This window comes from Myxocyprinus asiaticus, chromosome 19, assembly GCF_019703515.2.
Source record: "Myxocyprinus asiaticus isolate MX2 ecotype Aquarium Trade chromosome 19, UBuf_Myxa_2, whole genome shotgun sequence".
Classification (NCBI taxonomy): Eukaryota; Metazoa; Chordata; class Actinopteri; order Cypriniformes; family Catostomidae; genus Myxocyprinus; species Myxocyprinus asiaticus.
The window spans coordinates 10,178,494-10,322,672 of NC_059362.1; the positions used below are offsets into that span (position 1 = coordinate 10,178,494).

General features: G+C 40.8%; 2 protein-coding genes across 2 annotated transcripts in view; both read right to left on the reverse strand.

Moving 5' to 3' along the window:
* The window catches only part of LOC127410317 (histone deacetylase 2-like), a 16,173-nt gene extending 14,717 nt beyond the window's left edge, over window positions 1-1,456 (reverse strand). Inside the window, exons 1-2 of the mRNA XM_051645516.1 lie at window positions 1,272-1,456; window positions 396-508 (exon numbers count right to left, since the gene is read on the reverse strand). Coding sequence (XP_051501476.1) covers window positions 396-508; window positions 1,272-1,326 — 168 coding nt within the window. The 5' untranslated portion in view covers window positions 1,327-1,456. The remainder of the gene's footprint in view (window positions 1-395; window positions 509-1,271) is intronic.
* A 6,210-nt stretch (window positions 1,457-7,666) lies between these two features.
* LOC127410321 (heparan sulfate glucosamine 3-O-sulfotransferase 5-like) lies at window positions 7,667-105,259 on the reverse strand. Its single transcript, XM_051645522.1, has 3 exons — window positions 104,949-105,259; window positions 12,379-12,513; window positions 7,667-8,931 (listed from the first exon to the last, which is right to left on the reverse strand). Exons 2-3 carry the CDS (start codon window positions 12,483-12,485, stop codon window positions 7,998-8,000), a joined length of 1,041 nt encoding a protein of 346 aa, XP_051501482.1. The 5' UTR covers window positions 12,486-12,513; window positions 104,949-105,259; the 3' UTR covers window positions 7,667-7,997.
* Window positions 105,260-144,179: the final 38,920 nt, after the last annotated feature.

Here is a 144,179-nt window from a genome sequence, read left to right on the forward strand (position 1 = left end):
CTGGGCCCCTTTCCTATTAAAAAATACAGTTTAGAATTTGTTGTGGGGCCCCCTGTACCTTTGGGTCCCTAGAATCGTTACCACCTTTCACCCCACTAGCTACGGCCCTGCAGGTGAGGTAAAGATTGGACATAAACTTTCCAAGGCTAGTAAGCAATTCAATCACACTAGTCTCACATAAAAATGTATAACATTCAAGTCTTAAGGTCATACTTTCTATATAGCACGAATTTTAACATTTATCCTAGTGCAATGCCTTACCCCATAGACATGCATTACTGTACACATGTTTTCCCTTTGTTTTCACAAACTGAGGGATCATCAAACTTATTTATTAATCTAAAAGGAATCAGACTGGCTTCATAAAATGGGTCATTTATGGAATCCAAACTCACATAAATCTCCATCTTCCTGTACAGGCCGTAGTTCAGCAGGAGGTTATGAGTCATGCGGATTCTGTGGGGCTTCATCGGATGGCCCTGTCCATAATAATAATTTCCAATATCCCCTGGAAACGCAAATGTAGATATTTTACACATTATAAGACACATTAGAAAAGTGCATTAGAAAAACAACAGATCAGTTCCCAGTTCCCACATCTTTTTACCAATAAATCTCAATGACTTAAACACACATTTTCACAGACTTTACAAATAATTTAATAGAGATTTCTAGCCAAAGGAACAGCTCCAAGCCATAATTACTAAATGAAAACGAATTATAGAAAACTCTATTAAATAAGAGCTTCCAATAATTTCCAGCACACTACATTAATTACTGAGGGAACAAATCCTGTATATAACAAATCACTAAAAAGAAGACAATCAAGTTCAAATCACTCATGTACGTTCATGAATACTGGAGTCTGCGCATGCGCAATACCCGCATCACTGCGCAGGCCCTGGCGGCGATATTATTTTAAACTGAATACACTTATCACACCAGTTCATAAAGATTTAAAACCCCCACACGTTCAATGGCCCATACTAACATGCGATCATAAGAAGACAGAACTAAGTTTAGCAGAGCCTGTATTTACTCTCTTAATAAGATGACACAAAGCAGCACCGCTAGCATACGTGCTAACCGAGCCACAACTTCATTCATAAACTCGTCGCATTATAAACTCTACTGGACCAGAACTCAGCAGAAATGATTACATCACAATTATTCTGATTATAATGAAGACAGTGTTGGTTTAGAAAGATTTGGGTTAAATGTGGACGGGAATTAGTTCGTGTCGTGAATTAAAAGGAACCGAAGCGTCTTACCGTCATAATAATAACAGACTTTCTTCTTAGTGCCGCTCTGCAGGGTGTACGCCATGACCACTGTGCAGAATAATCACACACCCGTATAAAAATAAAAATACAACAGTAAATAGTGGATAATAGACGCTAATGCCCCTAATGAAAGAGAGAAAGATAGAAATGGGGTAAAGAGGGAGGAGTAACTGCAGAAATGGGGGCGGATAGGGAGGGGTGCTGGAGATTCACGATATTGTAATATTTATCAATCTAATTATAGTAACTTTTAAAAAAATAATAATTATATCGTTATGATTTCACTCTTGTGACGATATTTGTATACATTTTATCAGATAAGAATAAAGTGCTGGGATTTTGGAACAACCCTTTGAAATGTTCACCAAATTACCATAATAACTACATTGACTGCTTCTTGTGTCAAATCTTTCTTTCTTTCTTTATGGCAGTTGGGCTAACACTAATCACAGTTTTACTACTATGGCCTGTCCCAATAGGCCACTTGAGTGCGCGTGCACGCAACAGGAAGTAACAGGAAGTTCAAGACTGTACCATGTCTAAAACATGCGAAAGCTCAGTGCACTTAACCCACACTAAATCCACACTAGTGATGACCAGTTCGTGAACGAATCATTCTTTTGATCCGGTTCTTTTTAGTGAAAGAGTTGAACTAGTTCACCAAATTGGACTGAATAATTCGAAACAGTTCGCATCTCGAGTCAACACTGATCCACAAGCTAGTCTATCTTAACCTGTCTCTCAGATGTGCCTGACACTCCGAATCGAAATGAGCCAATAACAGGGAGTAATATGATCCTAGAACTGGTAATATCTGCTTTTGAAAACTCTTCTTTGCAATTTACTGCTCCAACTAGTTCACAAATCAGACTGAACGCTCGGCTTGTAACAGTTCTCGAGTCAACAGTACAATGAGTCGCTCGTAACAGTTCTCGAGTCAACAGTACAATGAGTCGCTCGTAACAGTTCTCGAGCCAACAGTACACTGAAATGAGAATCGAGCATGCATGTGATTAAGGGGCAAAATGTATGTTTCAGGTGTATTTTGCTGAACAACAGAGAGTGTAACAAACAAACCATACTGGAAATAGTTTATGACTTGACTGTATTACCGTTTTATCAACGTATGAAGATGATCCAGTCTACAGCTCTCAAGTCAGCAGTACACTGATCCGAGGACAGCAGTTCTCGAGTCAACAGTACATTGAGTCGATCACAGCAGTTCTCGAGTCAACAGTACATTGAGTCGATCACAGCAGTTCTCGAGTCAACAGTACACTGATCCAAGGACATCACAGCAGCTCTTCAGTCAACAGTACATTGTGTCGATCACAGCAGTTCTCGAGTCAACAGTACACTGATCCAGGGATAGCAGCTCTTCAGTCAACAGTACATTGAGTCGATCACAGCAGCTCTCGAGTCAACAGTACACTGATCCGAGGACAGCACAGCATCTCTCGAGTCAATAGAACATTGAGTCGTTCACAGCAGCTCTCGAGTAAACAGTACTTTGAGTCGATCACAGCAGTTTGTGAGTCACCAGTACACTGAACTGAGAATCGCCTCTTTCAGACATAATACCGAGAACTGCTGATCAGTGAGCAGCTGATGAGCATGCGTGAACCAAGGACTTGAATGAGGGGTGAAACGTTTCAGTCGAGAGATGTAAACAAATTTTACTATTGTGTATTGTGCATATTATTTCTGAAGTTGTGATGAGCTGGATCATGGTTTCTGTAAAAAAGGGTGAGTTGATTAAGACTAGTTTAATCACTTTATATGCTTTAGACATGTGTAGAACATCCGCATTTGTATATCAGTTTCAGTATTGGGTGCTGTAAGTGCGAAACTTTAATGTAGGATATGTTGTAAGATCACTGAATGAAACACTGATGACAATAAACACCCTTATTATTATAACTTAATTAAATAAAATGTAATAATCAGCAATGTGCCCTTACATATGGCTTTATTGAATGTGTTTGTGCGTGTATTCTACGACGCCGGCGTATTAGCATTATATATAGTGACGTAATTACGTGATGACGTAAATGAACTGGTGAATCATTTTTTTGAACCAGTTAATTGAAACGAACTGACTGAAAGAACCGGTTCGCGGAAAAGAATCGGACTTCCTATCATTAATCCACACTAGTGTGAAAATCGCTTCGGAGCAGTCTTTCAGGCTAAATGTATCCCAGAGTTCATCACGATCAGGAGCCACACCCCGCTTACTCGAGCGATCTGTGTATTTTCACCATGATGACGTCAAGGGAAGCTTTTCAACATTATTTATTATAATCAGATAGTGAAACGTAAGTGAAGCATATATTTATTTTAGTATAAATTAATACATTCAACATTATATAACATGTTTGGGATGACTTAATATCTGCATCATAATTACAAAATATTATTTATGTGTATATTTCTATACTTCTTTGTTATACTTCTCGCCCAATAATCACATTATTTTGTTTGTTCTTGCCTAATACTGCTGGTGATTTTGGTAATTTATCAGCCAGTGTGGCATTCAATATACGGTCTAGTAAATGTTGTTTTAAATATAAAAAATTATTAACTACTACCACGGTTTCTTTCTCATATTTATATATATAAAATATATGTTGTAATGCTTTTTATTTGTTGTATGAAACCACATACTGTTAAATTGTGTAAAGCAGTCATTGGTCGTCTTATATAAATGACAAGCCAAAGCCTATAATTTAAATGGTTGGTATTACTAGCTATTAATGAATCACACAAGTTTATAGAATAAAGTTTTTATTTTTTAAATTAAGTTTTATTCAGTGTATTGAGAAACAAAGTAGAAAGAAATTGTTTATGTTTCATATTTTACAGCAATTATGGACAAAGAAATTTTACAGTTAATCAGTTTTTAATGTGCAAAGTACTGAAAATCAAAATGAGTAAAAATAATTAACTTTTACAATTATTTTCACACAATAAAAACATTATAAAAAAATGTACTTACATATTTTCTACAGCACAATACACTTCCAACAACCAGTATGTATGTACCAGTGTATTAATAAATTAAAAGATGGGTAAAATGTTCAGTTATTTATTATTTTAAGTAGGCTACCAGTCACCGCTACCAAAAACAATCAGTCTTCAGCAGAGTGAAAATACAAAAACAGCTGTCACAACCAGCACCAACATCGTTGTCTATGAGTGTCCCAATGTGCAATCAAAAGTCATCCACTCGCAGTCTTCACGTCTACTTGCACACTAGTGGCCAAACACCGGAAATACTTAAGACAAGTGGGTAAGTAGGCATGACCAAAACCGCAAGTGGGAGTATTGGGACAGGGCCTAGGCCTACAGCCTTCTCTGAAACATACCAGTTACAACATACTATGGAAATGTTTGTTGTTGTTTATGTTCCCATTTGTAGCTATGTCCATTTGAAATATTGTAAAAAATTTGAATTACTGTCCAAATCATACTGCTTTCAAAATAGCCAAATGTGAAATAATATTTCTGGTGGATTTTTTGAACTGGTCGAGGCGTGGGGCGTGGCGTGGCAAGAAAGGGCGAGGGGCATGGGACCAGGGCAAAGTCCTTGGGGGGTGGAGCCATGAGAGGCTCGAGGGGCAGAGCCATGGAAGGCGGAGCCGTGAGAGGCTCGAGGGGGCGGAGCCATGGAACTTGGTGCCCGGAGAGTAGACGAAGACTCGAAGGGCCAGGGTGGAGCCGATGGCAGAGAGGACCAAGGTGGTGCTGGAGGCTCGGAGGAGTAAGGCGGAGCTGGGGGATCAGAAGACTGAGGTGGAGCCGGTGGGACTGAGGACCAAGGTGGAGCCGTAGGGAAGGAGGTCCCCGGTGGAGCTGACAGATCGGAGGGACGAGGCGCAGCCAGAGGATCGGAGAGCCAAAGCGGAGCCAGGTGACCGACAGACCAAGGAGGAGCCGGAGAGACGAGGGACCCCGGCAAAGCCAACAGGCTGAAGGACCACAGTGGAGCCGATGGAACGCAGAGCTGAGGCAATGTCGAGGGACCGACAGGCCAAGGCGAAGTCCAGGGCTCGGAGGGTCCAGGCGGGGTCGGAGGGCCAAAAGTTCCCCTTGCCTGCTCAGGAGAACTAAGGGAGGGTATAAGGGTGGGAACCATCTCCAGGTCCAACTGCTCAGGTGTGGCTGTGACGTGGCATGGAGCAGGCTGAGGCGTTGCTGTGACGTGGCATGGAGCAGGCTGAGGCGTTGCTGTGACGTGGCATGGAGCAAAAGATGGCGCTAGCTCAGCGATCATGACGTGGAACTCTGGCTCGGCGGCGGCCATGTCGTGGAACTCTGGCTCGGCATCCGCCTCCCCCACAGTGAACGTGGAACCAATGATCTGTAGGGCGAGGTCGATATATTGAGCCAGGCTGAGAGAACTGCGACCACCAGGCATCAAGGAGGAGATCGGCTCACTTAACCCCACCCTAAAAATGTCCTTGAGGGCGACCACATTAAAATCCACCTGGTTGGCCAGAGCGCAAAAGTCCTCTACGTACTCCTCCAGGGGATGATTCCTGGGTAATGCTAATTAAGAGTAAAACTGTTTTAATGTTAGTTTACTGTAATATTTCTGACACAGGAAGACACAGGATGTCAGTATTTAAATAGTTAAATGTGCTACGTATTTTTTTGTTTTAGACTTGGAATATAAATGAAATAAATGGCATTTTGCTCCAAGAAAAACAAAACAAAACAAAACAACAACAACAGTGAAAAAAACAAAAAGGAACCAAAGATTATGGACAGTATTTAGTAAATTGATTATATAATTTAAATGGTTTCAAATTTTGTAAACAGTATTTTAATAAAAGATATAGGCTACCATATCTCACTGAAAATTGAATAAACACTCAACAGGCTGGGCACTGTACATTTAAAACAACAAATTGTCAACAGTTAGCAAACCCCATTTCAAACACTAAGACGGTTCTGTTGAAAACATTATTCAGAAGTAACTAGAAATACTTAAATTCTGAGGTGAACATGAATTATTGATCACTTTTCAAAACCCACAGATACAGGCAGCGTGTTTATGCAGATGATGAACTATAACATCACAATAAAGCTGCTTGAATTGTGAAACAGCACGATGATCATGGAAAACAGCACCTTTTAGCATTAGCATTTCACTTGTTTATTGCAGGGTTTCCCAACTCTGTTTCTGTCGTACCCAAGCACAGCACATTTTGGACACCTCAATTACCTAACACACCTGATTTAATTCATTACTTAACTATTCATTAAATTAATAATGATAAAGGTAATGAATTTAGCTAGATGCTAATGTTTAAATGCAAACGCAAATGGTACATGACATGGGCTCTGAGGTATTAAAACGCAATTGTATGATGTGGTAGTTTGTCCCAAATACTGGCATACCATCTAACTGCTGACCCAAAAGCATAGACTTCACCAGCAAAGTGCATATATTAAGGGCATAGTGCAAATATGTAAATTGGGGCAAAGTCATCCAAAATATGCAGTTTTATGGTACACAGGAACAGGGTTGGGAAACACTGGTTTTGATAAATCCCAGTGGCGCCTGCAGCTGTACGGCCGTATGCACTGTGCTCGTTCTGATCTGAGAAATATTTACTCTCAGAATATTTCACCAATCATGAAGTGTGTCCCGTATTTCTGTTGGCTGTTTAAAAGAACTAGCAATGCCCAATTTGCGAATTAATAATTCTTTTGAGTCAGTTCTTTTCAGTGAATTGGCCAAACATTCTTGCAAAACGGTCTGAATCGATTTGTGATTCAGTACAATTCGTTCAGAGCACACTATCACTGAATCATTTAGAGCGGTTTTTCACACATTAAAACAGTATCGGGATATTTACGAATACAGAGAACAAACAGCGCTGAATACAGTGGAAACTTGCCTACAATCAACTGAAACAAAAGGCTCAAATTCACCCGAATTAAATGCTTTGGTGTTGTTTTTTGAACGCACAAAAAATCTCCCGGGGAAGCATGCACCCGGACCCCCCTGGATAAAAGGTTTATTAGGCAGATTTCTGTATGTACCCTCAGATTAAATCCTGCAGACGCCCCTGATAAATCCTTCAGGCTTATACAAATCAAAGATTCTGTAATTATCTGATCTGATTACTGTGACATTGAAAGGGTAACTTGCAAACATAGAACGACAAATTGAAAAATATTACTTCATGAATTTTAGAAAAACTAAAAATACACAACAGAACAACGATTTTTCAAAGCTTTCAAAGATGTTATGTTTTATTTGGGGGGTTTCAAAACACTCAGACACTAATTATGCGCAGTCCAGCAAAGTAATCATTAACATACTGTATATCTATCACATTAACATATCACAGAGCTTATGCAGTACATCCACATCCAAAACTTTCTGTCAAGGCACAGAAACACATTAAAGGTTAAAGATAGGGTTTAAAGAATCCAGCAGGGGGTTATTAGGATTTGTGGGTCTTGTATCATCCTAAATGGGTTTATTTTGCAATAATGACTGACTGACTGTACATTATCCTTCTTATTACACAGCTACTTCCAAAATGACATGAAATATTGATTTGAGTTGAAATTACTCTCAAAACAGATTTCCTTTCAGTTTAAATTACAGATCTTTGACATGTTTGGTCACATTTCCAGAAGAAACATAAAAATACTGCTGCTTCAGAAGTCTCTGCAAGTCAAGTGCTATCGAAATCCTCAGGGCCAGCTGAATGTCCTGCCAATGATCTGGTAAAACTTCTGGTTAAATGGATGGAAAAAGCGCCACAGTTTTTCCTTGACCGAGAGGTCCACATCTGGATGGATCCGGCCCTTACTGCCTGCCAGGCACTTGCTGAACATAAAGTTGAAACGCAGGCAGAAGAATCCACGTGTGGTGTTAAAGTACAGATTATACTGGCTGACCCGTGAGGGAAGGTTCAAGAAATGCTCCACCAGCTTTATTTCTGGCAATGGGTCTGTGATCAGGCGGTCTCCATCAACTATGTGAAACTGCTCCACCGGAAAGAACTTTAACCAGCGTTCTAGGTGCTTGGTGTAGATGCTTGTCCGTACAGCCTTGTACTTTGTGTTCACCTCAAAAGTGTTGGCATCAATTGCGAGTTCCTCAAACTTGTGGTACGTTTTGTTCTTGCGCTCCTTCCCCTCTAGGACCTGTGTGTAGTCAGAAACAGCTCGAGTAGTGGGCTCACGAACGATCACAAGAAGTTTAATGGAGGAATTCATCTTAAAGATCCTCTCTGGTACCTCCTCTGTGATGAAGTACGCAGGACTCTTCTCAATAGTGATTTGATGAGGAAAGGAGAAAGGCATCTTTTCGCGGTACCAGTCAATGCCACGGGCATAGTTCTTGTCATTGTCAAAAAAGTGGATCTCCTGGGATGCCTTGACAACAGCAGGGTGAAGATTGAGCATCTCCAGCAGAGCACGTGTGCCGCCTTTCCTCACCCCGATGATGATGGCTCTGGGCAACTGCTGAACAAGATGGTGCATGCGCAGCTGCTCCCTTGTGCTGTTGGTCCTGCGCAGCTCGTGTCGAAGAGCTTGCTTGTGCTGCAGCGTTTGTAAAGAAATCTGTCCTGGCATGCTAGCAGGGAGCAGTCTGCTATCAATGGGGCAGACCGGCTGCAGCCTGCAATGAAGGAGTGTAGACAATGGCCATAAATAACCACTTAGTAAATAAATTAATAGACTAAAAAATGGATGAAGAAATACATGATATTGATATATTATTAATAATACTTGAAAGTAAATTAGTCATTAAAAATGATTCCAGTGTGTTGGGGAAACTACTCTGAAACTACAAGCTACACATAGGTTAAAATTGTAACACTCAAGCTTCCCTTTTAAAAAGTAGGTAACTACATTGAAGCTACTTAAAGACATAGTTCACCCAAAAATGAAAATTCTCTCATCACTGACTGTTTAGATGCGTTTCCGGCGATGTGCATTTCAGTGATGGATGATACTGGAAACTGTATGTGTGTGCGTCTAGTTTACACTGTGTTTTGGACTATGTCCTGAGGATGTGTCTTTAGGGTATTTCAGCGTGGATTGCACGTTTTTGCGTCTATCAGCATGGATTGCTTGTGAACCAATCATAAAATGATTCAAGCTTTGCAAAGGAACTGTAATTGAAGGATGGGGCAGTTAAAAACACTTGGACCTGATGCAAAACAGTAAGTAAACAGTTCCATTCATGAATATTTCAAATGTCATGACTGTTAGATAGTCCAGTGTAGACAGTGTGTGAGTGTTAACATTTTTGCTTGAGATGAACAGTTTAATATATTCAGATGCAATGTGTTGGATGTGTATCATTATTATGTGTAACCCCTGAAATTTTGTTTTATAATGTTGTAGAGCTTGTTCATTCTCTTCAGATTGCGTTTCAAACGTGGCTGAATTTGAGGTTCTGCACAATGTTAGCCAATCAGAACAGTGGGCGTTTATGTGGAAGTTTTAAGGAGGTGCTTATGCCAAAACCGAGTGTTTCAGACATACAGGTGCATCTCAATAAATTAGAATGTCGTGGAAAAGTTCATTTATTTCAGTAATTCAACTCAAATTGTGAAACTCGTGTATTAAATAAATTCAATGCACACAGACTGAAGTAGTTTAAGTCTTTGGTTCTTTTAATTGTGATGATTTTGGCTCACATTTAACAAAAACCCACCAATTCGCTATCTCAAAAAATTAGAATACATCATAAGACCAATAAAAAAAAAACATTTTTAGTGAATTGTTGGCCTTCTGGAAAGTATGTTCATTTACTGTATATGTACTCAATACTTGGTAGGGGCTCCTTTTGCTTTAATTACTGCCTCAATTTGGCGTGGCATGGAGGTGATCAGTTTGTGGCACTGCTGAGGTGGTATGGAAGCCCAGGTTTCTTTGACAGTGGCCTTCAGCTCATCTGCATTTTTTGGTCTCTTGTTTCTCATTTTCCTCTTGACAATACCCCATAGATTCTCTATGGGGTTCAGGTCTAGTGAGTTTGCTGGCCAGTCAAGCACACCAACACCATGGTCATTTAACCAACTTTTGGTGCTTTTGGCAGTGTGGGCAGGTGCCAAATCCTGCTGGAAAATGAAATCAGCATCTTTAAAAAGCTGGTCAGCAGAAGGAAGCATGAAGTGCTCCAAAATTTCTTGGTAAACGGGTGCAGTGACTTTGGTTTTCAAAAAACACAATGGACCAACACCAGCAGATGACATTGCATCCCAAATCATCACAGACTGTGGAAACTTAACACTAAACTTCAAGCAACTTGGGCTATGAGCTTCTCCACCCTTCCTCCAGACTCTAGGACCTTGGTTTCCAAATGAAATACAAAACTTGCTCTCATCTGAAAAGAGGACTTTGGAACACTGGGCAACAGTCCAGTTCTTCTTCTCCTTAGCCCAGGTAAGACACCTCTGACGTTGTTTGTGGTTTAGGAGTGGCTTAACAAGAGGAATACAACAACTGTAGCCAAATTCCTTGACACGTCTGTGTGTGGTGGCTCTTGATGCCTTGACCCCAGCCTCAGTCCATTCCTTGTGAATTTCACCCAAATTCTTGAATCGATTTTGCTTGACAATCATAAGGCTGCGGTTCTCTCGGTTGGTTGTGCATCTTTTTCTTCCACACTTTTTCCTTCCACTCAACTTTCTGTTAACATGCTTGGATATAGCACTCTGTGAACAGCCAGCTTCTTTGGCAATGAATGTTTGTGGCTTACCCTCCTTGTGAAGGGTGTCAATGATTGTCTTCTGGACAACTGTCAGATCAGCAGTCTTCCCCATGATTGTGTAGCCTAGTGAACCAAACTGAGAGACCATTTTGAAGGCTCAGGAAACCTTTGCAGGTGTTTTGAGTTGATTAGCTGATTGGCATGTCAAAATATTCTAATTTTTTGAGATAGTGAATTGGTGGGTTTTTGTTAAATGTGAGCCAAAATCATCACAATTAAAAGAACCAAAGACTTAAACTACTTCAGTCTGTGTGCATTGAATTTATTTAATACACGAGTTTCACAGTTTGAGTTGAATTACTGAAATAAATGCACTTTTCCACGACATTCTAATTTATTGAGATGCACCTGTAGGGCCAATGACAGGGTGGAAAATGATCATGTATTACTAAATCATGACTGTTTTAAGGCAAAAATTCCTGGCATTATCAGGGTACCTCAGGGAAGATAATAAAACTATATACAAAAAAAGAGAATTTCATGACCCCTAAGAGATTCCGACTTTTAAAAACCGTCTTTATAGAACAGTAAAGTTGTAAACTCAGTCATGACGTCATGTAAAAAGAGCCAAAATGACAGTGGTCTCAGCAGTTAAAGGTAATTTACACATAAGTCTATTTGATTAAATATTTTTCTGAGCATTGCCATAGAAGGGTCATTCTCAAGATATTTTGATTTCGGAATTTCGGTTCTGTTTTCACACACAAAAGCTGAGGGTAAACGTTTTTTGACATTATTTTTAATCATAAAGGACAACTTGACTGTTGTTTTTTAATTTATTATTTAATTTTGTCTCACGAATGAAGCAAGGGTTGTAACACCAGTGACAACAGCACCAGTGACAAATTATCCGAAAAGATTAGTTCCACCACACCACTGATCAGACTAAAATCAATAAATCATACCATTAAATAGATTATTTATTTTTTTTTCAATAAAAGTCTTTCATGTGAACATTAAACAATGTAACACCAGAGACATATTTAAATGAACCACGTGGAAAAAATACAGTTAAAATGGTGGGAAAATCCCTATATGCACATTTGAGTAGCCTCTTCTTCCTCTGAACATTGACCTTGGAAGTTCTTTTCCGCAACTTTTTGTATTTTCAAAATACAAGATTTTAACATTGATAACACCAGTGTCATAAAATCAAGGGACAGCTGACATTCTGAAATTATGTGAAAGCAGCATTAGTTACTCCATGATTATAACTTTATTTTTATATTCTTATAATTTTATTCTATTTTTGTTCCTATTATGTAAGCTTAAGTACACAATGTTGTCTTAATGCCCACTGTATAGATGGGACTTGAGTTTCTTTGTAAATAGATGCTACGATACCGATTTAAAGTGCCCACTCTGGCAACCAGATAGAGGAGGCTCCCAAGGGCCAGACTACCCAGCACAAAGAGCCTCTGCCTCAGCCACTGCTGCTGTGAAAGAAGCATCGCCCTCCATCAAACAGTCTTCCTCAGCCTGTACAGAGACACACACATATATAAACATGATTAATCAACACACATCCTCTCATTTACACATTGATTCATAGCCTGCTTCCATCAAACTAAAGTCTGCATCTTTCTCAGTTTATAAACACACACACTTACACATGCAGTACAACACTAATCAACTCAGCACCTGGGAGGGAGCCAAATGTTTTTTAACACACACTAAATCATCTCTTACAAGTCATTAAGCCAGAAAAGTGCTGCAGTGCCATTACAGAAGACAGTCACTCCACAGACAGACAGACAGACCGACACATACACACACACACACACACACACACGTTGGTGCGGCTTCCTTATGAGGACTCTCCATAGACATAATGATTTTTATACTGTACGAACTATAGATTCTATCCCCTAACCCTAAACCTAACCCTCATAAAAAACTTACTGCAGTCTTATATATATATATATATATATATATATAATATAAATTGTTTAGTATGTTTTTTAAGTGATTTTAATTATGGGGACACTAGAAATTTTTTCATAAACCACATTTATAGCATAATACCCTTGTAATTACCAGTTTGTAACCTTAACAAAAGTCCTCGTAAACCAACCAGACCCGCCCACACACACACACACACAGACACACACACACATGTGAATGAGCACATTCATTCACACATGCATGTCAGCAGACAAATTGATAGAACCGACTGTATGATGAACAATTGTTTGTTATGTGCCTGAAGGCAAGGAAGTAAATATTAAATATTGGGGGGACAAAAGATACAATTTTGAGAAATGGCCATTGAAAACTCTTCATTTATCAACAACCAATTAAATATGGTGGGTGGGGGTTCATAAAGCTGTTCCCAGATTCCTTTGTATTTTAGTTGCAAGGAGAAATTCAGATTAAAGGAAAGGTTCACTCAAAAATAAAAATTGCCATTATTTACACAAAAAGTATACATTCTAAAGAATCTTCTTCAATTAATCTCTTCTCCAGACGATGACAGTTCATAGTGACCACATTTGTCACATCCATAAATGTATCATTAACCTCGTGCAATCCCGCGTACACATGCGTGGACTTTGTATTTTGGCTTCGCTATCTGCAATGTATAATTTAAATTCATTTAAACTGACTGATCTCAGTCATGTGACCAAACAACATGGCGCTGACCACAGCGGAGTTTGTCTTTGGGAGAAATGGCAACAAACATACATCTGGTAAGAAACCTAATTAAGTTTTTACATTGAAACATGTTTGAGTCAAAACATTAGTCTATATTTTCATCCGATCTGCCATTTTTTAAATTTCAGCGATTTATCGCGAAATGCCACGCTGTTAAAACTAATGTACACTTATGTGTACTTTAGTGCATTTGTTCCTTAGAAATCCTACAGTTACTGCCTTTCAATCAAGTTAATTACCTTTAAGTGCATTATACTTGGGTTACATATATTTAAAAAATAATAATATTTATGTAGTTGATAGATATATGATAGCTGAAGGGACAGCGATAATGAACAAGTAGGAAATATAGACATTATTTTAAATTCGCTTAGTTAATTTTAAAGTAAATTGATTTGTAATGTTCTTGCTTTTTCCATGAAGAAATCAGTAACCTGATTACAATTTTAGAGAAGTAATTAGTAATGTGTAGTATATTACTATTTTTGAGTAACTTACCCAACACTGGTTATTGACTGATAATCTTCTCTGTCGAAGCTCTGAAATCTCATTTCTGTTTGCATTCAAAATAGAAAATTATCGCATTACACCAGGTTTGATCTCATTGATGCAGATTTTATCTTATATTTTTCTCATATATAACTAAACTTGACGTGCCATTTTAAATATGCATATTAAAATTTGGTCTGACTTGGAAAATAGCAAAAGAGTCATATGGACTACTTTTATGGTACCTTTAATGTGTTTGAGCTTGGCAGCCATGTTCTTTATGAACTATCATTGCATGGAAAGTGTGTAAATATTTTTAAAAATTCTCCCTTTATGTTGACATGACATGGTGAGTAAATGATGACAACATTTTATTTCTTTCTTTTGTTGAACGATCCTTTTAAGATCTTTCGTCACACATTTCAGTGTGACTTTTTCAGTGAAAAAATAAAAAAGCCTTACCATTGTCTCTACATTATGACTTTACACCCATGACACACAACACTTTTCTACAAGAATGTTTCTCTCTTCCCAGGAGGTGGCGCTGTGTGTTTGTATTTAGAATGCCTGAGCTGACATTCAATTTTTAGAGTGTACTTGATTCAGTTTGATTTTTGCAAGATCTAAAAATGAACGATGACTGCTGATAGAGTTCCTAGACAATTGATTAGATTCGAGAAGTGCATACTGAATATTCAAATACTGCTGGCATGCTGAAGAGGTAATGAATATGAATGGTCTAAAAAGCATTTCAAGACAGACGTTACTATTTTTAACTCTTGAATTACATTGATGTACACACACACACAAACACACACCATGTAATATCAAGAGTGGACAAATGACACACAAAGACTACCCTGAGGTTGGGTTAAGAGGCCAAGGCTCCCCTGATTTTTAATATCTGTATGAATCCTTATAAAAGCCACAGCAGATGGTTAATATCTTTCTTGATACAATACAGGAAAGCCAATATCCCATATTACAGGCAAGTGTGTGTGTGTGTGTGTGTGTGTATGTAAGAGAGAGAGAGAGAGAGAGAGAGAGAGAGAGAGAGAGAGAGAGCTCTAAGTACAAGGAGAATTAAATTATCCAGTGTACAGTATCTACTGATGGGTGCTCGAAAAGGAGTAAGATATGGTCTATAGAGATGGCTATATGGTATGTAAGGAACATTTACAAAGGGTAGGTATGGAACATTGTTATAGGGTAACGGTACATAAGATATGGATTGTACAGTGTAGGGGTTAATGTGTTTTGTCATGTAAACAGAACACAAATCAAAAAGTGCATCTTACCCCTAATGGACACTTCAAGTAAGCAGCACAACACAACAAAACCCATCACTCCTATTAAAATCAATGAAGCACCATGCTTGCAGTGTTGACAGCATTGCTGATTATGGTGAAAGCGATCAGGTTTTGTTGTGTTGCCTATCCGTTGACACGCTTACGGTCACATTGTATATGCTATCATACAGCCTAGCTCTGTTTCTTATTAACATGGTAAGAAGACAGTTTTGTAATTATTGCAATTGAGGTTCTCAATGATGACAACATCATGCGGGTCACAAAAAAATGTCTTGACGTTTGCTTGTCGCCCGCAGCTTGTCTAGACCTTGTTGAAGGGAATGACAAGAACTAAATCCACAATAATTACCGAAAGAAATGCATTAAAATATTTAACATTTCTATAAATTGAACAGCTAATATGGCAGGAAGTGCTGGATGACTGCTCACGACTGACTGTGACCATAATGCAAAGTGGGAATGCAATTTCAGGATGATTTATGAGGCAAATGGTTCACTAGCACTGGTAGATTTTTTCACTTGTTTTGACTTTAAATAACAATCTGCCAGTACAGCTGGACAAAATACACATGTTAAAAATGCATTCTCTGAAAAAAGCCTTAATATTGTATGCAGTGTTGATTCTAAAACAAGATAAAACAAGAAAACAAATTGTTTTACAGATTTTTAGATATTTTTACGAAAAAATTCTCATCAAGAATAAGATTTATGCCCTAATATCAAAGGATTTTCTTTATATATTAAAAAAAAATAAAAAATAAAAAATATGATCATGCATGTAAAATGGCTAGAAATATCATTTTAGCTTAGCATAAAGCTAAATGTTCATAAATGTTTATTTCTATTTCTGCTGCTCCAAACTTACTTCTCAGTCTGCTCATATGAACGTTACACATCTTAAGAAAGTGTTTCACCGCTGTTCAACAGCTCTTTAGGTCGCATCATTTATATGGATAGATGTTGTCCAACTGAATAGACTAAATATTAAATGGACCAAATGACAATAAAATGCAAAGTAATCTCTTTAGTAATCAAAATACTTTTTGAATGTAACTGTATTTTGATTACCAATTATATAAATTGTAACTGTAGTGGAATTGTCACATTTAAATGTGGTTTCCTTGTCATGTGACCCTCGTTTCACCATGTTTATTAGTCCTGTCTTTTCATTGGTTTATGTTTATGTATCTTGTTATCTTATTATCAGTTCTGTTTTATTATTGGTTCCTGTTTATTAGTCTTGTTATCATGTTCATTAGTTTAGTCTCGTCATTGGTTGTCTATATCATGTGGTTATCCATGGCCATGTATTTGAGCCCTCATGTTTGCCATCGTCTTTTGTTAAAAGAACATCTGAGAGTTTAAATGTATATACAGTTGAATTATATGCTATGTTAATAGCATTAGAATGGACTCAACAGACCAGGGATAGCAACATTCTAATATGTAGCGACTCTGTGTCAGCCCTTATGAGTATTAAGTATGGAATAACTCGAAATCATCAAGAATTATTGTATGACATTTTGTTTACTAACTCGAGGATATGCAGACTAGGGAGAAGTATTACATTCATGTGGGTCATGAGCACATGTGGGAATACAGGGATATGAGAAAGCTGATGGACTGGCAAAAGAGGCAACAAAAAAGGGACACGTTGATGTCAAAATTAAGTTATCAAAGTCAGAAGGGAAGAATCTAGTATGGAAAAAGATAATGGAAAAATGGCAACATCAGTGGGATCATGAAAAGAAAGGGAGACATCTGTACAGGGTTCAAAATAAAGTAGGTATGGTAAGAGAGAGGGGAAATAAAAGGAAATAACAAGTTAAAATAAGTAGACTAAGGATAGGTCATTGCAAGCTAAATAAAACTCTACTATCATAGGAAAACATCCTACAGGTTTATGCAATGAATGTCTGGAGGAGACAGTTAAACACATTTTATGTCATGCAGGAGATATTCACAAGAAAGGGAAGAGATGAAGGAACAGCTAAGGAGAAAGGACATAGGAGAGTACAACATTAAAATTATAATAGAGTGTGAAAATAATGATCAAGGAAGGAAATATTTGATTAATTTCCTAAGGAGGACTGGACTGGAAGGATGAATCTAATTAACAAGGACTAAGTTAGAGAAAGACGGTAGGTGGCAGTAATGCAACAATTTGGATGCCAACTGCCGTAAAACACCAAGGAAGAAGAAGAATTGTCTTTTGTCAAGTATTGTGTTGGTGTAACGTTGTGTTATTGTTCTTTCTATTAGTCTAGTCCGGTCAAGCCATTGTTCATAGTCAAGTCAAGTTTAGGTTCTGTTTTATAGTCTGTTTTGTTTTCACTTTGGATTCAATAAAATAACTGCACTTGGGTTCTCACATTCATCTCCTCATCTTCATCTTGCTTCAGTTTTCCTGCCTAACGTTACAGAATACTTGACCTACAAAATGAACCCAGCAGTTAGCTACTGCGTTCAAGTCAAGGGAGTCTTTCCATTGAGGAATTATTTATGGAGTTTTGTGGGCTATTTGACCGGATGTACTTCAATGATGTCGCTCTCAAGGACTGTTTTCATATTGTCTTAAATGAGCCTCTATGCTCCATGATGCCTGGAGGCAAAATTCAATGGACTCTGGCTCAGTTCATGGACTATGCCCTGGTGCTGAGTGGTTCGTCTTTCACTGTGGGAGTGGCTGATGAGGGACTCAGCAATCCCAAAATGGCTGCCATATCTGAGTCGCCACGGTCAGCGAGCCAATGCCCACACCTGCCACGGTCGGCGAGCCAATGCCCATGCCTGCCACGGTTGACAAGCCAGCGCCCGAAGCCTCATCATGCCATGTTGCCATGTCTGCCATGTCATGCCATGTTGCCACGCCTGCCATTCCTACCTGGTCATGCCATGTTGCCATGACTGCCACGTCATGCCATGTTACCACGTCTGCCATGCCTAGTCAAGAGGCCCTGCCTTACCATGTTGCCACATCATCTACATCATGCCATGTAGACACGTCTGATTCATCATGCCATGCTGTCCCACCTGCCATGCCAAGCCAAGCCGCCACGCCTGCCATGCCTAGTCAAGCGGCCCCGCCTTGCCATGTCACCACACTGGCCCCACCATGTCAAGTCAGCACGTCTATCCTGTCATGCCATGTTGCCATGACCCCTGAGCCTGCCACAGCTCCATCCCCTGAGTCTACCATGGTTCCATCCTCAGAGACTGCCACAGCAGTGTTCATGACCATGGAGGTTGTTCCCCAGTCACTGCCTGTGCTCATGACCACAGAGGTCGTTCCACTGTCACTGCCAGTGTTCACGGCCATGGAGAATGTTACCCTGCCACTGCCTGTGCTCATAGCCACTAAGACTGTTCCCCTGTCGCAGCTAATCCTTGAGACATCCACAGCTCCGCCCTCTGAGCCGCTCCCTCCTGAACCCTGTCCAGCGGCCGCAGCCCAGAACTCTGTCCCCTCTGCCCTGTGGCCACCTCCCAGGCCTCCTGTCCCTGCCCTGTGGCTGCCTCTCAGGATTCCTGACCCTGTCCCTGCCCTGTGGTCACCCCCCAAACCGCCGGAACCTGCTCCCTTCCTGGAGCCACTTCTCTGGTCACTGGCTCCGCCCTGGTTTCCGTCTCGCCAGGCCATGCTCCACACCGTGTCTCACCAAACCATGCCTCAAGGACCACACCTCCCCAGCTCCCTATTGAACTATTGTTAGTTTTGTTTATATTTGGGCTTCAGGAGCCGCCCCTTGTGGGGAGGATATGTCACGTTTAAATGTGTTTTTGTTCATGTTTTGTTTTCATGCCTTTTATTTTGAAATTAGTCATGCTTCCTGTTCCTGTTTCATGTCATGTGGTTTCCTTGTCATGTGACCCTCTTGTTTCACCATGTTTATTAGTCCTGTCTTTTCATTGGTTTATGTTTATGTGTCTTGTTTTCTTATCAGTTCTGTTTTATTATTGGTTCCTGTTTATTAGTCTTGTTATCATGTTCATTAGTTTAGTCTCATCATTGGTTGTCTATGTCCATGTATTTGAGCCCTCATGTTTGCCATTGTCTTTTGTCAAGTATTGTGTTGGTGTAACGTTGTGTTATTGTTCTTTCTATTAGTCAAGTCTAGTCTAGTCAAGTCATTGTTCATAGTCAAATTTAGGTTCTGTTTTATATTCTGTTTTGATTTCACTCTGGATTCAATAAAATAACTGCACTTGGGTTCTCACATTCATCTTGTCATCGTCTTCATCTTGCTCCTGTTTTCCTGCCTAATGTTACAGGAAAACAGTTACTAATATTTTGTATTTTAAATATGTAATCCCGTTACATGTTTTCCTTTACTTCCCAACCCTGATGACCACTCTTTTCTAGTAATGAAGGTGGAAGGGGCACCTACTGTCTGTTAAGATCCAAAATGAAAACAAGCACCAATAAACTACCATAAAAGTAGTCCACATGACTTGTGTGCTATATTCTGAGTCTTACGTAAATGCATGTATCAGAGATAAATGCTAGGTAAAGAGGCACAGCTCATGAGAAACACCTGAGGAAGCAGTTCAGGGCAATCTAATATCAGGAAACAAATCTTACAATCTTTTCTGTGCAGCTCAGCACTCTTTATTTAGCTATTTTCTCTCCTCACCATCTTTCTATCTCGCTCTCTCTTTTCCTATAGTTGTGGTGTGATGTTAACCTTATTCTGCTGTGTATCTGGCACTTGATAATGTCTGCTACTTCACTTCAGCCAAACACACATGCACACTGAGGCCATACAGGAAGCCAGCCAAAGGGCAATGACCCTGAAGATTGGCTTAGCACACCTTTCATCACTCCACTATGGATATTTTATCACCCAACAGGAGAGAGAGCACAGAAAGAAGCAGAAAGAAGAACGACCAATAGAGAGATAAGGTCAGGTGTTTCAGGTCACTGTCATGACTCTCCTTACAATTAGCCACCAGTGTCATCCATCCATCCATCCATCCATCCATCTTTTAAGATGAATGGAACTCTAAAGGAAACTTGTCCCTGAACAGTTTAAAAACCACCTTTTTTCATCCTGTCTCATTATACAGCCTCCGAAGGCAGCATATTCCAGTTTTCAAACCCAGCCTGTGTCTTCAGGTTACGGATTTAGACTGGGCGCATGAGCCGAGAGTGCTGTATCCTGATGCTGAAGTGAGAGGAAAGATGCCTCGCTACAACGCAGCACACGCTGAACTCAGCGGACAACATGTTGAAAATGCACTATAAACTTATTTATCACCACAGTCTTTTAAAATATAGGCTTTTATGACTCAACATAAATACTGTACTGAAATACTCACTCATTTACTTAGTCTTGATGCAAGTTAACCACACAGTAACAGGCATGCAATACTTACCTCATGTAAACTAGATTTCATGACTGTTTAGTGTATAATAGAGTTCAATTACCCACTCTCGATAAACAGCTGATTATTTATATCCATCATCCCAGCAACAATTCGATGTAGTAATCGAGAAGCTAGCCTAATCCTTACCCTTGCAGCTAAAAGTTTGTTTACAAATGGCGGCTGCCGACCCCTTGGGTTTCTCAAAGCTATTTGTGTGTCATAGGTTTTTGACCAATCACAGGCTGCAGCACCTCCCACAGTCCCTCTACGCCCCAAAAGTACCTACCTCAGAGTAGGAGCTAAAGTTTTTTCCTTAAAATGGCTACGAGGAACTATAGTTCCTCAGGTGAGGAAGAGACAAAAAGTCCAGGGAAAAAGTACCTAAAATGGGCTTTAGTCCCTGCAGTGGGAAAGGGCCTTATCTATCTGTTTGTAATCACTGCAAATATCAGCTTTTATGAAGCAGCACAAAACTATGGAGTGAACTACTAATCCACTGTTTAAAAAAAAAAAACTTTTGTTAAAGTTTAACATGCAGTGATGGTATACAGATTCTTTTCAATAAATCTGACTGAATCCAGGGCCTGTATTCACAATTTTTTTTTTTTTTAAATCTTACCACTAGGAGTTCTACAAAGAGTTCCTAGCTAAGAGTTTTTGCTTAAAACCCATTTACAACACTGCTAAGAGCAAGTTTTACTAAGGCTAATGAATAGGGGGAAGTCTTAAGGTAAGAGTAAAGATGGAGTTGGCCTCGTTGCTACGAATGATGTCACATTTTATGAGCATGCTTTTTAAATTGCCCAGAGTGATTGGTAGACAGGGAACTGCTATTTGTCAGCAAGTTTACTATACATACAGTGGGACATACATACATACATATACTATATATATATATATATATATATATATATATATATATATATATATATATATATATATACACACACATATAAATAATGCGGCAGTCCCATAGACATTCTATGGGCGGTACTGTCTTAACACACTAAAATGGATCGTTACACTCTCTCCTATGATAGAGCCGTGGAGGTTGTTATCTCAGTAAATAAAAGAATCTCTGATAGCGCTTCCCTGTCAGTGATCAAATCATGGAGGAAGGAGCTCTTAGCGCTATATAATGTACAAAACAAGCTAAGATGGGTCTTGTGACAGAAATCAAGTATTTTTCAGCCTATGTAAGGTGCATGGTGAGTTCAAAGAGGCGCTCGACGCTGGTGTTGACGCTCTGACATGAATCATGAACACAGCTTCACGATTGCTGTAACAAAGCGGATAGCCACAGTTTACCGGCAAATTAATATTGTGGAGGATGAGAGTTTAAGAGATTTAATGCCCATTGCAATGAATATGCAACCTTTGTGGAGACCAGTTCTTTCAATTAGCCAAACTCCCACTTAGACTTCAGGAAACGTTTGATGTGACTTGAATTGGTGTTATTTTAGTGCATTTCTATATTTATATTGTGGAATGCTTCATTTGGAAAATGTTAATAAGGCATTATATTGCTACATATTGTTTTGTTTTCCTTCTATGATAGAAATAAATACATTTTGACAAGAAAAGAAGTATATATAGTGTCAAATTTCAGCACTTTCAAAATATGCAATTAATCGCAATGAATTACAAAATGTTTTGCGATTAATCGTGATTAAAACATTTAATCGACTGATATATATATATATATCATATATATATCAGTCAATTAAATGTTTTAATCGCGATTAATCGCAAAACATTTTGTAATTCATTGCAATTAATTGCATATTTTGAAAGTGCTAATCCGGACCGTCCGACTCGGCTAAGCGATTCAGTTTGCCAGGCGCCCGCCCATGTTCAGCGGTATTCACTTCACCTTGCTCAAGGGTGAAAACGCTGCCACCCTGCACGCGGAGATCGCTACCCTCCTACGGAAGGACGCGATAGAAACTGTCCCTCCAGCCGAGATGAAGAAAGGGTTTTACAGCCCCTACTTCATCGTACCGAAAAAAGGCTGTGGGTTGCGGCCAATCTTGGACCTGCGAGTACTGAACTGGGCTTTACACAGACTCCCGTTCAAGATGCTGACACAAAAACGCATTCTGGCGAGCATCCGGCATCAAGATTGGTTTGTGGCGGTAGACCTGAAGGATGCATACTTCCACGTCTCGATCCTTCCTCGACACAGACCCTTCCTGCTGTTCGTGTTCGAGGGTCAGGCGTATCAGTACAAAGTCCTCCCTTTCGGCCTGTCCCTGTCTCCTCGTGTCTTTACGAAGATCGCAGTGGCTGCCCTTGCCCCGTTAAGGGAGGTGGGCATTTGCATTCTCAACTATCTCGACAACTGGCTAATCCTAGCTCACTCTCGAGACATGTTGTGCGCACACAGGGACCTGGTGCTCTCACACCTCAGCTGACTTGGGCTTCAGGTCAACTGCAAAAAGAGCAAGCTCCTCCCGGTTCAGAGCATTTCTTTTCTCGGATTGGAGTTGGACTCAGTCTCCTTGACGGTGCGCCTTACGAACGAGAGCACCCAATCGGTGCTGGCCTGTTTGAAGGCGTTCAAACAGAAAACAGCGGTTCCACTGAAATTTTTTCAGAGGCTCCTGGGGCATATGGCATCCTCAGCAGTGGCCACCCTGCTCGGGTTGATGCATATGAGGCCGCTTCAGCACTGGCTCCAGACTCGAGTCCCGAGATGGGCACGGGGCATTGTTTGCAATGGGCACGCAGCAGCCGGCCTCTGGATGGGCCCGCGACTGCATTGGCACATCAACTGCCTCGAGTTGTTGACAATTCTGCTCGCCCTGTGGAGGTTCCAGCCGTTGATCCAGGGCAAGCACGTGTAAGTTCGGACAGACAGCACGGCAACGGTAGCATATGTCAACTGCCAAGGCGGTCTATGCTCTCGTTGTATGTCACAACTCGCCCGCCGTCTCCTCCTCTGGAGTCAGCAGCACTTCAAGTTGCTGCGAGCCACTCACATCCCGGGCAACCTCAACACTACAGCGGATGCGCTGTCACGGCAGGTTACCCTCAGGGAAGAGTGGAGACTCCACCCTCAGGTGGTCCAGCTGATTTGGAGTCGATTCGGACGGGCACAGGTGGACCTGTTCGCCTCCCAAGAATCCTCCCATTGCCAACTCTGGTACGCCCTCACCGAGGCTCCCCTTGGCATAGATGTGCTGGCACACAGCTGGCCCCCTGGCCTGCGCAAATATGCGATTCCCCAGTGAGCCTGCTTGCACAGACCCTGTGCAAGGTCAGGGAGGAAGAGGAGCAAGTCATCCTGGTAGCACCCTACTGGCCCACCCAGACGTGGTTCTTGGACCTCACGCTCCTCGCGATAGCTCCCCCCTGGCAAATTCCCCTGAGGAAGGACGTTCTCTCTCAGGGACGGGGCACCCTCTGGCACCCACGCCCAGACCTCTGGAATCTCCATGTCTGGCCCCTGGATGGGACATGGAAGACCTAAGCGGTCTACCACCCGCGGTGGTAGATACGATCACTCAGGCTAGGCCCCCCTCTACGAGGCGCCTGTATGCCTTTAAGTGGCGTCTGTTCGCTAAGTGGTGTTCTTCCCGACGCGAAGACCCTTAGAGATGCGCGGTCAGATCAGTGCTTTCCTTCCTGCAAGAGAGGTTGGAAGGGAGGCTGTCCCCTTCCACCTCAAAGGTGTATATTGCCACCATAGCAGCACACCACGATGTAGTCGATGGTAAGTCCTTAGGGAAGCACGACCTGATCATCAGGTTCCTAAGAGGCGCCAGGAGGCTGAATCCCTCCAGACCGCGCCTCGTTCCCTCATGGGACCTCTCTGTAGTTCTTCAGGGTCTACAGAGAGCCCCCTTTGAGCCTTTGCAGTCAGCCGAGCTCAAGGCACTCTCCTTGAAGACTGCCCTCCTGACTGCGCTCATTTCCATCAAGAGGGTAGGTGACCTGCAAGCGTTCTCTGTCAGCGAAACGTGCCTGGAGTTCGGTCCGGGATACTCTCCTGTGATCCTGAGACCCGACTGGGCTATGTGCCCAAGGTTCCCACCACCCCTTTTAGGGACCAGGTGGTGAACCTGCAAGCGCTGCCCCAGGAGGAGGCAGACCCATCCCTGTCATTGCTGTGTCCGGTGCGCGCTTTACGCATCTATTTGGATCACACGCAGAGCTTTAGAATCTCTGAGCAGCTCTTTGTCTGCTTTGGTGCACAGCGGAAAGGAAGCGCTGTCTCCAAGCAGAGGATCGCCCACTAGCTCATTGACACCATAACTATGACATATCTCTCCCAGGACATGCCGCCCACGGTAGGGCTACGAGCCCATTTTACCAGAGGTGTAGCGGCTTCCTGGGCCCTGGCCAGAGGTGCCTCTCTAACAGACATTTGCAGAGCAGCAGGCTGGGCAACACCCAACACCTTTGCAAGGTTCTACAACCTCTGGGTGGAACCGGTTTCGTCCCAGGTAGTGGCATGCAACACAAGCGGATAAGCCCGGGATAGCTGGCCGGGTTTATCGCTTGCACATAGCGCCTTCCATCTCCCTGGGACCTGAAGATGTGCGCCATTAATTCCCAGTAGTGTTCACAAACTTTGTTCCCTGGTTGACTTCCTCCGAGCCCTGTGGCAGTCGAGTTTTCGGAGAGACTTGCTGCCGGCCCAGTACACGTGCTAACTAAGAGTCCTGTTCTGGAGTAGGTGCTCCACATGTGGCGGTTCCCTGTAAGGCTAACCCCATGCGATATATATCTTCTACTAGTTCGTTTCCCTGTTGGCAAACTGCGCCTTCCTAGGGCAGAGCCCCTCTGGGTAGAGCCCCTCCCCCATTGGGTAGGATCTACCTTGAAGACTCTCCACATGGTCGGAAAGACCATGTGACATATTCTTCCATTTAAATATCCCCCCCTCTCTTTGGGCGAGGTGTGGTCTCTGCGGTGTCTTCCCCTTGGTAGGGACACCCCCCCAACTAGACCTGGTGGCCCAGTCGGATAATCCCCCTTCTTTTTTAGGGAGTGGAAAAAGAGAAGGGGAAAAGAGGCCACGACTGGGTTAAGCCTGTCTCTATCTTTTGGGTAGTCGACTTGTCCCTAAAGGGCCGTTCGACACTCATGACTATGTTGAGGGAGGTTACGTTTTGACCTGGTGTGCTGGCTATGAGGCACACAGTAGTCTGCCCACCACACACCGCCAGTTCACGTAACACAGTTCAGCCAATTGTGGCGTTTCTTATAGGGACCCCTAGTGTCACTACATCGACACAACGTCGAGTGAGTGACAGATAGGGAACGTCATGGTTACTTGTGTAACCTCCATTCCCTGATGGAGGGAACGAGACGTTGTGTCCCTCCTGCCACAACGCTGAACTACCCGCCGAAATGGCCAGACCTTATATCGGCTCCTCAGCATAAAACCTGAATGAGTGGTTGCACACCAGCTCCTTTTATACCCGTATGTCCAGGGGAGTGGCATGCAAATACGACTTGCCAAATTTCATTGGCCTTTTATCAAAGACCAGAGGTGTCTCGGGCTCCCAAGAGTGACCCCTAGTGTCACTACATCGACGCAATGTCTCGTTCCCTCCATCAGGGAACGGAGGTTACACAAGCAACCATGATGTTTCTGACACACCCAATTGGAGTCTCCACTAACGAGCTGATGAGTTGAATCAGGTGTGTTAGATTAGGGAGATATCCAAAATGTGTAGTGTTGGGGGGCCTCCAGGAATAGAGTTGAGAACCACTTCCTTATCAGGTTAAACTAGTGCCAGTGCGTGCCAGGGCAAGTTGCGTACCCACTGTCACTTCCGGGGCTTCATTGTGCCAATGTTCTTTGGCACGCCGATTACCCTTGGGCCAAACAAGGCCAACTAGGGATTATGGTGGGGTCAGTGTCAAAGGTGGAGTTTTGCCGAATTTGCCAGGTTGTGTAACCAGCACACAATGGTACAGGTTCAAGAGAAATAAAAATAAAAAAATGCAGTTACAGTACAAATCTGTTAAAACGCACAATGGACAAAGTGGTATTGTGATATTCTAGATAACTAGATTATATGATATCTCAGCTTGAGCTTCCCTCTTGCTTGTGAAATGGGCGAGGCGTGTGACGTTGGGACCAGGGTGATGTATTAAGGGCGGTTTTTAGGGCAACACCGCGGGGCTATTTGCACGATGATGGAAACGCAGATTAATTTTGGTCTCACTGCTCGCAGTCCGAGGCTACTGGCCCCGGCTGGCCAGTTGATAGCCCTGGCTCGCACTGGCCCGATAGTGGAAAATCGGCTAATGTTGAGGACCTTGTACTGGGCATCAAAAATAACTTTTGCGTTGATCTTATGGAATTAATTTTAATTCCTGTGCTGGTGCAATGATACGAGCATGCATTTTGTCTACAGAATCAACAACACTGGGTAGCTCAGCTATGGCCATGAATGTTGCCTTATTTCTCTGAAGCGGCGCACATCCACAGGAAAACATACGCTATGAATTGATGGACAATGTGCGGTCTGGATAGGGCATTTATAGTTTGATAGATGATTCTGCTGATGGATGACAGAAATTCCAAATGTATCCGCTCTACACAGTTTCATTTTGCCTGTGGCGAGGGAGCGCAGAGTTGTCAAAACCTTTATCTCCATTCTAACTGGGTTGTTTCGGTTCGTGGGAGAGGTAATTGCATTCCTAGCTAAGTTTACAACAAAATTACTTTTTAAAAGGTCTGTGTTAATATTATAATTTTAAAATACATTGACTCGTTCATGATTCAGGCGATATTTTTAAAAGGTCAATGTCATAATAATATTCTAATACTCGATTGCAAAGTGGATTGACAACAGCAGCCATGCTCTGGATTGATTCACTTTTAGGGATTTAGGATTCCTCAGGACAACTTCTAAATTGTCATGGGTTTAGGAGCTACTTTAAGAGTTAAAATGCTCCATGAATTACTTTTAAATAAAACATTTACAAGTTGTAAAATTAGGAATAACACGCCCCTAATTTTTAAGAGTTGAGTTAGGAGCTATTTTTCGCCTTAATTTATTTTAATACGGGCCCAGAAGTTTAAGCGTGTATATGCTTATTTATATTCTGCTATTTCAGATTTAGGTTCTGTTTCATGTAAAGTAATCAACCATTTGGATGTAAATGTGGTTCACCTACTCATGAACATAAGATTTAATGACAACTTTGTAATAGTTTTCAATAACTTATAACTTTATGGTCATTAATGAAGGAAATACTCAACCTAGATACCTATAAATGAATCTATTTTCTGTACAGAGCGGCATTTCTCAAATAACAAAAACATGACAGTTTTGTAGTTGTTGTTGTACTGCAGCTTTTTGTACACACTGACTTGGTACACACTTGATAGTGCACAGCATATGACTTTTTGTTATTCAGTATGACTAAAGTCCATTCCTCTGGCTTACAAATGTGTTGTATGCTATCTCTGATGTCCTCCAAAGTAGCCAGTGGGTTACAGTGTTAAAACTCAGAATCTGTCATCTATCTTCAGTGTTGCTTTGTTTCTTAAAGCTGAAGTATGTAACTTTTTCGGTGTTAAAATACTTTCTCCTATCATAGTTGTGGGTATGAATGATCTTTGTGTGTGAGCTCCGAGACTGCACAAGGAGATGAAGTGCAGACACTGTCTCATCTTGCATCAACATTATTTATGATGGAAGGTCCTGTTTTGTTGCTGTTGTTATTTACACATGGCCTGGATGTTAATTTGATAATATTTCAAAGTAGAAGTGTCAGTTGATTCTGAGATTGGGTCCATAAAGCTTCATGTACACTGACATGCTATGCTATAGCTCAGACACCAGAGGATTAGTTGCAGAAAACAATGTAAACAACCAGCGGCAGCAATTGGGGGGTTCACTTCAACCAAGTGGCAGCTGCAAATCAATTATGCTAGACCTTTTTTCAGAAATAAATTTTGCAGTGACTTTTAACCAGCTAGTGCTGTTGTGTGTGCATCCACGAGCCTGCAACCCCAGACCCGTATTCCAGGAGGGGCAATTCTAGGATTTCAATCTTAGGGGGGGCTTAGCCCCCAATGACACTTTAAAATGTGTGCATTTAATGTATTCCACTCTGTTGCATAGATGGTGTTTAGTTTTTAAAATGTTTTTACATCATTTAAGCTAGCCAGCTAATATTAATTCAGAATACTGTAATTTTCTATAGTAAACATTTATAAAAGTTATCCAAATAACAGATATCACTTGAAGAATCCAGACCATTATTGTAATTGTTTATTTATTGATAGCATGTTTCATCTTCCCTGATAATTTCTTTTTGTTCACCATTAATTGACAAAAATGACAGAACATGAATCAGTCATTTCACATTTAAAGTTATATAAAATACCACAAAAACCTATTACTGGAATAAATATCACATTTATTTAATGGAGTCAATTAACTCTAGATGATTTTTCTATGTCTGTCTTTCAGATGCGTTTACTGATTTATTCAGTGATAATTTTTGTAAATCACACCTTAACCAGTAGGTGGCAACAAATGAACGTTTTTAAATAGTCTTAATCATTAAACCATTGATAAATTGAGTCATTCACAACTGAAACAAATCTAATTATACTTTAATTAAATTTGCGTATCTACAAATCCACTTAGAGAATATAGCGTTTATGCATCACAAGCAAATGGCAACAACATAGCTAACATTTTATGAACTGCTGTGCATGACTATACAATAAGACAACAATATTAGCATAAAAATAATTGTAAGTGATTTAAGCTTGATCAGTGCGATCTGCATTTGTGCTGCTGTTTACCAGGAAAGAGGGACTGAAGCGGTTATCATAAGGAACCGGCTGCTCAAATAGTCTTTTCAACATCATCACAATATCTATATTTTTTTGTTAAAAACATTCAAACAATCACTAAATAAAAGTTTAAAGCCATTACAGTTGGAGCTGACTGTTTTGATGCAGCGATGCGGCCATGTTTTTTGACATCAAACAAAGAATGTAAAAACTAGGTATTCCACTTGAGCCTACTCCCATTCCATCCGTCATTCATTCCCACAACTTCTGGTGCAAAAAAAGTGGAAGGGCTAGGTTTTTAAAACCTTCTATGCTTGACGAACTCAGAATCCCATGATGCATTGCAATGTAAACAATTTGGCGGTGCGCATAGCCAGAAATCACGTTTGCATCTTATCTGTCATAATCATTATAAACATCTAAAAATCCCATTATGTGTTTTACAATATATAATCTGTCCTCCAGTGCATCTGCTTTGAAATTTACAGTATGGTGAATTTGTTTTATTTTTTATTATTATTATAGCGCACATTAAAGAACTCATGCTGGGGGATCCGTCAGTACAGGAAAAACTCAAATGTGAAAAGGTTGATTATATTCTGATGTCTTTGTAATGTCATTAGTCACTTTAACTCATAATTTATCCAGACACTTTGACTCATTGTTGAAAGAGATAACCGAAGTAAACAAATGACATACCTCCTTCTCTCCTTCAGTCGGTCAACAGTTAAGAATATTAATAAACCATATGAAATTTCAGCAACAGCACTCATAATTTTGCAGCAGCGGTGTGCTGCTATAGGGGAAAAACTGATGTTTGACTACCACACAGTTTTCAAACACTGTTAGCTTTCATTTTGAGCAGCATATCTGTTGTTTTATCATTTCAAACCTAACAAACTTATTTCTGTGAAATGCTTTGCCAGAAAAGTTGCTTGTGCTATCTTTCTTATCAATAAATCTAATATGCTTTGATAATGTATTATATAATGGAGTGACATAGACTTTCAGATTTTTAAGTGTGGCTGAAGTGTCCAAATACTTTTTGGAGTGACTGCATGTGTATGCTTGTTTTCCTTTTGTGTATTGGGGTTTTTAAAGGTAGATTTTTTGAAGGGTCTAAAAAAATCTCTTTACCAGGCAGTGATTTAAAGGCATACTAGATACTAAGTTTTGCTGCACAGTCTAGTCTGAGTTCTGGTCATATTTCTGGTGCTGGTACTGTCACAGTAGACTGCCATGCCATTGTTGAATCTACCAATTATATTAAAAAAGAAGCTTTACTTAACCAGGCAAACAAACATTAATTTTACCTATGCAAATATATCAAGAGTACATTGTTTTTATTAATTAATAGTGCAAATAGGGCTATGTTGGTCACAGATCATTGCGCAGCAGAAAATTATGAACCTCTCACATGAATTAATAACCATCACATGGTGCAGGGCAACCAGACATTAAGGAGACCAGGACATACTGTTAAAATGTATGTTCAAATTTGCCAAAATAGATAATGCTGGTGTGTCAGCATGGTACGTTTGAAATGGAATGCTATTTACTTAAGGAGATAGTTCTGCCAAAACAGAAAATTCTGCCATCATTTACTTGCCCTTTTGTTGTTCCAAACATGTATGGTCTTATTTCTTCTGTGGAACAAAGGAAACTTTTTAAAGAATGTTTCTGGCACTACTCTTTCCCATATGAAAGTGAATGGGGACTGAGACTGTCAGTCCCTTACATTGTGCCTAATAGCACTTTTTGTGTTCCATGAAAGAAGAAAAGCTTTAGAACAACATGAGGGTGAGTAAATGATGACAGCCATGCTGATATTCAGTACAGCAGCACTCTTGCTTATGTGATATTGCTTTCATACAATAGTTCAGTAATCCTTATTCTAACAGTTCATGTAGAATCCTTTAGTTTGAAACATTGCCCACCAACATATACTCAGTTTGCTCACATAAAATAAGACTTGTACTACACATAAATATCTAATATTGGTATTATATTCATGCTGTATAGGGGAACTGGCTCCCCTAGCTGAGCCTGGGTTTCTCCCAAGTTTATTTTTCTCCAAAAACTAACATTTGTGTTTTGTGTTCCTTGTCACAGTCGCCTTTGGACTTGCTCACTGGAGGCCTAAAGACAATTTTTAAGGCATGATTTTCAGTTGCGTTATTCATTTAAACCACACAATGAAGACTTTAAGACATTTCAGCATCATTTTTGTTACAGCATAGTTTTCTGTAAAGCTGCTAAGAAATGATGTGTGTTGTGAAAAGTACTATACAAATAAAAATTACTTGACTAGAAACAAGAAGGTAATACTGATATTTATATATAATATATAGTTTCTAAAGAAGCCAAAGCATTATAAAGCTTTATGCATGTTATTTGGGGGTGTCAATTGATTAAAATTTATATTTAAATACATTTATTAATCAAATTAAATGCAAATATCAATATTTGCTGAAAAAGGACCCCAAATAAAGATCATTTAATATATAAAAATTATGGCTGTCAATCGAATACATTTTCTAATTAAATTAATTACAAGACATGCCGATTAATTAAACAAATTAATATATCAATATTTGTTTTTAAAAAAAAAAATGCTCCATCTAGTCTTTAATTAACTGTTGCTGGAGTTGCGCTTACTGCCCCCTACTGAGACTCGCAAAAAAATATGAAGGTGGCATTTTAAAGGAATAGTTTAATTATCGATTTATTTTTTACACAAATGTATCGATTTGCTTCAGAAGACATTCACTGATCAACTGGAGTCGTGTGGATTACTTTATTGCTGCCTAAATATGACTTTAGGACCTTCAAAGTGCTGGCACCCATGTACTTCTATTATAAGGACCTGGCAGAGCTCTATCTTCTTCTAAAAATCTTCATTTGTGTTCTGCTGAAGAAAGACAGTCATAAACATCTGGGATGGCATCAGGGAAGTGAATAATGAGAGAATTTTCTTTTTTGGGTGAACCATTCCTTTAAGCTTGAATTGCTACATTGGTTAGAAAATTCCATATTACAGTGGCATGATTTTGAGTAAATTTGTATATATAATTAATTATTACTTTTAGCTTTTTTTTAAATGAACAGTCTTTTTGAACTAATCTTTTAAGTGAATGAATTGTTCTCATTCACCTCCATACACTGACTCATATTTCTTGTTCACTGATGTCTCTCCCTTTCGAAGCCAATGAGCTCACGTTTTGAAGTGCGAGACTGCTTTACGCCCTTCAGTCCTGAACCAGTTGAGTCAGTCATTTGAGTCTGAAAGAGATAAGACATTTCGTTTATGAACAGAACTGAATGTACTGGTAAAGTTGTTCGTGAACTAAATTAATGACTCTGTCATCTCGTTTGTGAACAAGAATCTGCTGACTGACTGAATGAGAGGAGGCAATGTCATTTGTTCATATTGGTATGTGAGTCAATCATATTCAACAAGGAGAGAAAGAGGTGAAATGCACTAAGGCAAGTTTATAGGTATGCACAAAACATAATCCCTAATTTAGGAATGTGCATAAATGACTGAAGACAATACAGTTAAAATGACGAAGAATTATGAATGGAATTGTTGTGCTTTGGTGCACAGTTAAAGATTAACTTTTTCTCTGTCTTGGTAAAAAATTAATCCCAGCATTTTACAAAATATAGGAAAGATAAGACCTGCTATTTGTAGTGAAAACAAGTCCTTCCTACATTTGTAGATATGCAAATTGCATTTGTGTTGTTTTGTCCTGCTTTTAAAGACTGACTTAAACACACTACACGACTTTCAAAGACGTCGGATTGTGGTACCGTTCATATTACACAACTGTCTGTCTTGTCATGGAAGTCGTAGGGTTTTCAAATTACACGAGGAATCTGCGACAGGGGTGAACACATTACAAAACATTTCACTATTGACGAATCCCCGACGACTCTGCCTGGACTCCAAATTACGTTTCACCGCAGAGTACACGCGAGAAGTGATACGAGAATTACACAAGATCACGCGTGAGTAGGCGTTCTTGTGCTTATCCGGGCGGGGTTTTGAAAACAGCGGACCGCAAGTAGCTTGCGATACACTTTGTTTGTGCGCTGATTTACAGCGAAAACACTTTCTTGATACCACAGCCATGCTAGCTGATGTTCTGTTGCAGGTTCATCAGGACTCCTCCCACTGAAACTTCCCATGCCCTGTTTCTTGCTCTCTCATTGGCTGTAGGTCAACGCTGCAGTTGTATTCAGGCAAAACATATTTCACATTGCGCGATTTGGAATTGCAGATAGGTCCAGATATTTAACATGCTAGATATCTTGCTGACATCGGCGACTCGTCGGCGCTTCTCTCAGATCGCGTCTTTGATAATTCATACGTTGCGCTCGTCGCGCATGGGAGCGAGCTCTGATTTGCCTATGATTTTGGGCTTTTGCGGGCAATCTCCACAAAACTGTTGGCAAGTGAAAAATCGGGCCTAAAATCGTGTAGTGTAAACTCGGCATTAAGCACGAGCCAATAGCATTAGAATGCTGGCTGTGATGGAGCATATTATTGGTTTGACCCACTGAATGAATACACCCCTTGACTGAACTAGCCTGTCATCTCATTCATGAACAAACTGAATGTACTGGTAAACTCGTTCGTGAACTAAATGAATAAATCACATATTTTGTTCATCAATGAGAAACGAGAGGAGCTGCACGTCGTTTGTTCAGTTCGTCAGTCTCGTTCAACAAGAAAAGGGGACAGATGAATTATGAAAAAAAGTGAGTGATGACCACACATAACAAAGACATACAATGTTATTGAAACTGATCATTATTTTAAGGCTAGTTTAAGCACATTTTCCTTGCGTATAAAAGAAGCGTGTCACTATCAAAGAAATATGCCAGACTTTCAACAGGGAGGCAATGCATTCTATTCAAAGCATACAGTCCATTTACACTACCAATTTCTTATGAACATGCTGTCTTTGTTTATAGCTGGTGCTTGACAGGGAATGGACTATATAATAGAATGCAGACGGTGCTGGAGAAGAACCTCAAAATTAAATTGCACTTGACCCACCCCATTAGTGCTTTGCATGCAATTTAGCCAAACTCACTTGAGCTTAGACTTAGCGCATGCTTGCACGAAAATACCAAAACTTCATGGCCACGCCCATTGACTTTGCGTGTATTATGCTTAACGCTAGCACTCTTAAAATTGGGCCCTTAATTGTATTCTTTGAATTTAGAAATGTTTTTCCCTGCTGTCCCGACCTTATCAGAAAAGACCTGCAACCCATTTTTGAAACACCAATTCAGAATTACTACCACAGAGGACCTTAATGAGCTCCATCATCTCAAGTTTTGCTGGTGAACAACATTGTTATTCTGGTCCAACAGCTAGACCAGCACCAAAGCAGCACAAACCAGCAGTCTAGAACAGAATGGGAAAAGCATGGTCTTTTCAGGGAAAAAATCAAATTCACATGAGCCTTTAATTGCATCAAGCCTGGTGATTGTGTGAGACGCTTGATTTAGATGAGTGTGAATTAGCTAAATGTGTTTGAGTGAGAAAAAACTGACTGTATTCCATAGAGATGGAGAGGGAAGTGTGATCTCAGGGCCAGCCTACAGTGCTAATGCCTGCACAACTAAACGCTTAAGCTGTAAAACAGCCAAATAGAAGTCATTAAACACATTAATCTGAAAAACACATTGCTCTCTTCCCTCACACATCTTACTCTTTCAATAATACTGACAATTAGCATGAAGAGCCAGGTAGAAGGCAGCGTAGTAAACCCATCTGTGGTCTTGAGTAGGGATGCCATGATCAGAATTTTTACACCCGATACGATCACAGATGTTCCGGTCACCTGATCGGCCGATACCGATCATTTCACCTTTTATCAGGATCTCTGTCATCACTGGCTATATGAAAACATTATGCACACTGTCACTATTAATTTAATTTCCCTCTTTCCACTAATACCACTTTGCCTAGTTTTTGTCTGACAAAAAAAGTATAAAAAGCTTATTTTTTTATAATAATAATAATAAAAAAAACAAAAAAACACTCTAAATCAAGTATAGGCTAACAAGTATTAAGATACAAAATAAATAAATAAAGCTTTGTGTCAAACTTAAGAAAATGATAACCCATAGGTGCAATTAAACTTAATGTGACATTTTTGGTTATTGATTCGTTATTCATTGTCATTATTTCATATAATTATTATTATTCCTTATTTCTATTTTATTTTTGCATTATATTTAATACATTATATTATGATATCCTAAGATTGTATTGAATTTGAAACTGAGAAAATGGTTTCAAAGTTATTTATTTATTTGTTTGTTTTTATTCAGTCTTACATCAAGTTCATTATGCCTCTTTTTGGCATAAGCACTGTCTGGCGGTCTGATGAAATAGCTAATCGAACCATCAGATCCTGCCGGTAATAGGAGGCAGGGGGCAAGGAGCCTACCCCCCTGCAGGACAGGACTTAACTGGCAGAGGTGGGGAGGTGGAGGTTACCGTGTTGGCACACTGAAACAGCAAAGTCATAGGTTATAAGCAGACTTTTAAGGTGATATATGATTGGCTAGGAGCTAACTAGATAATGGCATGACAATTTACAGCTGCGAGTCTTCCCGCTAGAACTACACATATGCTTACATTTCTGGTAATAGCTGGTTTAAGGGGGTAGTGTGGATTTTGTAGTTTCTGCAATTTTCACACTCAGTTGTCACTGATATCGGAGCATAGTTGAGTGAAACCCCTGTGTCACAGGGTAGTTGTATAGACCTGATTTCAATCATAACTCAATTTTAACAAAATATGTAATTACTGTAATTTGTTTTTGCACAGCAGAATACTTCAACTTATTTTTATCAACATATTTTGGCTTCAAAAAAGGACACTTGACTGAGACTGCCCTCTTGTCAGTAGCTGAAACTCTGCAACTGGTGAGTGCTAACTCCAAATCATCTCTCTAAGACCTGGGCATCACAGAAACTGCGCTTGGATGGTTTGAGTCATACCTCACTGGCAGATCCTTTAAGGTCACCTGGAGAGAAGAGGTGTCCAAGTCACACCATCTGGCCACTGCTGTTCCTCAGGGATCAGTGCTTGTACCCCTCTTCTCGATCAACACTGCATCATTTGGACCAATAATTATGGCACATGGCTTTTCCTACCACTGCTACATAGATGATATGCAGCTCTACCTGTCATTCCAGTCTGACAACCCCACTGTCTCCGCTCGTATCTCTGCCTGCCTCTCAGGTATCTTAGCCTGGATGAAGGCACTTCATTTTCAGCTCAACCTGGCCAAGACAGAACTCCTCGTGATCCCAACCAACCCGTCTGTTGACCACAATCTTACTATTCATCTTTATTCAGCTACACTCATGTCAACCAGGACAGCTCGGAAACCTGGGAGTATTGGTAGATGACCAGCTTAACTTCACTGCCCACATCTCATCAACTGCATGGTCTTGCAGGTTCGCGCTTTACAACATCAGGAAAATCAGACATTTCCTGTCTGAAAATGCTGCACAGCTCCTGATCCATGCTCTGGTCATTTCAAGACTGGACTACCGTAATGCTCTGTTGGCCAGACTCCCAGCTAGCATGATTAAACCACTTCAGATGGTCCAAAATGCAGCTGCGCACCTGGTCTTCAATCAGCCAAAGAGGGCTCATGTTACCCACTCTTGATTTCACTCAACTTGTTCCTGTAGCTGCCCGCATCAAATTCAAGGCTTGTATTCTGGCCTTCAGGACAGCCAATGGAACAATACCCTCTTCAATTCACTCTTCCAGGTCTATGCCCCAACTCGCTCTCTGCGGTCAATGAACGAGCGGCACCTGGTGGTCCCGTTGCATAGAGGCTCAAAGTCTATTTCACGATCATTCTCTCTCTCTCTCTCTCTATGGTGGAATGAGCTTTCAACCTTCAAATGATCTGCTGAAACCATCTCAACATTCGAGAACCACCTGTGTTGCGCGTAGCGGTATTTAGGGGCACAGTTGGTGTTCAGGTTGATACAACTGGAAATGTACCATAACAGAGCATGCATGCATTAAAAATTACTACAGAACTCATTAACAAAAGAAAATCATACATGACAAAGGACGTCTTCTCTGATAAACCTTTTAAAAATTATTATTTCTTAAATGAACCTTACAGGCAGGACCAAACTACATCAGTCCTGACGGATCTCCTTAAGCCACTAATAAACTAATAATATATTGATGACACTTTATACTTCCATTTGCCATTAACAAACATATACTGTAGGTAGGCCTAATTCTTAACATATTAGTAGCTATTTCATCAACATTTAAATCTTTCAAATCAAACTTTCATGACATTCATAACTACATTAATTTATTAGTTTTAACTGTCTATTAAGTGTTGTATAATGCAATAATGCTTAATGGGTTATTCATGAAAGTTATACAATGTTAATATATTTTATATGACATAAATTACCACAAAGAAGCAACTCTGCATCTGTATATGCTGTTTTTTTTCTTATTGTTTTTCTATGAAAATATGCGCCAGACCAGTGGTTCCCAACCTTTTTACCTTGAAGCCCCCTCTACTTATATACAAGTCTACACATACAGTATATCACCGCCATGGATGCGTGTTCTCTCTCCTCACGCTCTATGTGTTTGCTCGTGTGTGAGTGCGAGAGAGCACCATCATCGATGGCCGTGAGAAATGCAAAATTCTGATTATAATACAATGATTTTTGGGAACCTGCATTGCCACGGATTTTGCATAACCGCGATAAACATGACACTTGATACATTTCTAGCGGATGACATTTCTGTTACACATTGACACAGCTATGCAGCTGCTTGATGGTCTCATTATAAAGCATCAACAAGGTATGCCGTTTTAAGAGGTTTTACAGTCTTGCAGTGCGTGGTTATGATGTTATAGAATTTTCATGACCATTGAAGATCCAAGAAAAAGAAACCCACAAGCACTTGCCACGCAACAGCCAGCGCACCTGCGTTAGAAGCAGAATACTGTCAATTTGGTGCGTGTCATCCTCACGCAGTTGTGCAAAGAGGCTGTTATTGGTAGAGTGACATTTCATGATTTTTTTAATGCATTTTTTATATTTGAGATTTTGCTTATCACGTTGAGTTAGACAAGGATGCTGACATGCTGTTTAATGTTACTGCGCATATTATGGATTCGCACATTTTAATTTGGCTCGCTATTTTTCTCAGAATATTGCGTATGAGCGTGAGATTAATCCATCATTATTCAAAACGCTGTCCGTAATTTTGACACATAAAAAACAAGCAAGAAACTCTGCTTAAACCAGCTTCACGTGGTATATCTCTCCCTCAGTCTCTGCATGTGCATGAAAGAAAGAGAGGGAGGGAGAGGACAGCGCTCACAGCCATGTGATGCAAAAAATAATGCAAAAAAAACTAACGCACCTCTTTTAAAAGTATTTGGTATATGAGAAAAGACACTGTTATGAAGTTCAATGGAAAGGAAGAGGCGAGAACCGGCCTGACAATATAAATAATAGTTTAATAATAAACTACCACAAGCACATGCCGGGCAGCTGCCCGTAACTCACTCTCTGTCGCACTGCCGTCTCCGGTCGCCTTTATCCCTCTCGAGGGCTTGATTAGCCTGATTAGGGGCCGGGTGTGCAGCATCACAACCCGGCCTCACCTTCCTCCCTGCCACAGACACATTAGGGAGTTTTAATTCTGATGGTAGGCTGCAATAATAAGTTCATAAATTTGGGCGTTAGATCAGCTGTTACTCGTGCCGTGCACCCAAATAATTTTTTGCATTCACAAGCAGTAATTTTCACTCACAAATGAGAGTAAACCGCTTGCACTGTAGAGCCCGGATTATTGTAAATAATTCATGAAATTTACGATATCCTATCTGTGTAATTTAAATAGTACTGAGATTAAGTGAATAGTATTTGGCTAGTCATGTGATTCTAACATGGCAGCCCCCATGTGTGGACCCTCTCCATGTAGAATAAAACTGCCTTTATAAGGTCACTGATATGACTGGAATTTTCATTTTAATGTGAGTGGTCATGATTTCCTACATATAATGTAAAAATACAATTAATGTCTTTAAGAGTTAAACTTTTTTAATGAGGAAAAAATTACTGAGTGCACCTTTAAAGGTGCTGTAAGCATTTTTTTCATGACAAGGCATGCAACGAAATATATATTTACTTATTTAATAAAATAAGTGTAGTGACAATCTCACCTGTCTCTGTATGTAGGGCACAGCACCCGCTGAAATACATCAACTCATTTTCTGTTATTAGTTGTCTGCATTATAACAACAAAATATCCAACCATTGACATTATTTTAAAGAAATATAGTACAATAAATCTTTCAACCAAAACATTTTCCAAAAAGAAGTTTGTTATACAGTCAACATTTAATTGGTAATGTGACGAACTACAGATGTGGTTATTCTGTTAGAATACCTGTGTGTACTTGAAGGGAACATCATGGTTACTGGTGTAACCTCCGTTCCCTGATGGAGGGAACGAGACGTTGGTGTCGATGTAGTGACACTAGGGGTCACTCTTGGGAGCCCGAGACACCTCTGGTCTTTGATAAAAGGCCAATGAAAATTGGCAACTGGTATTTGCATGCCACTCCCCCGGACATACGGGTATAAAAGGAGCTGGTATGCAACCACTCATTCAGGTTTTACGCTGAGGAGCCGATATAAGGTCTGGCCATTTCAGCGGGTAGTTCAGCGTTGTGGCAGGAGGGACCAACGTCTCGTTCCCTCCAACGTCTCGTTACACCAGTAACCATGACGTTCCCTATCTGTCACTCACTTGACGTTGGTGTCGATGTAGTGACACTAGTGGTCCCTATACAAAACGCCACAAGGCTGAACTGTGTTACATGAACTAGCGGTGTGTGGAGGGCAGACTTGCTGTGTGCCTCATAGCCAGCACACCAGGTCGACACGTAACCTCCCCCAACACAGTTATGAGTGTTGAATGGCCCTTTTTGGGGACAAGTCGACTACCCAAAGATAGAGACAGGCTTAACCCAGTCATGGCCTCTTTTCCCCTTCTCTTTTTCCACTCCCTAAAAAAGAAGGGGGATTATCCGACTGGGCCACCAGGTCTAGTCGGGGGGTGTCCCTCCCAAGGGGAGGACACAGCAGAGACCACACCTCGCCCTAAGAGGGGGGGGGGTATTTAAGTGGAAGAATACGTCACATGGTCTTTCCAACCATGTGGAGAGCCTTCAAGGTAGATCCTGCCCAATGGGGGAGGACTTACTACAAACATGGAGACTGGGGCAGAGGGGCTCTGCCCAAGGAAGACGCAGTTTGCCAGCAGGGAAACGAATTAGCGGAAGATATAGATTGCATGGGGTTAGCCTTACAGGGAACCGCCACATGCGGAGCACCTATCCCAGAACCGGGCTCTTAGTTAGCGCGTGTACTGGGCCGGCAGCGAGTCTCTCCAAAAACTCGACTGCCACAGGGCTCGGAGGAAGTCAACCAGGGAACAAACTTTGTGAACACTACTGGGAATTAACGGCACACGTCTTCAGCTCAAAAGGAGGTGGAAGGTGCTAAGTGCAAGCGATACACCCGGCCGGCTATCCCGGGCTTATCCGCTTGTGTTGCGTGCCACTACGTGGGATGAAACCGGTTCCACCCGGAGGTTGTAGAACCTTGCAAAGGTGTTGGGTGTTGCCCAGCCCACTGCTCTGCAAATGTCTGTTAGAGAGGCACCTCTGGCCAAGGCCCAAGAAACCGCTACACCACGGGCAGAATGGGCTCGTAACCCTACAGGGGGCGGCATGTTTTGGGCGAGATATGCCATAGTTATGGCATCAATGAGCCAGTGGGCGATCCTCTGCTTGGAGACAGCGCTTCCTTTCCGCTGTGCACCAAAAGCAGACAAAGAGCTACTCAGAGATTCTAAAGCTCTGCGTGGGATCCAAATAGATGCGTAAAGCATGCACCGGACACAGCGACGACAGGGCTGGGTCTGCTTCCTCCTGGGGCAGCCCTTGCAGGTTCACCACCTAGTCCCTAAAGAGGTGGTGGGAACCTTGGGCACATAGCCCGGTCAGGGTCTCAGGATCACGTGAGAGTAACCTGGACCGAACTCTAGGCACGTTTCGCTGACAGAGAACGCTTGCAGGTCACCTACCCTCTTGATGGAAGTGAGCGCAGTAAGGAGGGCAGTCTTCAAGGAGAGTGCCTTAAGCTCGGCTGACTGCAAAGGCTCAAAGGGGGCTCTCTGTAGACCCTGAAGAACTACAGAGGTCCGATGAGGGAACGAGGCGTGGCCTGGAGGGATTCAGCCTCCTGGCTCCTCTTAGGAACCTGATGATCAGGTCGTGCTTCCCTAAGGACTTACTGTCGACTGCGTCGTGGTGTGCTGCTATGGCAGCAATGTACACCTTCAAGGTGGAAGGGGACAGCCTCCCTTCCAACCTCTCTTGCAGGAAGGAAAGCACTGATCTTACTGCGCATCTCTGGGGGTCTTCCCGACGGGAAGAACACCACTTAGCGAACAGACGCCACTTAAAGGCATACAGGCGCCTCGTAGAGGGAGCCCTAGCCTGAGTGATTGTGTCTACCATCGCAGGTGGGAGACAGCTTAGGTCTTCCGCATCCCGTCCAGGGGCCAGACAGGAGATTCCAGAGGTCTGGGCACGGGTGCCGGATGGTGCCCCTTCCCCGAGAAAGAAGGTCCTTCCTCAGGGGAATTTGCCGGGGGGAGCTGTCGCGAGGAGCGTGGGAGGATGCCATATGTCCCAGGAGCCTCTGAAGAAGTTTCAGTGGAACCGCTGTTCCCTGCTTGAACGCCTTCAAACAGGCCAGCACCGACTGGGCACACTCATTCGTAAGGCGTGCCATCAAGGAGACTGAGTCCAACTCCAAACTGAGAAAAGAGATGCTCTGAACCGGGAGGAGCTTGCTCTTTTCCCAGTTGACCCGAAGCCCTAGTCGGCTGAGGTGTGAGAGCACCAGTTCCCTGTGTGCGCACAACACGTCTCGAGAGTGAGCTAGGATTAGCCAGTCATCGAGATAGTTGAGAACGCGAATGCCCACCTCCCTTAACGGGGCAAGGGCAGCCTTGGCGACCTTCGTAACGATGCGAGGAGACAGGGACAGGATGAAAGGGAGGACTTTGTACTGACACTCGAACGCGAACCGCAGGAAGGGTCTGTGTCGAGGAAGGATCGAGGCATGGAAGTACGCATCCTTCAGGTCTACTGCCGCGAACCAATCTTGATGCCGGACGCTCGCCAGAATGCGTTTTTGCGTCAGCATCTTGAACGGGAGTCTGTGTAAAGCCTAGTTCAGAACTCACAGGTCCAAGATTGGCCTCAACCCACCGCCTTTTTTCGGTACGATGAAGTAGCGGCTGAAAAATCCCCTTCTTCATCTCAGCTGGAGGGACAGGTTCTATCGCGCCCTTCCGTAGGAGGGTAGCGATCTCCGCGCAAGGTAGCAGCATTTTCATCTTTCACCAAGGTGGGTTAGGGTTAGGGTTAGGTTAGGGTTAGGGTTAGGGTTAGGGTTAGGTTAGGGTTAGGGTTAGGGTTAGGGTTAGGATGCCTGGCGAAGTGAATCGCGCAGCCGAATCGGACGGTCCGGACCAGCCCTCGTGATGGATTGGAAAGCATAAGCCATGCATCCAAGTTCCGCGCAAGGGGGACCAAAGGGACAACATCATCGGATGTACCGGCAGGTGGGGCCTCACGGCGGGGCGGATCTCGAGGTGCCACACCACGTTGTGGCCATGCTGAGTCTAAGGACATCGAAGCATTTACTTGGCTCCTTGTGACCACCCCCGGAACAGCCTGGGACGGGGGAGGAAGAGGCCTGTCCTCGTGACACGTGGAGATTGTCACATCGGGGGTGGATTTGTGCTACAGCTGGGCGCTCAGGGGCGGGAGACCTCCGCTGGAGCACCAAACCTGCCAAATGGAGTGGTGGACGGTGGTCATGATGACGGCCGTACACACCGGATACGTGACCCAGGGAACAAGGAAACCACTCTTGCTGAGCTCTTGAGAACTGCAGCCACTTGGGCATGCAGCGCAAAATGCAAAAGGTAACAAAAAGATGAAGATCTGCTTACCAGCTCCAGAGCAGCGGGTTTCGTTGTCCCTGGGTCGCCAGTCTCAAGGGCGCTTTGAAGCCTTTCACGGGTTCTGGGCGGCCGCAAGACGGGTGGCGTCTGCTTCCTGCGGTGGGCTCCACACCGGGGCCGGGCCGAAGGGGCGGGTTGCGGCGGATCCGGTGCAGTCACCGCAGGGGGACGCCCTTGGCGATGAGTAGACGGGGTGCGGGATCTTGAGCCGTGCCGGGGCAGGATATGCCGGCTAGCATCCATCTACTGCTTTACCATCGAGAACTGCTGGGCAAAGTCCTCGGCGGTGTCGCCGAATAGGCCCGCCTGGAAAATGGGGGCAGCAAGGAATCGTGTCTTGTCGGCCTCACCCATCTCGACCAGGTTGAGCCAAAGGTGGCTCTCCTGGACCACTAGTGTGGCCATCGTCCGCCCGAGAGACCGCGCCGTGACCTCCATCGCTTGGAGAGCGAGGTCGGTCGCCGAGCGCAGTTCCTGCATCAATCCTGGGGCGGAACTACCCTCGTGCAGTTCCTTTAGCACATTGGCGGACTTGCAGGAGAGCCATGGCGTGCAGGGCGGAGGTGGCTTGTCCAGCGGCACCATAGGCCTTGGCCGTCAGAGACAACATAAACCTACAGGCCTTGGATGGGGGCTTTGGGCACCCGCGCCAGGTGGCGGCGCTCTGCGGGCATAGGTGCACCGCGAGCGCCTTTATCCACCGGGGGATTGCCGAATAGCCCTTGGCCGCCCCACCATCGAGGGTAGTGAGGGCGGGGAAGCTGAAAAGATCGGGACCGGGCAGTAAAAAGTGCCTCCCGCGACCTTGTCAGCTCTTCATGCACTTCCGGGAAGAAAGGAACGCCCAGGGGCGTTCTCTGCAGTGCACCAGTGCAGAGGGGGGAGAAGCCGCTGAAATGCGCCGTCAGATCCAGCAGAGGTGAATGAACAGTAGTATTCAGCTCAATGAGCATGACCGTTCGGCTCCGAAGAGAAAATCTGAATGAGTGGTTGCATACCAGCTCCTTTTATACCCATATGTCCGGGGGAGTGGCATGCAAATACCACTCGCCAATTTTCATTGGCCTTTTATCAAACACCAGAGGTGTCTCGGGCTCCCAAGAGTGACCCCTAGTGTCACTACATCGACACCAACATCGAGTGAGTGACAGATAGGGAACTGACTTAATACATCCACTAAAAATCACCTTGAGATAAGTTGGTTAAAAGAAACTGAATGGCAAAGAACAGAGAAGTTTTCATCAGGCTTTAAAGAAATCAAAATTATATAAAAAAAGGGATAAGCCCTTATATGTGCAACCCCAATTTCCATAAGATACACTATATTGCCAAAAGTATTCGCTCACCCATCCAAATAATTGAATTCAGGTGTTCCAATCACTTCCATGGCCACAGGTGTATAAAATGAAGCACCTAGGCATGCAGACTGCTTCTACAAACATTTGTAAAAGAATGGGCCCCTCTCAGGAGCTCAGTGAATTCCAGCGTGGTACTGTGATAGGATGCCACCTGTGCAACAAGTCCAGTCGTTAAATTTCCTCGCTACTAAATATTCCACAGTCAACTGTCAGTGGTATTATAACAAAGTGGAAGCGACTGGGACTGACAGCAACTCAGCCACGAAGTGGTAGGCCACATAAAATGACAGAGCGGGGTCAGCGGATGCTGAGGCGCATAGTGCGCAGAGGTCGCCAACTTTCTGCAGAGTCAATCGCTACAGACCTCCAAAGTTCATGTGGCCTTCAAATTAGCTCAAGAACAGTGCGTAGAGAGCTTCATGGAATGGGTTTCCATGGCCGAGCAGCTGCATCCAAGCCATACATCACCAAGTGCAATGCAAAGCGTCGGATGCAGTGGTGTAAAGCACGCTGCCACTGGACTCTAGAGCAGTGGAGACGCATTCTCTGGAGTGACGAATCACGCTTCTCCATCTGGCAATCTGATAGACGAGTCTGGGTTTGGCGGTTGCCAGGAGAATGGTACTTGTCTGACTGCATTGTGCCAACTGTGAAGTTTGGTGGAGGGGGATTATGGTGTGGGGTTGTTTTTCAGGAGCTGGGCTTGGCCCCTTAGTTCCAGTGAAAGGAACTCTGAATGCTTCAGCATACCAAGAGATTTTGGACAATTCCATGCTCCCAACTTTGTGGGAACAGTTTGGGGATGGCCCCTTCCTGTTCTAACATGACTGCGCACCAGTGCACAAAGCAAGGTCCATAAAGACATGGATGAGCGAGTTTGGTGTGGAAGAACTTGACTGGCCTGCACAGAGTCCTGACCTCAACCCGATAGAGCACCTTTGGGATGTATTAGAGCGAAGACTGCGAGCCAGGCCTTCTCGTCCAACATCAGTGTCTGACCTCACAAATGCGCTTCTGGAAGAATGGTCAAAAATTCCTATAAACACACTCCTAAACCTTGTGGAAAGCCTTCCCAGAAGAGTTGAAGCTGTTATAGCTGCAAAGGGTGGGCCGACGTCATATTAAACCCTATGGATTAAGAATGGGATGTCACTTAAGTTCATATGCGTCTAAAGGCAGATGAGCGAATACTTTTGGCAATATAGTGTATGTCAACACAATAAAGAAAACCTAACCCTAACCCTTGTCAAGGGGTTTTAATAAATATAACATACTAATGTTACAAAACACAGCTGCTCTAACACACCAAACTTTTCCAACCATAAATGCGTCCCAACCTGCCTCATGTAAAAGTGTCATGATGAACTTAATGGAACTTTTGAGAGCTGCTATTATCGAACAGAGTGATAGAGATAGAAAAAGTGAGTAACTGGAGTATGAAAGCGATTGACTGATTGACTCTCTGTGAATATTCCGGAGTAATTGGCATATCAATTGTTGGGATCTTCGTTTAGAAGGTTTGGTTATTAGCAATAATTAATAATCATCAAAGATAATTACCAATGATTAAAATCAACAGAACATTGATTAGAATTAACATTAGCTTATTGATCCTTCAAATCAACAATCATCAAAGATAACTATCAATTATCAAAATCAATAGAATATTAATAAGGATTAATATTGCCGGGGCACCACCCTGAAATCAGGGACTAAAATCCAGACAGTATACAGTCTCAATATAGGATTGTTCTCTTAGGAAAGTTGAGGTCCGGAGAACATCGACATTCAAAAGGTAAACAACGAAGGCTTGAATCCGAGCACTGACATCCCCTGTCAGCCCTTGACACAGGTGCATGCAGAACAATACCAAAACACTTCTCTTTAAAGTATAACAAAGTTTATTGATGCAGTAATATCAATTAATAATCAATACAATGCAGTCGATAAACTTCCGACTTCCAACTACAAACTAAACAGTAACATGATTAGATATGGTAACAAATAAGCCTGTTAGACATGAGAGGATGGTGTGTGTGTGTGTGTGTGTGTAAGGAAAGAAGGAGGGCACAAAATGGCGGACGTGGCTCTCGTGGAGAGTGCGTCACGCAAATGTGGACGGAAAGACTGGTTAATGGCGTCTGCCCGTTTAATGCGTGTCTCTGCTGGTAAGATAACTTAGGGACAAAGCTGGCTCTATTGCCAAGTTATCTGCTCGCCAAATGTGTGTGAGAGTATGTTTGTGAGGGGTTGTGTGTGTGTGCGGTTAGTACGAGAGAGAGAGAACAGCATGACGGCACCGAAGCCGGTTTTAGTGATTGTGGGAGAGAAGGCAACCGTTAGTTTTATCACTCAGAGATGCAGTGAACGGATCGTAATCCATCCGCCGCAGTCGTTGGTTCTTTAATGGATAAACTCAGTGTGCCGGTCTCACCCGTGATGGCGGAAATACACAAAAAGTCCAACGTGGTTGGATGACAACACAGCAAATCTCATTTGTGGGAACAGTAATTTACAGTAATACCTTTGAGTATTATTAGCAGCAATGAGTGGACTCGGCGGTCCGTAAACTGTAAAAGCAATAGCCTTGATACTCAAGAATAACACACTATAATAATCTATCTCTGCCCAGACGTAAACCTCTTACTTGAGTCACGTAAGGACGCGGGTAGAAAGTGTGTTCGTCCGTAGAATATGTGTTCGTCCGTCGTTTGACTCCGACTCGGATCCTCGAAGCTCGGGTGATGACGGGAGGCCGTTTCCTCGCTCTATCGGCCGGCGGCACGGCAGCTGATTCTCGGCAGGTTGGCGGAGAAAACAGCGAAGACGACTCGGTTGAAGGAGGAAGAGAAATCTTCTTTCTTCACTTCTGCAGGCAAAAGACGCGAATTGCACAGCAGTCTCCTTCAGATCCATTAGTGTGCTCAATGGAACATGGAGAAAAGCAATATTGAGATTGTATGGCCAAAGTTCAGGTACGTACGTTACTTCCTTGGGCAACGAGGCTACACCTGGGAGCATCAGGGCTGCAACTACTGTTGCTGGAAACAAAGCATCAAAGGAATTTCTGGGTTTTATACTCTCGATGACATCATGGTTGGGGGATGCGTTCTGTCATGCATTTCATCCAATAGGAGTTGAGAGTTTGATCCTTCAGAATTTCACACATAGGTGTAAAGTGAGCAAGGCTTCATGGGATCTGTTGTCTGTTTTGGACTGAATTTTGGTGCCGTTGTTGTTATCAGGCTTTGAGTGTTAGGCCGCAGTCAGGCTTTATGACTGTATGTAGGCCTGCCTTTGTCTCCTATTTGTGTACATGATGCCCAACACAATGAAGCACTTACACAGAAACTAACAACAGTGCCAGCCACAATATCATAATATATCATGGAAAAAGGCTAGAAAAAAGTATTAATTTACTCTGGATAATTGGATGGGACAAGTGGGTGGCCAGAAGTATTTTTTTTTTATAGCATCACCCTGTCAGGAGCAGAGATTGTCTCCAGAGTCCAATTAATCTTTAAAGCCAGAATGATGGTGGACCTGAAGAATAGTTGTCCTGTGAACATTGTCTGGCATAAATCAGCCAACCAAACTCCGCTCAAGGTCAGCTGTAAAATTGACAGCACTCATACATGGCAAGATGAAGACTGTGATTGGTTTAGACCATCTCTGCAACCATGGAAACCCAGAATTCTTCCTTATTCTGAACTCAACATAAAACAGTGAGAGAAAGACAATTCCAGGAGCCTTAGCTAAAGGTAATTTAATCACCTGGAGTTACATACATTTCTCATATAGTGTGCTATCTATCTATCTATCTATCTATCTATCTATCTATCTATCTATCTATCTATCCCCTATATATATTCCACATACACTTCTGGATTACACTGATACAAGATCTGAAATTAAGAAATTAGTGTTATTCAAGGGGGCCGATGAACCATTTTTACAAATTTTTCACATAAACTGCAGAACTGCACTTACCTCTGATGCATGCCTGCTGTTAGGAAGCTTTTTATCATTTTCAGCCATTCTCATTTTCTCTTTTTTTTTCTTCTTACTAAACACTATTAAATTCCTCTTTTTCAGTCTCACTCATCATACACACTCCGTTACCTCTCTTTTCTATCCCATCAAGCTTTATGACTGCGACATCATGATTTATGCTAATAAACCCGCCTTGCAGTATAATAAGCAAATAGTTGAAAAATCACAAATATATAATGAAAATCACAGTTGTTTTTTTTTTTTTTAGAGGCTATTCAGCTAAACTATAGTATAATTGAATGAATTTAAAACTCAACCTCATCTCTAAAAGAGAACGAGTAATCTGAAATACACAGCTACTCTATTAGACAAAAATGGGAAAATTACAGAAAATAATGTAAAGCTTTCAGGGAATTAGCCAATAAGCTTCTGATAGGCTAATTGGAGTCAAATGGAGGTGTAACTGTGGATGTATTCTAAGGTCTACCTTCAAATTCAGTGCCTCTTTACTTGACATCATGGGAAAATCAAAAGAAATCAGCCAAGACCTCAGAAAAAAGTTGGAAGTTTTTGAAATTGATGACTTGGACCAAATAATAAAGAAAAGCAGCCAATAAGTGCCCAACATAGATGGGAACTCCTTCAATACTGTTTAAAAAGCATCCCAGGGTGATACCTCAAGAAGTTGTTTGAGAAAATGTCAAGAGTACATTTCTGAAAATTCTAGGCAAAGGGTGACTACTTTGAAGATGCTAAAATATAACACAGTTTTGATTTATTTTGGATTTTGTTTAGTCACAACATAATTCCCATTGTTCCATTTATGTTATTCCATAGTTTTGATGACTTTACTATTATTCTAAAATGTAAAGAAAAAAAAATTATAATAAAGAATAAGTATTTCAAAACTTTTGACCGCTAGTGTATGTAAACTTTTGACTTCAACTGTACTGTATACATATATATAACAATTTATATTTGTCTAAATTCAAAACTAAATTCAAGCATTTAAGCAAAAACATTTAGATCAAAACATGTAAAAATAAAGGTTACATCAATATATGCAAAACAATGCGTTGGTCACTGCCGGGGTATCTATGTTTGTTACCTGCGCTTTCTACTGGTGAAAAAAAATATGTGTATATACAGTTTGTATGGAAAATGGGGATGGTCACACCATGAATATTTCTCAGGATGGTTTAATTTTAAGGGTCCATTTCTGTATAGGCACATACCTTAAAGGTCTTAAAAGCTACAAAAATGCTTTTTAAAATGTTATTTCCCAGGAAATAATTCATGTCATTGCACATATGCTGACCTTCATGATAAAATGCCAGATTGGGTACGTTGGGTAGTCATTAAATGCCTATTATTCACTTTTCCAAAATGTATATCTTAAGCTTATTCAGTTTGTTAAACTTGCCAAATAAAAACGTGTGGCTCCATACTCAACAGAATCGCCTTTTGACAGTGCCTCAACCATCAAAGTTTAAGGAGTGGGTAGATGACATAAAGCGATGGCCCGAGGTTAGTTTATGTTGACATCATAACCAACTTATTGTTTTGACAGCCAACAGCTGTATGCATTGAGTTTATACTCATTTTTACTCCAACTAACACTTAAAATGCTTGTTATTTTCCAACTGGACCACTTGTTTCAGTAGTTTTTGCATTGCTTCTTATCAGAATCATCATTACGCTGCCCAGTGGTTGGTCAGGAAAACTGTGGATAGGCTTTTTACCTAAATATAAACAGTAAAATAATTATGAAACACATATAATTGAGCCTTTCTTGCATGTATGCCAGTGTGGATTATGTGTTTACTTTTTTCTTGATAAGAACCGGGTTCTAGGTGCTGTTAAGCACCACTGAAGAACCTTTAGTTTTGAGAGGGGCATCTGTTTTTCATATTTCTGCGAGTCAGTTCAGCACAGTGTTTTCATTCAGGAATGTGTGCTGTTACCATAGTGATTTGTAAAAGAGCTGATGCCAGGTTATCCTCCGACTGGCTGTCAGTAAGCATTTTTTTCACTGTGTGTGTGTGTGTGTGTGTGTGTGTGTGTGTGCATTTGGCCGGCTCTGCTCAAGGATGACAGTATTTGCTACAGTACTGTTCCCTCTGACGTGACTTGATTTGTTAAGTGCGACTCTGTAGCTGAGAAGGATAATACTAAATGTAGCAGTACTGGGCAGGGGCGCACAGGGGCGGGTTTATGATTTCTGAGGGCCCAAGCAACCGACCAAGCTGGGGCCCCATTTTGAAAATGTTTGTTTAAAAAATTACATGCAATTTATTTTAAATCATAATTTTAAATTCATCCTATCAACCATTGTAGCCAAGTACATTCAAAATGTTTAATGAAATACAAATCTAGTTAAAGATAATTAATGCATGTTTTCCAGTTGTTAATACAATGGCATATAAATATGGTAATTATACAGCGAATTCTTTGAATTACCTTGAAGTACCATGTAAAAATAGTAATCTTATGAATATAGTAATCATATATCAAATTACCATGGTAGTACCATGGTATTCTTTGAAGTACTTTGAAGCAACATATAAATACAGAATGGTACATAAATATGTTCATTGTATATCAGAGTACCATGGTATTACCATTTGATACCATAAGATATCACATTGTTATTGCCCAGATGTGCTCAAACACATAAGGAATTTAGCCTCTGATCAGAAGCTTCAATTACAACAGCAAGATGAATAGTATATGTACACAGAGTTTTATACAGGAATGTACAAAGGAAACTATATTCAAATAAGTTTGTAGAGGTAGCAAGTATAAATATGAATTTACATGTTTTTTACATTCACATACATTTTATTTTGCACAAAACTGTATACTTGTATACTGTATTGCACTATACTATACTATAATATACTGCACTGTGGCTTTGATAAACATCATGTGAATAAGTCTGTTAGATGTTTTGTCTATGACAGTATGCTCTGTGCATCTGGTTGAAGAAAACAATAAGTCGCTTAAATGTAGCAAGCTACTTTTGACATGTACCTTGTAGTGTAACTTGCTGCTTTCTCTGAAGTGTAGCTTTTAGCTTAGCTTAACAAATTTTTCTGTTGAGTAATTGGTAGCGTAGCTAGCTACATTTTTTTACTAGCTTGCCCAGCACTGATAATATGTAGGGCCTATAATAAATATATACTATAAATTGAAATTCAGTTTGAAATAAATTGCATTATTGTGGCAGATGATAAAGCATTGATTAGACAATACAAAGGTGGCTGAAGAACTCAACATATTGTTTGTTTTATTCTAATATCACTGAACAAGCAGACAGCAATCTGTTTTGCATTGAGTTCATCATTGTGTCCAGTTCTCACAGTACGCGTTCTTGCGTTCTGTCTGCACTCTCTTTAATTATGCTCTATGTACATGTGTGACGGGTGACCATACGTCCTCTTTTTCCCGGACATGTCCTCTTTTTCAGACCTTAAAAAGCGTCCAGGCCGGGATTTCTAAATTTGCGAAAATGTCCGGGATTTGGCTTTAGTTGCATTATGATGTGCCTCTGGTCTAATACTTCATTGTGTGCGCGCGCATATTTGCATTGCTTTAACCCCTTTTTGTAAGTCCTGCATTCTCGCACACCAATTGGTCGATTATAAGTGGCTTGCAGCAACTATTGGCCAAATTCCTGCCTGTCAATCTTTCCACGAACGAGAAAAAGTGCTGTTGTGTTCGGCATCAAACAGTTGCTTGACAGTAGCAGCAAATGACAGCTGAGTGGAAATAATGCCCAAACGAAAGTGCAAATTTACAGAAGATTTGCACAACAATTCCCATGCTTTCGTCCAGGTCGAGATCCGTGGGAAGCAGAATGTATGACATGTAAAGCTGGCACTTATGTGTCAGTTGCTAACAAAGGTGCAAGTGATTTAGAAGCACACATCAGCTCTGCGAAGCATAAAGGGTCAGCAAAAGGTGGAAGTTCATCAGGTAAATTAACGGACTACTTTTTGCGACCAGGTAAAATTGTTATCACATTGCTTCATTTTCCATGGCCATTCAAAATAATAGTAATAGTAAATGAAGGTACACTCATGGCAGCAAACATTTTATTTTAGTACATGGACATTCAAAATTGCATTCATAGTAACACTGTTTTGCATCCATACAGCTGCTCTTTGAAAATAATTTATTTCTGGAGAGATTTTCCACTAAAGTCCCTTTCAAGAACAAGTCATAGCCCTTTTCCACCGACATGGTTTGGGTTCCTGGGCCAGTGCGAATTCTCAAATTGTTCCATACATTTCCACTGCAGAAAAGGCCGATCCAGGACTGAAAACCTGGTTCCACACTGGCCCCAAAAGCTTGCTGGTCAAACAATAACAGTAGCTAATATCTGCAACAAGGAGTACTTCTCTCTATAACAATAATAAAAAACCAACAAAATTATCAGACATCAAAAGCGTTCAGGTAACACGATGAAACGAGTGCTCTACTTGCGATATGGTATTTATGAAGATCTGAAATAAACTAGAGAGAGATCGCAAAGGAAAAAAATACTCTACGAGAATGAAGATACAGCACGAAATTATGCACGCCGCCTTCAATCGGACAACTGACTGAATCATAAACAAATTGAAAAACACTTAAGGTAGTACAGGGACCATAAAAAGGACATAAGCAAAAGCGACAGTGGACGGAGCCACAATGTTTTGGACTCGGACTCCGACCAGCCTGCTAACACTCCGGGGCATTGAATTAAGCCAGTGACGCTCATGATAAACAGTGAATCGCCGGTGTCCTTTGCAGCTGATCTCAGTAATTTGTTATATTTACCAACTTTGTTAGCTTTTCTTCCACTGTTGTCATCTTATTTTGTTCATTGTTTTGTTCTGTAAGGTGATTTTAGACCAGCTACTCACTAAGTTTGGAAGATCACGGCTATCTGTATAAAAAACGGTGGGATTCTCAATCAATATTATTATATGCTATGGCAAAAATCAAAATACAACCATCTGCTACACCATTGTTAATAATGATTCCACTGTAACAGTTCACAGAACTTTTAGTTAAGCCATAGTTCATACATATAATGTAATTACACATGATAAACACCCCTTACAACCTCTGATGACTATTTTATGAATTAAAGTTATGGCTTGAAAGTAATTTCCTTAACCTAAATGAAAATAAAACTGAAATTATTCTATTTGGCCCCAAGGAAAATTGAGCTGTAGACCTGGACCTAGGCTCTCTGGCTTCATATAAAACTGACTGTGCCAAAAACCTAGGTGTTCAGTTCGATAACAGTCTAAATTTTTATAAACAGATTAGTACAGTCGTAAAGTCGTGCTTTTTCCACCTTCGGCTACTCACTAAGTTCAAACCTTTTTTATCTAAGAGCAACTTTCAAACTGTGACTCATGCTTTCGTTACTTCTCGTCTAGATTACTGCAACTCACTTTATTATGGTGTCTCTCAATCATCCCTTTCCTGATTACAGCATCATCGGAGGTGATCTTCCCTCCCTCCAGGACATATATACCAGGCAGTGTGTGAAAAAAGCTCGGAGGATCATCAGAGACTCCAGCCACCTGAGCCATGGGCTGCTCTCACTGCTACCATCAGGCAGGCGGTATCGCAACATCAGAACCCACACCAGCCGACTCCATGATAGCTTCTTCCCCCAAGCAATCAGACTTTTGAACTCTTGATCTCTCACAATCAATATACATCAGCACTGCACTTTATTAATCTTATTATCTCACACTGGACTGTCTTAAATTATATTCTCTCTTAACAAAACACTGGCAACTGACTATCAACCGACAGCCTGAATGTCAATACAGTAGAATACAACCTACTGTATATTTTATATATACTATATATACTATTTTTATTGTATAATGTGTATTCTATATTGTGTGTATTGTATACTGTACATTGTATATTATTATTTGTATATTGTGTTTTGTGTAATTATGTGTATATTAGATATGTAAATTGTGATGTGTAAATCTGATGTTTATTGTAAATTGGTATGTGTCTCATCATTGTCATGAATGCTTTGTTGCTCGGAACTGCAACCAAGACTTTCACCCACTATTGCACTTGTGTATATGGTTGTGTGACAATAAAAGTGATTTGATTTGATTAGATACAGCTGGTGCAAAATGCTGCTGCCAGACTTATCACGGGGACTCGCAAGTACGAGTCAGTCACACCTATTTTAATTGCGTTGTATTGGCTTCCAGTTAAGTATAGAATTGATTTTAACATTTTATTGTATGTTTATAAAGCCCTTAATAATTTGGCCCCCAAATATCTGATTGATTTGCTCCATCCATATACTCCATCAAGAAATCTGAGATCTTATGATCTTGGCCTACTTTCTGTGCCTAGATCTAGACTTTAAAAAAGAGGTGATCGTGCATTTAGGGCTGCCGGTCCGAAACTATGGAATAGTCTACCTCTCCACATCAGGCTAGCCCCTTCAATCTCAGCATTCAAATCTGTCCTAAAGACTTACCTGTTTTCTCTGGCTTTTAATATCCCATAATCATTGTTTGTGTTTTTACCTTGTTTCCAGTTATATCTGCTATGGCAATTTTTTCTTTTTTACTGTACAGCATTTTGGTCAACCTTGGTTGCTTTTAAATGTGCTTTATAAATAAATATTGATTGACTGATTGATACATTACCTGTTGTCTTTAGCGTAGATGTTGTCTCTGACAATCTTGTTGAGCAATGTAATAATGATGTATTGCGTTAATCTGTATGTTTAAATATGTCCTCAAAAACAAGAGTAAAAGCTGTATACAAACACACTGTGATGTGGCATGTTTGTTTATGTTTCAGGTAGTCACATGAAACTACCACGTAGACAGTAACCTGTTACATCACCTTTCAGCTCTCATGTCAGTGGAAAAGCAAGTCCGGTTTACAATTGGTGAGTGCATTAAAAATCTGTGTTTAAAACCCTGTCCTTGCCTTACCTCAATTCACTAGAGCAAGCCAACAATAACGGTTTTTATTTTGAGCTGTCGGGTCGGATTTGGTGCAGAATTGCAGGCTCATGTCATTCTTCCTTGTGTGTTTACATCATGTCCTTAAGCATGAAAGTACTGTGTCACGTGTGTGTTGGCTGGGGAAGCTACTCAGTCGGTCACAGTTCAAGACAACAGCGCTAGGACAGCAGTCTCTGGATGGATGTTAAAACTGTTTGGCAAAGTTAAGTTCTGGTAGGGTTGTTAAAGCTTTTATTGGTTGTCATGCTTTAATGAATCAAACATTACTCATGGGATATTGTGTTTACTGACTGCAAAGTGTTTAATTGGTTTCATTTTCTGGTGAAGTTACTGTAAAATGTTTACTAATAATCATGAGTATTTTATAACAGTGCTGCAGCTTCAGTGAGTAAGGGATCAGTATGACATCTTGTTGGTTCTTCAAAAAAAGAAGCTAATTGGTCACTTGACTGGTTGTGGGACAGGCCAGGGGGGTGCTGGTGGGACAGGCAAGGGTCGGGCCGGTGTGACAGACCAGGACGGGGCTGGCAGAACAAAAAGACTGGAAATAGGCCAAGGTGGTGCCAGTGGGACAGAAAGAGACCACAGGAGTACCACCGTGATGGACCAGGACAGTGCCGGCAGAACAGGAAGACTAGGACCAGGCCAAGGGAGGGTGGAAGAGGAACACCAAAGGGGTGGCTCCAAAGCAGAAGTGAGGTTAGACACCTCTGGGGAGAGCAGGGCCTGGTGGGTCAGATGGCTCCAGAGCGTGAGTGGGTAACATAAGGGGAAGATGGTCTAAACAGGAGTGGGATAAGGTGGCTGTAGGTCAGAAGTGAGGTGGAGTGGCACCGGAACAGGAAGAGGGATGGGTAACCCAGGAGCAGGGGAGAGGTCCCGCGACCTTGGAGCAAGAAAGGGTCAGGTGGTTCCGGAGCAGGGGAAAAACTGGAGTCTGGCGGGGGCAAGACAATGGGACTCTAGGGTGGGATTGAGGTCTGGGTGCTCCAGGATAGGAGTGGGGTCCAGCAGCTCCAGAGCAGGGGCATAATTTAAGTGTTGCGGCTCCTGAGCAGGGACTAGACCAGGGGGATTTGGAGTGGGAGGACAGGGGACAGGCCAAGGGGGTATTGGCAGGACTGACCAAGGGAGGGTGGGTGTGAAATAAGTGTGTTATATTATTATTTATTTTAAAACACATTTTTTAATCTTGATGGCTAAGCCCCATTTTCAGCAGCCATTACTGCAATCTATTAAGAATATACTGTGAAGCCTTTTTTCATGCAGTACAGTTTTAAAAGAAAAAAATCAAACTGCATCTAGCTAGGACAGAGAGGGAAGTGGACGGCCCAGATGCACAACAACAAGAGGACAAGTACACCAGTGTCTCTAGACTGAGAAACAGAATCCTCACAGGTCCTAAACTGGCAGCGTCAATGAACAGTACATGTCAAACACTCGCATTACTGCAAGTGGAGGACTCTTGGATGAACAGTAGGTTTGAAGAATACAGCATAAGAAATGGTCATTTGTAAAATGAAACATCTCTAGTTCTTCATCAATTTAATGCATCCATGGTGAACAGAAGCATCAATTACTTTAAAAAACTAATTGCCAGAATTAACTTACTGTCTCTTAAAACTCTTTGCATAACTGTAATGCACACTGTTAAGAGTTTTATTACTGTGGCATGCCATACCATCCTGCCAAGTAGGCCTATTTTTTATTTTGTGAAAATAAAGAAGATATTGAAAATATTTCTTTTTACAGAATGTGAATTTCAGATTTCCATGTAGTCTATAATAGGATTGCTAAAAAAAATGTATTAGATTATTAAATGTTAATTAACATTTTAAAAGATATTATTAAAAAAAAACGTTCTTTACATAGTAAATGCATTTGATTAATTTGACATTAACCCTTACACATATGTGTTACTGCAACAGCCAGTTACGTTACAAGCTGCCAGATTAAAATCGGCTTTCATGCCAACAGGCTACTTTGGCCAAGCATCTGTAATTTATATTCACTCAAACAGTGACTCATACAGTCTTTTAAATCACAGAATAAGTTTATTTTATACATATATACATCCAACTCATCACCAAAGTACCACGATAAAAAGTTTACAGCTCTTATACGCAGTCAATACATCAAATGCGATCTTCCTCTGATGCGTGCTGAAATGTTTGATACATTAGTAACGGTTGTCATTCGTCAAACAAACAGCTACTCAAAGAGTCTTTTCAAGCACATAATATGTTTATTTTATGTAACAAACAGCCAAATTGTCACCAAAGTACCACGATAACAGTTCACAGCTTGCATATGCACAGCCATCATATCTAAACATGATATTCCCATGCACGCAGCCACATCTGCTTATTAGGTGCAGATACAGTTTTCATTCACACAAACAGCAACTCAAACAGTCTTTTCAGGCATATAATACATTTGTTTTCTGAAACAGACAGCCAAACTATTACAAAAGCACTACGATGACAGTTTAAAACTCGTATACTCAGTATGCTGAGTGCCATTATCAATGCACGCAATCACAGCTGTTTACATTAGCGCTTGGCGCACACACACACACACACACACACACACAATGAGATGTCAGACAGTGCATAGGCAAAATGGACTGCTGATATTATTTTTAATTTGTTTTTTATAGCTATATATAAACGAAATAACTAAAACAAGTACTGTACAGCAGACATAACCCATTTGTTCACATGTTTACTATATTATATACAGTATTTGTTTCTTGTTTTAATGACAGGAAATAAAAAATTAAATAAAAAAAAAAAAAAATACTCATCTACACTCTGTCCTCTCTACCGGCTGTGCAGTGTCACGTTCAAAAATAACTCACTCCAGGGGGCACTGCAGGGGAATTTAGACCCTACTTATGAAAAGGTTAAAACTCTCACTCTTGTGATTTCAAGAAAGGGAATTTGCAAAAAGGCTGAATGCATTATATTTTTAAAGGAAATAAATAGACTATATTACAGGTTTTTACAATTGCTAATAAGCGTTTACCTATACTTAAGATACTTTTTCTAAACTCTTAACACAGCAACACACCTACATCACACAATTAGCCAAATAGTTAATTTTATGCTCAAAACCACATTTTGTTCATTAAATACCAACTCTACATTTCAAAATGCAAAATGCAAAATGCAAAATGCAAAAAAAAAAAAAAAAAAATATATAACGTTTTCTACATACATTAACTCTATAAAAACACGGCAAACCTGACTCAATATCTAGTCATTCTGTCAAAACACTAGCATGTTTTCTATCCAACAGCAACATATAGTCAATCATAGCACAATGACTGTCAAAATACTAACAGTTGATGGCGTTACATAAACGGCATTACTTGTCATGTATCGGATCTGCCTGCACACAATAGACAATATGAAATCCATTGTTTTTATCATTCAGTTTCCTATTACTGTAAACCAGTCTACATTTTTGGTTGAGTGTCGAATGTGTGCATTCTTGGCAACATACTATCTAAATGTGAATGAGTCATCATTACTTTATAGAATGTACAGTAGAAAAAAATAGTAAGTGACAGAATTGCTGCTGTAAAAGCTTTATTAGCAACATGACATTTCTGCCAATAATCAACAAAAAATCCAACATACATGGCCTTTGTTTCCACATGTGTAAAAATAAAACACAATTACATTAAAAAAAGGCACAAAAGGGAAAAACACGAAGATGCACAGTCCTGTTCTAATCTATACGATCTTCAGCATTTGGCCACATGTTCTCATCCACATCACATCTTATGTCGTCTCTCGCTATGCACCTTGGATAGAAACGCTTGGCATGCCTTATCCACCCCTGTGAGTCTTCAGCTGAGATGTCTCTGCAGCCGGCATCCATTGCATCCAGGAGGGACATTTGGTCATGTGGCCGATGATCATTCACTTTCCACCTCCAGGCAGAAAAAAATTCCTCAGTGGGGTTGAGGAAAGGCGAGTAGGGGGGGAGGAAAAGGGAAACCATTCTTGGATGGGCTGCAAACCAGTTTGTGATTGCATGTGAATAGTGGAATGCTACATTGTCCCATGCAATCACAAATGTCCTCATGTTTCCTCGCAGCTGTTCCCTTTCTGCTTCTGGCACCAGTTGTTGGTGGAGGTCATCTAAAAACAAAAGAAGGAGCTCAGTGTTGTAGGGACCATTCTGAAATTTCTGCAGGACCAAACCAGCACTCGAGACTGCAGCACACATTTTGATATTTGCTCCTGCACATCAATGGTGGCCCTTTTCCCCACAAACATGTTTTTTCAAGATTAAACATGTGGGGTCTGATTAGCCTCCAACTCCATGACTCTCTGAAAGAAATCAAACACAGTATGTGTAAATGCTTTTCAGTATGTCCTACTGTATGTACTGTAACCCATGTTTACATGTAGAGCAGCATAGTGTAAAATTCACTATAGAACAAGACATATTGGATAGACACCATACCTGGACATACTGGGGCCGGAGTTCCTTGACCCGCTCACTGTTCCTTTCAAATGGAACTGTGCACAACCATTTCATTCGAACTCTGTGTTTGGTCAGAGTCCGAGCAATGCTGCCGTGCAAAGGCAAAAGGCCGTAACTTCGTTTTTGGTTGAAAATGAGTTATTGATATTTTTGAGACATTCAAGACCTCCTTTATCATGTGGATAAGTATCTTGAGTCAATTTTGTTGTTTTTTCGAGAAAATAATGGGTTGTCTTAACAGTAACTTTCAAAAGCCCAGGAGAAACCAAGGCAGAACTCCGTAACTCCAATTACTGCTCTTTGACTTTGTTTTGGAATGCTCAAATTGAGTTAGGGTACTCTGCCTTTGTTTAGCCGTGCGTCAAAATGAAGTTACTGTGCCAGCATGGAGTTACTGTACTCTGCCTTTGTTTTTACATTAAAGTTTACCGCGTTTAAATTACGGTGTAGCCTGTGTACTGTCATACATATGTCACTAAAGCAATCTAGCACACAATACCTGAATAAAAATGCACAGACAAATTTAGTGAGGAGAGGCATAAGGAGATCTGGAACAGGTACTGGGACATGGAATACACAGACAGTGTCAGCCAGCTACCAACAGCAAAATTGTGTGTGGATGGAAAAACAAGTCGGCGTGGCAGGTCCCTTGTTTACAGGCTAAAGAATGAAGATCAGGTCCCACAGCAGGTCTGTAAAACTTTCTTTTTGTCCACTTTGGGGTACCACCCTACGAATGACAGCCTGGTCCTCTCTGTGATGGGGAAGGAGATAGGAAATGAGGTGATTCCAAGAGACCAAAGAGGAAGACATACACCGGCCAACAAACTGCACATGCAGCCTGTATATGAACATATTGAATCCTTCCACCCATCAGTCAGCCACTATCGAAGGGAGCATGCCCCACATTGTCGCTACCTCCCTAGCGACATTAACATCAAGCTCATGTATGCTGATTATTTGGAAAAAGGCAACAGGTGCTCCTATGAAAGCTACCACAAAGGTGTGAAGCATAAGAACATCAGCTTTGAAAAGCTTGGAGAGGAGGAATGTGAGGAGTGCCTACTGCAGGATCAGCACATGAAAAATGACCATGATGGGGATGGCCAAGTCATGGACTGCTTGCAGTGCCAGAGGTGGCATGGGCATAAGGAGTCTGCCGTGCAGAGCAGGATGACATACCAGGCTGATGCGGAGAATGACCGGCCAGATGACTCATCAGTGAGGAGTGTGGACCTTCAAAAAGTAATCATGTTGCCTCGTATGCCTGGTCTGAAAACATCAATCTTCACAAAGCATATCGTGGCATTCCATGAGACCTTTGCCTCTGTACGTGAGAAGAAAAATAAAAAAACACCATCTCTGTTGTCTGGAATAAGGACACGGCAGGGCAAAGTGCAGCAGAGATCACCTCGGCCTATGTGACTGCACTAGAGAAAGAAAGGGACATATGCCACAGCATCTTCTGGGTGGACAACTGTTCTGCTCAAAACAAGAATTGGTGCCTGCTATACTCCCTGGTCTGCCTTGTTAATGGTGATACCACTTCTATGGAGGATATCACTCTAAATACTTTGAGAAGGGACACACTTTCATGAGTGCTGACAGTTTTCACCATGGTGTCGAGCAGGAGATGAGAAATTGTCCTGGAGGAGTGGTGTATGCCTTTGAGGATTTTGTGAGTGTTGTGTCAAGCTCAAATTCCAGGAAGGTGGAAGTGGTCGAAATGAAGAATGCTATTGTGCTGAATTGGAAGGATGGCCACTCCAGTGTTAAGACCAAGAAGGCACCAAAGTTGAGCAAGATGTCAGTGATTCAGCTGCGATGTGGCTCCAGGAGCCTGTTCTTCAAACAAACCCATGCAGATGCTCACTTTACCGAGTTGGACTTCCTCCGGGCTAAGTTTGAGCTGAACATACCCTCTCTCTTGAGACCACATGACCGGGGGATTGAAGAGGCAAAGAAGAAGGACATCATCAAAAATCTATGTCCTTTTATGCCCCCAAATAGGAGGGCTTTCTGGTGTTCACTGCCTGTGAGCAGTGTTTTGGAGGATGATGATTAAGAACACCATGAAACAACAAGAAATGAACAAGATTCCAAGTTCACTTACTTGTACATGATTTATTATCTCTTATTCCAATCCCATGCATTTTACATTTGTACATGATTTGTTATATCTTTGCATTCCATTATTAATTAAATTACTATGTTTACTCATTAGAAATATGCTTATCTTGTATTTATTCATATAATTAAGTGTCACCTATCTGCAGTCAACCTGTTAGTTTTGCTGCACACCAATTGAAGATATTCTTTACCTCTATGGAGGTATGTGTCATGTCTAATGTATTAAAAATGCCATCAGAATACAACCAAAGCACAGGATAGCAATAAGTACATGGCTATAAGTAATTGTAAATCATCTAAAATAAATGCTATGATCATTAGATTTTATCCAGGTGTTACTATAATGATTTTGTAAATGGTGATCAGCAACCAAATACTGATAATGTGGAAGTTACTGCCTTTTGCCTTGGTGTGACTTCTCACTTTTTGCAGACAATACAAAGGCAGAGTACAGTAACTTCAAAATAGGGGTCAAAAGTCAAGTTTGAGCTCAAGATTTTTTTATGTAGATACATTTCATTACTAAAACATCTAATTGCCAGATTTCCAGTGTCCTACCTATAATACATTTGGCTGGACAACTAAAAAACTTTAAAGTCATTTTTCTCAGTTCCACACTCTAGCGAGTTAAGGTCTTTTGCCTTTGTAGGGCAGAATGGTAGCCAGGCTGATGCTTTCCACATTGCTACAATTCTACAATTCTGGTCTGAATTTCTCTCAGTTTTATTGCATTGTCTGCAATGACCAATCCTACAATGGCATGCTCTTGGTCTTCATTGAGGAGCTTTCCTCTTCCCCAAGAGGGAGGAAGATGTTGCGTCCTTCAGAGGAACAAACATACAACATATGTATTTTCATTGGGACTGGTGGCCTACAGTTACTTTGGGACATAGCAACAGTAATGATAGAAGAAGCCCTTGTGAAATGCATTACTTACCTGTTGGTTTGTTGAAAATTCAGGATAATGGAAGCCACGGTTGACCATCTGAGATTAGGCTGGACTCTTTCACCAGCCTCTCTCAGTGATAGACCATGGTTTATCACATGGTCTATGATGGTGACTCTTATTTCATCAGTGACAACAGCTCTTACTCTCCTTTGAACACCACCACGCATTCTTACTCCTCTCCCCCTACCTTTCCTTCTCCCTTGTCTTGGTCCAACTACTCCTCTCCCTCGTCCAACTATTCCTCTCCCTCGTCCAGACATTATTTTTTCTCTCTCTGCTCCTCTGTGTTGTTCTGTATCGACATTGAACAAAACCAATCCAAAGAGTCCCCTATTTACTGTGTATGTCCATGTAATGGAAAGAACTTCAACAACTTGCTATGTCACCGATTGAGATTGAAATCAGCTATTTCTCAATGTTTCAATGATCTATTCATTCAAAAATGCTTATCAGCCATTTCAATATAGCTTTTGAGCTGTTGTTGTTGCACAAATAGAGGCTTTATACTATATTTAAGGTTTGGAACATTAGGTCTTCATTTCTGGCATGCTGTGTGCAATCATTTGTAAATAAGACAAGAAAGATCCATGATTTGGTATTGGGTAAGCTTGTATGTAAATAAAATGTAAGCATTTTAGAAACTTGTTAATTGACTGCATATTCTGTGAAAACATCATGAATTGTGTTAATGGTTATGCTCCACAACAGATGGATGTTTTGCTAATTGTGTTTAGAATTTTGAAAATGTGACTACAAATCGCAATATCCAATTAAATTGCCAATCCCCCAGCTGAGGCATCAGAGAATATTCTTGCTTTAGTGATTTTGCATTGAAAATAAAATTCATTTATATAAAAAAAAGAAAAACTTAAACCAAAGACATTTATAAATTCAAATTGCACTTCAAACGAAACTAAAAAGCTATTAAAATAACGAAGTGCTAAAATATATATATATATATATATATAATGGGTTGCTCAACAAGTATATATATATATATATATATATATATATATATATATATATATATATATATATATATATATATATATGGGTATGCTCAACAAGTATATATATATACATATATATATATATATATATATATATATATATATATATATATATATATATATATATATAACCACCTTTCCATTACCATCACGCAAGTATCCATCTATGACAACAGGTGGAAAAATGCTAATAAAAATTAAGATCTAAAAACAATTATAAATGTAAACATAATTATAATGATGATAATATTCACTGAAATATAAATCATGGTTCGAGATGTACGTGTTTTTGTATTATTTTATGATTTATTCACAGATGTATAGGCAGGGTTGGGAGGGTTACTTTTGAAATGTATTCCACTACAGATTACAGAATATATGCTGTAAATGTAATTTGTAACGTATTCTAAATACTTTGGATTACTTCTTCAGCACTGGTAGATTTTTTCACTTGTTTTGACTATAAAAACTCTGCCAGTACAGTAAGACAAAATACACATGTTAAAAATACATTCTCTGAAAAACCTAAATATCTTATGTAGTGTTGTTTCTAAAACAAGATCAATCAAATTGATCTTGTTTTAAGGATTTTTAGATATTTTTACAGGAAAACAATACAAAAATTATTATCAAGAATATGATTTTCGCCCTAATATCAATTTACACAAGGTTTACTTCTATTTTTTCTGCTCCAAACTTACTTCAAACTTACTTCTCTGTCTGCTCGTATGAATGCGACACATCATAAAGTGTTTCTCCGCTGTTCAAATGCACTTTGGATCGCATCATTTATATGTATAAATGTTTTCCATCTGAAAGGACTAAATATTAAATGAAACAAATGACAATAAAATGTAAAGTAATCTCTTCAGTAATCAAAATACTTTTTGAATGTAACTGTATTCTAATTACAAATTATTTAAATTGTAACTGTAGTGGAATACAGTTACTTATATTTTGTATTTTAAATACGTATTCCCGTTACATGTATTCCGTTACTCCCCAACCCTGTGTATAGGCTATATATAATGTGACCCTGCAGAGTTGTGCTCATAATTAACTGATCTGTGGAAACAAAGCAAACTGAACTCAGAGCACCTCCTGAACTGAGATGGTCTGAGGTTATTTGCAGCATTCCCATAGATGATACTATTCTTGCAAAAAATTTTAAGAAGACTGAAACAAAGTATGAGAACCCTTTACATACACGTGTTCCACGAGACTGCACACCTCCAAACAAACATAGATGGATTTTCTGTCATCTGTTCTTAAAAACATAATAAAGTGTGTTTCTTCAAGCACGTGTCTGTGTCTAACATAATTTCTTGTCATTCCGAATCCGAGATGACTTACAGTTATCCACCATGCACATTATATTCGCTACCTGCAATTAAACGTCTTCTGTCAGTGCGCATACTTTGCTGCCTGTGTAATTTGATACGTTGGTAAAGAACATCTGGCTTTCAATGCATTATTTAGGTTCATTTATCATGGGTTGCAAACTCTTCATTAGGCAACTATTCTTTATTTAAGGCTATTCTATTCATTAGGCTATTTTATTGATATTGGAAGTCCCATTTATAATGTTTCCCCCTTATACCCGTTATAAAATTTCATTCCGGTGTTGTCCCTTGTACCGAATAAAACTGGTAACATCGTACATCGTGGCAGCCCTAATGTATAGTACAGTACAAACAATGTGCATATATAAAATGTGTAAATAACACCTATAAGCTTGGTGAGGTTGTAGGACACATTATGTCTTTTGCAGGCAGCAGCAGATGCAGAAGACATTTTTTTTCCTGAATCTGTGCCACTGTAGAACTGTTATCAACAGACTGCAGTTCTCCTATGTTAAAAAAAAATCTGATTTTGTCTTGATTTAAAGCAAGGATGTAAAACACATCAAGAGGACACTGTTATACAGTGGAAGGACACACCCTTTTTGTCTCAGATAGGCTTAGAATCTTGACCCTTCAAAATTAAAGATGCCTGCATCACCTCATTAAACTGACACGGTGGAGTTAAAGATGGTGCCCAATACCTCTCAAGGACATCTCATGTTTGTTGTGTCAAAAGTGTGATGTCCACGGTAATTTCTGTATTGCATGTGTTGCCATGGACATTTGGGATCCATTTAGTGGATCCTAGTTCTAATTATTATTGTTTAATACTAAAAATAATGGTGTGTAAACAGCATCTACACACACATACGAATCAATTCAAATCACTTTTATTGTCACTTCATGTACACAAGTGTAATGATGATTGAAAAACTTGGGTGCGTGGTCCACACATTGCAGTATATACATATTGGGAGAAAATATGCAATAAAAATAATAATAACAGTATAGTATGTACAATATACACAATGCATGATAGAAAAGTACACACAGTAAGAGGCTCAGATGTGCAAGATACACACAAAATACAGATGTGCAAGATACACAGGAATTCCAGTGTACATGTACTTGACAGTTCTGTATGTTGACCAAGCAATGTGCTGAATGCTAGTATACATATGTGTAATGAGTGTGTATCAGTGTGTAGAGACAGTTCAACATGTGACAGCAGGCACATAGGCATGACGTGCATGTTGTGGGTGCTATAATAAATAATAGTACTGTAGATGTTTGGAGTTGTTTGTGGGGAGTAATCCAGTGTATGGTTATTAAAGCGCGGTGCTTGAAGTTCAGTGACAGTGTTGCTACATGGCATTCAGCATTCTGATGGTCTGAAGAAAGAAGCTGTCCCGCAGTCGGCTGGTGCGGGATCTGATGCTGCGGTACCGTCTGCCTGATGGCAGCAGAGAGAACAGTCCATGGATTGGATGACCGGAGTATCTGATCCTCTAAGCTTTCCTTACACATCGCCTGGTGTAGATGTCCAGGAGGGAGGGAAGCTCACCTCCAATGATGTACTGCGCAGTTCTTACCACTCTTTGCAAGCTTTGCGGTTAAGGGCGGTGCTGTTTCCAAACCAGGTGGTGATGCATCCACATGCTCTCCACAGTCCAGGTGTAGGAAGATCTGAGGATGTTGGAACTCATTCCAAACCTCCTCAGCTGTCTGAGGAAGAGGCGCTGATGTGCCTCCATTACTACAGCCACTGTGTGAATGGTCCATGTAAGATCCTCAGTGATGTGAACCCTGAGGAACTTGAGGCTGCAGACTCTCTCCACTAGTGATCCATCAATGGTGATGGGGCTGTGCACTCTGTCCTGTCTCCTGAAGCCCACAACAAGCTCTTTGGTCTTGCTGACGTTGAGAGAGAGGTTGTTCTCCTGGCACCAGTGTGTCAGATGGCTCGCCTCTTCTCTGTAGGCTGACTCATCGCCATCAGTGATCAGATCCATTACCGTTGTGGGTGTACAGGGGTGCACAGGAGAGGGCAGAGAACACAGCCCTGTAGAGCACCAGTATTGAGGGTAGGTGGTGAATTGCTGCCCATTCTGATCACCTGACATCTGCCTGACAGGAAGTCCAGGATCCAGCTGCACAGGGTGCTGTTCAGACCCAGAGCCAGAGCATCATGTAAAGTTTGGCAGGCATTGTTGTGTTGAATGCTGAGCTGTAGTCAATAAACACATATGTGTTCCTTTTATCCAAGTGGGAAAAAGCAGTATGGAGGGTGTGTGCTATGGCATCAACAGTGGAGCAGTTACCACGGTAAGCAAACTGGAGTGGATCTGGATGTATATGAACACATTATGCAGAGACACACATACATTCCCCATTGTTTAATAGTTAATGATGCAAAAATATCTTCTTAATGGCTAATTTCTTCGTAAATTAACCCAGATGAGTATTTGCATGGCAGAATTTAATTATCATTAAAGCTCAACAAGTATGAAATATCATCTACGGGTGACACACACCGTCGTCACTATTAAAAAAAAATAATAAAAATTAGAATGCACTACATGTTAAGGTAAATATATACATAAAATTAGTGAGATACTTTCCAGTTGGCCTATAACTATTACTATACTATAAATATCCTTACATGTATCACGGCAGTATCGAGATGAATTGTCCACTGAGAGTCACTAAAAGTGAATTTTCTTCCTATAAGGCGAGGTTTTTAAGGTAAATGCTCTATCGAGTTTTAAATAAACAACTCCCACTTTCCTTCCCTAAAACTTAAACGTGACCCATAGTGTCATGAAATGCTAATGTGACATGAAAAACAGATGAGATTTTTAAGGTTAATTCTCTATCGAGTTGTAAATCAACAAAGCCTACCTCCCCATCCTAAACCTAACCGACAGTGTTATAAAAAGCAACTGTGAGATGAAAAAACCTGCAGCTTAAGCAACCACAATATTTTGTTGTGTTTCTGACACTTTTGGCTCAGAAAACTGCCACAATATGTACAACGAGCCATTAAATAAATCTGATTTCATTCTATAATTCAATTTTCATCCATCCATTTTCCATTCACAATTATTTCTAACAATAAAAAGAGCAAATTACAATTTTATGGCTAGTAATAAACCATTTTCATCAGTATATATTTTTTTAATTTACCTGCGATTTGCAGGTGTGGCAGAAGGTTAATTTTGAACCATTGTAACAATTAATTATAATCTATTTGAAACATGTGTATGGCTATGTCTATGGCTACGCTCACACATGCAGAAAAAATCTGATTTTTTGGATGCTGTCACTCAAATCCTTTTAGGTTTTTGTAGTCTGAACTAGGGCTGAAACTAACGATTATTTTGATAATCGATTAATCTAAAGATTTGACAATTTGGATATTATTGCAACGATTAATCATTAGCTCTTAACCGATTATTCAGCTTGTGCTCCGACTTAAAAGGTTGTATTAAACGTGCTTACTAACAATAAAGAGGATAAAATCATTTAAAAATACCTCTAAATGTCATTCACTGAATTAAAGGGGGGAAAAAAAATATTTTGTATTAAGTTTAATTCAGTAAAGAAATTCACTGCAAAAAATCAATTTGTTATCAAGTGTTTTTGTCTCGTTTTCCATTTAAAATGGTCTAAAAATCCTCAAAACAAGATACATTTACTTGAGAAGCAACATATAAAATATTTAGAATTGCTTTAAGAGAATGTATCTTAAATATAAGTGTATTTTGTATATAAGTGTATTTTTTCACTTGGTTATACTTCTGCGAGTCTAAATATCTTATATGCTGCTTTTCAGGTGAATGCATCTTTTTTTTTAAAGGATTTTTAGATATTTTAATATATTTGTATTTTTAATATTATATTCCACATTCTCAGATAACTATTTTTTCTTCTGCAGTATAGCAGCTAAAGAAAATGTATGTTGTTTTAAAGGAGTTTTAGATGTTTATATTAGAAACAAGCCAAAACAAAAACAAAAAACATATTTTGTTGCAGAGTATAATGGGGCGAAGACTACCCTCTCTCACCTTTTTGTTCACTTCAATCCATCTTTAACTCACAAAAAAACAAACTCTCTCATTAATAAAGCTGCGTATTGCCAGTTTCCTTCACGATAAGAAATGCACAGTGATGAGTGTCCCCGTGACAGTGTGCCTCAGCCGGGTGCAGTTTTAATCTCTCCCCCTTAGATCAGGACATTAGGTGAGGCGCTGACCGCACAGAGAAATGCCAGTTTCGGAGTTTGTAGTTATTTACATGATCTATTTCCGTATTATTTGAACTTTAATAAAGCTATAACGCATTAAATATAACTGCATTTAAGATGTAATGCCGGGGGGGTGTTTCCTTTAAAGATGCTCGTCATGCAAGTTTTGCTTCAGCGGAGCGGCAGCTCCGGCTCCGGCTCCGCTTATTACACAAGAGTGCTTCTGTATTTACTTATTTTGTATTTTTGCATTATAATTCCCTCATACTTTGCAATCTACATTACCTGAAGCTGTTTGGAAAGTTTAGAGTGCATCTAGACTGTGAGCTGTGTAGTTCTTCCTCTCCTCATTTAGGTGCGAACTGCAGTGCTGCTCTCATATGTCATCATTAGAGGTTAATGTGATCTCATGTTACGTTAAATGAGATCAAATGACTATTCGACACAGAACATTTTTGTCGACAATTTTTTATTGTCGACGTTGTCGATATCGTCGACTAATCGTTTCAGCCCTAGTCTGAACAGGACAAAAACACATTAAATCTGATTTTTACAAGCCTCATCCAAACCACATTCATAGGTGGTTTGGAATCCGATTAAAATCAGATTTCTCTTAATGCGTCTCAGTCTGAACGGTCAGATCGGATTTCATGTGGGTTTTTTTCATCATTTGCTGTGCGCGACGGTTGTTATACGTCAGGTTTTGCAACGAGAAAACATACTGCACTCTGAACGGCATAATTTATGGCTTCACAGGGCATTTAGAATTTAATACAATAATGATGGCCAGGCAGTAGGATCATTACAATCAGAATTTTCAATACAAATGACTTCAAAAGTGAGTTCAGCCTGTTTTATTCAGCCCTACAAAACTCTCACAGTGGAAGGTAAAGTCTTTAGGGAACAGGGCATAGAGATCATCACTTCTGAATGAAACACACCCATTTGTAATCTGTATGTTACAGGGCACGCAAAGCACTTATAATAATACAGACATTGGCTTCACTTACCCAAAGAGATGCGCTAAGGTGCGACCCATACCGGTTGCGAGAAACCACAAAGCGATAAGTATGGAATGTCTCGTAAATACGGGATGCTTGAGCATTTTGAGCATTTCATCACAGGACGCGGGTCCTCGTCTCACCGTTTGACCATCTTATGATTTAATACGGGACACAAATCCTTCAATATGGGATGTTTCGCTCTCTGCTAAAATATAGGACCCCAAGATAAAAGGCGTCCCATATGGGACATCATAATTTTGGTCAAAATACAGAACATACCCCCTAAAACGGGCAGCAACATGCATTGCATATGCCACCTCTCCCATTTTTTAACCATTGTCTGTGAAGAATGTTCATATTTGGATACTGCCCTCATGAAAAGCATAATCAATGGTAAAACATGCATTGCTCAAATCTCATGCATGGTGAATATACGCAAGTTTTCTGCATTACCATGACAACTAATTTGTATGTGATATCAAAACTGACTGTAGTCTGAACAAAAAAAATCTGATCTGGCCACATATAACTTGCAGTTTGAACAGTCACTCAAAAAAAAAATCAGATTTGAGGAAAAAAAATGTTTTCCTGCAGAGTGAACAAAGCCTATGTCTGTACTTCTGTCTGTGTGACCTTCATTTATAGTAAAGTATAGGTAAACCCAGGTCATGAAGGATGCTGAGCCATGGCTTTCACAGAGGTGGAGGTAAATCCATTAGTTCACTTGTAAGGTCAGAGTTTCTTGACCGTATCTGCTATAATCCAGAGTTCACTCATATCTGATAAATCACTCATCTCTGATACAGTCTCACACTATCCCAGATCAGACCGATCTCTCTATTATACCTGTAAATTAATCAAACATAAACTCAGTTGTGCTTTTTTCCTTGTGTTGAATGTCCCTCATGTTTGTTTGTTCTTTTGGTGACATTTTGCACTCATCTGTGTCATTGCATGTTGATCTCAGGCACACTGAAGAAGTTTTGTGAAGTACTGTGCATGTAATTGTATGCACTTTGTAAATATTTTGAAACGGATGGTTATTTCCTTTTAAAGACGCATGTAACCGGAAAAGCTTAAAACTCTTGTTTAGCACAGTGGTTGATTGACTGGAGAGTTGGTGGTTGTCCGCATCAGGACGGATTAGCATCTACACCTCAAATGCGATGTAGTCTTTTTAGATGTCATTTTTGACTACCTCCTTATGTGGTTTTAGTGATCCGATTAACGTTGTGGACCCAGTTTACACCTGTATTAATTGCTGACCACTTGTGATTGGATCACCCAAAATGCATCTGACTTCCAGGTGTAAACAGGGTCTAAGACCTTGGAGATTTTACACAACCCACATGTCACAGAGACAGATAGACATTGAATGTCTCTGAACTCACTGAAGACACTGAACTCACACACACACAAACACACACAAACACACACACACTCAGTCAAACTCACAAACACAGACTATTAAAAACTTACTCAGATGTGTTTACAAAGCATCTATTCCAGAGAGAGAGAGAGACAGAGGAGGAGTCAAATCCACATAGATAAAATTACGTATTATTCTTTTTTCTCTCTCTGGCTTTTGTCTTCATGGTGGCAGCTTCGATCCAATGAGAACATTTAGGTTGCTTTCCTGAGCCTCTCAAACTCTCTCCAGTTTTAGGCAAGTTACTGTGGTAAGACAATTGAAAAATACATTAAGGGAAAGTAGAGCTGAGGGAACCTCTGTCTATGTTTTATCTCAAGCAGTGGCTCTCAGTTGGTTTTGCTTCAGGTTTTCAGATTTTACATCAGACATCAAGTGGTGACCCAAAATAGCACCAGATTTGTTCATCATACTAAACAAAAACAAAAAATGTATTAAAACGAAACACTGAAATTGATTAATATGATGAATTTGTTTAATATTGGTTCCCTATCTGTCACTCACTCGATGTTGTGTCGATGTAGTGACACTAGGGGTCACTCTTGGGAGCTTTGGTCCTTCTACCTACGGGTATGAGGCCGTGCCGGTTAGCACTGGGGGCGATTTGTCCCCCTACAACTACAACACCGGCTCTTCCGCAGCCCGCCCCCGTGGCCTGGCCCGGTGTGAAGCCCAGCGCAGGAAGAAGACGCCACCCGTCTCACTACCGCCAAGAACCTGAGGAAGGCTTCGAAGCGCCCCTGAGACGGGTGACCCAGGGGCAAGGAGACCCACTTCTCTGGAGCTGGCAGAAGTTGTTTTACGCTACAATTTGAAGCTTCCGCTTTGCTAACACAGTAAAGGCAGTAAAGTGACATTGCAGACAATGTAGCAGCATGTAACTGAAATATAAACAATACAGTAGCATACCAGAGTTGACAGTGACATTGGAGTAAAGTGACAGCGTTAAAATGAGAATGGATTAATGGCTGTTCAGTAGTCTGATGGCCTGTAGATAAAAACTGTTCTCTATTCTAATGGCAGGAGTTAGTTTCAAAGTGCAGTCTGTATTTCCTGTAACTGACAAGAAGGCTGTGACTGATACGACAATGGCTAATAAACATCAACAAATAATGCTCGCACACTTCTGTTGTAGACCCGTCAGTAAAGCTTATTTAGGACTCTTACCTGAGACTGACTTCGCAGCAATATGTTTTGCCTTTAATAAATTTGAACAGAATACAAAGTTTTATCGTACAAAGGATATGCCACCTAGTGCTGAGCATGAAGTCTTTACTCTATGTAATGATCATCAGAATAAAAACTAAAAGTTCTAAGGTCTGCATACTGGGGGTCTGTCCTTCGCAGACTGCATAATCTTATAGGAAGCGGAGGAACTGCATTTCTATACATACAGTATACGGGTCATTCTTACAATTCTGTGACATTTTGGCTTTGAAACTTTTGGAAAATAAAACCTACTTTTACAAGTATCTTTATGTTTCATCATTAAAGGGACATGTTAAAGACTATATAAGTCATACTGGGAAAGCTAAATTACTAAAAAAATCTGATGTCCATCCAGTTGTGCAGGGTCAGGGTGGAAAATAACAGGGTGGACAATAACGGGGTAGACATTCAGTGGATAAATCAGTCAATACATGGTCTTTGATTGATATCTAGCAAAGATATTTGTAAATTTACACTGATGATCCAAAAAATAATGACCACCTGCCTGTTGTTGGTCTCCACGTGCCGCAAAAACAGCGCCAACCTGCCGAGGCATGGACTCTACAAGACCCCTGAAGGTGTCCTGTGGTATCTGGCACCAAGACAGCAGCAGATCCTTCAAGTCCTGTAAATTGCAAGGTGGAGCCATACTTGTTGGTCCAGCACATCACAAAGATGCTCAATCGGATTGAGATCTGGGGAATCTGGAGGCCAGGGCAAAACCTTGAACTTTTCAATGTTCCTCAAACCATTCCTGAACAATGTGTGCAGTGTGGCAGGGCACACTATCCTGCTGAAAGAGGCCACTGCCATCAAGGAATACCACTGCCATGAAGGGGTGTATCTGGTCTGCAACAATGTTTAGGTAGGTGGCACATGTCAAATTGATGTCCACATGAATGGCCGGACCCAGGGTTTCCTAGCAAAACATTGCCCAGAGCATTACACTCCTTCCATCAGCTTGTCGTCTTCCCACAGTGCATCCTGGTGCCATCACTTCCCCAGGTAAGCACCCCACAAGCCTTGTTGTTTCAGAGATGCTCTGGCCCAGTCGTCTGGCTATAACAATTTGGCCCTTGTCAAAGCCGCTCAGGATTTTACTCCTGCCCATTTCTCCTGCATTCAACACGTTGACTATGAGAACTGATTATTCGCTTACCATCTAATCTACCCAGACCTTGACATGTGGCCTTGTTAGGAGATTATTCGCTTCACCTGTGAGTGGTGTAATGTTTTGGCTCATCTGTTGTAACAAAGGTTCAGGTTGGGCAGATAAAGGAGGAAGCGGGAACCGGTTTCCACTGTTCACCTGAGTCCGTTTCATTTACAAATAACCAGCAATCGCTGTACAGCTTCACTTCAAAACACAAGATGGCTTTTCAGCATCACTCAAATAAAAGGTCCGCTTTTCAGCTTCACACAACACAAGGCTCTCTCTCTCTCTCTCTCTCTCTCTCACTCTCTCTCTCTCTCTCTCTCTCTCTCTCTCTCTCAGGGGACCGACACAAAGACTCTGGTCTGTCTGTCTCTTTCCTCTCTCTGTGAACTGGCCATCTTTTTATCTCCCCCGACTCTCACTGTGAACATAGAGATGGTAATTAGTCACAATTCATTTCAAGTGGATGTCCTTACCGCTTTCTCTCTCCCCAGACGGGCGCTCGAACACGCCCTCACCTCCACATCTATGTATATTGATGATTTTATTTCTGTTAACATTTTTATAAAATGAAACTTTAAAATTACATTAATTTCCAATATATCTTCTCATAAAAGTGTGGAAATGTTATGCTCGAACACATATGGCTAACACCACAAAATAAAATATAAATAAAACAAAAGAGTTACAAACTTCAAGATACTCAAAATAATTTTGCTGAATGGCTGATGTCCACATCCTGTGTGATGTCATTTCATAACAGGCAGTATATCTTCAATTAAAAGTCATTGTATCATGACATAACAGGGTGGTCAATAAATCAAGTGACACACAAAAAACCTCCACTATCAGTCTTAAAATGACACATTTACCAAAAGAAATGGCTTAACATGAAAATGGTGTATTTCTCCTTTGATTAGTATCGTTGTTTTGGCAGTAAAAAGTGTTTTCACAAGGAAAATGTAAGAAAATCGCATTAAGCGTTTGAACTAAACCTGTACTACTGTACTGTTCTTTTGTATTAAAAGTGCTGCAGTTTTTCTCACCATATTTAGCTATATTTCTAATTAGCTGAGTCTCTCTCTCTTAGAGAATGAACACTGACATACAATAAAATGTAATGCCAAAATCACAATGTTGGGAAACAATTAACATGCACTCGAATGCTATATTTTTGACAAAATTCTCCTTCAGTGGGTATCCATTCAGAATAGGCTTTCTACTGCCACGATCACCACATGAATGAGACATTAGCAGCTCTTACCTGCTAATGGGCGCTATAACCACTATAATGCACTGGTGCACTGCAGAGAATGCCCCTGGGCACTTCAGCAGAAATAAGAGTATATTTCTCTAAAAGAGTATATTTCTCTAAAAGAGCGGCACACACGGAATGTCTTTTTAAAGACGCGTCTTTTTTAAGATCCCTTTACTTTGTGTGTTATTCCTGGTTGCGCTCGTTATCTCTCACCTTCTGATGGTCACGATCACTGTCTTTCGTGTCTGGGCAGTGCTCACACGAAGACAGCGTTCGTTGATGGGTCATGTACTCATTGCGAGGACATGTCCATGGCAACGATGCGGTCGCAGCTTGTCTTCGTAAGAAAGCAAGCCATCCCAGAGGCTCCCCGCCTCGGTCCTTTTACCCACGGGTATGAGGCCAGCGCGGCTAGCACTGGGGGCGATTTGGGGACCCCAATGGGACCGCCTCCGCCGGGTATCCCCCACGGACCTCCCATTCCCCAGCATGCTCGTCTACCCCGATCGGGCTTCCGGATGAGTCCGCCGGCTCATCTCACGCCGAGTGTGACCTCTTATTCGGAGCCCGCGAAAGTGATGAGCTCTCGAGCGCAGCATCGGAGAGCGGGCTCGTCCACTCGGACGTGAAAGCCTCAGCTGGGCTCCTCCCTTCGGGGACGATTGCCCAGTCACAGGCTGACACGGAGATGATGACATGGTTTCCCGGGCAGCCACGAGTGTCGGCTAGAGTGGAACCCTCGCGGCTCAATGATTGGTTCCTGGGCTCGCGGCGCCACTCAAAGCCATGTCCCGCCCCAGTTCCTTTCTTCCCGGAAGTGCATGAAGAGCTGACAAGGTCGTGGGTGGCACTTTTTACTGCCCAGTCCTGATCTTTTCAGCTTCCCCGCCCTCACTACCCTCGATGGTGGGGCGGCCAAGGGCTATTCGGCAATCCCCTGGTGGATAAAGGCGCTCACGGTGCACCTATGCCCGCAGAGCGCCGCCATCTGGCTTGGGTGCCCAAAGCCCCCGTTCCAAGGCCTGTGGGCTTACGTTGTCTCTGATGGTCAAGGCCCACGGTGCCGCTAAACAAGCCGCCTCCACCCTGCACGCCATGGCTCTCCTGCAAGTCCGCCAAGGTGCTAAAGGAACTGCATGAGGGTAGTTCTGCCGCGGGATCGATGCAGCAACTGTGCTCGGTGACTGACCTCGCTCTCCGAGCGATGAAGGTCACGGCGTGGTCTCTCGGGTGGACAATGTCCACATTAGTGGTCCAGGAGCACCACCTTTGGCTCAACCTGGTCGAGATGGGTGAGGCCGACAGGACACGGTTCCTTGCTGCCCCCATCTCCCAGGCTGGCCTATTCGGCGACACCGTCAAGGACTTTGCCCAGCAGTTCTCGACGGTGGAGCAGCAGACGAAGGCTATCCGGCATATCCTGCCCCAGCACGGCTCAAGATCCCGCACCCCATCTGCTCATCGCCAAGGGCATCCCCCTGCAGTGACTGCACCGGCTCTGCTGCAGCCCGCTCCTTCGGCCCGGCCCCAGCGTAGAGCCCACCGCAGGAAGCAGACGCCAACCGTCTCACGGCCACCAAGAACCGTGAAAGGCTTTAAAGCGCTCCTGAGATGGGTGACCCAGGGACGACGAAACCCGCTGCTCTGGAGCTGGTAAGCAGACCACTCCATCCCCCGGTCGAGGGCCGGGAGGAGAATCTTTTTGTTACCTTTGCCTTTAATTGCGCTGCATGCCCAAGTGGCTGCAGTTCCCAAGAGCTCGGGACATGTTGTGTGCACAGAAGGACTTGGTGCTCTCGCACCTCAGCCGACTAGGGCTTCGGGACAACTGGGAAAAGATCAAGCTCCTCCCGGTTCAGAGCATCACTTTCCTCGGTTTGGAGTTGGACTCAGTCTCTTTGACAGCGCACCTCACGAACGAGCGTGCCCAGTTGGTGCTGGCCTGTTTGAAGGCATTCAAACAGAAAACAGCGGTTCCACTGAAATTCTTTCAGAGGCTCCTGGGGCATATGGCATCCTCAGTGGTGGCCACCCCGCTCGGGTTGATGCATATGAGACCGCTTCAGCACTGGCTTCAGGCTCGAGTTCCGAGATGGGCATGGCGCCGCGGGACACATCGCGTGGTCATCACGTCGGTCTGTCACCATCTTTTCAGCCCTTGGACCGACCTCTCGTTTCTACAGGCAGGTGTTCCCCTAGAACTGGTCTCCAGGCACGTCGTGGTCACAACGGATGCCTCCAAAATGGGCTGGGGTGCTGTTTGCAATGGGCACGCAGCCACCGGCTTGTGGACGGGCCCGCGACTGCATTGGCATATCAATTGCCTCGAGTTGTTGGCAATTCTGCTCGCCCTACGGAGGTTTCGGCTGTTGATCCAGGGCAAGCACGTGTTAGTTCGGACAGACAACACAGCAACGGTAGCATACAGTGCATCCGGAAAGTATTCACAGTGGTTCACTTTTTCCACATTTTGTTATGTTATGTTTGGTTCCAAACTTCTTCCATTTACGGATGATGGAGGCCACTGTGCTCATTGGGACCTTCAATGCTGCAGAAATTTTTCTGTACCCTTCCCCAGATTTGTGCCTCAATACAATCCTGTCTCGGAGATCTACAGACAATTCCTTGGACTTCAAGGCTTGGTTTGTGCTCTGACATGCACTGTTAACTGTGGGACCTTATATAGACAGGTGTGTGCCTTTCCAAATCATGTCCAATCAACTGAATTTACCACAGGTGGACTCCAATCAAGTTGTAGAAACATCTCAAGGATGATCAGTGGAAACAGGATGCACCTGAGCTCAACTTTGAGTGTCATGGCAAAGGCTGTTAATACTTATGTACATGTGATTTTTTTTCGTTTTTTATTTTTAATAAATTTGCAAAGATTTCAAACAAACTTCTTTCACATTGTCATTATGGGGTATTGTTTGTAGAATTTTGAGGAAAATAATGAATTTAATCCATTTTGGAATAAAGCTGTAACATAACAAAATGTGGAAAAAGTGAAGCGCTGTGAATACTTTCCGGATGCACTGTATGTCAACCACTAAGGGAGTCTGCACTCTCGTTGTATGTCACAACTCGCCCGCCATCTCCTCCTCTGGAGTCAGCAGCACTTCAAGTCGTTGCGAGCCACTCACATCCCGGGCAACCTCAACACTACAGTGGACGCGCTGTCACGGCAGGTTACCCTCAGGGGAGAGTGGAGACTCCACCCTCAGGTGGTCCAGCTGATTTGGAGTCGATTCGGACAGGCACAGGTGCACCTGTTCGCCTCCCAAGAATCCTCCCACTGCCCGCTCTGGTACGCCCTGACCGAGGCCCCCCTCAGCATAGACGCGCTGGCACACAGCTGGCCCCCTGGCCTGCGCAAATATGCGTTTCCCCCAGTGAGCCTACTTGCACAGACCCTGTGCAAGGTCAGAGAGGACGAGGAGCCGGTCATCCTGGTAGCACCCTACTGACCCACCCAGACGTGGTTCTTGGACCTCACGCTCCTCACGACGAATTCCCCTGAGGAAGGACCTTCTTTCTCAAGGACGGGGCACCATCTGGCACCCGCGACCAGACCTCTGGAATCTCCATGTCTGGCCCCTGGACAGGACGTGGAAGACCTAAGCGGTCTACCACCCGTGGTGGTAGACATGATCACTCAGGCTAGGGCCTCCTCTACGAGGCACCTGTATGCCTTTAAGTGGCATCTGTTCGCTAAGTGGTGTTCTTCCCGACGGGAAGACCCCCAGAGATGCGCAGTCAGATCAGTGCTTTCCTTCCTGCAGGAGAGGTTGGAAGGGAGGCCGTCCCCTTCCACCTTGAAGGTGTACGTTGCCGCCATAGCAGCACACCACGACACAGTCGACGGTAAGTCCTTAGGGAAGCACGACCTGATCATCAGGTTCGTGAGAGGTGCCAGGAGGCTGAACCCCTCCAGACCGCGCCTTGTTCCCTCATGGGACCTCTCTGTAGTTCTTCAGGGTCTACAGAGAGCCCCCTTTGAGCCTTTGCAGTCAGCTGAGCTTAAGGCACTCTCCTTGAAGACTGCCCTCCTGACTGTGCTCACTTCCATCAAGAGGGTAGGAGACCTGCAAGTGTTCTCTGTCAACGTGCCTGGAGTTCGGTCTGGGCTATTCTCACATAATCCTGAGACCCTGACCGGGCTATGTGCCCAAGGTTCCCACGACCCCTTTTAGGGATCAGGTGGTGAACCTGCGAGCACTGCCCCAGGAGGAGGCAGACCCAGCCCTATCGTTGCTGTGTCCGGTGCACGCTTTACGCATCTATTTGGATTGCACGCAGAGCTTTAGAATCTCTGAACAGCTCTTTGACTAATTTGGTGCACAGGAGAAAGGAAGCGCTGTCTCCAAGCAGAGGATCACCCACTGGCTCATTGACGCCATAGACATGGCATATCACGCCCAGGACATGCCGCCCACCGGTAGGGCTACGAGCCCATTCTACCAGGGGTGTAGCGGCCTCCTGGGCCCTGGCCAGGGGTGCCTCTCTAACAGACATTTGCAGAGCAGCAGGCTGGGCAACACCCAACAACTTTGCAAGGTTCTACAACCTCCGGGTGGAACCGGTTTCATCCCAGGTAGTGGCACGCAATACAAGCGGATAAGCCCGGGATAGCCGGCCAGGTGTATTGCTTGCACATAGCGCCTTCCACCTCTTTTGAGCTGAAGACGTGCGCCATTAATTCCCAGTAGTGTTCACAAACTATGTTCCCTGGTTGACTTCCTCCAAGCCCTGTGGCAGTCGAGTTTTTGGAGAGACTCACTGCCAGCCCAGCACATGTGCTAACTAAGAGTCCTGTTCCGGGGTAGGTGCTCCTCATGTGGCGGTTCCCTGTAAGGCAAACCCCATGCGATGTATATCTTCCGCTAATTCATTTCCCTGTTGGCAAACTGTGTCTTCTTTGGGCAGAACTCCTCTGCCCCAGCCTCCATGTTTGTAGTAACTCCTCCCCCGTTGGGTAGGATCTACGCTGAAGACTCTCCACATGGTCGGAAAGACCATGTGATGTATTTTTCCACTTAAATATCCCCCCTCTCTTTGAGCGAGGTATGGTCTCTGCGGTGTCCTCCCCTTGGGAGGGACACCCCCTGACTAGATCTGGCGGCCCAGTCAGATAATCCCCCTTATTTTTTAGGGAGTGGAAAAAAGAAGGGGAAAAGAGGCCACGACTGGGTTAGCCTGTCTCTATCTTTTGGGTAGTCGACTTGTCCCCAAAGGGCCGTTCGACACTCATAACTATGTTGGGGGAGGTTACGTGTCGACCTGGTGTGGTGGCTACGAGGCACACAGTTGTCTGCCCATCACACACTGCCAGTTCACGTAACACAGTTCAGCCAGTTGTGGCGTTTCGTATAGGGACCCCTAGTGTCACTACATCGACACAACGTCAAGTGAGTGACAGATAGGGAACGTCCTGGTTACTTGCGTAACCTCCGTTCCCTGATGGAGGGAACAAGACATATGAAATATTCATGAATGAAATTGTTTACTTGTGGATTTTCATCCAGTGGTCAAATTTTAACTGCCCCATCTTTCAATAACAGTTCCTTTGCAAAGCCTGAATAATATTGTGACTGTTTCACAAGCAATCCACGCTCTGTTAAATCCAGTCCAATGTTCTGAAAATGTTGGGTGCTTCAACCGGCTTCAATAGGCCAAAGCAGTGCTTTGGTCTTCACATCTCACGTCTTCCGTGACACATGTTTCTCCCAGTCAGTGGCAGCAGCAGAATGAGATTTTAACTTGACATTGCGTCTTTAAAAAGTGGCACAAGATGTATGATAACAGTCAAAGCTGTGCACGTTTATGTTGAAAAAATATTTAAATCCAGATAGGAACATGAAGGTATTTATTCTGAAATGTTTAAGAACCTTTGCTCTACATAGAGTAGTAACATTGTAACATTGCAATTTAAATGCATGCCATTATGTCTATCTGTTGCTCATTGCATGTGCATGTTTGACTTGCAGGGCTTTGTGTGTGATACAGAGGCTAAAGTGATTCAAACAGAACAGAACAACCTTCACACTGCAAACTGTGTAAATTAAAGCAGCTCATTAATTTAAATAAATGATTATCTTCTCACTTCCTTGCTAGTATTTTATCTCAGCAGTTTCTAAAAGTCATCGATCTCCATCTATGAGGGAAAGCCATGAAATATGCTGTAATATACTGAATACATTTGCACAGGTTTCACATGAGTTGTTCAGGATCAAGTGGTAGGAGAAATAATGTGTGAATGTGTTTGACTGCATGTCATTGCCCCTTTAAATATGAAACCAAGGACTACTGTCATGGGAACTGGGTGTAAGTGAAGTCATCACAGGTCATCATGTTTAATAGTGTGACTCATCTCATGCAAACATCAGCTAAGTGCTCCATCAGACACAGACCACCCATCATTTATGAGGAGAGAGAGAGAGAGAGAGAGAGAGAGAGAGGGGATGAGGCAATTTTTTCTGAGTATGAGGTCACCTTACTCCGTTACTCCTCATCAGCAATACTCTATAGTGCTTACACACACACACACACACACACACACACGATGGTGCGGCTATCCTTGTGAGGACTCTCCATAGACATAATGATTTTTATACTGTACGACCTATAGATTCTATCCCCTAACCCTAAACCAAACCCTCACAAAAAACGTTCTGCATTTGCTATCTGTGTCACTCTGTCTGTCTGTGTAACCTTGCTGTGAGCTCAACATAATGTAATTTATGATAGGGAGGGACAAACTAGATAACCTAATGCTTCTGTGGAATACCAGAATCCATAAGACACAGATCAGTCCTGTCAAGGCCAAACTCCAGACCAAGACTAGACCCCTTGAGGCCCATATAAAACCAAGAACCCTAAGGCCCAGATCCAGACCTTTTAGTCAAAGAATTTTAGTGTCAATTTCAATTAACTGAATATAGAAAATGCAGAATTTCTGCTGGTTTACCAGAATGGTCTTTCTGATTAAGCTAGTTAAGCTAGTTTAAAAGCCTGGTGAGGACACCAGCAAGCAGCATCTAATGCTGAGGAACAGTGGCATAACTATAGGCAGTACAGTGTGTGCTGCTGCACTGGGGCCCGGGGTGAAAGGGGGCCCATGACCACCGACCGAAATGGAACGTTGGAAACGCAAGCAAGCCTGATGGTCGATGAAAGCGGAACGCGATAACATGTGGGGGGTATAACATACCCGACAGGTGGCAACTTTTGGGGCCTATAAGAACCAAGATATGGCCCTGCTGGGTGACCAGCACCCAAAACACAACATAAGCTTTTCAGCACGGTTCTTTATCTTCTTTTGTCATGTATATTTGTAACATATCTAACACATGCACATTTAAAAAGCTCAATTATCATGTTTAAAATAAGCAGAAATGTGTGTGTGTGTGTATGTGTGTGTGTGTGTGTGTGTGCGTGTGTGAGCTGCAAATGAGCTGCAATTGTTACCTCAGGGATCTATTTTCTACTTGATTAAATGTATAAAAATTACTTTTGTAGGTGTAACCATATTTGTCAGGTTGGTTTAATCATATTAAATAAAATTTTTTGATTTACATAAAATCTGTTAAAGGAATAGTGACAATTTTGTCATCATTTACTCTATGACTTTATTTGTTCTGCGAAACACAAAAGGAGATAATATAATATAAATATAATTTAAGGTTAAATATTCTGGGGGAACATTTGATGGAAGTTTAAAAGTTACTATTTGACAGAAGGGCATTCTTAACCCTGCTTCCTAATGCAGTTTCCACATGACTTGCATCTGCGTTGGCCATTGCATTGAACCCTATGGAGCAAAGCGGAAACTTCAGCCTTACCCCCAGCAACAAATTATGCTTTTGTCAAGCCTTGTAACGCGCCAGCGCCAGACAGTGATTTCCAGACAATTCAGATGACTTACCATTACGTGGCACTAAAATCAAAACAAGACATTGGGTCCCATTCACTAACCCCCAGTGGTTTGTACATGAAATCTGCGTACGAATGTTTTCACACAGAAATCATGATTCATCAATAAATTTAAACTAAAATATATCCTAAATTTACCTAAAAAGATTAGGACCAACTGAAACCACACAAAAATCTTATACTCCCGGTGTCCTTAAAAACATGAAAAAAACACAAAATGAAAGAAATTATACACTCACTTTCTCTCATTATGTATGGTCTTATTTCAAAATAACAAAAAATATGTGCATAATAGCTCGAGCTGGATTCTGGTTCTGCCTGTGCACGCATAGTGATAGAGAACACAGACGATGTACTGAGCCACTGTTCAAATTGAGGGGTCGGGGGTGGGGTTAGGGGGTTCCCCTGGTGTTTCATCAAAACTAGAATACTATGAACATATTTGCGTATACTAATCAAATCAGAAAGCGGAAGCGCAACAGTCTGTTTTTACTGAACGTAATTTCTTTACTCACAGAATGGACATACGCATTCTATGGCAAGCCTCAAGGGGATAAAGATGCAGTCGCACACTTGCATATGGTATGTTACTTCATGAATCGCTTCCTAAATCATTCTATTACAATTGTTTATGCTCACGTGGTACTCCTGTTGTTATTTCGGCAAGCACCACTTGACTTTCTCAGAGAGAGTTGTGGTGAAATGTGTGTCACCCCTCCACCGTTTTGTATCGGCAAGAGTGTCATACTTCCAACAGAAGAGAGCAAAATCTCAGCAAAACAGTCTGCATGTGTGACACCCTCTACCAAAATTTAGTTGTTTTGAGTCTGCTAGTTTGGCGTCAGCTTTATCTGTCCCAGTTTTTATAAATAACTGAGTAAACCAGTATTTTTATGTCGGAAAATTAAGGGTTAAAGGGACTCCGCAAGGGCTCTGACTCAGTTCAAATAGTGCTCTAAGCTGCTGGATGTGCTTCAATGCAGCTGGCAGAATGCTCCTGTAACGCCCGGAAAAGGATTGTCAGATGGCTTTAGTATGTTGTGTACTGCACAATATCGTTATGGCACAGGGATATTCTTTAACTAATGGCAGTGCTAGAAGTGCGCAATTTGTGTCACAGCACTGGACCACCCGCACAGTCGAAACCTGTGGCCGATGATGAGGTGCAGAAAAATGCTCCAGCACAAACAGTGCTCCAAGCATGGCTTCAGTTCATCCAACATCTAAAGTGTTGATACAGTACACAATCCAAGCAATTATTAGTGAATTAAACCGCTTCTCTGTAGAACTTTCATTTGGAGGTCAAAGTGACGCCTGACACTGGCATTGACCAGTGTGTTGCATCAGCAATGCCCGTGTGTTTGTGTAGAAGTATATTGCTGATCTCAACTTTTACACAAGTAAAACCAAGATAGAGCATAATGATAAATCATTTAACTGAGAAAGGTCCGAGTCTGGAAAACTCCAAATTAATGAACACTCTTTTGCATATGCTCTCTCTCATGCTCTCATCTCCATCTACACAACACTACCTCAGAAGTTGCCATAGCAACAGCTCCTCCTATAAAAGTAATGGGATACGCAACTAATATGACCTTTGCCTGAACTCATTTTTTTTATTTTTTTATTTTTTTGATTGAGCTACCCAGGCCCGACTGCCTTAAACCATTTTTAAAGTGTGGTCAGTTTTGAATTGTAGTGCACAACGATCAGGGCTCCAGATAAGAAATAAGGTTCATTGTGTTAAACCAATACTATCTTAACAATGATAACAAGCATGTGTTCTCAGTTAATACCATTTAACAATGTCTGATACAATATCTGTTAGTTCCATTTCAGTAATGAGAATCAAATCTTTTATATGAGATTGCTGACTTGTGTGGCACTCTGTATTATAACAAACTGTTTTTAAAGTAACCTCCTAGACCATACACACACACACTCGACTAAAGAGACAGTGCCCTCTAAAGTAATGCTGAGGTGTGTGTCTGTTTCTGCCATCTCTGTGTTCCCTTATTGAGTTACAAACAATTCAGCAGTTTGAGATCAATGTTAATGTCCCTAAGCACTATAGTTCAAACAGAAACTCACTTACAGCCACATTGGTGCTTAAAAATACCAACAGCAGCAGCTTATATGAACCTAATGAGGACTGCTTAAATTTTATGTGTTGCATATTAGAACATCAGCTATGTGATAGCTTGTTTCATTTGTGTTTTCTTCACTGCCCAGTTTACCTTAAAGATGCAGTATGTAACAATTTTCATGTCAATGTGTGAACGGCTTGTAATGCAACTTAAAAAATGAGCCCTTCCCGGACTTCCTAAGTTGCGTATTAAAGCCTGTAGACTGATTTTCATGCAAAGGGAACGGGTTGGTTTTGCCGGGAAAATCCAAAGGATGTGACGTTTATGCGCGCTCCCGAGAGCCTTCTACTGAATCCCGTCTGGCTAAGCGGGAACGTGATCGTGGTCGAGCGAAAACTAGAGTGAACATCAGCAGGGCATTTGATTCCTGGAGGGACATTCATTCGGTTTTGGGGATCAAAACCGACCCTGAATTGGCATTCTTCTTATTGGACAGGTAAGTTTACATAACTGCAAAGCATGTGAAATATAATGCCATAAGGATTGATCTGTGTAATTTTAGCTAACTTGATCTTGCCTGCTAATGCTGACGAATTGCAAGCTACCTTGATTCGTAACTTTCAAATAATTTCAACGATCTTCTCTTTATACTAAAAGTCAGGTATACAGGATAAATTTAAGCAAATACGCTGGTTTCTTGATTGTAGTACAACATATGACATACAAAACATACAATAGTGCAACATAACAGTGCAGTGCAACAGTAAACTGTCTGGTATAGTTCGGTAGTATGAAGCTGTATGTGTGTATCAGTATGCTATGTTAGCTGATAAGTAGTTTTAGTTTAGTCTCAAAGTTTGTAGTAAAACAATCATAACTGTGTCATTTTAATTATGCTACCTCATCTGTCAGCATGATTCAGGTGGATCACTTTCAGTCTCTTTGTACATTACGTCATTGTTTTGGCCGATGCTCGCTCACTCGCGTCTCTATGGAGTGTGTGCACGAGCAACAGGTAGCTGGCTGCAGTTCACTTAACGGCCACAGGTGTCATTAATAACAAGAGTTTCTGAATTTACATACTGCACCTTTAAAGGTGCACTCAGTAACTTTTGTCTTTGTGTTCTTGGACTTACACTGTCACCTAGCAGCTTGGATGCAGCATCATTTAAAATCAATAGTTTTCAGTTTCAGATGCCATTGTAGAAATTTAGTATTCACAGTCAGCCATGATTACTTTAATCAATGAGTGAAAGTGTCAAATAACAGGACGGTTACTGAGATTAAGCGAGTTGTTTTCGGCTGGTCATGTGATCCTAATATGACAGCCCCCATGTGCGGACCCTCTCCATGTAGAATAAAACTGCCTTTATAAGGTCACTGATATGACTGGAGTAGGGCTGTAACTAACGATTATTTTGATAATCGATTAATCTTCGATTATTTCTTCAATTACTCTGGTTAAAAAAAATGAAATTGTATTTCCTGTATTTTATTAAAATATCATAAAAAAAACAGAAGTGATAAAGGGCGTAAGGATATGGTTCGATTTACGGTACTGAATTCGCAATTCTTTACTCTCACAAAACTTTGAACAAAGTTTTATCAATCAATTATGATGATTATAATTATAATTATTATCATTATTATTACTTTCAGGACATATGAAAAACAGATCCTTTCCTTTACTTGTAAAACTTAACAAAAAGTAAAGTTCATTAAAGAACAAAATGATTCATTGGGGATGGAGTGTGACTAAAAATCCAGCAGAGGGCAATGGTGACACCAGAATAGACATTTTAATTATTCTGCCCAGCCATAATTATGTTAGATACTTGTGCTTGTACACTGTCATTGATTACATACATTTGAAGTATTTTAAATTAATATTGTAGGTTTTAGAATAGTATTGTCACTGATTACATTTCTAAACTATTTTTTTTAAAAATATGTATATGCTTATCCAGTAAAATAATGTTTGCCATGGTATAAATTTACTAATGAAATAAGACATTGCATTTGTCATTATCATGAGGACTTTAAAATATCAAGACCGTTAGCATTAATATGCAGTTTAATATAGTACAGTCATCTAAACCCTGTGGAGATTTACTCTTGCGCTAAAAAGTCACATCTCGGTGCTCACTGTATTACATGAGCTGCACAAATGATTACATTGAACCTGAAATAGTGGTATGATGTTGCACAATTTAATCCAAATGATTGCGCTCCCTTTCTCCATTGCAATCGGTTTGATTGACATGGATGCGCACGCTCACTCATCAAAGGTTAACGGATACATGCTTGTGGTAAAAACAAACTGTTTTGCGAAATACGATTAAATATGCGCTTGATTTTGAATTCATAACATGTATACATTATAAAACACAGAAATTATCAGTGAAATGTAAGTGATGCGCTGGAGTGAAACAACTCTCACACATCAAACAGCACATGCCCTCCGTCAACGTAGGCTTTCTGATGCAGCAACCGGTCCTCATTAAACTGTATGCTTATTATGATCTTTGAAGTGTTTGTTAAGTGCTCTTTTGTGCTGGACAACTTGGGTCGTTTTTGTTCCGCTTCAACTTGTCTCTGTTGTCTTTCAAATTAGTTTCATCATGCAACACATTTTTCACCGAGCTGTAAAGTTATGTCAATGACGTGGCTTCTCCGTGCTTACCGCAAATATCCAACAAATCGATAATTAAATTCGTTGTCGATGATTTCCATTATCGATAATTATCGATTTTATCGATTAGTTGTTGCAGCCCTAGACTGGAGTCTTTATTTTAATGTGAGTGGTCATGATTTCCTACATACAGGTGCATCTCAATAAATTAGAATGTCGTGGAAAAGTTCATTTATTTCAGTAATTCAACTCAAATTGTGAAACTCGTGTATTAAATAAATTCAATGCACACAGACTGAAGTAGTTTAAGTCTTTGGTTCTTTTAATTGTGATGATTTTGGCTCACATTTAACAAAAACCCACCAATTCACTATCTCAAAAAATTAGAATATATCATAAGACCAATAAAAAAAACATTTTTAGTGAATTGTTGGCCTTCTGGAAAGTATGTTCATTTACTGTATATGTACTCAATACTTGGTAGGGGCTCCTTTTGCTTTAATAACTGCCTCAATTCGGCGTGGCATGGAGGTGATCAGTTTGTGGCACTGCTGAGGTGGTATGGAAGCCCAGGTTTCTTTGACAGTGGCCTTCAGCTCATCTGCATTTTTTGGTCTCTTGTTTCTCATTTTCCTCTTGACAATACCCCATAGATTCTCTATGGGGTTCAGGTCTGGTGAGTTTGCTGGCCAGTCAAGCACACCAACACCATGGTCATTTAACCAACTTTTGGTGCTTTTGGCAGTGTGGGCAGGTGCCAAATCCTGCTGGAAAATGAAATCAGCATCTTTAAAAAGCTGGTCAGCAGAAGGAAGCACTGAAGTGCTCCAAAATTTCTTGGTAAATGGGTGCAGTGACTTTGGTTTTCAAAAACCACAATGGACCAACACCAGCAGATGACATTGCACCCCAAATCGTCACAGACTGTGGAAACTTAACACTGGACTTCAAGCAACTTGGGCTATGAGCTTCTCCACCCTTCCTCCAGACTCTAGGACCTTGGTTTCCAAATGAAATACAAAACTTGCTCTCATCTTAAAAGAGGACTTTGGAATACTGGGCAACAGTCCAGTTCTTCTTCTCCTTAGCCCAGGTAAGACGCCTCTGACGTTGTCTGTGGTTCAGGAGTGGCTTGACAAGAGGAATACGACAACTGTAGCCAAATTCCTTGACATGTCTGTGTGTGGTGGCTCTTGATGCCTTGACCCCAGCCTCAGTCCATTCCTTGTGAAGTTCACCCAAATTCTTGAATCGATTTTGCTTGACAATCATAAGGCTGCGGTTCTCTCGGTTGGTTGTGCATCTTTTTCTTCCACACTTTTTCCTTCCACTCAACTTTCTGTTAACATGCTTGGATACAGCACTCTGTGAACAGCCAGCTTCTTTGGCAATGAATGTTTGTGGCTTACCCTCCTTGTGAAGGGTGTCAATGATTGTCTTCTGGACAACTGTCAGATCAGCAGTCTTCCCCATGATTGTGTAGCCTAGTGAACCAAACTGAGAGACCATTTTGAAGGCTCAGGAAACCTTTGCAGGTGTTTTGAGTTGATTAGCTGATTGGCATGTCACCATATTCTAATTTGTTGAGATAGTGAATTGGTGGGTTTTTGTTAAATGTGAGCCAAAATCATCACAATTAAAAGAACCAAAGACTTAAACTACTTCAGTCTGTGTGCATTGAATTTATTTAATACACGAGTTTCACAATTTGAGTTGAATTACTGAAATAAATGAACTTTTCCACGACATTCTAATTTATTGAGATGTACCTGTATATTGTAAAATTACAATTCATATCTTAAGGAGTTAAACTTTTTCAATGAGGACAATTACACCTGCACCTACAAGTGCACCTTTAAACAACCAGTATAAAGCCCGTTCACACTGCCAGTGACTCGCAGCCACAAAGCGACAGGAGACCATTCATTTTCAATGAAAGCTGGCGACTTCCAGCGACAGGAGCAACAGCTACCATTGGCGACAGGATGTGGGCGTGTCAAGTGTAACTTTATGCAAATGTAGAGCGATATCACGCTGCGACAAACAATAAAGAGTGAAGATGGTGAAGTTCAAGTCATCCGTCTCCTGTGAGAGAATGGAGATATGTGCAAACAAGATAGCAGAGATGTGAATGTCGTCATGGATCTCACTATTCTATATCATTTGTCTGTAACCATATCCATGGATATAATAAAACAATATTGTGTGGAAGACCGTGTCAGAAATTGTTGCCGTTCTGAGTAAGTTTGACTTATTATAAGACTAGCGACAGACAAAGTCGCTGACAATGTGAACGGGGCTTAGGGCAGCAATACATAGCATCTCAAAAACAACCAGTAACAGCAATCTCAATAACAAAAAGTACTGAAAAGTACCATGGTATTTTTGGACATGGTAATGTCTTTTTTTTTTTTTTTTTTATACCACAATATATTTTTTTAAGGGGTCACGTCATGGTTTTTTTTTTTTTTCTTGAGGTTCACTTATATTTTCAGTAAAGGATTTTGCACAAAAACTAGTCATTATATAGGACTAAATTACCTTTTTTTACACTGTCTCTGGCCCTATGTCTGAAATGCTCAGTTTTCTGTGCTGCCCCTTTAAGAATTCAATATAAACGCCCAATGTGTTATGATTGGCTAACATTTTTGAAGCGCAAACACCCCCACCCCCCCCACAATATTTGTGGAACTGCTTTTTTCCTAGAATTAACAAATGAAAATATGCCCGCGATTTACCTTACATCACTCAGTTCAGGCAATCGTTAATAACTAAATGTCCCAATTTATGTGAAGCACACAATCAGACTACTACAGATCGACTGAAATAACAATCAGAAACTGAACAGAGTCGGCAAGCTGTTTCTCCCTAATGCTTATAATATTAAGAATAAAATGTATGATGATACAATAATGCAATATAAAGCTGAGGCTTCCTGTATGTTTTTATAGTACAATGAACTCTTATATGTCAAAAGATCAAGGAAAATTGTATTCCTCATGACATGACCCCTTTAATAAGTGCCTTGGAATAACATGTACTTTACATATAAAAGAATAGTATCATTATCTGGTACCACCACTGTGCTATGGTCCCACTACAGAAGACAAAGAGTAGCATTTGGGGCATTTGGGATGAATATTGTAGAATAAATTAAATTAATTTGATTTATGAATCATTGGAAAATAATTAAGTACTCTGATTCATCAGTATAAAGAATATGTGCTTAAAAGATCCTTTCTCCTACTGTTAGCCATGTTTTACTTTAATTCCCTTGAATTGCTCTAATTTGATGTGAAGACCTTTGTGATTACAATGGTATGACGCCAGATTTAACATTTTGATTAATCAATGGTCTAAATGGCCACAGTTGTTTTGTTTTCCTGTTTCCCTTGCTGTTCTTGACATCTACATCAGAGTTTCTGAAGAGCTCCAGTAGAACTTTTTTTTTTTTTATGTAATAGAGGGTAGGTGGAACAGTACTAAGGGATGTAACATTGGAAGTGAGTATAGATCACAATGTGAGTAACACTGACGGTCACCTTAGCCATTTATCATTGCCTGTGGAGATGTGGAAGAGAGGCTGTCAGCTCAGAGAACTGACAAATACCATAGCCTCATTCAACACATTGTGAATACCTTTGAGTAAAAACAGGGCTCCAGACAGAGAACAAAATGGTTGCAAATGCAACCAAAAATAATGAATTGCGACAATAATTTAAAATCTAGTCAACAGTCAGGAACATTGTTTGTGTTTATATGTGGTTTCATCAGATATCATTTTGTGAGTTTGAATTACATCTTTAGAGCACGCACCAATGTGTCTTCCGCCACTTTCACTTTCTCTAAGATTAGTGATGTTTCGTTCGTCTTTTTGAACAAATCTTTCAAGTGAATGAATTGTTCTCGTTCACTTCCATATAGGGCTGAAACGATTAGTCGACGTTATCAATAACGTCAACAATAAAAAATTGATGAAATAATTTTCATTGTTGAATAGCCGTATTATCTCATTTAACGTAACATGAGATCACATTAAACTCTAACGTTGATGCGCGAGAGCAGCACTGCAGTTTGCGCCTGACTGAGGAGAGCAAGAATTACACAGCTCACAGTCCAGATGCAAACAGCTTCAAGTGATGTAGATCGCAAAGTATGAGGAAATTATAATGCAAAAATACAAAATAAGTAAATACAGAAGCACTCTCATTGTGTAATAAGTGGAGCTGGAGCTGCCACTCCGCTGAAGCAAAACTTGCGTTTCGAGTGTCTTTAAAGGAAACACCTCAACGTTACATCTTAAATGCAGTTATATTTAATGCATTATAGCTTTATTAAAGTTCAAATAAAATGGAAGCAGATCATGTAAATAACTACAAACTCTGAAACTGGCATTTCTCTGTGTGGTCAGCACCTTTTCTATGAGTTGCGCGAATGTCCCGATCTAAGGGGGAGAGATTGAAACTGCACCCAGCTGATGCACACTGTCGCGGGGACGCTCATCCCTCGAGCACGCACGCTTGCTGCAGCTAGATTATAACGTGATGGCTCACAACTTATTGAATCATAATATATGTCACTGTGCATTTGTTATCATGAAGAAAATTGGCAATATGCAGTTTTATTAATAAGAGAGAGTTTTTTTTTTTTTTTGAGTTAAAGATGGATTGAAGTGAACAGAAATGTGACAGAAGTAGACTTCACCCCATTATACACTGCAACAAAATATGTTTTTGATTTGTTTTTGTTTTGGCTTGTTTCCCAATATAAATATCTAAAACTAGAGAATAGATCATAAATATAAGTATATTTTGTCTTTAATGCACTTGCAGAAGTATAACCAAGTGAAAAAATACACTTACATACAAAATATACTTATATTTAAGATACTGTACATTCTCTTAAAGAAAGTCTAAATATCTTATATGTTGCTTCTCAAGTAAATTAATCTTGTTTTAAAGATTTTTAGACAATTTTAAATGGAAAACAAGACAAAAACACATAACAATAGGATTTTTTGCAGTGAATTTCTTTACTGAATTAAACATAATAAAAAGTATTTTTTTCCTTTAATTCAGTGAATGTCAATTAGAGGTATTTTTAAAAGATGATTATGTCCTCTTAATTGTTAGTAAGCATGTTTAATATAACATTTAAGTAAGGGCACAAGCTGAATTATCGGTTAAAAGCTAATGATTAATCGTTGCAATAATCACGAATAGTCGAATAATCATTCTAATAATTGTTAGATTAATCGATTATCAATATAATCGTTAGTTGCAGCCCTACTTCCAGACACTGACAAATTTTTCTCGTTCACTAACGTCTCTCTCTTTCGAAGCCAATAAGCTCTAGTTTGAAGCCTAAGGGGGTTTTCATGCTAGAGACATAGTGTTGGTCTGGTTTCAGACTCTTTCAGACTCTGTCGAACCCCAGTGCTATTCTGCATTCTTATGCTTACAGCTTTCATCTCACTTTTTTTTTTCTGAAACCATGCTCTGTTTAAGGCTAAACTGCCAGTGTGAAAGCCCCCTGAGACTGCTTTGGTGGCTTTTCTTGCTTTAAAAGGCTGACAATAGCATGAGCCAATAGCGTTCAAGTGCGTGCTGTGAAGGAGCATATCATTTGTTTCACCCACTGAACGAATACGTCCTTCACTGAACCAGTCGATTAATCGTTTGAGTCTGAACGAGATGAGATGTCTCGTTTGTTCATTTTGACATGTTAGTCAATCGCGTTCAAGGAGAGAAAGGGGTGAAATGCACTAATGGGCTTTTCACACTGCACTTAACCGCGAGTTAACGTCTTTTTAAACCCTGCTTTTAACCCCAGGTAAAGCAAATTTTCACACTTGTATTTTTGAAAGGAGGTTAGCACCGCTTTTAACCCAAAAACCCTGGGCTGTTTACGTTCTCCGTCAGTGATGGCAAATGCGATAACTGCCATGATGAAGAGACAGTATTCTTTTTGCATTTGTTTCCATGGTGTGTTTCAGGAGATGAAAGACAAATGGAGCTGAATTGCTCTGCGACATTTCAACAGAAGAACATCCTGCCGGAGTGAGGTTAACCTGTGGAGCATACCTCACATGGACTTACCAATGGGGAAGATATAGAATGATACCACAGGAGGACCCTATCTACAGAGAGGGTGCACAGCACAGTGGCCAAGGCAGAGAAAGCTCTGACGAGGGGAAGCACAGGGTTCACCTAAGGGGAAACCAAACAGTGGAAATTCATCATACGGGATTACCAAGGGGGAATCACCACGCATGGAGCATTGAGCCTGAGCACACATGCTCACCTGAAAAAGGGGAATACCACGAGTACTGGGCCTGGTGGCGTTACTCCTCTGCCGATTTCGTCACCGAACAGTGCTTAAGTATTAAAGAGGTGTCCGGAGTTCACCGGGTACGGGGAACTGTTGTGGACAAAAAGGCGCACATTATCACCTTTGAAAAAGGGGAAAGGCACAATGCAAGCGGTACACCCAACCGGCCACCCAGTCTACCTGCTGTTACCGTGTAACACTCGGGTCGAAACCGGGTCTATGCGTAGGTTATAAAACCTTATAAACCCTCCCAAGGTGCACGGCAAGTCCTGTGACTGGAATGTGAGGAAAATGGCATCCACAATCCAATGGGCTAATCTCTGCTTGGAGACAGCTTTCCCCTTCTGCTGTCCTCCAAAACAGACAAAGAGCTTCTCCGAGCATCTAAAGCTCTGCGTGTGGTCCAGATAGATGCGCAGGGCATGAACTGGACACAGCAATGACAAGGCCATGTCTTCCTCCTTTGAAGGGAGAGCTTGCAGGTTCACCATCTGGTCCCAAAAAGGAGTGGTGGGAACTTTGTGCACGTAACCGGGCCGGGGTCTCAAGATCACGTGAGAGTGTGGTGTGCAGGGCGGAAGCAGCCTGACCCGTGGCCTTGTAAGCCTTCGTCATTAAAGAGGAAGAGAACTTACAGGCCTTCGATGGGAGCCTTGGTCGGTCACGTCAGGAGGCTGCGTCCTGCGGGCATAAATGCACTACTACGGCGCGCTCTACCTGGAGAAGCTTGACATATCCCTTAGCCACTCCGTCGTCGAGGGCAGTCATAGTGGACGAGCCCGCGAAGCATGCATGGGCAGTAAAAGGTGCCTTCCACGAATTCGTTAGCTCCTCATGCACTTCCGGGAAGAAAGGCACCGGAGCGGGGCGCGGCCATGAGTTGTGCTCCGAGCCCAGAAACCAATCATCCAGCTGCAAACGCTCAGGGCAGGGTGGAGGGTTCCACTTAAGCCTGATGTTCACAGCAACCCGGGCAAGCACGGCTGCCATCTCAGCATCCACCTCATCCTCAGAAAATTTGTCCGCTTCCGATAGCAGAACCCACCCTCCAATGCCGCGACCAAAAGCTCATCCTCGTCACGAGCCGCGAACGACACATTAAACCCGCCCTGATGCAGACCGCCTGCATCGCTCGTCCGGACAGAACCGCTGATATGACCACTGATATGCGCCGTAAAATATCCAGCAGCGTAGCAATAGGTCAGAGGATGAACACACAAGCATTCGGCTCCAAAGAAAAAATCTGAATGAGTAATGCACGGCATCTCCTTTTATACCCGTATGTCCGGGGTGGAGAGTGGCATGCAAATTCCACTCGCCAATTTTCATTGGCCTTTTCTATTTTAAGCAAAGGTGATTGGGGCTCTCAAGATCAAATCCCTAGTGTCACTACATCGACACAACGTCGTCACACAGGGAACCCAGGATTCTGTTTACCCCAGGTTTAGAATACCCGGGGTTTATGATTTCAAGTGTGAAAAGCCCTTAAGGCTATATTTTAGGTATGCACATAACCCCCAATTTAGGAATTTGTAAAAATTACTGAAGACCATATAGTATGGTCATGAATTATGAATGGAAATGTTGTGCTTTGGTGCACAGTAAATATATTTAGGCTTTTCAAGAACTTTTTCAATGTCTTGGTAAAAGTGAAGCCCAGCATTTAGCAAAATATAGGAAGCAATTATGGCGTTCAAGCTCTATTTTTAAAGTGTCTTTGTAGATTTGTAGACATGCAAATTCTATTTGTGTTGCTCGTTGGTGAACAAAATTAATGAATCAGTCATCTCATTCATGAACGAGAATCTGCTGACTGGCTGAACGAGAGGAGGACGCAAGTTGTTTGTTCCACTTTTTGAACAAGAAAAGGGGCTAAATGAATTGTGAATAAAAGTGAGTGATGACCACACATTACAATGACATACAGACATTTTTGGCTAATTCTGAATCATAATAGCTCACAACAGAATCCTTACAGAATTTTAGAGAGGATATTTTAGGAAAGTATTGTTGCCTTTTTTGTATAGCTTTATATAAAGTCATGCTCAGCAGATCACAATATAATAGATATACTTTGTTGTCATTTGTGGGGAAATGCTTATGGTGCTTAAACACTCTGCAGTGTTGAAGTTTCTTAGTAGAATTGTAGTCACTCAAATTTGAATAAAGGATTATTATTATCCAGTCATGAATGACTCTCTGCATGTGGTTCAATGCAATTACTCGTTAAAAATGTAAAAGACGGTCATTTGTTGCCATTTACTGGTGCAAAGCCGTAATTTTGCAGTAATCAGCTTACTGAACCGCAAGTCATTTTTCAGTAATGTCCAATTTAATTTGAGAACTGTTAGTGTGATGTGTACTTAATTACTGATTAATTGTTCATATAACAATGTAATTTAAGAAACATTCACAGCTGAGTTTTTTTTTTTAAATGACTTAATGAATAGTGTTTTAAAATATTCCAATATATTACAATTGTTTTTTTTTTTTTTGTTTTTTTTTGTTTGTTTTTTTGATGATTTAAGGGGATAACTTGGGGGATTATTTAAATAATGTTTATTGATTGATGTATTCATGTTGAAAGGGGGAAAAAGTGAAAAAAGATGTTTTAATAATACTAGATATTTATGACATGAAAATGCTGATGATCTACTGTTAATGAATTACTGCTCATTTTGTTATATGAAAATGTTCCCTTTGTAGTAGATTTGTAAATTGATAACAAAAATGAGTGATAACTATGGTGAGATTGTGTGCTGCTGTAATCCTCTATTCATATTAACCTAAACTTTAAACAGAGCAAAAACAGCACCCAGCATTCAGCTGTGAATGAGAGAGCAAACCCATTTACAGCTCCATCAGTTATACACAGCCTTGACACACTCTACTGCTCAAAATATCACACATGCATTTTTCTGCTGATGATTTACCACAAAATACCACACGCTGTACACACTCTACCGACTCAAATACCATTGAACACCACTATACATTATATTTCTGTCAAAATGTTAGCAAAATTTGCCCTTATGCAGAGAGGTTATTTTTGTTTAAATAATGAGAGAGAGACATTCTTCCAGAGTATCTCATTCATAAAACCATTTTAAAAGATTTCATATTCTGATGTAGAACTGAGTCTTACCCCATTCAAGGAGGTCTGTTAGGGGTGTCAGTGGTCAAACCCCCAGATTCAAAGGCAGTTTATAACCAGAAAGGAATTATTCAAAACCGAAAAATTACCCCTACAATTTCTTTCCTAATGGTTTGTCATCCATAACAGTTTGTTACTTTTCGCAATAAAAATCTCATATATATGCATATATTCATAACTATTCTGAAATGTTTATTAGGGTTTTTTGTTGTTGTTGTTGTTAAAAAGAGCTACTTTTGACTTAAACTAAACGTAGCTGAATATTATGTAACTTCTAATTCAATTTCTTATCCTTATGTGACCTCGCGTCCACATGCGTGGACATTGTATTTTGGCTTTGCTATATGCAAAGCATAATTTTATTTAATTTAAACTGGTCTCATTTCAGGAGACTCTGTGCTGTCAGTAAAGGGTTAAACTTTCAATGTACGGCATAATGTGACAAAACAACATAGCGGCGATCACCGTGGAGTTTGTGTTTGGTTGAAACGCCAACATAACTACATCTGGTAAGAAACCTGATTAAGTTTTTACATTAAAACCTGTTTGAGTCAAAAGATTAGTCTCTTTATTCATCCAATATGCCATTTTAAAAATTTGAGCGATTTATCATGAAACACCACGCTGTTAAACACAATAACTACATTCGTGGACTGTATGCTCAGTTTCAGTTAAAATATCCGATATATTTACTATGCATAATCACATAGAGAATCAATGCTTTCAAAGGCTTTATATGGAGTTAGGATGAAAATAAGGTGCATTTCAAACTGTTCTGAGACCAGTGTAGCCAGACAGCACACTGGAGGTTAAGTCATTCACTAAACAGGGAGCATGGGATCATCCTATATCTACGCAGCTAAGTGCATTCAATCCAAACTTCCTATTTAAAGTTGAGTTTGACTGTTTCAAATAGGCTTTCTAACAATCCATTGTCTGCCAGTGGTTAAAAAACAGATAGCCCTGCCCCAAACTCATACCATTGGTTGAACCAATATCAGGCTGGTTAAGATGCTCAAACAATCAGAACAATGTTTCAATAGCGCCACAGATCTGCAGTGTTTTCATTTTTCAGGGAAAACAACCAACAGTACCAATGGCTTACTTATGGTTGTCTCTGCATAGTAAGCTGGAATGCAAGAAAGGGTTTTAACACTGAAAAAAAAATAATAATAATAAATAAATAAATAAATAAAACTGCCAGATCACTTCATATACTGCACAATGCAGTATATGCAAGATGGCGCCGAGTATGGCTGCTACGTTGCGAGCTCCGACACAACATAGCAATGGTTTGTTTGTTTTGTTTACAATTCTTATGTTTTTTGTCTTGGATGTTGTCTGCCTTATTGTCTACGACAGACAAACACTTTTGGACATTGGTTCAGCGATCTCACACCGAAAACCGGACTTCACATTCCTCAATGCCGACCCGCTGTTTACAAACACGCAAGCGGAGCCCTTTGTCTGGGCAGCACGGCCGCGGAAACGCAGGAGGAAAAGGGGAAACAGAGCCGGCGTTCTCATCAGAGTAAGACGCCGCGCAAATCGACCCCCGCTACCCACTATTCTACTGGCAAATGTTCAGTCTCTGGATAACAAGCTCTGCGAGCTGAAAGCGCAGATCTCTTTCCAACGAGAGACGAGGGACTGCTGCATTATCTGCCTTACGGAAACTTGGATGTCTGCGGAGATTCCAGATTCAGCCATTGAACCCGCAGGGTTCTCCATGCTCCGAGCGGACAGAGCGAAAGACCTCTCAGGTAAAACTAGAGGAGGTGGTGTATGTTTTATGATCAACAAATCCTGGTGTGATCAGAGGAACGTACATTCCATCAAGTCTTTCTGTTCTCCTGATCTGGAATTTCTTATGCTTCTGTGTCGACCATTCTGGCTATCGAGGGAATTCACAGTGGTCATTATCACTGCTGTGTACATTCCCCCACAAGCCGACACAGACCGGGCACTCAAGGAACTGTATGGGAGTATAAGTGAGCAGGAAACCGCGCACCCTGAGGCCGCGTTCATTGTGACCGGGGACTTTAATAAAGCCAGTTTAAAATCAGTCGCACCAAAATATCACCAGCACATTAGTTTCAACACACGAGGGGACCGGGTTTTGGACCATTGCTACTCTCCGTTCCGGGATGGCTACAAATCCCTCCCCCGCCCACCATTTGGCAAATCGGACCACTCTTCCATTCTGCTTCTGCCCGCTTACAGGCAGAAATTGAAACAGGAAGCACCCACCCTCAGAACGATCCAGTGCTGGTCAGACCAATCAGACTCTACGCTACAAGACTGTTTTGATCGCATGGACTGGGAGATGTTCCGGTCCGCCTCTGATGACGACATCGAGCTTTACGCTGATAGCGTAATGTGTTTCATCAGAACGTGCGTAGAGGAAGTGATTCCGACCAGAACTGTGCGAATCTATCCGAATCAGAAGCCGTGGATCAATAGCGATGTTCGCGCGGCACTTAATGTGCGGACCTCCGCTTTTAATTCCGGGAACGCGGAGGAGCATAAACAAGCCAGTTATGCCCTCCGAAAAACTATCAAAACAGCAAAACGCCAGTACAGGAGCAAGATTGAAGGACAGTTTAACACCACCAACTCTAGAAGCATGTGGCAGGGAATTAACATCATCACGGACTTTAAAGGGAATAAAACCTCCGCCATGAACACCGCTGCCTCTCTACCGGATGAGCTAAATACTTTTTATGCTCGTTTCGAGGGAAATAACACCGCCCTCGCGGAGAGAGCTCTCGCGGCTGAAGCTACAGAGGTTAGTTCACTCTCCGTCTCTGTAGCGGATGTAACCCGATCCTTCCGACGGGTGAACATCCGCAAAGCCACGGGTCCAGACGGCATTCCGGGCCGCGTCATCAGAGCGTGCGCTAACCAGCTGGCTGGTGTTTTTACGGACATTTTCAACCTATCCCTCTCTTTGTCTGTAGTCCCCACATGCTTTAAAACATCCACCATTGTGCCTGTTCCAAAACAATCAAAAATAACGTGTTTAAATGACTGGCGTCCTGTTGCTCTGACCCCCATCATCAGCAAATGTTTTGAGAGACTAATCAGAGATTACATCTGCTCTGTATTACCACTCAATCTTGACCCGCTGCAGTTTGCATACCGCAACAACCGCTCCACTGATGATGCCATTGCATCTACAATACACACTGCTCTCTCCCACCTGGAAAAAAAGAACACTTATGTGAGAATGTTGTTTGTAGACTACAGCTCAGCATTCAACACCATAGTGCCCTCCAAGCTAGATGAGAAACTCCGGGCTCTGGGCTTAAACAGCTCGCTGTGCAGCTGGATCCTGGACTTCCTGTCAAGCAGACGCCAGGTGGTTAGAATAGGCAGCAACATCTCCTCATCACTGACCCTCAACACTGGAGCCCCGCAGGGCTGTGTTCTCAGCCCACTACTGTATTCCCTGTACACACATGACTGTGTGGCAACACATAACTCCAATGCCATCACTAAGTTTGCTGATGACACGACGGTGGTAGGTCTGATCACTGACAATGATGAAACAGCCTACAGAGAGGAGGTGCACACTCTGACACACTGGTGTCAGGAGCACAACCTCTCCCTCAACGTCAGTAAGACAAAGGAGCTTGTGGTGGACTTCAGAAGAAAAGACAGAGAACACAGTCCCATCACCATCAATGGAGCACCAGTGGAGAGAGTCAGCAGCTTCAAGTTCCTGGGTGTCCACATCACTGAGGAACTCACATGGTCCGTCCACACTGAAGTCGTTGTGAAGAAGGCTCATCAGCGCCTCTTCTTCCTGAGACGGCTGAGGAAGTTTGGAATGAACCGCCACATCCTCACACGGTTCTACACCTGCACTGTAGAGAGCATCCTGACTGGCTGTATCTCCGCCTGGTACGGCAATAGCACCGCCCACAACCGCAAAGCACTGCAAAGGGTGGTGCGAACTGCCAAACACATCATCGGAGGTGAGCTTCCCTCCCTCCAGGAAATATATACAAGGCGGTGTGTGAAAAAAGCTCGGAGGATCATCAGAGACTCCAGCCACCCGAGCCATGGGCTGTTCTCACTGCTACCATCAGGTAGGTGGTATCGCAGCATCAGGACCCGCACCAGCCGACTCCATGACAGCTTCTTCCCCCAAGCAATCAGACCTCTGAACTCTTGATCTCCCACGATCAAAATACATCAGCCCTGCACGTTATTACTCTTTTATCTCACACCGGACTGTCATAAATTATATTACTGTTATTATATTATGTCTCTCTTAACAACTGACTATCAACCGACAGCCTGAATGTCAATACAGTACAATACTGTACATTCTATATATATATATATATATATATATATATATATATATATACTTTTTTTATATATATTTTAATTTTTAATTTTTATTGAATAATGTGTATCTATATAGTATCTATATAGTAAAAAACAAAAAAAACAAAAACAGCATATTGTATACTGTACAGTGTATGTTATTATGTGTATATTGTTGAGTGTAATTATGTGTATAACAGATGTTTAAATTGTGTTGTGTTAATTTGATGTTTTAAGTTGTGTAATTATGTATAACAGATGTTTAAATTGTGTTGTGTTAATTTGATGTTTTAAGTTGAGTGTAATTATGTGTATAACAGATGCTTACATTGTGTTGTGTTAATGTGATGTTTTAAGTTGAGTGTAATTGTGTATATCAGATGTTTAAATTGTGTTGTGCTAATTTGATGTTATTGTAAATTGGTATATGTCTCATCACTGTCACGACTGCTATGTTGATCGGAACTGCACCCAAGAATTTCACACACCATTGCACTTGTGTATATGGCTGTGTGACAATAAAGTGATTTGATTTGATTTGATTTGAATGCAGCCTAGTTAAACTGCATTATTAATCTGTATAATCTGATCACAAATTCTGCATTGATCTGCATTGGCTGAGCATTAAAAGAGGAAGAGACCAATCACTTAATCTGTATAATCTGATCACAAATTCTGCATTGATCTGCATCAGCTGAGCATTAAAAGAGGAAGAGGCCAATCACAGAATCCCCATTATGGAAAAAGTAGAGTAATTATTGAACTACGCATTAAACATCTGCACCGCCCCCGCAAAGTAGTAACAGACAGCATCAAATTTATGTTATGCCACAGAGAGCAAACATAGATATCAAGGCACAAGAAAACACAAGCATGAAAAGAGGAAGCACCATTCGAGATGGAGAGTACTTTGAGAAAGCAGAATCTTTGATGCTTTTTAACTGGAGTCCTCTTCTTGACATCAGAGCTCCTTGGAGAACACAAGTAAAAAAAGGACAGACAAACTCCAGTAGCACTTGTACTTCCTGTCCTCTCACAACATTCACAAACACTCACTCACAGTGTTTCATCTGTTAACTATTGGTAAGAACGATAGAATACTCCTGTATAGCAAACATTTTTATCAGATATAAGTTAAATAAGATAATTAAGCAGACTGAAGATTTTGAATTCTGTATCATATACAGTACCATACTCCATATATACAGTACAAAGAAACATTCTCATGAAATCAAACACAATCATATTCACCAGTATTTTCTTTGGAGACATCAATAATATGATTCTAAATATGCACAATGTGTTGTCACAGACGTACGTATTAGCTACACTGTAAATATGTTGTCAGTCAGCCTTCTTGTGGTAACATCTAAATTGACTGGTTTTATTAAAGTCAAAAAATATTGTTTGATATGACTGAATCAATCTGAATTCTTTTGAGGCTACACAGCTAGTCATTTTTAAGGGTCAGTACAGGTGGAAAGGTAACTTTACAATACGGGTCTATTTGTTAACAGTATATACTGTTATATACTATCTATCTATATATATATATATATATATATATATATATATATATATATATATATATATATATATTATAGTAAATATTGTAATCTATAATTCTTTTTAAATTATGTATTTTATAATTAATGCATTAAGTATAATCAACTACCAATGAACAATAATTCCATGTATTTATCTTCGTTAATGTTAAAAATATAAAAATACATTTGATCATTGTGAATTCGTGTTAGTTCATAATGCATTAATGTTCATGTATACAACTTCTAATTTTAAAAATGAAATAATATATGTTGAAATTAACATTAGCCAAAATTAATAAGTGCTGTAAAAGTGCTATTCATGTTAACTAATGTAATTAGCACATTTTAACAAATACAACCATCTGCACATTTTCTCTTTTTGCACTGCAATGGTGACCAATTTGAAGCTGTTGAATATAAATTTAGATTTTTAATCAACCAAGGGACTCACACTGACAACATTCCATCATTTTGGAAATTAACTTTAATGTCTAGCTATGTGGGAATAGTTTGAAAGTAATTATGGACTTGGGAAAACATGCAATCATACCTGTTCGGCATCCTCCGTGGGACACGGCTATCCAAAGAAAGCGCAAGTGTGCAGGTGGCGATGGGTCAGTAGATGCTCCAGCATCAGCATCACAGTCCCGCTTTCGGACAGGTTACGCGACACTTAGCGAGACTTGTTCGGGACCACAAGAACTTGTAAACGTCAAAACCAGAACCACACACCACACCTTAAACAATCAGATGAAAAAGGGAGTCTTTCGTTGCCCTTTCGCCAAGTGAACGTTAAAATCTCGCCGTCACTCCCGGAGAACGTGTGAGGAAAATATGTGCGCTCCCAGAATTAAACGCACTGTAAATTGCACCACAATAGCCACACTTTGGATGATGAAATTTTTTTTATTATTTATTTATTTTTTAAAGCTGCGTGTATCTGAGCGGAAGAGTTTTTTGTGTTCGTTTCTGTTCCTTGGGTGCGCCCACCACGGCCATCAGCTAATGACAGAGGAGCGATGATCCGCTGCTGGGCGTGTGCGTGCCACACTGGATGAGCTCCAGCTCCGGTGCAACGTAAATAAGGTCGGAGGGCGGAGGATGGAAAGTAGGGGACATGCTTCTTAGTACAGCAGTTTGCTATCACAACCATGCCTTTAAATGAGAGATCTTTACAATCTACATATACTTGAACACCCATGTTGCTAAATTAAAATACGCATTCAAATTATAAGAGAAAATCTCTTTTAAATCTGAGGTTAGTCTAAGGTTGTTAACAAATAATATGACCTTTTTTATATATATTTTTTTATTCAACATTAGGTGCGTTCTAATCCGCAGGGTCCCTACGCAGTGTTCACTGCACCCTACTCATTGAGCAAGGGATATCTGCTGAAGTCCACTTCACTTGACAAAATTCGTTCATTTCGAATACACTGCAAGGTCATCAAACACAGACAACGCTCGAGTAGCGCTGATCACGGAGTTCAAGTAAGATGACAATATACTTGTGTAAATAAATATAAATGTACAATAACTAACCTTCCATCCATATCTATAATGTTTATAATAGATCCATATATTTACTTATAATACAAATGTATTGTTATATATTTAAATTAATATATTTTTCCAAACCCGTAAGTTGCTGTTTAATATAAAAATAAATGTTATATGGTTATTTTATAATAAGTGTGTCTTAAAGGTGCTATATGTAATATTTTTACTGTACTAAATCATAAATTGACCATAATATGTCATTAGAGAATTAGGAAACATGCTAAGTTGAAATGCAGGCTTCTCCGATAACAAAGCTACAGCCAGTATATTCTAATTTGAAGTTTCCATTCCTGGAATTTCTGTTTATGTTTTGGCCTGTGCGATCCCGCCCACTGCCCACTCACCAACAGTATTTCGACACCACCAGGTTGCTAGGTTTGAACAAGTCTGCAGGCAAACAACGCAGCCATGGAAGCCAGCAAACGAACTGGATCACGAAAAAAATCCACACGAGCTGGTCTATAATTTGCAAACAATAAAAACATTGCAAACGTATACATTAGCTGATCAACTTACAGTGTAAAGCTCGTCGCTTGACATTTTCAGTTTCACTCGTTCCTGTTGCGTGTCCTCATTCTGGCAACCCTCATGAACTTGGAGTCTGGGGCGGGGCAGACAACTCTCCAGTATTTTGAATTTAGACTGCAGTACCCATCTCAAACGCTTGTTGTCAGTCTTACATATAGCACCTTTAACTGTTATATGACCAATTGTCATGCATGTAACATCGCATCTCGTGTGCTTTGTACTCACGCACAAGCACACCTGGGGTAAATTAGGCTCAATTGAAACGTCAGCGTCTCAAATTCCTTTTGTTTTTTTGAATTTAGCATTTAATTTAGCCACACTACCTCAGTTCTCTGCCTGTTCGCAATGACTGGTGGGTAAATTTACCTTTCCACTTTCTGTGAAGTGATGTACACTTATTCCCTTTGCCATTTAGAATGCCCTTCCAACTGAACATGTACGTTCCCTTCGGATTGGAATCTCCCTTAAGATGGCTGAAAACCATGTGAAGTCCACTTCGAAGGACCCTAACGGTCGATCGGAACGCACCTATTAAGATTTTATGTTAAAAGTGCACTCAGTCATTTTTGTCATTGTGTCATCTTGGACTTACACTGACACCTAGAGGCTTGGATGCAACATCATTTAAAATCAATAGTTTTCAGTTTCAGATGCCATTGTAGAAATTTAGTATTCACAGTCAGCCATGATTACTTTAATCAATGAGTGAAAGTGTCAAATAACAGGACGGTTACTGAGATTAAGCGAGTAGTATTTGGCTGGTCATGTGATTCTAACATGGCAGCCCTCATGTGCGGACCCTCTCCATGTAGAATAAAACAGCTTTTATAAGATTACTGATATGACTGGAGTCTTCATTTTAATGTGGTGATCAAGATTTCCTACATATTTAGCAACATTACAATTCATGTCTTTAGGAGTTAAACTTTTATAATGAGGAAAAAATTACTGAGTGCACCTTTAAAATCTCTGTCCAAAAATGAAAAGTCTGTCATTTACTCACCCCCATGTTGTTCCAAACAAGTATGAAATGATTTCTTTCGTATTAGAACACAAAAGGAGGTGTTAGTGCTTTCACTGCATATTTTCTCCAGACAATGAAAGTGATTGCCGACTGAGGTTAACATTATGCCTAACATCTCTGTTTGAGCTCCAGAGAAGAAAGAAGGTCATGCGGGTTTGGGACATGAAGGTGAGTAAATGATGACAGAATTTTCATTTTTTGGATAAAATATCCCTTTCAGTTTTCCATCATAGTTAATTTAAACATTCAAATATCCCATGTAGTCCCAAATATCCAAAATTAATATGAGGTCATAAAACTGCATGTATAAAACAATTATGCAAGAATTAGAAAAGTCAAGTCATTTTTGTTTGTATAGCACTTTTCACAACACACATCTTTTTAAAGCAGCTTTACAGAAAATGATGCTGTAACAGAACATGATGCTGAAATGTCTTAAAGTCCTCATTATGAAAATAGTTTTAGATTCAGTATAAAATGTCATTCCTGTCACTGCTTGAAATTTTGCATCAACTAATCAGAAACAGACAAAATAGACAAAACACCAAACATTGCCATGTCTTGTTGCACTTAACCTTATTCTATTCAGTAGACCAAATCCTAGTGTGAGGACAGTGGAGACAGGTTTTGCTCTTCAGAAGGATGTTACATAATGGACAGTTGGCAGTTATAATGAGAGCCTGAGGTGAAATGGCCCTGCTTGCCATGATTAAATGTAAATGTCCCAGGCAGAAGAGATCAAAGTCCACAATGAGACACCTCAGAGATTTGAAGCTGCACAGACACATCAGTTCTATACTGTTTAATTAACAGACAACATCCATAAAATACACAGTAATTTTTTTTGTCTTTTTCAGGGTTTTATGGTATTTTGTTATGGTAATACAACTGACCTCGAAGATTTGAAAATAACATAAAGATAATTTAAAGACATTATATTATTGTTGCAGATGAGAAAAGCACTGGATTGTAAAAAGTGACTTTTTAAATACAAATATTGTTTTTGTTTTTTATTTCCATATCATTGAATATAATCCCATCACTAGACTAGAGTTCACAGAATACATTTCGCAATCAAGTTTGTCAATCTGACCAAAGAACACTCTGGAAAATATGTGTGAAACCTGTGTGAACAGCTCTTATTCTGTGCTGCCTGGTTTGGTGAGGCATGTTAAGGCCTTTGCACATTTTGTACAGAAACAATGGATTCCTATGAAACCAATTCACCAACTGTTGATTTTTTTTTTCTTCGCCTGTGATGAAATGCCCTGAACAATAAAATATGAGCTTTGGATCAAGTGTCAGGAGCCGCAGCAGTTACCAAAACCAGCACAGTTACCAAAAAATAGCACAGAAAGCTATTTCAAACACCAACATTAAACGCTGAAGTAACTCGAGGAAGAAATCCTGAACCAGCAGTGAGGATGTGTATTTAATTTGCATCAAATGCCATAAAAACTGAAGAAAAGAAAAAAAGTCTCATATGGTATCTCTTAACATGTAAATGATATTGCTGCATCACTGCCTTGCAATCCCTTACAACTATATGATCTTAATTTCATTGTCTTCATAATGTATTCCATATTGCTGCAATTTTTGCCTTTGCATTTAACCTTATGTGAATATATAATATATTGCAGAATCTTTGCCTTTGTATCACTTTTTTCTTTATAAACAACTTTACAGATCTTAAGTGGTTTTCTTCGCCTAATATTAATAATATTAACACTATTGCTGTTACTTGCAGTGCATTCTGTATATACAGTATATCTTTGTATCAAAGTGCCTTTGTGTACCAAAAATGTGGTAATGTTGGTTGGGATTTGTGATTTATTGTGTGGAATATATAGACTCCTGTAGCTTTTAGATGTTGTCACGTTTAATTCGTAACATGCAGGGTTTGAGCAAATGTATAATACAAGTACATGGCAATAAGATACAGTCAGTATTGTTCCAATTGATAACATGTTTTAATGGTTAATATTATTTTATTACACTCGATTCTTTCTAATAAACCCTCAGACTTTGTACACATGATAATACTGCCAGTCAACTTGTTCAGCATGTCAACTGAAAATAATTTGTGAAGTGTCTCAAATGTTTTCTTTCTTGTTTGAGCAAATCAAAAACAAACACTTCTTTTTTTTAATCACACATATACATTTGCACATATACAGTGAAATTCTTTTTTTTCCCCACATATCCCAGCCAAGCTGGGGGTCAAAGTGCAGGGTCAGCCATGATACAGCACCCCTGGAGCAGATAGGGTCAAGGGCCTTGCTCAAGGGCCCAACAGTGGCATCTTGGCAGTGCTGGGGCTTGAACCCCTGACCATCTAGTCAGTAACCCCGAGCCTTAACCACCAAGCCACCACTGCCCCTGCAAGTTGCCACTGCTCCTGCGACTTCATCGCTGCTGCAGCTTGTAGAGAAATGTGTTTTATTTTTTCAATTGGCTGGTTAGAGAAATCGTTAGCTTGTCTTTCGTATTGTGATGCTATTTTCCAAACTAAGTCGGAGGTGGGAATATCCGAGTTGAAATTTCCCACTTCCAACCAGTCAATCACATATTGCGATCACATGAACACATGCCAAATACACTGCCTGGCCAAAAAATAAATAAAAATAAAAATGTTGCCGTTTGGATTTAAATAAGCAGATACTTAAGAGCCTATGATTGGATCATTATTGCAGTGATTAATATGTTTCGGCTGGCAACAATTCTTTTAACCCTTACTGATGCAGTGTGTAGCTTCTCATTTCTTAAACAACCATGTCGGAAGACGTATCCCGTGGTCATGGAAAAGATGTTACTGTGTTTCAGAAGGGGCAAATTATTGGTCTGCATCAAGCAAAGAAAACAACTTTTCCAGGAGATTGCTGAAATCACTAGAATTGGGTTAAGAACTGTCCAACGCATTATTAAAACCTGGAAGGATAGTGGTGAACCATCAGCTTTTCATTAAAAAATCTTGAATGATCATGATCGGAGATCACTAAAACACTTGGTGAAGTCACATCATAAAAAATCGACAGTAGAACTCACAGCTATGTTTAATGGTGAAAGTAAAAGTATTTCCACACACACAATGTGACAAGAACTTACAGGACTGGAACTAAACAGCTTTGTGGCCACAAGAAAGCCACTTGTTAGTGAGGCTAATCGGGAAGAAAATTACTTCAATTTGCTAGGGAGCATAAAGATTGGACTGTGGAGCAATGGAAAAAGGTAATGTGGTCTGATGAGTCCATATTTACTCTATTCCAAAATGATAGGCACATCAGGGTAAGAAGGGAAGCGCAAGAAGCAATGCACCCGTCATGCATAGTGCTCACTGTTCAAACCTCTGAAGGCAGTGTTATGATATGGATTATGATTTGCTTTAATTGGTCAGGTCTATGCTCATCAACGTTATACGCCAATAAAATGAAGTCAGCTGACTACCTGAATGTACTGAATGATCAGGTTATCCCATCCATGGATTTTTTCTTCCCTGACAGCACGGGCATATTCCAGGATGACAATGCCAAGATTCATCGGGCTCAAATGAGTGGTTTAGGGTGCATGAGGAATCATTTTCACACATGAATTGGCCACCACAGGGTCCTGACCTTAACCCCATTGAAAGTCTTTGGGATGTGCTGGAGAACACTTTACAGAGTGGTTCAACTCTCCTGTCATCAATACAAGATCTCTGTCAAAAATTAATGCAACTCTGGATGGAAATAAATGTTGTGACTTTGCATAAGGTTGTCGAAACAATGCCACGACAAATGCGTGCTGTAATCAAAGCTAAAGGCAGTCGAATGAAATGATACAGTAAGTCTTAAAGATGCTAGCTATCTGGCTATCTAGTAGCTATTTCACGAGCAAAATAGGTAAAAACGTAGGCATTGATTGATACACAAACAATTCCTCTTAGCATCCTCTTGCACATTTATTGTATATTGCATATAGAGAAATTTCCTGCAGTGAACATAGATTCAAAGTTTGTTTTTATGCTTCACAAAACCCAGCTCCTGTTTATGCTCGGAGGTCACGGCATCTTGGAAATGACATCAAATGATGCTACTCACTGAAGTCGGGGTTCATCGATCTAACCCGAGTTCACAAGTCGGATGTCCGACTTCATGCAGCATTCCAGTCATTTTTTTCAAGTCGGAGGTGGGAATATCTTGAGTTCCATGTTGTCTGGAATGCAGCATGATTCCATGGATGTTTACCTTTGAACTTGTCAAGTTTTTCTTCTCATCCGTGATGGGCAAAGGGTAGACCAGCTAAAAGGTGCTTCGCGCCACCTACCATCCCGGGGCAAAGCTGCTTGTCAATTAGCGCCATCGATTATAAAGGCTTGAATGTGTTAACTGCGATCATTCGCCTCGCTTTTTAATGTGAAATTTTTTTTATGTGAAAATCTTTTGAAGAGCTTTCCCAGTCTAATTCATAGTGAGACCATCGGAGTAGACATGCCTCTATCTGGAAGTCTCTGCAGCTGCCAGATTTCAAATTTCAATTATTCAGTTCCTCTAGAGCAGATCAAGTGTGTGAAGCCTTCGCAAGCTCAGCTGTGTGTCTGGTTTTGTTCTTTCAGCAGAGCTGAGGACAGCTCTTTTGTTCTGTGGAAGGTTCTGAGGAATATTAGACTAAATCAAGGGCAAAATACAAATGTATACAAAATAGTTAATATTTTACAAGTGACTAGTACATTCTATGTGTGCATAGCATAACGTCAGAGACTGTTTAGCTGAAATGGACCACTTGTAATAAAATGAATTGGAGAAATTGGAAAGGAAGTCCTGCCTTACAGGTAAAAGAGCCAATTGCCTTTTGATATACGGTAGACATAATCTGCCAGTTGACTTGAGAATGTGTGATCATAATCTTGGCCAAACATTTTGGAGATTTTGGTCTTTCCCAATTCAAGTAGATAGGAGCTGTGCTTGTATGCTGCTTTTACTAATAGAAAATAGCTGCCCAGGAGCATTCCTAAGATGGCTGCTTGAGTGGACTGACATACTTTGAAACTTTGATGATGTAAGTAAGTCAGAACATTTTGGGCCCTATTTTAAGAGAGCTATGCCTTAACCGCAGCACTGTGTGATACTTCATACGCACAAAGTCAGTGCATGGCCATGAAATTTTGATATTTTTGTGCAAGCATGGTCCAAGTCTAGGCGCCTATGGGTTGGCGAAACCGCGTGCAAAGCACTAATGGGCTGGGTCAAGTGCAATTTAATTCTGAGGTTTTTGTCTGGTTATTGCTCAGTCTGCGTCCTATATCATATTCCATTTCATGTCAAGCAATGTTGATATAAATGAAGACAGCCCATTCATAAGAATTTGGTTTCGTAAATGGGCTGTATGCAATGCATCCCCTGCTCTGATTGCTGCCTGCACTGCTCTGGAACGCAATGTATGTGTTGTAAGTTTTCTGTCGGCCTCTCTGGGACTGTTGGCTCTCAACCTGCTCGCCAGTGTCTCACCTGCTTGAAATATGCTTTGCTTCTCTCCCATTGTTATTTGTTTTGTAATGTATATTTTAGGGGCCAAGCACCAAAGGTGCAAAGCTCCTATTGTATCCTTTACTTTTTAGGAGCCAAGCACTGAAGGTGCTGTGGCACCTATTGTATCCGTTAGTATTATTATTATTATTATTATTATTATTATTATTATTATTCCTCCCCAATAAGAGTCTATGGCAGCCCATAGAACTGTACATAGGAAAATGATTAAATTTGGCACACTGATAGGGGTGGTCATGAATAGCCACTATACCAAATTTGGAGTCTCTAGGACATACTCTATAGGGCCACCACCATGTCAAAAGACACAATTCTCCTGATGATTCCAATGGACCCCTTACATTAAAACTCTGCCCATTACAGTGGCCGCCATATTGGATTATGTCATACATCCTTTTATCACTTCTGATCCTTCAAACTTTGCCTGATTTGCACACAAATTGGCTCAAAATAATCTCCATACCAAGCTGCACAAAATGTATAATACAGAATTTTTATATTTGACTTTGTTGAAAAGTTATGCAAACACATAGTTAATGAGGTGGCTGTGAAAAAGTATTTGAGGCTGTATCTTGACAACGCTGTGTCCTATCGATGTAACATCCGAGGTTGTTACTCCTCCTACCAACCACCAGAGGGAGCCCTCTCCCGAATACTAACTCTGTACCATTTCTTCGCTGGTGACTTTCTGTTTGAACTATAAATATCATGATGTTCCATTTTGATTTTGCGAAGTATTGCCAGTTTATCCTGCCTTACCAAGCGTTTTTTCCATTGCCTTTGCTGATTTTTTTCATGTTATGACCATTGCCTGTTTTCCTGGATTTACTGCCTTTTGGATACCCCTTTGTTTTGTTTTTTGCCTTGTTGGACTGTCTTTTTGGTTTATTGGATTATACCGCTTGCTTTACGACTACCTCTATTTGCCTGCCGATTTGGATTATTAGCTTGTGTTCATAATAAACTTCCAGCACATGGATCCTAACACATGGTCTCCATGGCCAGTTCATTACAATCGAAATTAAATGTGGTATGCCTCATGAGGACCATGGTCTGAAGGCACATGCAGAGTTTTGCGACAGCGCCACCAATGTGTCAAGAATTGTGAAAAATTGCTTTTTTTTTTTTGCCGGTAAGTTTTGAACTGTATGTCCTAAAATCATGGGGTTGGTGTCTGTGAACTCCTTAGGTCAAGCAGATTTCAATGATACCAGTTTTTCTCCTATCGGCCATACTGCCTCTCCACCATATTGACATTTAAAAAAAAAATTATATCTTTTAAATACATTATTGGATTTCAAAGAAAATTGGTTTGCATCATCAACATCATGTCCTGATGATACTTGAGCAGTTTGGAGACAGCTCCACCTATAGTTAAAAAGAGAACCCACATGTGTGTGCTGACTCTAACCTCAGCAAGTCTCTTTGCCACTTACTGGGTATGTCAATTGAGTGGCTCAGTGTGTTAAAGGGCTGGTTTATAGGCCAAAAGGTTGTGGGTTTGAATCCCTGCTTCTGCAAATCATGATGTAAGAACTTCTGTAGTTCTGGTATTTTTGTATGGTGTTTACTGAATGGTTGCTGGGCTTTTCCACAATCAAATTCTGAATATGATTTCTGAAAAGTTACATGAATACAAAGTTGATCATGGTGAGTGTTTATGCATGCCTGTAAAAAAAAACTTCATGTATAGTACATTCCTTTTGGTGTCTGTTAGCCCAGTGGACCAGTGGTTAAAGCTGTGAGCTGTCCAATGGAAGGTTCTGGGTTTGATCCTCTCCCAAAGCAAGATGCAAGTTGATGTTGCTATGGTGTGCATGTGATGTGAGTTCTTAGTGTTGTGCAGTGGTTGCCATGTTGGTGCTTGGCCCCTTAATGGCTGTTTGCAGCTATGTTTAACATTTTGTTAAATTTCTGTACAGCGTTTTGAGCTTTGGGAAGATGCTATACAAATAAACTTTATTATTAGTAGCATGAGCCTCCACATTCGGAGTCTCCACAGTGTCATGCACAACAAGCCACGTGATAAGATGCGCGGATTGATGGTCTCAGAAGCGGAGGCAACTGAGACTTGTCCTCCACCACCCAGATTAAAGTAACCGCGCACACCACGAGGACCTACTAAGTAGTGGGGATTGGGCATTCCAAATTGGGAGATAAGGGGAGAAAAAAAGAAATAAATTAAAAAGTGATCGATAGCTCTTTGATATAATCTGTTGGTGGAATCCCCAAACTGCAAATCCAGGAACTGATTTTAAACTTTGCGCCGAGATTACACTTGGTTCTCAAACATCTTAGCGCAATTATCTATTTCTCAGGAAAATAGCAAATTGCACTTTGCGCCACTTTACACCCATACACCCACAGATAGCGCAAACACTCCCACCCATGTCCACTTGCGCTTTGTGCTGGCACGAAAATTGCACACACATTGGAGCTGATGGGAGTCATAAGTGTCTATGAGCTTGATGTGGCTGGACCAAGGCAATCTTTAACACCTGGAGAGAGGTATCTGTCACCATTCCTATTCATTTCTATGGCAGTTGCTCGGCTTCTGCAGGACCCCCTGGAAGTACCCCCATCTTTTGACATGAGCATTCAGTTCTGGGCTGATTCTTTGAGCCAATCACCTGAGCTGTAAATGGCATATGAATAATCACATGAGCTACAGGAAAATTATATCCTTACAATGCTGATTAACTGATGGCACCACAAAAGCATGCACAGTCCCACTCACTTCACTAATGACTATCCTGCCAGTTCATGAGCTGTGATGTCAAAGGCAGCAGATGGAGCAAAATTCAAGTACATTTAACACTTGTAGGGAACTCCAAAAAAACAGACACTGGCAAAACATTTAGTATATAGTTTCGGCCCGAACTATCCGTTTGTCAGGGAGAGTGTTCGGGAAACACTTATTATTTTTGCAAATCAGTTTGGTGTCGCTACAGGTGCAAAAACTACACACTACAACTCCCAGGCTGCAGATTGTGTACATTGGATAAACAATGGATAGTACAAACGTTACTGAGTTGTTTAAATATTAATAACTCACAGTATGTTCCACCCAAGGCTCGCCTCAGAAGAGTGTTTTAAATAATCAGTAATCATCTTTACCAGGCTTTGAGTGCAGTTTCTGTATGTTTTATTGTGTCAGATTAAAAAAAAACAGTGTGTAAATAATTATAAGCCATATGAGAATATTTGGACATTGCAGTGTGCAAAGCAACCATCCATCTACTCATCCATCACTGCCATCAAGACTTTTAATGTTGACTGACATTTCCATACTGCCCATTAGCTTTATCAGCCACAGCTTTATGGGCTTGGCTGCACGAGGGACACTAATGTTTTACAGTAACTAGAAAGCTTATAGCATATAAAACTAATCACTGACAGCAGAAATAAAAGCAGATGTTTTGATGGAAAGTGATTTAAAACATTTATGTCTGCTCTAAAAACATGACTAAGATACTCAGGTTATACATTTACAGCCACTAGTTGTAATGTGTTTGCATCCACGACCCTTTCACCTTTGCCACTTCTATTTTTTACTGTCATCACAAAATGCCTAATTTAATTCACTGTAAATCATCATCCTTCAAGAATGCTCTGTACTTGTATCCAGACATAAGCACAATTCAGTTTCCATCATATAGTTTAATTTTGACAGTCATTGAGGGGCTGGTAATCAGTTTGTATGGGCATCTGTAATCTACAAAGGATATAAGTGCATTTCTGTTTTGTTCACCTATATCAGGATTTGCTTTGAACAAGAGGCAAATATTCCAATCCTGGCTACTCATGCAAAGTCGAGGAGCAGTTCTATAATTCAAATGAGGGCCCATTGGGGAGAAGAGGAAGGGAATGTGTGTGAGAGGAGGGTGAAGGGCCTGTGTGTGTTAGGGGTAATTATGGAGCTTCAATTGAAAAGGGCAATCAAAGTTAATGTCCAAATATCCCGATCAGATGCTTTCCTCAGAGAGCACCTATTATAAGTAGTCATTATAATGAGAATGATAATCATTGGCGAGAAGGTTTGTTCCTTTGCTATAGACGTTAAGGAAAATATTTATAAAATAAATGCAATGTAAAATATGATTTTTAGTGTTACTGTATATAAGTCATTCAAACATGAATCAAAACACTGCTTCCCACATTAGAACCAAAATGTTCTGTATACTCACATCAATGTCAATTTTTGTCTTTTTTTTTTTTATCTCATCATAAATTATGTACAAATATATAAAATATACACAGATGAGCCAAAACATTATTACCACCTGCCTAATATGCTGTTGGTCCTCTGCATGCCACCAAAACAGCACCGACCCGCCGAGGCATGGACTTTACAAGACCCCTGAAGGTGTCCTACAGTATCTGGCACCAAGACATTAGCAGCAGATGCTTCAAGTCCTGTAAATTGCAAGGTGGAGCCGCTGTGGATTGGACTTGGATTGGTGCAGCACATCCCACAGATGCTCAGTCGGATTGAGATCTGGGGAATTTGGAGGCAAGGGCAACACCTTGAACTGTTCAAGTTCCTCAAACCATTACCGAACAATGTGTGCAGTGTGGCAGGGTGCATTATCCTGCTGAAAGAGGCCACTTCCATCAGGGTATACCTGGGCTCATATTCACAAAAAATTGTTTAAAGCTAAAAGTAGCTCCTAACTTGGAAATTTAAAGATTGAACCGTGTAACTCCTAATTTTAGTTCCTAAACCCACAATAGATTAGAAGTCATCCTGAGGACTTTTAACTCCTTAAGAGTCACTCACAAATGATCTGAAGAATGGCTGCTGTCATCAATACATATTAAAAACAATATATTAGAATATTATTACGACACTGACCATTTAAAAAGGTATCGCCTGAATCACAACTGAGTCGATGTATTTTAATAATAAAATTTTATAATATTATACATATTATAATATTAACATAGACCTTTAAAAAAGGTAGCACCTGAATCACGAGGGTGTTTTCATTATTGTAAGCTTAATTAAAGATGCAGGTACCTTTGGGAATACTTTTATTGGTTGGATTAAATTACTTTATAGACACCCGATAGCGGCGGTACAAAGGAATGGATTAATTTCAGATTATTTTACTCTGGATATGGGCACCCGGCAGGGTTGCCCTCTTTCCCCATTATTGTTCTGTCTTTCCCTAGAACGTTTAGCAGCCACGATAAGAAAGGAGGATGATTTTCCAGGGGTGGTGGCGGGAGATGTGGCGCATAAGCTTTTGCTTTACACAGATGATATTTTATTATTCGTCTCCGACCCTTCTAGATCTATGCCTTGCCTCCACAGAATTATTCATTCCTTTTCTAAGTTCTCGGGATACAGAGTTAATTGGTCTAAATCCAAAGCTTTGGCTCTGATAGCGTAATGCCCGGTAACGGCTTTTCAGCCAGGCACCTTCCAGTGGCCCAAACAGGGCATTCATTATTTGGGTATTTTATTCCCAGCAAACTTGTGTGATGTAGTTAGAGTTAATTTTGACCCTTTAATAAAAAGGTTTTCGAGCAATGTGGGCAGGTGGGCTTCATTACATTTATTTATGATTGGGAAGGTTAATGTTATTAAAATGAATTGTTTTCCAAAATTCAACTACCTGCTACAGTCTCTCCCTATAGATGTCCCCCTCTCTTATTTCAAGCAATTTGATAGCATAGCGAAGTCCTTCATTTGGAATGGTAAACGTCCCAGATTACATTTCAGTAAGTTGCATAGGCTGATTGACAAAGGTGGGCTAGGCCTACCCAAGATTTTGTTTTATTATTATGCATTCGGTCTCAGACATTTGGCTCATTGGTCGCTTCCACCTGAGAAAGCCCCTCCCTGGTTTTGTATTGCAAAGTTATTGCCTCTGTTTCACCATTGCAAAGCCTTTCTATTAAACTAATCGGAGAAGTTGAGTTACACCGTCATCTCGCATTTGCACTCGGTATGGACAAAAGTGTCCAGAGTGTTTGATTTGGACAGTTATTTAAATGTTGCCTCGAGCATATGGCTGAACCCAAAATTATGTATTAATAAGTCCCCTTTCTGCTGGTCAGAGTGGATTGTGAGGGAGGTTAATACACTCGTTGACTTATGTGAGAGTGGAGTGTTGAGATCCTTTGAAAATTTGGTTCAATATTTTGGGATTCCCAGATCTCAGTTCTTTAGGTATTTACAGCTGTGCCACCTGCTCTGTACTATTTTTGGGAGTAGCATACACCCCCCTAAAGTGGCAGATACTCTGGGAGTGGTGATTACTGCTTTTGGAAAAGGTCATGAGGCATCAGTGTATTACTCCCTGCTCATTCAGAGTCTGGGGCACGGAGCTTCAACTTCTCTCAAGATATTATGGGAGATAGATTTAAACTTGGTATTGGAGGAGGGAGTGTGGGCTAGGATTTTAAAAAACATCAAGTCTGCACCTAGAGATGCAAGGGTGCGCCTTATGCAATTCAAGATTTTACATCGATTCTATTGGAACCCCTCTAGATTGTATAGGCTTGGTCTTAAAGACACCCCCACCTGCTGGCGATGCCAGTCAGAAGATGGAAACACAACCCATGTCTTTTGGTGGTGTGTTAAGATCCAAGAATTATGGTTGAAGGTTCAGAGTATTGTGTGTGACGTATTGGGCACTCAGATTTCATTTTGCCCCAGACTCTGTATTTTAGGCAATGGGGCGGTCATCAATATTGGGAATAAACACATAAAAAATCGGGTTCTAACCAGTGTTATGATCGCCAGACAAGTCGTTTTAAGGGGATGGAAGTCAACTGGAGTGCCTCCATTTCAGGAGTGGTACACAGAGATGGGGAGGGTGGTGGCTAGGGAACTTGGATGTGTTTGTTGGGAAATGGGGCAACTATTTAGCGTTCTTGGAAGGCTCTCGGGGTGGGACAGTGGAGAGAGAGGTATAGTTATAAATGTGTGTGATTATTACACTTTTGTGTGTGTGTGTGTGTGTGTGTGTGTATACTCATGTGTGACCACAGGATTGTTTGTTGGGAGTCAGGGTGGGGTCAGGGATTGGGAGGGGTAGTGGTGGGGGTTAAATGTTGATTTTGTGTATATATGTTTTGCATTTCTTTGTTTATTGTATGAATCAATAAAACATTAATCACAAAAAAGATGCAGGTACTTCTCCCACAAACTGAAACAACCCAATTACATTGGAGATAAAGGCTGTGACAACTCTGCGCTCCCTAGCCACATCAAAATGAAACTGTGTTGTGCGGATGAATTAGGAATTTCTGTCATCCATCAGCAGAATCATCTATCAAACTATGCCCTCAGCAGACCTCACATGATCCAACAATTCTTAGTGTATTTTTTCCTGTGGATGCATGCTTGATGCAGAGAAAAAAGGGGGCAAACACGGGGAATCGCGGGTCGACCCGGTGTACTAATGCTGTATTTCATGCTTTATTATACTTCATTGCATCAACACAGGATGAAGAAATGTTCATCAACCGGAAAAAACTGTCTGTCTATCTGTCTGTCTGTCTGTCTATCTATCTATTTCATCCATCCTGTATATACTGTATATACTGTATATATTGTTATCTATTTTAGCTGACAAATAGCGGTTCCCTGTCTACCAATCACTGTGAGCGATTTAAAAGAGTGCGCTAATAAAATGTGACATATCCACAGCAACGAGGTCAACTCCGCCTTACTCTTTTCTTTACATTTCCTTACTAAAACTTGCTCTTAGCAGTTGAATAGGTTATAGCAAAAACTCCTAGCTAGGAACTCTTCGGAAAACTCCTAGTGGTAAGATAAAAAAAAATTGTGAATATGGGCCCAGGTCTGCAGTGATTTTTAGGTAGGTGGCACATGCCAAATTGAAGTCCACATGAATGGCCAGACCCAAGGTTCCCAGCAGAACATTGCCCAGAGCATCACACTCCCTCCACTGGCTTGACACCTTCCCACAGTGCATCCTGGTGCCATCGCTTCCCAAGGTAAACGGCGAACACATACATGGCCATCCACATGATGTAAAAGAAAACAGGATTCTTTGGACCAGGCGACCTTCTTTCACTGCTCCAAGGTCCAGTTCCGGGTCATCATGGGCGCTCTGACCGGTCTGCAGCTACGCAGCCCCATACGCAGCAGGGTGCGATGCACTGTGTGTTGTGACACATTCCTCCCCTAACCATCATTACAATTTTCTGAGACTTGTGAAACAGTAGACCTTCTGTTGGTTCAGACCAGATGGAATAGTCTTTATTGCCCTCGTGAATCAATGAGCCTTGGGCGACCAACACCCTGTCAGCAGTTTGTGGTTTGTCCCTCCTTGGACCACTGTCAGTAAGTACTCACCAATGCTGACTGGGAACACCCCACAAGCCTTGCTGTTTCAGAAATGATCTAACCCAGTCATCTGGCTCTAACAATTGGCCCTTGTCAAAGTAACTCTTTAAAAAAGTAACTCTTTTCAAAGTCTTTAATCCTGCCCATTTCTCCTGAATTCAACACGTTGACTTCGAGAACTGATTGTTCGCTTACCATCTAATCTACCCAGACCTTGACATGTGGCCTTGTTAGGAGATGATCAATGTTATTTGCTTCACCTCTGAGTGGTCATAATGTTTCTACTCATCAGTGTATGCACATTGCACAGACTAGACGACTACAGCTCACCTAGTTCACATTGTCAGCCTGAAGTTGACTAGTTGCTCACTTTGTGATTTATAAAACAATGTCTTTAGGAAATACAGTGGGTGTGGAGCCTGGTGGCTCTGCACTGAATAGGTGCAGTGGCTTAATGTAGGCTGTGATGTTCTGTCAGAATCACAATAAAAACACACACCGAATGCACTTCAGAACAGGTGTTCATTTACTGTGTTGCTCTGTTCAACAACACAACGTATCAACAACAATCTTGCACATTCTTCGTATCTGTATTGTACTTGCAAATGTAGTAGCATTGCACCAACACTGATAATGTTCACAAAATCCCATAAGCTACTCTGACAAAGATGACACACATGCTACGAACCTGAAATATATGAAAACTGTTCAAAAGGCCCAGATATTCTCAGATGTGTTGGAAAATCTTGACCATTAAGGATGTGTGGCAGGGTGAGCAAGAGACAGACACAGTGGGTGTGGCGTCAAGCCTCGGAGAGGCATTTATTGGAAAAAATAATAAATGTAAAAATGTCCAAAAGGGGTACTAAAGTGTCCAAGGGGAATAGTGTTCATAATAAAAGGGGGAATCTGGCATCCTCGTGGTGAACAGGGCTCCGTGAAAGGGGCAGGGTAGTGTCCATAGGATAGCCCAGGCACGGGCTAAGTCAATCGGCCGCTCACGCTCCCCTCCAAAGTCCATGGCGCGTGGGGTGGCAGCATCACTGGCGGCCTGTCTTCCCAGGCCAGCAGCAAGCATGAGGGGAAGGCGGCCCGGCATCTAGCCCATCGGCGGCAACGTGAGCTGTTCACCCCCAGCGACTCATTACAACGTCCGGGGGTCTGAAGAACGGGTCCGGCAGCACATCCACTCGTCTGATCCCTCCCAGCTCTGGTCCTGGACGTGCGAGGATGCCAGTGTGTGCACACATGGAGATTTGAAGCCGGCTCCTCGAGAAGAGGTGTGCACTGCATTTTAAAGACAGCGGTGATGAAGCATTATCCCCATCAGGTGTGCTTCATTCACCGCTGACCAAACGAGGCTTATTAAACATGCACCTCTTCTCGCTCTCCCGCCCAACTCCCGTCGTGAGCCTGGCTTAAGGGCGGCCCTAAGAGGTGGGCAACGATGATGAGCCAGAGGGGCAGATCATTCTGCCACATCTCACCCCACCCCCCAAGCTTCACCCCGTCGGCACCTCCTCCCATGCTCACATCCAATCATGGAATCCAGAGCTGGAGGTGCACACTCTTTAGCCACCCACATGGGAATGCTACTTCCTCAACCAGGCCCTGCGGTCGGAGTGGACGTAAGGGGGATACCTCTCCAGGCCAATTCCTCCTCTCACTTGGACCCAGGTGGGAACAGAGAAAAAACATGAATTAATATGATAACCTCAGCCAGCTACAGGGTAAATGCTTATTAAGTGCCACTTACCCTTTGCTGCAGCTGAGAGGCCATCCTAGTGTTTTCTCCATCACACTCCAGGGTTTCCATCGAACCGGCAAATGAGAGGAAGAGTGACGTAACTGTTGGTGCCCAACTGTGCTGTCTTTGCCCACAAAAGTGCCCGCATTCTCCACCACTGTGGCAGGGTGAACAAGAGACAGACACAGTGGGTGTGGCGTCAAGCCTCGGAGAGGCATTTATTGGAAACAATAATAAACGTAAAATTGTCCAAAAGGGGTACTAAAGTGTCCAAGGGGAATAATGTTCATAATAAAAGGGGGAATCTGGCATCCTCGTGGTGAACGGGGCTCCGTGAAAGGGGCAGGGTAGTGTCCATAGGATAGCCCAGGCACAGGGTGGGTCAGTCGGCCACTCACACTCCTCTCCAAAGTCCACGGTGCGTGGGGTGGCGGCGTCACTGGTGGCCTGTCTTCCCAGGCCCGCGGCAAGCGTGAGGGGAAGGCGGCCTGGCATCTAGCCCCGTCGGCAGCAACGTAAGCTGTTCACCCCCGGCGACTCATTACAGCGTCCGGGGGTCCGAAGAACGGGTCCGGCAGCACATCCACTCGTCCGATCCCTCCCAGATCTGGTCCTGGGCATGCGAGGATGCCAGTGTGTGCACACATGGAGATTTGAAGCCGGCTCCTCGAGAATAGGTGCGCAATGCGTTTTAAAGACAGCGGTGATGAAGCATTATCCCCATCAGGTGTGCTTCATTCACCGCTGACCAAACGAGGCTTATTAATTATGCACCTCTTCTCGCTCTCCAGCCCAACTCCCGTCATGAGCCTGGCTGAAGGGCGGCCCTAAGAGGCGGGGCGACGATGACAAGCCAGAGGGGTGGATTATTCCACCACAGATGCTACCGCAGCCTCAAGTTCCTGAAATGGAAGTGGAATGTGAGCATCGAGCAGACGCAATGTTGGAGTGAAATTAAACAGTTTGCCAGTTTCACTCTAGTCATGTCAAGTCAGTTTATTGTTTGTTGGCAGTAATTACTAGAAGTTTACTTCTCGGTTATTGTGTGCGAGCATGTAAAGTAATTGGGCTCCTTTACTGTTTCTAATTAAGATCAGCTCTTGATTCATAGTGTCATAATATTCATCTACCGATATTCTACTACATTAATGTTCATATACAGAATGTTTATAAGAGTCTGAAGACAAGAGTTATTGTTACTACTATCACACTATTGTCTGTTATTGTTTATATGCAATCTAAAGTGATATGTTGAAATTAATTGTATTATTTCATGATGATCAGTCTTCTGCCAAATGTACACATCTGCTGATTTTCAGATATGTGGTTACTGGTGCCCCCTTTTATTTTGTCTACTGTTTGAGAGGTTTGACTTCCTCCATAAAACATTAACTAGAAAATTCTCACTAGAATTAAAATGGGTCACATCAGTTTTGTGGTCTGTGGGCCACAAAACTGATGTTTCTTAACGCAAACTCTTGAAACTACTGACAGGCTTGTCCTGACCCATTGTTCTTAATAAAATCTTTTCCTCTTTTCTATTAGCTGTCAGGTGATCCATCAAATCATCGGTGCAAAAAGTAGTGGAGCTGCCAGGATCTAGAAATGCTTAAGTCAGATCTGTCTTGTTACCTTTTGACATCTTTACTTGAACAGGTATAACAGCCAGTGAACATTCTAAGGATACCAGCACCAGTAGACCTGTGATTGCCCAAAGACACCAAAGCACTGCTAAGTGAAGCTCCATTGTGGGTTTATTTTTCTGGGGATTTTGTCTCTTTTCTTTTCTCACTATGGTGCAGATCAGTTGGGTGTTTCTGCAGACAGATTTCACAAGTCATGCATCTATGGCATTTCACACTCGTATGCCCCTTATTAAGGCAGCCAAAACAAAGTCCTTTGGCTTTGAAAAAAATCACCCTTTCCCTATTAGGTGTTGCCTTCATCTTTCCACATACTTACATTGAACGGTCTGCATTACAGAACAAACAAGGCCTTTCAAAATCATTTTTAATGTTCTCATTGTGTTCTTTTATTGCACCAGGAGACTGCCCAATGGTTGTCACTGTTGTAGCAAAGCTACTGCCTTTACCTTGTAGTTTTATTTGTTTTGAATCTTTGACTTCAGTTTTCCCAATTCTTTTTGATGTTGTGTCCTGAGTGTCACCAAACATAGGATCTATAGCTATCTGTGCTTGCTTCTCTATGAACTGCACTATATCCAAAAATGTTGCTCTTTGTCTGTTTTTTCCTGAATGTCACAAGCAACAGACCTCCATCTGTTGCATAGTTTGAAAGGTAATTTGGATATAATGGTTCTCATGTTGGAGGGTGTTTCCAGTTCTGTCACAGAACCAATGTTCTGCATTGTATTAAGGCATCCACGAAGGAACAGTGCATAAGCTTGCAAAGCCTTTCCATCTTCAGCTTTAATAACTGACCAATTTAAGGCTTTTTACATAAATGCATTGCTGATCTTAATTTCATCTCCAAAGAACTTTTGTAGCAACCTTTTAGCCTCATTATAACACTGGTCTGGGTTAATGTGTATTCAACTGCGTACCAGCTCCCTTGGTTGACCACCAGTGTACTGCTCCAAAAACTAGATTGAAAAGTTTGTGGACAAGCTTTAGGGTGGCTTGAAAAAGCCTAGTCTGAAAGTTTATAGACAGACAGACAGATAGATAGAAAGATGTGTTTTTCTATGTGTTTTGCTAATCGGTTGCTAGGGTAACCCCATCTGGTTGCTAGGCAGTTACCAGGGTGATACTCAACCCCAGAAGTGTCTACGTTGTTCTGGTGCAGAGATATGTGTTTTGTTACTTGGTTGCTACGGTAACCCCATATGGTTGCTAACAGTTGCCATCACTCCCACGATCGCTAAACCGGCTTCGGTGCTGTCACCCTGTTCTCTCTCTCTCATACTAACCGCACAAACACACGACTCCTCACAAACATACCCACACACATTTGGTGAGCAGATAGCTTGGTGATAGGGCCCAGCTTTGTCCTTAAGTTATCGTACCAGCGGAGACATGTGTTAAATGGGCAGACACCATTAACCAGTCTCTCCGCCATATTCACAGCCACATTCTCTGGCCAGAAACCTTGTGTGACACACCCTCCACGAGAGCCACACCCGCCACTTTGTGCACTCCTTCTCTCCTTACACACACACACACACACACACATCTACCATCCTCTCATGTATTTTAGGCTTGTCTGATACCATATCTAATTATGTTACTGTTTAGTTTGTAGTTGGAAGTCGGAAGTTTATCAACTGTATTATATTGATTATTAATTGATATTACTGCATCAATAAACCTTGTTATACTTTAAAGAGAAGAGTTTTGGTATTGTTCTGCATGCACCTGGCCAAGGGCTGGCAGGGGATGTCAGTGCTCGGATTCAAGCCTTCATTGTTGTTCTTTTGAATGTCGATGTTCTCCGGACGTCGACTTTCCTAAGAGAACAATCCTATATTGAGACTGCTATACTATCTGGTAATTAGTCCCTGATTCCAGGGTGGTGCCCCGGCAATATTAATTCTTGTTAATATTCTTTTGATTTTGATAATTGATAGTAATCTTTGATGATTGTTGATTTGAAGGATTTATAAGCTAATGTTGATTCTGTTCTATTGATTTTAATAATTAATAATTATCTTTGATAATTATTAATTATGGCTAATAACCAAACCCGCTCCTGAACGAAGCCCCAACACTAGCATGAGTTAGCATGATGTTAGCATGTTGCTAGCACGTTTTATCACTTCGCTAGGCATTGCTAGCATGTGCTAGCATGTTGCTAGCATGTTTTAGCACTTAGCTACATGTTGCTAGCTTCTTGCTAGGTGTCGGTAGCATGTTAATTGCTTGCTTGTCATCCCGAGTAAAATGAGCCCATTCTTATTCCTCTACAATGTTCTGGTGCAGAGATGTTTGTATTGCTATTTGGTTGCTAGGATGATTTGTATGGTTGTTAGGGCATGGCTAGCCAATACCAGAGTTATTGTTATTGGCTAATTACTAACCTGTCTCAAAATAGCTAATCTGCATGTCTCTAGTTCATTCTGATTCGAAGATATACCTCTGGGCCATTTTCAATGGAAGTCTATGTGGTTCAGTTGCCAGGGTGCCCTAAATGGTTGCAAGGGAGAGGCTAGGTAGTTTATTGGCTGATACTTAAAGGCTGTTTGTAATCCTGAGTCAAAATAATCAAACCCCACGTCTCTATGATGTTCTGGTGCAAAGATATGGGTTTTGCTGAATGGTTGCTAGGGTGACCTCATTTGGTTGCTTGGCAGTTGCCAGGGTGATACTATAACAGCTGCTTGATAGCCCGAGTCATATGAGCCCAACCCAGTGTCTCTATGAGATTTTGTTCCGAAGATATCCTCATATCCATTTTAAATGCAAGTCTATGTGATTTGGTTGCTAAGGTGTTCTAAATGGTCACTAGGGTGTGACTAGGCCGTCTCCTAGGTGATAGTTCAAGAGTACTTGCCAGCCCGAGTCAATAGAGTTCACCCCCATGTCTCCATGAGATTTTGTTCCCATAATAAATATGTGAGATTATAATAGTGATGCTTTGCTTTGCAAGCACCACTAATAAGTATGTGAGAATATAATAGTGATGCTTTGCTTAGCAAGCACGCGGAGTGTAGTCACGGACTAGGCCACAGGCATAGTTGGCCGTGGCAGGCGTGGGCGCTGGCCCACTGGCTGTGACAGGCGTGGGCGCAGGCCGTGGCAGGTGTGGGCGCTGGCTGTGGAGCCAGGAGCCGTGGAAGGCTTGGAGCAAGGAGCCGTGGAAGGCTTGGACGAGGGAGCAGAAGATGCAGGTTTTGGCCCGGGGTTCCTGCCATAATCCACTGTGTAAAGGGATCTGCAATGTTCCAGAGCCTTCTCCACATATTCACAGAGCATCCAGTGAGGATCAGCCGGAGGCATCAGTTCCTTCAGCGCACTATTCAGACCGGTCCGGAAGAAAACCACCAGAGAGCGTTCTGGACAATGCACTAAATTTGCTAGCTCTAAAAACTCACGGACGTGATCCTCAACTGGACGGTGCCCTTGCTTCAGAAGCAAAATTCTGACAGCTGCTAGATCCATTTTTGGTCAGTCTTTCTGTGACAAGGCAGGCGAGGAATGAGGATCTAAATGCAGCTTTTAATTAAACAAAAGATAAACAAAGAACTCGGATTAAAATGAAACAAAGAGAACAGAGAACCAGGCACAGAACATGACAACACATGTGAAGACTGACAAACTAAACAGGGGATTTGGACATGTGGTCAAAAAACACTTCCTTTTCTCATTCCACGCCCCCTCATATACCAGGATGATACCGAAATAAAAGTCATCAATCTATAAATTCAACAAAACCATATTAAAATCTATAAATAAATTCATTACAACAACTCAATTTAACAATTCATAACCAACCCAACATTTAATTATCTTTACATTGAATTTCTTTCTAACTTAAATGGCTCCTACAAAACTAATTCAACAGAATGTTAAAACAATTAAACAAAATTTTTCAGAAATGTACTGTCCGCTAATTCTTTTTTAAAACAATCAATCCATTCAGATTAGCAAGAAAGATAGCAGGAATGTTAATTTATATGTACTGTTTATTTGTCTTCCCATATTTCTTAAATGCTGGTGGGTGGGTGTGTGTGCACAAGTGTTTGTATGTGCCACTTTAGCACGCAGTATTTCAGAACAAATCCTGCATCTTATTCACTAGCGATCCACAATCCATCAACCAGGCACTACCTGCATTGGTATATCGCAGTGCCATGCACATTTAAATTCCATCAATGTCATTGATTTCAGTGCAGCGTTACCACTTCTGATACTTTCAAACTTGGTAAATGTGGTTGTGAGGGTTGCCAGCTGTGGTGGAAAGAGTACTGATTTTTTTTAATTTATTTTTTTTACATAAGTTAAAGTACTGCAACTGAAGAAATAATTCACTTGAGTACAAGTAGAATTACTGAGAAATACTATGACTCAAGTAAGAGTAAATAAGTAGTTTGCCAAAAAAACTATTCAAGTAATTATGTTACAAGTTACTTTATAAAAATTTTATTATGTATAGTATACACGCTTACAGTTTTAGAACACAAAGACATTTTTGTTCTTGAAAGAAACTGATGCTTCCTTTCACCAAGGATGCATTAAATTGATCAAAAATATTGCCAAAATCATTAATTGCAAATTATTATTACGGTTTGAAATAATTGTTTTAAGTGGTATTTATTAATTTTGTTTTTTACCCGTGATGGCAAACATATACTGTGTCACCTATTCCTTACAAAATCATTCTAAAATGCTAATTTGGTACTCAAGAACATTTTCTTATTATTAGAACAATTGAAAATGGTTGCACTACCATGCGGAAATCACAATACAGTGGGGTTTTTCCCCATTTGCTAAGGTATTGAGTCCTTACTAAGTTGCTTTACACTTGCAAATCAAATTTTGGTTTTAAAAATAGGCAAAAAGAAACGTATTTCTCCTGAAATTCTATTTTCTCATAAAGTCTATTGCTTTAGAGAGATGAAGGCTATCCCATGCATTATTGTTTTGAAAAAAGTTTATCTAACCAGGATAGAGAGGGAAGTGGACTGCCCAGATGCACAACAAAAAGACAAGTAAATCACAGTCTCTAGTTTGAGAAACAGACTCCTCATAGGTCCTAAACTAGCAGCTTCTAAATGCCAAAGACCTGCATTACTGCAAGAGGAGTCTTGGACAAACAGAAAAATTTAAGAATACAAAATGTATTTAAATAGAAATAGCCATTTGTAACATTCTAAATGTCTCTAAATCATCTCTAAACTACTAAATGTGCATTGTGACTGAAACACATTCCTATTTCAGGTTTATTCTCATTCATATACAGTATGTCCAGGTATTTTGCCAATTAAGTTAACATACTGTACAAAACTTATATATTGCAATATCTTAGAGGAGGAAATGTATCCTCTATGATATTGCAGCAATTATCCAGATATGGAATGAGATTATTAAGCAAACTGTTATCAAACCCTACATGCCAACTGAATAAAATAAGGCAAAAATAAACATTTCACACAGTGTTTAGTGAGAGATATGATTGATTCAGACACTAAAAGTGGGTGTTCTGTATATGTATTATTGTATTACAGTTGTAATAATAAAGTCTTAATTAACATTATGGTTATTTAACATATTGAGATATTATAATTAAGTTAATTGTAGTATTTGGTTACATTATGTTTTGTAAGATTTATCATACCTTCTTTATATAACTTCCATCCCTTGCGCACTTTTGGCCTCTAGCGGGTTTGGCTTTTCAGACAGATAAACAGCAGCACAGGGCAGGGAATTACAGTACAGCACCGTGAGCGAGAGTGTTACCCACTAGGACAGTTTATTTTAAACAAGAGGTGCGAACGGTTACGGAATTTAATGCGGGAGTACAATACAAAACTGATGCAGATTGATAGAAGTGGAGAGCCCGTCTGTGCACGATGGTGCGAGGAACCGGACGGCAGGGGAAAAAATGTTCAGTGAAAAGTCAAAAGAAGATCGTAGTGTATGTAATTGTAACTATATCAGATATTATTAATAAAACATGGGAACTCGTTGCAGTGACATTTTTTGGGCACTATTGGCATTGTATCATTCCAAGTTATTTAGACATTTGTTTTAGACATGTAGTAGTTTAGAAAATCCCTTAGTTCCAGGGAATGAGGAAGCGGGAGACGGCGTACTCCGTTCAAAATAACACAGTCTTTATTCACACAAGATCCTCGCTTTTCAGCGGAACACTCCAAAATCACACACACACACACACACACACACACACAGTTTGAATCTCGGCTCTCTTTCATGTCTGCCGCCATCTCCTTCCCCTTTTATCTCCGTGTCACAGCTCACTGGGGGTACGTTTACATGACAACGATGTACTAAAAACGGAAAAGTTTTTCCTTTGCGTTTTTGAAAAGTTTCGCGTACAGACGACACCATTGTCAAAACGAACCCCGTTCACACAGATCTGCGAAAACAACTAAAAATGCTGTATTATGCATGCCAGGCCAGTAGTTGGCGATGTCACTTTGTAAAGAAACACTACGCACCTGTGCACATAAGCATTCTTCCACAGAGCGGTGAATTCAAACAATGAAGATGGCGAAAGCATCAAGCAATTTTGTCTGGACGGACGATGAGGTTGCTTTATTACTACAATTACTTTGCTGGAGAAGCATCAAAAAACTCAAAATCTTGAGCAGCACAAACACAGTCCTGTAGTCTGCCATTGTAGTTTTGAACGTCTCACGCATTGTTTTGAAGTACTCGCGCGCATGCCTATAGACTAAACTCTCAAGATTATTCATAAAGTCATTTTTACCATCACTTCGTCTCCTGCCTTCTTCTGTATTCCCCCTGCTGACTCTTGGGCTGGTAGGAGAGTAAGTTAACATAACAAGCTGTTGATATTGACTGGTTTTGGATATCAGACAGAACTCTGATATATGGATATCTTCTGATGGAGAGAGAGGTCTTGTGTACACTGGATCTAACATGCATTTTCACTTCCTCATGTTTTCATATTCTAAGCATATCACTGAATACTGTACATGGCATCACATCTCTGTCTATAGGCTATATACATAAGCGGTGGATGAATGAATTGCAGGGTAAAGCTACATCAAATAAAATTAAGTAAATAAATAAATAACATTTAAAATACAAATACATTTTCCCCATCTGAATCCATACATTAATTTCAAGATTTTCAAATTTCAGGTTCTGCCAACTGTACAATGTTCACACTCCATACAAAACACTCCAAATGAATAAATTGTTCATTATTGTTATTTGCACAGACACCAGTATTCATATTGATAATTATACATCTCAAATTGATACCTATCAATCCATCATTCTTTATATAACACGTAATACGTGTACACATGTCGTCATCGTTTTTACACAGAGACGATAACGGCATCGTTTTCAAAAACTTGCACTTTGAAACCCGTTTTCAAAAGTTTCCGTTTTCAGGCCCCAAAACGAACAGTCAAAACACATAAAAAGTTTTCCGTTTTTAGTTGAAAACGTTGTCGTGTAAACGGCCCCTGAGAATACAAACAGGTGTTAGCACAGGTATAAATCCTTAACCACTCAGCTTTCCTGGACCTCACTCTCCACAGATAAGTGCTCGATCACATCCCCGCTTCCACAAGTAGCAATTAAACAAGATATCCCCACAAATATGTCAAATTACACTGTGTTAATGTTTCACACAGTTAAAACATTGCCTACCTTAAAAACAAGTGAAGTTTGATCAGTGGTTAAAAGTGTTCAGACGGCTCCTTTCCAGAATAAAATGAAATATGCAGAAAATCACAGTATTACAGTTCTTATATAGTGACAGGGCAGAAAGTCTTGAAGAAGCTAGAGAAGAGAGGACACCGATGGCAGTTTATGCAAGTTGATGTGCTCATGATGTTGTGCCCTGTGGGCTTCCGTCGTGCCACACATAGGCGTTTTAGTTTATAAACTGATTTAGCGCTTATAACTTTCTTCTTCCCAAAAATTCAGAAATATTTTGTATTTATTTGTACTCTTAATTGTGGTGAAAAATAACTGTAGGGAAGTTGAATACATTTTTAATCAACTCATGTAAAAGTACTATTATTTATTTATACTTAAAAAAGTAGAAAACTTTACTCAAGTACTGTAACGAGAGTAATTTGTTACTTTCCACCTCTGGTCGCCAGTGCCATAAACTCAGCAGGGGCTCATTTTTGAATATAAAATATATGACACTGTCAGTGCCAAAACCTAAAAACACAATAGAAGTCACAAGTCTGACCATGTTCTAATTCTAATCTGAGGGTGATAATAATGCTCTACTTTTTTTATAGATTAGACAATGTCATGTGAATTTTCTAAAAAGCAACTTCAAAAGCCAGCCAGATTATCACATCCATTAAATTCCTTTACAATATACACACAATCGCTCTTTGTCTTAAGCCTGATATGCTGAAAACGACTCCATTAATGTTTTCTCATGCTGTACATGACATATTTTCAATTCCATTTTTCCAAATGGTGAATAGTTGTAGTTAGTGTTAAGACTACTGAGGATGCTAAAAATTACACTTTTTAAACCATTATGTTATTCCTGCAACAACTTAATGACAATTAGACTACAGCAGAACAGCAACAAGGATATCAATTATTGAGGGGGGGTGGGGGGGGGGCTTGTCCCCTTCAGTGTATATTGTGGTTAAGGACCTGATGCTTAACACTGAAAATCAGCTGAAAAGCAGCTAGTGAAAAACTGGCATCCCGTTATAAGTTCCCATGTGCACTCTGATCAAGAAAATAAGCAGAAAATATTTAGAATATGCAGTGTTCAAGTAGAATGTGCAACATCAATTGCGGCCAATATGATCCTCATTATCCAGGTTTCAGAAAGTGTTTACCAGCTAAAGCTACTCTCCCTGCATTGATCCAGTCACCGAATGCAGCCTGAGCATGTGGTGCTTTCTAGCTTTGTTCTGTTCCCCTTGACTTGATAACTGCATCTGACTGCAAGTGCCCACTCTCAGCCTGAAATCTTACCTTCAGCACCCACTTTATGATCTCAGAGAAAATCTCAGCCTTACTCTTTGACGTTCCATTTGTATGACTGCTTATTACAGTTGTAGTTGTACTAGTATGAAATGAAAGGTCCAGCAGCCATTTGTGCCAGCACCTTAAGTTTTATTTGAACTTACTGCTTGTGATTCATACCACAAAAACTATCAAACAGTTATAGCAGTCTACAAGGGAGATTCTAAGATTTCAGACTCAGGGGCTCAGCCCACCATTGCACAGAGATAATGTGATCTAGACATCTCTGAGGTAAGTGCAAGAGATCATGTGTTCAATTTGCTTTGCAGACAATTTTCTTCTTTTTTAAATGGACCAATTTAAACTGCAACCATTTGTCATTCAATCTTTATATTTAACTGTGTTGCATTTGCTTGCATTTTATTTAGTGATTTCACAATGTAATATATATATATTTTATTAAATAACTCCAAACAGCACATTGACAAAAGCATTTCAAAATTTAGACAAGAATTGTAAATATCACTCCCTGTAGTGCTACTTCCATTTGAGAGAAAGCCAACTTACTTCACGGATTCATGATTTTCCTCAGAACATCCACATCTGGGCTCTGTCTTTAAATGTGAGAGAGCTATCTTTGATATTGGTGTCCCGCTACAGATTCATTTGTGTATCTTAAAGATATGTCATTTTGATTAATGATAGCAATCATTCCATAAAAAAGTTGTTTGTTAAAATAGGGTCTGTGAGTACTAAAAGAATCGCTTCCCAGTGTAATCTACATGCAATATTTTCCCATAATATTATACAGTTCATTGATTTTAATAACATGCATGAATAGCTGAGCCTCACACCAAGGAGAAGAAATGATTGTAAAATATTTTTCGTCCCTTCTTTTCTATGATATTAGGGAGAAATCACTTGTTGGACACTTTTCCCTTTCACTGTTCTGCCCACAACTATTTTTTGTTCTCTTTGTCTTCTGTCTGTTGTGACAGAGAAGCAGATGATTGAAGAGGAAACTTTTGCGGGAGAATGACTTTCCATTTTCTGTACCTATACCATGTTATTAGTAAGATCCTTGTAGATACTGAAATTAATTTTCTTTTCACTTACAGGGAACATTACACCAGTTAATTCAACCATGGAGGAATATAAGTGGCAGGATATGTTTGAGAGGCTAAATCAATTTGTTGTGTCAAGGGAGGGAGCTTCATCTCTAGTGGAGAGAAAGTGATATAGAGCAAGAAACAAAGAAGGAAACATCTATGAAATACATCATAATCAATGATGATGATAGTATTGGATATTGTCTGAGCAGAACTATTAAAGGAATGGGACCACCCACAGTCCATTTACTAACTGTCTGATGCAGATTGTACACAAAACTTGAAATCACATTTTCACGGTCAAATAAATACCCTTACGAAAATCACTTGCTGCAAATTCACCACTGATAATTTTCGCTTGCCAATGAGCTTTGAGGCTAATTGTCCATTGTTGCCAAAGGTTTGCCGGAGGGTCACCACTACCGACGAAGAGCTGCAAACTTCTGCCAAACATTTGCGGTGAATCAAAAGCTCATTTGCATGTGAAAATAACAAGCAGCAAATTTGCGTTTAGTTTAGATTTTTTTGTAAGGCTATTAATCTGATTGGCTTGTTTGATGCGAGTTTTAAGAATAAAAGCACACAGGAGCCCCCCCCCACGCCATGCCATGGCTATGCGAGACAAACATCGTCTAGCCTTGTATGATATTACTACAAGAAACATCTCCTGTCTCCAGTGTTGAGGCCATTCATTCTCTTACAGCTGGAATGAGACTGAGAAGTGATACAGTTTGTCATTTCAGATTGCACTTCACAAGACACTCTACACACACACACACACACACACACACAACCATAGATGACTGTGATGAAGATGATGATGACAGATTGAGCTATGAGACAACTCCTCAAATTGCATTCTGGGAAATGGAATGCCCAGTGAGTGGAATAGGTAATGCTGTATGTCCTTGATCGGAGACAGACACCTGATGATGCCACAGAGCCTGAGGCTCAATCAAGATGAATAATGCAATGTTTGGTCCATTGCTGAAAGTTGTGGTCTCCAACAGTATGATGGAGACAGATGAGAGCAGGAGAGGACAGGGGAGATAGGGAGAGGTCACCATTCTTTGAGCTGATCTGAGAACAGATCTAATAGCCACCCTTGTAGAGTGGCGTGACACAGGTCGGACTGAATTTTATTTTGAAAATATATTTTTCAGCATTGTCATTATGTGGACATGGACAAAGGGACCAGTCATGAGTTCAAGATTTGGCTGGTTAGCATTGACCAGATAGCCCTTGCTGAGAAATGATGATGATGTATGGGGCGAAAAGCATCTTGCCACTTCACACTGAGTTGTCTGAGGTAGACTGAAATAATAAAGCTGTATAATTGTAAGAAAGACAAGACAGAAAAGCAGGTGGACACACAAAAAAAAGCCCTGTTCACACATCGCTTGATGTCGCTAGTCCCTGTACTATGTGGCTAGTTGGCATTTCTACTCTAAACTATTGGTAGACTGAATGTCTGGCCATATCTTTCGAAAATCTAATCACAGATGAGACATACAGTTGCAATCAAAATTATTCAACCCCCCTGACTAGCAATACATTCTGGTGATGTGAATTAAGTGTTCTCAGGCTTCGGACATCCCTCTATTAGAATTTGTACACATTTCTCATGAGCAAAAGCTTCCAGCTCATTGACATTCTTTGGTTTCTGTGCTGCCACTGCTTCCTTGAAATCCCAAGGTTTGCAATGTGATTTTAATGATGGACTGAAAGGGCCATTTCAGGACATTCCACAACCTATCCCTGAACCAGATTTTGGACAGCTTGGATGTATCCTTGGTGTTATTGTCTTGCTGGAAAGTCCAGTGATCACCGAGCTTCAATTTACACACTGAAGGCATCAAATTTTTCATGCCAAAATGGCCTGATACCTGAAAGAATCCATGGTGTCAGTCACACAGTCAGGAGAGCCGTTTCCTGCAGCTGCAAAACACCCCCATAACAGGACTGACCCAGCTCCATGCTTGACTGTGGGGATGGTGTCATTCTTGTCATCACCTTGTCATCTTACTCCAGACGTACTGCTGACCCATGGGTCAAAAAATCATTTTCAGTTTAGTGGCATACGACTATAAAACCTTCTTCCAGGACTCCACAGGTCTTTCCTAATTACTTGAATATTCAAGTGAACATTTCCCTTGGTGAAGTTTTGCTTTCTTCCACACCCCAAGAAGGTTGCTGTTGTACCATATTTAAAAAATGTATGAATGGTGCTGCCAACTTTGTCGTGGAAATGTTCTTTTAGCCATGACCTTTCTTGTGTAATGAAATATTCTCCTCTATTAGCTTTTGAGACAGCTTATTTTTAATTGCATTTTTTGCATAGAAATACGTTTTTGCTTACAACGCTAAACTTACATTTTAAAACTTAAATAAGTGCCATTGCAGATTGATGACTTAATTTTGTTTTAAAACAATTACTTGTGTAGCCTTACATATTTAAGAAACAGCTACATGCAATAGGGGTTGAATAATTATGACATGGCTGTTTTTTTTTTAAATCCTGCAATTTAGAAATATTTGGTTATATATTCACACTATGACTTTGAATGTGTCACTCAACTGATATAGATGTAAAGTTTAAAAATTCTGGGTCATCAGAAAAGCTTACCTTTGTAAATCATTACTGTCTTGGGGTGGGGGGGGGCCTTGAATAATTTCGATTGCAACTGTATGTAAAACTAAGATATCATTTTAATTAGACATTTAAATACATTTTCTTATAGCAAAAAATGAACATTCTGCAGTGGAGAGTGTTTTTATATAAACTTCAGAATTGCTCATTGATCATATCATTAACAAGATGAGCAATCTATCAGTGTATGACTCAAACTCACTTAGACTGCCGCCAATTTCTTTTCCACACAATATTTTTTATTCTATCGATGGATGTGGTTACATATACTGTATAAGGTATGACATTGAAATCGATGCCAACATTAACTTCTCCTCTATGGCATATGAAATGCGACAAATGTGGTTACTGGTGATACAATAATTGATAATGATACAGTAAATCATTGAATAATGATTATCAATTAATCAAATGTATAACCATTAACTCTGTTACTCATCAAATAATGATTATCAATTATCCAAAATATAACCATTACCCTCAAGTTTTTTCCTTTAGATAATAATTCACTCACGTTTAACCATCAGGCCGTTGTCTTGTATCCATTATCATCAACCACTGAACTATCACTCTTGTATTTATGGGTTTAACGATCCATTTATCTGGATTGATGCATCGATCCAATGACCAACGATCCATTGTTATCGATACAACACGTAAATATCGATATAGACATTTTTTTAAGACGTACCTTTATTGGGAGCCTGGGTAGCTAAGCAAGTATTGATGCTGACTACCACCCCTGGAGTCACGAGTTCAAATCCAGGGCATGCTGAGTGACTCCAGCCAGGTCTCCTAAGCAACCAAATTGGCCCGGTTGCTAGGGAGGGTAGAGTCACATGGGGTAACCTCCTCGTGGTCACTATAATGTGGTTCTCGCTCTCGGTCGGGCATGTGGTGAGTTGTGCATGGATGCCGCGGAGAATAGCGTGAAGCCTCCACACGCGCTATGTCTCCATGGTAATGCGCTTAACAAACCATGCGATAAGATGCATGGATTGATGGTCTCAGACACAGAGGCAACTGAGATTCATCCTCCGCCACCCGGATTGAGGCGAGTCACTACGCCACCAGGAAGGACTGAGAGCGTATTGGGAATTGAGCATTCCAAATTGGGGAGAAAGGGGGAGGAAATAAAAAAAAAAATATATATGTACCTTTATTTTAATACTTTCATGTCACCCACGTGTGTACGTATTTCCATCAGGCAATGAAGCAACTTTATTACATTCATTTGACTTTGTGAGCACTAAATATGCTTTTCATGTGGGACACGGATATGCGCGGGGTCTTTGAAGCCAAATTGTGCTCTGCTATTCATGCGGCATGCACACGTGTCAACTGGGCTTCCCGCGAAATGCGAGCTCCATTGGCAGGATCTGTGCGAGCGCATCAACCAGGCACTCCTTAAAATGTGAGTTCTCGTGACAAACGCAGAGCGGTTAATTCGGGCTTCCATCGATATCATTGCGCATGCAACCCATTTAAATTTTACATGAGAATTTGCTATTTTAAATTACCATGGAGAAGTTCAACCATGTGAAACATCTGACAACGCTGACATTCTTAACAGCACTAACGAGGGAAAAAGAAACACCTGCTCAGCTCCAGCATCAGTTATAAAGACTTCATACATCTACACATCAACACCCTTACTAACATTTATCACAGTAAACTGTAACAGAATTTTTCATTACAACTGTAGAGAACCACGGATAGCACGGATAGTTGGAAACAAGTCATGGGTATCTAAGTATTTTGAATTGGACTAAACTGAAAAATCATCAAATGAGTGCTCATCACTTGTGTGTGACTTTATTTTTTATATTATTTATCTTATTTACCTTATTTTGTTGTGGCTGTCCCAATGTGCATACAGAGAGCTGAATAAAATAATCAAATATATTTTGGTTGCATTTGAGGGTAAAACAAAAAATGTATTGATTTTTTGGCGCATAATATTGGAATATCAATCGCAGGGCCCTGAATCGAATCACAGCAGACTTTGAAGTATCTGCAAAAATCGGATCGCAGGCCAAGAGAATCGATTCAAGATCGTATCGTGATGAAGTGTCTGATTTACACCCCTACTTGAATTATCACCTTGTGGCTATGCAAATTAGATGGGTGTACTGCGGTGTGACGCATTAAATTTCATTGGTTGCTACATGAATAAGATGAATGCTCGATTAAGTTTGTCTGGAAATAGCATTATTTTGCAGAGACAAAAGATGTCGCTGTTGCCTGGTCTTGTCCGTCTTTAACACGTGAGAGCGCAAATCCCTACCAAATATTTGAATTCAGTGTGCTTGGTGAAGGACATGGCTTTCAACAGAATAGTGCAGCTGCTGCAAGAAGCAGCAAACGAGCTGGAAAGAACTCCTCTAAGTGTGTAGAAATGCATTAATGTATTATTAGATTTCTCGGTTGTTCGTTCAGTGTTTGCTCACATCATGTTCACATGTTTACTGTTTGTACGTAATCAATTATTGCATTACCATTAACCACATTTGTCACATTTCGAATGCCGTACTCTTCCCCCTTGCCTGCACTTGACGGCATTGTCTCATAGGAGATGTATGATTCAAGCTCCAATGACACCATCTGCATCTGAATAAACTTGAACTTTTTTCAACTTTATGAAGTCACTTGACACGTCAACATATAGTCGCCAATGGTCACTGTCGCTCGTGTCGCTCATGTCACCGTAAGTCGCCAGCTCTTATTGAAAATGAATGAGATCATGTCGCTTTGTAGCTGCAAGTTTTTTGCATGTGTGAACGGGGCTTAAGAGGGAACTGCATAAATTGTATCTTATTTTTCAGTAATATAGTCTTACTAAACAAATTGCATTACTGTGTTGCATTCACGACTTGTACTACAAGTATTATACAGCTAAATAATATGTTAATGTACTGTGAAGCCACAGGAGAATGGTTCCTATTCCTATCAAGGTTATCTTTCTTTTTTTTTTTTCTTTTTTTTTTTTTGTATTGTGAAAAGCTAGTGATAAGAATTACTTGACTTTCTAAGGTTGTGTGTTGCTGTGGCAACAGAGGAAATTGTATATGAAAAAAATGTTTGACTGTATATGTAGGGCAAATAGCAATGAAAACGTGTTTCACAACAAATGACTGAAAAGAGGAATATTTTTTATATAATCAATAATTTATCAACTCAACTCAAGCTCTAATTTACCCCTCCTATGGAGCTTTAATAGATAAAGATACTGTAGCTATAGGGCAGGATCTCTTTAAAAAGTGAGGATAGAGATGGAGAGGTGGTGGGATGCTGGAAGGACTGTCGTTAGGTAAGCAGTGGCTAATGCACTGTAAAATATTTTAGCCTAAAAAATCCTTATGTTATGTACCATCTGCATAATTCATGCATAGATTTGCATAGTCATTTGTAGGGCCATTTCATTGGCTGAGAGGGTTGAAGGTTAATTAACATAAGAGCCCAGATTACCTGCAAAATGGTAGGAGAAGATCAGCTTGACTTCTCCATAAAATGCAGAGATTCCTTTTTTTATGCAATAAGGTGTCACTGATTAGAGCCCCCTCAAACAGTGGAGTTTAGATGGCATATTCCGACTTTTCTAGATATTATTCTACAATAGTGATACCTTCTCAAGATCAAAATGTGTACTTTGTTCACTTACGATCCACTACAAGAAGAACATATGCAACTCTGGAATGATACTATGAGGGACACAAGGTTAGAGATAGACAAATGTCATTAAGATCTCTGAGAAGAAACACCCGATTTGGCTGAACCCCAGGCTTTTTCTAAAATGATGACTGTTTATAGATTTGCTAATTAGAGAAGATTTAGTGTGACATTCAGTGGTTTATCCAAAAATGTGCTTTTTATAGCACATATACACTTTCTGTTTGTAAAGTGCAGTATGTTTGGACGTGTTATAAACCAGGCCTGTGTAGTTTCCCCTGCATTCTGTTGCACTCCGTCAAGCTGTTTTTGAATGTGTTGGGCCTCATGTATTCAGATAGAAGACAAAGGCAGGCCTTACACAGTCGTAAAACCCCCACACACCAAGTCGTAAATCTTACTGGTAAAAATCGCGCCAAAATCAAACAAAGGGAGTCCAAAACAGACTACAAATCCCTGAAGCCTTGCTCACTAAAGGATTGAACTCTCAACTCCTATTGGATGAGGCACACAACAGAACGTCCCTCAAACGTGACATCATCAGGAGTTGAAATACCTCTGAAATGCTTCCGGGATTTGCTTCCAGCAACTTTGTTTGCAGTGTGTAGACGCAGCTCATCGCTGCTCTCATGTGCAACCTCATGGCACAAGGAAGTAACGTCCGACTTGAAACTGTGGCCATACAATCTCCATCTCGCTGGACGAGTTGAGATTACTCTGTGTTCAACCGAACACTCTAACGGATCCGAAGGATACTGCTGAGCATTTTCACCCGTTTGCCTGCAGAAGTGAAGAGATTAAAGATTTCTCTTCCATCTTCAATCAAGTCGACATTTCTGAGTTCTCCGCCAGCCCGCTGAGAATCAACAGCCGTACTGCCCGCCGACAGAGTGAGGAAACGCCCTCTCGTCATCACACGAGCCTCAAGAAACCGGGTCAAAGTTAAAGGACGGAGGAAAACACATTCTACCTGTGTCCTCATGCGATTCAAGTAAGAGGTTTACGTCTGGGCAGAGATAGAATATTATAGTGTGTTATTCTTGTGTTTCAAGGTTTTTGCTTGTACAGTTTACGGACCACCATGTCCGCTCATTATTAATACTCAGGGTATTAATTATCACAAATTTGTTTTGCTGTATTGTGGTCCAACCAAATTGGACTGTTGTGCAATTTTGCCATCACGGGTGAGACAGCAACTGAGTTCATCCATCAAATAATGCGGGACTTTTACGAGCCATCCACTGCATCTCTGAGTGATAAACACAGCTGCTTTCTCTCCCACTATCGCGAAATCGGCTTTAGGGCTGTCACTTAATCATCTCTCTCTCTCTCTCTCTCTCTCTCTCGTACTAACCACACAACCACACACACACACACACACACATACACACACACACCTTATGTGTTATAGGATTATTTTATTTCCATATCTAATCATATCACTGTTTAGTTTGTAGTTGTAAGTCGGAAGTTTATTGACTGCATTGTATTAATTATTAATTGATATTACTGCATAAATAAACTTTGTTTATATTACAAAGAGAAGTGTTTTGGTTTGTTTTGCATATGCCTGTGTCATGCTGACGGGATGTCAGTGCTCAGATTCAAGCCTTCATTCATTGTTTTTTCCTGAAAATCGATATTTTTCTGATGTCGATTTTCCTAAGAAAACAATCTAATATTGAGATTGTTTTACTATCTGGTTATTAGTCCCTGATTCCAGGGTGGTGCCCCGTCAATGTTAATCCTAATTAATATTCTGTTGATTTTTGATAATTGATAATTATCTTTGATGATTGTTGAATTTGAATGATCAATAAGCTAGTGTTAATTGTAATTAATGTTTCATCGATGTTAACAATTAACGATTATCTTTGATAATTGTTGATTTAAAGGATTAAAAAAAGCTAACATTGATTCTCATCAATGTTCTATTGATTTTAATAATTAATAATTATCTTTGATAATTATCAATTATTGCTAATAACCAAACCCGCTCCTAAACGTAGCATACTACATTTACTGGAGCCCCATATGAGGTTTTAATGAGTTAGATTCAATTAATTAATTTAAATATTAATTAATAACTAAATAAATAATTATTAATTATTTCTGATAGTAACACTGATCTAAACAACCAGTAAAGCCCTACAAATGCAAGAATGTGTTATTTTTAAATGGATCTCACTCATTTTTTCCTGCCTGCTCTTGGTAAGTGTGGTTTGATGGGTCATGTTGCATGTACATTTGGGCTGCGCTGACTGCCCCCTCCTGACTACAGATAAAATATAAAGGTAGTACAAACTTGAATTAATCTGTGTCATGTCATCATTGTCTTCACTCCTGCCACTTCATCTTCATCATCACCCCTCTGTTCATAAGGACTCTTATTTTATCACTGTTATTGTCTTCTGTTGTAGTTTGCCCCATACTACAATTCCCATGATGCACTGCCCTCATCACATCCATCTGTTCCCTCATCAGTCATCCGTGTATATATATTTGCCCTGATGTTCTCTTGTTCTTTGTCAGATCTTGATCATTGTTCTTATGTGCTTATGTTAAGATGTAACTTTAGATGTGTATATTTAGTTATTTGTATTCCTCCATGTTTATTGTATCACCTTCTTCTTCGTTTCCATTAAACAATGCCTGAGATTAGATCCATTGCCTCTCATCTCTGCAAAATGTTACAGAAGAACTGACCAAACAAATGGATCTAGCGGCTGTCCGAATAATCCTCCTCACTCAAGGGGACCGTCCATTGGAGGATCATGTCCGTGAGTTCCTTGAGCTGGCTAATGTGGTGCACTATGATGACCGCGCTATGATGTCATTTTTCAGAGCCGGTCTAAATGGAGCATTAAGAGCACAGATGCCTCAGGCTGATCCTCAAGGGACTTTATGTGAGTATGTGGATTTGGCTCTCAAACTATGTGGCTCTCTTTTCACTGAAGGGGAAGAGGACATTAATTCTCCCCCCACAGAGAATGCCCCCTGGGTGGCCTTCACTTCCATGGC

Bases quoted from the DNA above. Each gene is read 5' to 3' on its own strand.
- LOC127410321 (XM_051645522.1), bottom strand. From the start codon at position 12,485: ATGCTTCTTTCACAGCAGCAGTGGCTGAGGCAGAGGCTCTTTGTGCTG. The intron at 8,932-12,378 runs GTATCGTAGCAT...CCTTCATTGCAG, and splicing joins AGAGTGGGCACTTTAAATCG to GCTGCAGCCGGTCTGCCCCA.